Source organism: Panthera pardus, unplaced genomic scaffold (assembly GCF_024362965.1).
Source record: "Panthera pardus isolate Hobbes unplaced genomic scaffold, ASM2436296v1 HiC_scaffold_13, whole genome shotgun sequence".
In the NCBI taxonomy this organism is placed as follows: Eukaryota; Metazoa; Chordata; class Mammalia; order Carnivora; family Felidae; genus Panthera; species Panthera pardus.
The window spans coordinates 31934407-32078585 of NW_026526688.1; the positions used below are offsets into that span (position 1 = coordinate 31934407).

Below are 144179 nucleotides of genomic sequence, written 5' to 3' on the forward strand. Positions count from 1 at the left end.
ATTTCTTCTTGAGTGAGTTTTGGCAATTTGTGTCTTTCTGGGAATGTGTCCATTTTCATGTAGGTCTTATAATCTGTTGGCATATAATTGTTCTTAGTATTCTTTTACTATTATTTTTATTTCTGTAAAGCCAGTAGTAATATCCCTACTTTTATTTCTGATTTTAGTTATTTGCTTTTTTCCCCTTAGTTTAACTAAAGGTTTCTCAATTCTGTTGATCTTTTCAAAGAACCAACTTTTGGTTTCATTCATTCTCTCTGTGATTTTACTAGTTGTCTATCACAGTTCTCTCTAATCATTATTATTTTTCTCTTCTGCTAGCTTTTGGTTTAGTTTGGTCTTCTTTTTCCAATTCCTTAAGTCATAAAGTTAAGCTATGGGCTTGCAGTCTTTCTTCTTAAAAAAATTTTTTTAATGTTTATTTATTTTTGAGACAGAGAGTGAGCAGGGGAGGGGCAGAGAGAGAGGGAGACACAGAATCTGAAGCAGGCTTCAGGCTCTTAGCTGTCAGCACAGAGCCCTACACAGGGCTTGAACTCCTAGACTGTGAGATCATGACCTGACCCAAAGTCAGACGTCTAACCAACTGAGCCACCCAGGGGACCCTTTCTTCTTTTTTAATGTAGAGATTTACAGTAGTAAATTTTCCCCTGAGCACTGCTTTTGCTGCATCCCATAAAAATGTTATCCTACTGTCCTCTTGTCTCCATGGTTTTTGATCAGAAATCAACTTTTGTCTAGATTTATATTCTCTTTGTGTTTGGCTTTTGACAATTTGAATATAAGGTGTTGCAACGTGGATTTCTTTGGCTTTATCCTTTTGGAGTTCATTGACTTCTTTGGCAGGTACATTTGTTCCTTTTATCAAATTTGGAAAGTTTTTGGCCATTATTTCTTCAAATATTCTCTAGGACTCCCATTATGCACAAGATGGTATTTTACGCCCTGTTCATTTTTCTTATTCTTTTTTTAATAGACTTTATACCAGATTTGGGTTCACAGCAATATCTAGCAGGGACAGAGATTTTCCATGTAACCCTGTGCTCACAGATGCATAGTCTTGCCCATTATCAGCATTCCCCACTGGAGTGGTACCTTTGCTACAATTGAGGAACCTATACTGACACATCATTAGCACCAAAGCCCATAGCTTACATTAGGAATGAGTCTTTGTGTACATTCTATGGGTTTTGGCAAAAGTAAAATGACATGTATCCATCATTATGTTATCATATGGAGTATTTTTACTGTCCTAAAAATCCTCTGCGTTCTTCTTATTCAGCCTGCTCACCCCTAACCCCTGACATCACCACTGATTTTTTTTTCTGTTTCTATAGTTTTGCCTTTCCTGAAATGTCATATAATTGGAATCAAACAGTATGTAGCCCTTCAGATTGTTTTTTTTTTTCATTTAGTAATATGGACTTAGTAATATGGAGGGTTCCTCCACGTCATTTCATGGCTTCAAAACTCTTTTTTTTTTAAATCACTGAATAATATTTCATTGTGTGGATGCACTACAGTTTATTTATCAGTTCACCTACCAAAGGACCTCTTAGTTGCTTCCAAGTTTTGGCAGTTATGAATAAAGCTGCTATAAACATCTGTGTGGATTTTGTGTGGGCATAAGTTTTCAACTCCTTTGATTAAACGCCAAGAAGTGCAATTGCTAGATCATATGCCAAAAGTATTTAGTTTTCTGAGAAACTGCCAAACTTCCTGTGCAAAGGGGCTGTACCATTTGCATGGACATTTCCTGTTGATGAGTTCCACATCATTGCTACCATTTGTCAGCGTTTGAGATTTTGGCCATTCTAATACGTATGTGGTGGTATCTCATTGTTGTTTTAATTTGCATTTCCCTGATGACATGTGATATGGCACATCTTTTCCTATGCTTCTTTGCCATCTGTGTATCTTTTTTGGTGAGGTATCTGTTAAGGTCGTTAGCTAATTTTTAAAAAATCAGATTGCAAGGTTAAAAAAAATTTTTTTTTAATTAAAAAAAACAAGAAAGGGGTGCCTGGGTGGCTCAGTCGATTGAACGTCCGACTTTGGCTCGGGTCATGATCTCACGGTCTGTGAGTTCGAGCCCCACGTCGGGCTCTGTGCTGAGAGCTCAGAGCCTGGAGCCTATTTCAGATTCTGTGTCTCCCTTTCTCTGACCCTCCCCGTTCATGCTCTGTCTTTCTCTGTCTCAAAAAAATAAAGGTTAAAAAAAGATTTTTTTTTTAAATCAAATTGCTTATTTTCTTACTTGAGTTTTAAAAAGTTCTTTTTTATATTTGGCCAAACTGCCCTTTATTAGATATGCCTTTTGAAATATCTTTTCCCCAGTCTGTGGATTGTCTTTTCATTTCCTTGACAATGTACTTCGAAGAACAGGATTTTTTTTTTTTTTTTAATGAAGTCCAGCTTAGCAGTTAATTCTTTCATGGGTTGAGCCTTTGGTGTTGTAGCTAAAAAGTCATTGCCAAATCCAAGGCATTTATATTTTTTCCTATGTCATTTTCTAGTTTTACAATGTTGTGTTTTAGATTTAGGTCCGTGATCCATTTTGAGTTAACTCTTGTGGAGGATATAAAGTCTGTGTCTAGAATCAGTTTTTTCTACGTGGACATCCAGTTGTTCTGGAACCATTTGTTGGAAGGACTATCTTTTCTCCATTGGATTGCCTTTGTTCCTTGTCAAAGGTTAGTTAACCATATTTATATGTGTCTATTTCTAGGCTTACTGTTCTGTTCCATTGATCTATCTATTCTCTCACCAATTCCACATTGGTCTTGATTATTTTTGATTTTCAGTAATCTTGAAGTTGGCCGGTGACAGTCTTCCAGTTTTGGTCTCATCTCAATGTTGTGTTGGCTATTCTGGGGTTTTTATGGCTCCATATAAATATTAAAATGAGTTTGTCGATATTCACAAGATAACTTGCTGGGATTTTGATTAGGATTATATTTATTCTACATATTGAATGTATAGATCAAGTTGGGAAGCACTGTATTCTTGACCATACTGCCTTCCCATCCGTCAACATCGAATATCTCTTCATTTAATTTGTTCTTGTTTAGTTTCTTTCATCAGAGTTTTGCAGTTTTCTTCATATAGATCTCGCACATATTTTGCTAGATTGATACCTAAATGTTTCATTATTTTGAGGTGCTAAGAAAGGGTGTTGTGGTTTTAAATTTCAAATTCTTCTTGCTCACTGCTGGTATATAGAAAGTGATGGCCTTTTGTATATTAACCTTGTATCTCACAACCTTGCTATAACTGCTTCTTAGTTCCAGGAATTTTTTGTGTGGTTATTTTGGATTATCTGCATAGATGGTTATACCATCTATGAACAAAGACAATTTTATTTTTTCCTTCCCAGTTTATATACCTCTTATTTCCTTTTCTTGCCTGATGTCATTAGCTAGAACTTTCAGTACAATATTGCCTTATACTTGATCTCAGAAGAAAAGCTGCAAGTTTCTCACCATTAAGTATGATATTAGTTGTAGGGTTTGTGCAGATATTCTTTATGGAGCTGAGGATGTTTCCCTCTTTTCTTAGTTTACTGAGTTTTTAATCACGCGTCGGTGTTAGATTTGGTCAAATGCTTTTCCTACATTTATTGATATGAGCATGTTATTTTTCTTCTTTAGCTTGTTGATCTTATGGATTACATTAATTGATTTTCTAATGTGAACAGCCTTGCATTCCTGGGATAAATCCCACTGGTTTATGGTATATAACCCTTTTTATACGTTGTTGGCTTTGCTTTGCTAATTTTTTTTTTAAGACTCTTGTGTCTATGTTCATAAGAATTATTGGTTTGCAATTTTTTCTAATGTTTTTGTCCAGTTTTGGTATTTGGTGTTTGGTTTTAAGTCATGCTGGCTCATAGAATGAGTTAGGAAGAATTCTCTCTGCTTTTATGTTCTTATAGAGATTCTAGAGAATTGATATGTTTTAAATGCTTCATATAGTTTACAAGTGAACCCGTCTCGGCCTGGACTTTCTCCTTTGGAAGGCTTAATTTAGTTTAATTTAATTTTGTTTTGTTTTGTTTTATTTTTTATTTACAGTTTATTTATTTACTTATTTTTTTTTCGGGAGTAGAATTTAGTGATTCATCACTTACCTATAACAGCCAGTGCTCAACACCTCCCTTCCTCCATCAACCCTCAGGTTGTTCTGTATAATAAAGAGTCTCATATGGTTTGTTTCCCTCTCTCTCTCTTTTTCCCTTTACCATATGTCCATCTATTTTGTTTCTTAAATTCCACAAATGAGTGAAATCATACGGTTTTTGTCTTTCTCTGACTGACTTATTTCGCTTAGCATAATCCACACTAGCTCCATCAACATTGTTGCAAATGGCAAGATTTCATTCCTTTTGATGGATGAGTAGTATTCCATCGCGCGCGTGTGTACGCGCACACGCGCGCGCGCACACACACACACACACACACACATACACACCACCTCTTATTTATCCATTCATCAGTTGATGGACATTTGGGCTCTTCCATTACTTGGCTACTGTTGATAATGCTGCTATATACATCGGGTACATGTACACCTTCAAATCTGTATTTTTGTATCCTGTGAGCAAATACCTAGTAGTGCCATTGCTGGATCATAGGGTAGTTCTACTTTTAACTTTTTGAGGAACCTCCATACTGTTTTCCAAAATGGTGCACCAGTTTGCCTTCCCATCAGCAGTGCAAGAGTGTTCTGCTTTCTCTGCATCCTTGCTAACACTTCTTGTTTCTTGTGTTGTTAATTTCAGCCATTCTGACAGGTATGAGGTGGTATCTCATCATGATTTCGATTTGTGTTTCCCTGGTGATGAGTGATGTTAGACATCTTTTCATGTGTCTTGTAGCCATCTGGATGTCTTCTTTGGAAAAATGTCTATTCACGTCTTTTGCCTATTTCTTAACTGGGTTATTTGTTTTTGGGGTGTTGAGTTTGAGAAGTTCTTTATAGATTTTGGATACTAACCTTTTATCAGGTATGTAATTTGCAAATATTGTCTCCCATTTTGTAGGCTGCCTTTTAGTTTTGTTGTTTCCTTTGCTGTGCAGAAGCTTTTTATCTTGATGAAGTCCCAATAGTTCATTTTTGCTTTTGTTTCCCTTGCCTCCACTTACATATCTAGTAAGAAGTTGCTGCAGCTGAGGTCAAAGAGGTAGCTGCCTGCGTTCTCTAGGAGTTTGGTGGTTTCCTGCCTCACATTTAGGTCTTTCATCCATTTTGAATTTATTTTTGTATATGGTGTAATAAAGTGGTCCAGGTTCATTCTTCTGTATTTTGCTGTCCAGTTTTCCCAACACCATTTGTTGAAGGGAAGGCTATTAATTTTAGATTCAATTTCTTTAATAGACATAGGCCTATTCAGATGCTTTATCTTTTCTTGTGTGAGTTTTGGCAGATTGCATCATTCAAGAAATTCATCCATTTCATCTAGATTCTCAAATGTGGGCAGAGAATTGTTCATATTGTCCATTTGATGTCCATGGGCCCTGTGTTAATGTACTCTCTTTCATTTTTGATATTAGTAATTTGTGTCCTCTCTTTTTTTCCTTAATTATCTGGCTAGAGGCTTATTGATTTTATTTATTTTTTTCAAAGAACCAGCTCTTTGTTTCATTGATTTTCTCTTAATTTCCTGTTTTCAATTTCATTGATTTCTAATTTTTATTATTATTCTTTTCGTATAATTTGGGTTTAATTTGTGCTTCTTTTTCTAGTTTCCAAGGGTAGAAACTTAGATTATCTTTAATCTTTCTTCTTTTCTAATATGTGCACTCAATACTATAAATTTCCCTCCAAGCTCTGCTTTCACCATATACCACAGATTTTGAGAACTTGTATTTTCATTTGCATTTAGGTCAAATATTTTTAAGTTTCTCTCGAGATTTCCTCTTTGACCCATGAGTCATTTAGAAGTGTGTTGTTTAACCTTCAAGTGTTTTAGGATATTTCAGCTATCTTTGTTATTAAATTCTAGTTTAATTCCACTATGGTCCAAGAGCAGTCATTATATGATTTCTATTCTTTGAAATTTGTTAAAGTATGTTTTATGGCCTAGAATGTGGCCTATCTTGGTGAATGTTCCATAGGAATTTGAGAATAATGTGTATTCTATTGTTGGATGAAGTAATCTATAGATGTCCATTATAGCCAGTTGATCAATGGTGTTGTTGATTTCTACTATGTATTCAATGGTTTTCTCCCACCTGGATCTGTCCATTTCTGACACAGGTCTGTTGAAGTCTTCAACTATAATAATGGATACATCTGTTTCTCCCTGAAGCTCTGTTTTTGTCTGATGTTGTTTGGTGCATATATGTTAAAGATTGTTATGTCTTCTTAGAGAATCAATTCCTTTAATACTTACTGTGTAATGTCCCTCTTTATCTCTTAAAACCTCCCTTTTTATGAAGTCTTCTCTGTCCGAAATTAATGTGGCTATTCCCACTTTCTTTGATTTAGAGTTAGCATGGTATATTTTTCTCCATCCCTTTATTTCTAATCTATCTTTGTTTTTATATTTAAAATAAGGTTTTAAAAATCCTTTTTAAAAAAAGTTTATTTATTTATTTTGAGAGAGAGAGAGAGCACAAGCAGGTGAGGGGCAGAGAGAAGGAGAGACAGAATCCCAAGCAGGCTCTGCGCCATCAGTGCAGAGTCCGATGTGCGATTCAAACTCACAAACTGTGAGATCATGACCTGACTGAGATCAAGAGTCAGTCTCTTAACTGACTGAGCCACCTACATCCTCCTAAAATAAGGTTTTTATTTTTTTAGACAACATATAGTTGGGTCTTGTTTTTTAATCCACTCTGACAGTTGGCACATTTAGACCATTTATATTCAAAGTGATTATTGAGGGGTGCCTGGGTGGCTCAGTTGGTTAAATTTCTGACTTCAACTCAGGTCATGATCTTGTGGTTCGTGAGTTCAAGCCCCGCATTGGGCTCTGTGCTGACAGCTCAGAGCCCAGAGCCTGCTTCAGGTTCTGTGTCTCCCCCACTCGCATTCTGTCTCTCTCTCTCAAAAATAAATACACATCAAAGTGCTTATTAATATAGTTGGATAAATATTTACCATATCTGTTCCCTTTTTCTATTTGTTGTCTTTGTTCTTATTTTTTCTTCCAATCTTTTTCTGCCTTATGTCGTTAACATTTTTTTGTTTATTTATTTATTTTGAGAGAGAGAGAGAGAGAGAGCAGGAGAGAGGCAGAAGGAGATGGAGAGAGAGAATCTCAAGCAGGCTCTGCACTGTCAGCACAGAGCCTGACACGCGGCTTGAACTCATGAACTGTGAGACCACGACCTGAGCCGAAATCAAGAGTCAGACACTTAACTGACTGAGCCACCTAGGCTCCCCTCTGCTTTATGTCATTTTAATTATGCATTTAATGTCATTCCATTTTCTCTCCTTTTTTTAGCATATCACTTATACTTTTCTCCCCTTTATTCAGTGATTGCCCTAGAGTTTGCAATGTACACATACAACTAACTTGAGCCTACTTTCAGGTAACACTATGCTATTTCCCAGGTAGTGTAAGCACCTTACAATACCAAAATAAGGCTAATTCCTTCATCTCTTCCCTAATATCATTGTTATAATTCATTTTCTTTATATAGAAGCATATATATATGCATCGTTGCTTTTATTATTATTTCGAACAAACTCTTATCTGTTAGATCAATTAAACGTAAAAACAGTAACTTTTTATTTTACCTTCAATTATTCCTTTTCCAATGCTCTTTTTGTCTTTTAGTAGATCTGAATTTTTGACTCACATCATCTTCCTTTTCTCTCAAGAGACATATTTCTTGCAAGGCAGGTCTACCGGGAACAAATTCCCTCAATTTTTGCTTGAGAAAGTTTTTATTTCCTTTTCACTTTTTTTTTTAACGTTTATTTATTTTTGAGACAGAGAGAGACAGAGCATGAACAGGGGAGGGGCAGAGAGAGAGGGAGACACAGAATCTGAAACGGGCTCCAGGCTCTGAGCTGTCAGCACAGAGCCTGACGTGGGGCTCGAACTCACGGACCATGAGATCATGACCTGAGCTGAAGTCGGACGCTTAACCGACTGAGCCACCCAGGCGCCCCTCCTTTTCACTTTTGAAGGATAGTTTCACAGGATACAGAATTCTAGGTTGCTGGGGTTTTTCTCTGAATCTTTGAAATATTTCACATCACTCTCATGCTTGCATGGTTTCTGAGGAGAAGTTTTGTGTTTAGATGTATCTTTGTTCCTCTATATGTAAGGTCCCCCCCTCCTCCAGCTTTCTTCAGGATTTTCTTTTATTTACTGTTTTTTGAAAATGATGTACCCAGGTACAGTTTTTTAAAAATTATTTTTTTATTATTTGAGAGAGAGAGAGAGAGAGAGAGAGAGAGAGAGAGAGAGAGAGAGAGAGGAGCACGAGTGGGGGAGGGGCAGAGAGCGAGGGAGACACAGAATCCAAAGTGGGCTCTGGGCTCCGGGCTGTCAAGCACAGAGCCGGTCTCGGGGCTTGAACTCATAAACCGTGAAATCACGACCTGAGCTGAAGTCCAATGCTTAACTGACTGAGCCACACAGGCTCCCCATACTCAGGTATAGTTCTTTGGTATTTATCATACTTGGTGTTCTCTGAACTTCTTGTATCAGTGGTTTGGTGTTTAGCATTAATTTGGAGAAACTCTCAGTCATTATTGTTTCAAATATTTCTTTTATTCCTTTTTCTCTTCCTTCTTATTCTGTTATAATCTTGTTATAAGCTGTATGTTTTACACTTTTTATAGTTGTCCCCACAGTTCTTGGATATTGTGTTCTGCTTTTTTCAGTCTTTTGTCTGTTGGCTTTGCAGTTTTGGTGGTTTCTATTAAGATCTTCTCAAGCTCAGAGGTTTTTTCCCTCAGCTACATCCAGTCTATTAATAAAGCCATTGAAGGCATTCTCCATTCCTGTTACAGTGTTTTTGGTCTCAAGCATTTCTTTTTGGTTCTTTATGAGCATTTCCATCTCTCTGCTTATATTGCTTGCGTGCTGTCTACTTTATCTATTAGAGCCTTTAGCATATTCATCATAATTGTTTTAAATTCCCAGCCTGAAATTTCCAATATCCCTGCCATATCTGAGATTGGTTCTGATGTTTGCATTAGTCTTCAAACCATGTTTTTTGCCTTTTAGTATGTCTTGTAATTTTTCTTTTTTTAACTGAGCATGATGCACTCAGCAAAAGGATTTGCTGTAAATAAGCCTTTAGTAATGTGCTGGTAAAGTGTAGGCAAGGGGAAATATTCTATAGTCCTATGATTAGGTCTCAGTCTCAGTGAGGCTGTGCTTCTAGACTGTAAGCTTCACACGTGATTTTCAATCCCCACTCCCCGTAGGTGAGAGAGGATAGCTAGAGTGGGCTGAAATTGGGTATTTTCCTTCTCCCATGTGTAAGTCCAGAAGGGGCTTGAGTGGTTCCCATCCCCCCGTCCCTTCCCTCTAGCCTCCATGTAGAAGACTAGAGTCATCCAGGATTGGGTAATTTCCTTCCCTGAGGTCAATTAGGCTCTGATTAAAAAAAAAAAAAAAAAGATATATGTTTGGTTAAATAGTTTCTCCAGAAGGCAGACCTTGTTAAGAACAGAATGGTCAGGCATATTCTAAAATGGTTCCTCCTGCCCCAACCCCCTTGCTAGGTAAGCACAAGTGGATTTTTCTCCCATATTCATTGTGAGAACACGGTAGAAATCCAGGCGGTAAAACTCACATGTGTGAGGACCTCCTAGTGATTGGTTTCCCTGGGGTTCAAACTCTCAGACTGGTCCACACTGAGCCTTCAGCATTTCATCAATTATGGTCAGGTTTTCCTACCCCCAGCATTGGTTCCTGGGAAAGTTTTAGCTCATCAGTTTCTACTCCAGAAGACTATTATTCTCTGTATTTGCCTGCCAGTCTCTCCAATTTGGGGGGCAGCGGTTTGCTCAGTGTCGTCACTTCTCTTGTGGATATAAGAATTGTTGATTTTTCAATTTGTTCAGCTTTGGCTTTATGATACGTATGGAGTGATAGCTTCCAAGTTTCTTATGTACTGACCACAAACCATAAGCTGTGGGTTTTTTTAAATTGTTTTTTCTTTCTGTTCCTCAGGTTGGATTTCAGTTGACCTATTTTCAAGTGTGCTGATTATTTCTTCCACCTGCTCAAATCTGATGATTCTTTCATTTCACGTATTGTACTCTCTAGTTCCAGGACTTTTGTTTTGTTCCTTTTTATAATTTGTGCCTCTTTATGATTATTATTATTTTAATGTCTATCAATTTCTGAGAGAGGGAGAGCGTGTGTAAATTGTAGAGGCGCAGAGAAAGAGGGAGGCAGAGGATCCCAAGCAGGCTTTGCCCTGACAGCAGATAGCCTGACAAGGGGCTCGAACTCAAGAACTGCGAGATCTTGACCTGAGCCGAAGTCGGATACTGAGCCACCCAGGGGGTCCTAATTTGTGTCTTTATTGATATTCGCTATTCGTTGAGATATTCCCCTTGTTCCCTTTAGCTCTTCATCTATGGTTTTCTTTAGCTCTCTGAGCATATGTAAAACAGTTTATTTAAAATCTTCATCTAATAAATTCGATGTCTGTGCTTCCTCAGTTTTTGTTAATTTCTTCTGTGAATGGGCCATACATTTTCATTTCTTTATATGCTTCCTAACTTTTGTTGAAAACTGAACATTTTGAATATAATATGGAAACTCTGGAAGTCAGATTTCCCTCCCATTTTAGGGTTTGTTTTGTTGTTAGTTGTGGACTATAGCTGTTTAGTTTTTTAATGGCCTTTAAAAACTATTTCTGTCAAGTCCATATTCTCTGTCATGTGAAATTTCTGAAGCCTCTGTTCCTTTAGCTTGAGATCAGTTGGTGTTTTGACAGCGATTTCTTTGAATGTCTAGAACCAACGAAAAAGAAAAAAAGAAAAAGAAGAAATGGGAAGAACATTCTCAGTATGTGTTGGGGCACTCCTTCAGTGCTTTGACAGCCCATTTACAACTCTGAGCCCCTACTTCTTGCTTCTGCTGGGCCTAGAGATTAGCCAGGGGTGACAGTGTAGTGTCTTTCTAAGTCTTTTCTAAAAGTGGAGAGTCATTCTCATTCTTTTATTTAAAAAAATTTCTTTAAATGTTTATTTCTGAGATAGAGACAGAGTGCGAGTGGGGAGAGTTAGGGAGAGGGAGACACAGAATCCGAAGCAGGCTCCAGGCTCTGAGCTGGCAGCACAGAGCCCAACGTGGGGCTGGAACTCACGAGCTGTGAGATCATGACCTGAGCCGAAGTCGGACGCCCAACCAACTGAGCCACCCAGGCACCCCTTCATGTCTTTTCTAGGCACACATCCTGCCTTGGGCATATGCATGACTTTTTTAGTTCCTCAGTATATGTAGTCACTTTTGAATGCCCCAATTAAAAAAAAAAAAAAAAGCCCTCTTCCCACTTTTGGCACATCTGTTGCTTGCTGCAGCTGTAATCTTTTGTCCAGGCAGCAGCAGTTCATTTGCCTTGCAACGATTATAAGTTAATTCCCTCTATATAGCCATCTTTCTGCCCTGAATGATTTCCAAGTCAGGGGAAACAAAGGCACTTTCAGGTAACCCCCACACAGGTTAAAACAGACAAACATACTTCTTCGAAAATACTGTGTGCTTCTCTCTCTCTGAAACCAAGGACCAGGCTCTCACAGTGGGAATGCAGGCTCTGCCATCAACAAGATCACTTCCGTGCCAGGGATGCATGGGGCCAGGGTGAGTAGAAATGCCACAAAGCTTTACTGCCATGTTTTGGTTGCCTTTTTCTAATTTGGTATTCCTTTGAATGCTGAATATTTATTATTATCCAGAGTCCTGAAAATTTTGATTCTGACAGTTTTTAGTTGGTTTTCCATTGTTTCTGAAAGCTATTTTTGCTGGGTATAGAATTCAAGGTTTACAAGTTTTTTTCCCCCCTTTCGTTTCAGTATTTTTAAAATGTTGCTCTGGTGTCTTCTTGTTTGCATTATTTCCAATCAGAAATCTGATATCATCCTTTCCTTTGTTTCTCTGTATAATGTTGTCTTTTTTTTTTCACTGCCTTTAATATTTTCTCTTTATTACTGATTTTCAGCCATTTGATTACGAGGCACTTTGATTTAGCTTCCTTTATATTTCATATGTGTGGGGCTTATTAAACATTTTGGAACTCTGTATTTATAATTTTCATCAAATTTGGAAAAATTCAGCCATGATTTCCTTAAAAAATCTTTTTTTGGTCTCCTGCTCTCTCTCCTTTCCTTGTGGATGCTATTTTTTTTTTCAATATATGAAATTTATTGTCAAATTGGTTTCCATACAACACCCAGTGCTCATCCCAAAAGGTGCCCTCCTCAATACCCATCACCCATCCTCCCCTCCCTCCCACCCCCCATCAACCCTCAGTTTGTTCTCAGTTTTTAAGAGTCTCTTATGCTTTGGCTCTCTCCCACTCTAACCTCTTTTTTTTTTTCCTTCCCCTCCCCCATGGGTTTCTGTTAAGTTTCTCAGGATCCCCTTGTGGATGCTATTTATCTATATATTAGGTTGTCCATATATATCCAATATCCATATATTAATGTTGTCTTATAGCTCACGGGTGTCTTTTCATTATTTTTTTATCTTTCCTTTAGAATAATTTCTATTGGTATCATTTCAAGTTCACTAAACTTTTCTTTTGCAATATTTAATCTACCATTAATCTCATCTGGTGTATTTTCATTTCAGACCTTGTAGTTTCTAATCCCTAGAAATATGATTTGAATCTGTGTTATATCTTCCCTTAATTAAAAAAAATTGTTTTTAATGTTTATTTTTGAGAGAGAGAGTCACAGCATAAGCAGGGGAGGGGCAGAGAGAGAGGGAGACACAGAATCAGAAGCAGGCTCCAGGCTCTGAGCTGTCAGCACAGAGCCCGATGTGGGGCTCGAACCCACAAAGATCATGACCTGAGCCAAAGTTGGACACTTAACCAGCTGAGCCACCCAGGTGCCCCTCTTTTTAACATATAAAATACAGATTCACGGGTGCCTGGCTGGTTCAGTGAAAAGAACGTGTGACTCTTGATCTCGGCATCATGAGTTTGAGCTCCACATTGGGTATAAAAATTACCTAAAAAATGAATAAAATACAGGTTTAAAAATTATTTTAATGCACTTTTATCTCCTGTGACTGTTCTTTGTTGACATTGGTTGGTTTTTCTCCTCATTATGGATTGTGTTTTTTCAACTTTGCATTCCTGGTCTTCTTTGACTGGATTTCAGACACTGATTTTTGCCATAGTTAGTGCTAGATATTTTTGCATTCCTATACATCTTCATGATCTTTCTCTGTGATGCCTGTCTTTAATATCTATCCTTTTCTGATCATTTTGCTCTTTTTCTTTCTAAACATTATACTTCTTTTCCTCTGAATATTTTATATTACAGGCAGAACCCTCCCCCCGCCCCAAAGATGTCCAGGTCCTAATCGCTCGAACCTGTGCCTGTGTTATATTACATGGCAAAAGGGACTTTGTGAATGTAATTAAGTCTCTAGATGCACAAACAGGGATATTATCCTGGATGAGCTGAGCTGGGTGGGCTCAATCTGATCACATGAGCACTCAAGAGTAGAGAATTATGTCTCTAAAAAGGGATGAATCAAAAAAGTAAGTTAGAGAGATTCCAAACATTTCAGGATTCAACTTGCTATTTTTGGTGCTAAGATCTAGGCATCCATATGGGGAGAGTCCTCGAGGAGCTTAGGAAGGCCTAAGTTGCACAAGCAAACAAGGACCTGGATTCTCCCAGTAATCTCAGTGTATTTCAGAGATTCTTCCGAGAACCTCCTGAGAAGACCCCAGGCAGCCAACACTATGATTTCATCCTTGTGAGATTTGGAGCAGAGAAATTAGCCAACGCCATGTGGATTTCTGACCTGCACCACTGTGAGATGATAAGTTTGTGTTGTTTTAACCCCCTAAGATTGTGGTGATGTGCTTGGAAGCAATAGAAAAAGAATTTATTCTACATCATGCCTTAATACGATTTATTTAAAAATGAAGAGATCAAAACTGATACATTAAAATAAGAAATGAATGAATTTGAAACTTTTGAACTAATCCCTCTTACTATATATCTTTTCCTTTATATGCTAGTGGTAACATATTACAAATTTTATTGTTATTCAGAATTTCCACTAAAATATGTGGTCATCCCCTTGATTTTCTTTATGAATAAGACTTTGTATTTAAGTATCTAAATATAAAAGAATTATACAGCAAAAGTTGTGTAACTATGAAAGACGCAAGTAGAAACTGCATCACTGACTGAAGGGGTGTATAAAAAACTTCTAGACAAAGTAAGAACATGGGTAGAACTATTTGAGAATAAGTTGCCAAAATTACACAACTGTATAATTTCATCATTCTGTGCAACAGTGGCAGACACACAAATTCATTTGGCTTATTCAATTAATTAAATCTGTTATATTTTGGAGTAGTCACTAGGACAGGATATAAAATTTTAAAAAATTTTATGAATCAAGGACTTCCCCTCCCAGCTATCACAGAGTAGCAGGGACTAGACCTATCTTCTGACAATACACAACTAATAAACTGGATCAAATATACAGAACAATAATTTTCAGACATTGCTTAAAGTCCTATTGCACAATTGTGTAGGACTTTGAAACACGAGAGACAGGAAACAAGTAAGTCCTGTTATTACCTTGGCTTCCCACTTGAAGGGAGAACTACAACAGGAAAGAGAATCGAAAGCAGAGCAAAGAAGACTTGATGAGGTGATGGTGATATTAACAGAGAGAGCTGAGTCCGGGGAGGTAAAATAACTGGCAGAGTTGGGCAGAGTTCTGAGAGAGAAAGGACCAACGCATGAAAAAGAAATCTGTGCATGGATCCCTTTTATTCTTTGCCTAATACTAAGCCATGGAAGCATAGAGTGATACTCTATAAGCTAAGAATGTATGGGAAACTGTAAGCTGAACAATTTCCAGGAATGTAAATTACTCAGGAATAGGATGTATTTAGGTTCTGATAAGACAGACTGAAGAGTTCTCATGGAACACTCAGTAAAGACCCTAGAAGGGTCATGCCTTAGAGTAGATCTAAATTACCTCTAGAGTAAAAATATTCCAGGCCAGCAATTACAGTTGCTATTGGCTATATGTGGCTGTTGAGTACTTGCAATGTGTCTCGTGGGGCTAGGGAACTGAATTTGTAGTTTTACTTAATTTTAATTCATTTAAATAATTTACATTGAAACTTAAATAGTCACATGTGCCTAGGGACTATCATATTGGACAGTGAAGTTCCATGGCCAACCTCATGAACCTTCATAAAGATAAGTCTTGAGGAGACGAAATTGAACTGCAAATAACTCCTTGCCAGAATAAATCCCAACACTCTTTAAGAGAAGAAAACAAAATGTGAATGTCCAACAAGTATTCAAAACGTCCAAAAACTGATGAAAACAATTAGTAGCTATGCCAAGAAGTAGAAAAAATGTGAGCCATAACTAGGAGGAAAATCAATCAATAGAAACAGATCCACAAGGGACAAAGATGATGGGATGAGTAGACACAGATGTCAAAATAATTGCTATAAATATATCCAGAGATTTTAAGGAAAACCATTAACATACTGAGGAGGAACATGAAAAACCAATAGGACCCTTAGGGATGAAAAAATAAAATTATCTTAAATAACAAATTCATTGGATAGGTATTAAGGCCAATCATATATTGCAGAAGAAATGACATAAACTTGAAGAAAGCAATAGAACCTTCTTTTTTTTAATCCAGAGAATAAGGATGGGGAAAGGAAATGAACAGTGACCTAAGGGATTTTATCAGAAAGTCTGACATGTACATAATTGGAGTCCTAGAAGGAGAGCAGAGGGAAGGACAGAGAAAACCATTAAAGAAGTTATTTCTTTGAAGAAAAATTTCCCAAAGTGACACAAACTATGGTCTCATGCTTACAAAATCCTCAACAACCCCCAGCAGGTAAAACATGAAGAAAGTCCTACCAAAGCACATCACAATCCCATGGCAAACAAAACAAAAAATACAACAACAACAACAACAACAACAACAAAACACTGACAAAGAGAAAATCTTAAAAGGAGCAGGAAAAAAAAAAAGACACCTAACTTACAGGGAGACAAAGAGGAGGATATAACAGACTTCTCACTGGAAACTATGGAACACAGAAAACACTGGAATCTCTTCAAAGTGCTGAGAGTGTATAAAAGTCAACCTAGAAGCTATATCCGGTGAAAATTTCCCTCGATAAATATGTTACCAAACACCACTTAATCACTGGAAATGCCAACATCATAATAGCTACTGTTTAGTGCCATGGCCTATGCTGGCTACTTTACGTATATTTACCTCAACTGATCCTCATTATTAGCATCACTTAACCAGTGAGGAATCTAAAACTCACATCCGCGGGGTAGCTTGGGCAAGGTTATAGAGGACAAATAAAAAGGCGACGATGTATTCACTCAGCCATTCAATAAATACTCTTTGAGTGTTTGTTAACTACCAGGCATTTGAGGTCCAGGTTACTACAGTTAAGAAGTCAGACAAGGCCTCTGTTTTGTAGCTGCCTGTCTCGCCAGCGAGACAGAGAAAGATCATGGGAATGGCAATTTCAGAGAGTAACCAGTGCTATGGAGAAAAGCGGAGGCCTGGGGATTGGTGACCAAGGCTCACCGAGGGGGAACCAACTAGGGGTTAGTCTGGAGAAAGCTCGAGAAGCAGACACTGAACTAAGACATGCAGGAAGCATGTCCTTGTGTAACGCCTTTTATTCTTGTGGCAAGAGAACCTTGGCAGGCCCACGGACAGGGACAGAGGGCCCAAGGGAAGAGTTGAGAAGGATGAAAAAGGAGCAGGAGACAATGACCTCCCATTTAGGGGTCTGTAAACAACAGCAGGCTTTCCTTGGTGGAGAGAAGCAGATTTCAGTGAAGGCCAACTGAATTACCGGGCAAAGCCTGGCTTTCTCCGAACAGACTTGGTAAATGTCCCTTTCCCAGGTTTATCCTTTTTTTTTTTTTAAATGTTTATTTATTTTTTAGAGAGAGAGAGAGAGAGAGAGGCAGAGCTCGAGAGGGAAGGGCCAGAGAGAGAGGGAGACACAGAATCCGAATCAGGCTCCAGGCTCCGAGCTGTCAGCACAGAGACCGATGCGGGGCTCGAACTCACGAACTACGAGATCATGACCCGAGCCGAAGTTGGACGCTTAACTGACTGAGCCACCCAGGCGCCCCTCCCAGGTTTATACTAATGACATAAGCCACATGCAGGTGAGATCCTAGTGAAGGGCAAAACACGTGGTCTGGCTGGCCCCACTTTGGAGGAAGGCCTGAGCCGGAGTCTGTAAAGTATGTTCTCCTGAGGGGAAATTTGCGATTTACGTATTGAGTTAAACTGGGTGTGGATGTTAGAGAGTTTGTACGTACTACATTACATGTTATTTCCCCCAGTGCCTTTATTCAAAACGAATGAGATAATAAATCAGGTAGAAGAGGGGGGGTCAGACATTTATAATAGCGGCTGATGTCCCTGTGCCCTTAATATACGCCAGACTTTGTAAGTACTTCGTACAGTTGATGTTCTATGTAATTATCTCATGAGTTAGGTGTCTCTATTATTTTATAGGGAAGAAAACTGATACACGTGCAGAGTACGCACACAAGATGGCAGTGACAGATATGGACGTGAATCCAGACCACTTGACTGCAACGCACAGACCCACAGCTCCTGGGCTCCCCTTGCATTTTAACACAAACGTGGATAAATGACTCGTGCGTTCGACTCCTAGTCTAGTTTCTCTGCTTCCAAGGCACTGTCTAGAAAAATGGCTCTGATTGGGCCACACTCTTCTTTACCCAGATTCACAGAGATCCCACCTGGACCCAAGTTGAGTTCTCCTATACCATTTGTGCCGCCATGTTCACTTCCTTCAGAATCTCTCATTATCAGACTTACCACTTTATTTTGGGGCTTATGCCAAGTGCAATCTATGAGGTTCAATTATTTAACGTTTCTCTTGTAGGAAAAAAGGTTTCCTTTCAAGTGCTCAAAAAAAAAAAAAAAAAAAGTGCTGGCTGTTTGTGTGGTCATCCAAGGAATGCTCTCTCAAATTTCTCCTGTCAAAAGAAAGATAAGAGCCACAATTATATCACTCAGAAAACATTTTACCTTGATCTCTGAAATTTCATCCAGTTCTAGAACCTTGTACTTTTACTGCCCACGGAAAAAATAAGGGCCAAACTTAATATAAATTGGAAAGGAAATGGACATTTTGATCCAAAATTTTGGGAACTGCTTTGGCACCTGAACACTGATATCTAAATTAGGACCTTAAGCTTGTTTACTTTCTTTTTTTTTTTTTTTAAATTTTTTTTTTTTAATGTTTATTTATTTTTGAGACAGAGAGACACAGCATGAGCAGGGAAGGGGCAGAGAGAGAGGGAGACACAGAACGTGAAGCAGGCTCCAAGCTCTGAGCTGTCAGCACAGAGCCCGACGCGGGGCTCGAACCCACGAACTGTGAGATCATGACCTGAGCCGAAGTCGGACGCTTAACCAACTGAGCCACCCAGGCGCCCCAAGCTTGTTTACTTTTTGACAAAGATTTGTCTACAACTTTTCTGGCAGTTTAAAGTAGTGGCCCCAGTTTAATTGTGTGGCCCCAGGCAAGTTACTTTACGAAAATTGGATGAGTTAATTTATGTAACATCTTTAGCACGGGGCGCCTGGGTGGCTCAGTCGGTTAAGCATCTGACTTCAGCTCAGGTCATGATCTCATGGCTCATGAATTCAAGCCCTGCATTGGGTGAGCTCAAGCCCCGCTTCAGGCTCTGTGGGGACAGTGTGGAGCCTATCAAAGAGGCAGTGTGTATATTACACAAACAAAACAAAACAAAACAAAACAAAACAAAAAACACAGGGGACCGGGAGTAAGAAAAACTGGGTCTGAGCCCAAGCTGACCAGTGGTGAGATTTTGTGCAAGTCACATCCTCTGAGCCTGATTTCAAGGGCCAAATGGGGAGAGTAATACTCTTTCGCCATTTCAGAAACGTAGTTGGGATCAAGTGAGAATTTTTAAGAGGACTAAAGAAGCCACGATATACCCTGCAAAGTATTTTATTATTATATTGAGTGTTGACTTAGTATCACACGCAATTACAAGTAATTTTGCCCTAATTCTAACGCAGGTGAGGTGCAAACTCAAAGAATTACAGAAGGAAGGGAAGTAACTAGACGTTAGTGGAATGAATGAAAGAGTGCGTGTTGGATGCCATTCTCGTCTGATGACCACATAAACTTATCCGCAAGACAGGTCAGCACTTGGCCACCAGTTGAGGGAGTGAAGAAAGGGTAAGAGGAGGAAAACACTTTATAAGAATATTTTTGTAGTCTGGCAGGGTCCCTAGTGTGGCATCCCATCACGTCCTAACTACCTGTTCTTTGCTGCTTACGATCACAATTCTATAATCTCATCAGTAGATCTTTTCAGGCATTACTAAGTGAATTGCTGGGCAAAGAGTTTGATCTAGATTAGGGCCAAGAAGCAAAACGTCACCAGCCAAAGTTCAAATTACGGTGCTCCATTCTGCCGACTGCTGGGCGATTCAGAGAACAAAGTAGGAATACATTTCAACTCCCCCACAAGGGACATATATTACAGTTGTATTTGTAGAGTGACTCACAGCCGTGTGACTCTTGACAGAACAACTTTATATCTGGCCATTTTTCAAATGAGGAGGTTGGCTTAATGAGGTCTGAGGTCCCTTTAAGCAATAAAGTACTTCTTAATTGATGTGTAAATCAAGATTACGCTCATAGGGCATATTATTTGGTAATTTGGAGCCAATTCTTTACCTATAATAATTTTAACTACTATAACCTCGATGGAGTTCAGAATTAAGATAAGAAGGACCTTTTGGAGGAGTGACCACCATAGAAATATCACCTTACCTCTTGCCGCCCCACCCCCACTCCACTGGAATTAGCAACAGTACTCTTGAGTAAAAGAAGCAAAACCAAGGTAAAACACAGAGAGATGAGACCATCTCGTTTAATTTTACGAAGCTGGCCCAGTCCTGACAAAATCAGCCACACGCAAGAACAAAAGATCCATGTCCTCTGGTATACAGAAGTGAAATTCCAAAAATACTATTCATCGCTTTAGTAGGGTCAAAGGGAATAAAAATAAACTCAATAGACAGCCACAGTATTTGATATTATTACATTAAAAAAAAAAAAAAAAACTTAGTAAAAATAGGACCAGGGAGATTTTCTTAGCATGGTAAAGAGTATCTCTGTCAACAGCCCACATTATACTTAATAACAAACACCAAAGGTATCGCCATGCAGTCCCGAAGCAAACAAACAACTTCGTATCTTTTATTTACCATTATTTTGGAAGTTTCCACAATTAAAGCAGAAGAGAAAGAGATTTGAAAATAAAAGGTGTCGATATTGGAAAACAAGTGAAATTATATGGAGACAATAGAATTACACAAAACACCAGAGTCAAGTGACATACAAAGTAGAATTACTTAATGCTCTAGTTAATGGCTACATGTAAAATATAGTGAAATCAGTAGCTCTCATATGTCATCATTAGTAGAAATGAAAATGCAATGAAGAAGTAAAATGATTCATAATAAAAAGCATTTTTAAGTGTAAAAGTGAACATAAAAGAACTTTTTTTCATTTTCTAACCCTAAATGAAGGGAAGGACTTTCTAACCATAAATGAAATAAACTCTTTGGTTTGACGACCAAAAAAGGGAGGAGGAGGAGAAGAGGAGGGGAAAGGGAGGGTGGGAGAAGGGAGGACAGGGACGGGGGAAGGAGGAATAAAAGAAAAAATAAGAAAAACCACAGTGCGTGGTATTTTGTTATAGCAGCCTGAGCAGAAATAAGATAAACAGAATGTTATGAAAAACTATGCTCATAAATCCGGTAACTTAGATGAAATGGACAATCTCCTTGAAAGCCAAAATGCTAAAACTGAAGAAATAATCTGTATAATTCTATTTAAAAACTTGAATTCAGATAAAAATCTTCCAATAAGAGGCCCAAATGGCATCAGCGGTGAATACTACCCAACACTTAGGGAAGAAACTATATATGAATTCTACCCACATTCTTCCATAATATGGGGGAGGAGGGAAACTTATTTTATGAGAGCAACATTACACTGACCAAAATGACATTAAAAGGTAAGCAAACTACAGATCAATATCCCTTATGAACACTGAGGCAAAAATAACAAAATACTAGCAAAAGAATCTAACAATATTCTGGAAATGCAAGGCCGGTCCTTCAACAAAAGACATCATTTCAGTAGATGCAAAAAAATATCTGACAAAATCCAAAATCCATTCATGATTAACAGGTCTCAGAAAACCAGGAATAACACGGAATTTCCTCAGCCTGAAAAAGGCCATTTGCAAAACCCCTACAACTAACCTACTTAATGGTAAATAACACACTTAATGGTAATGGTAAATGAATGCTTGCCCCCTAACATTGGTGACAAGGCAAGGATGTGTCTGAACTGACCTCACCACTCCTTTGACCATCAACTGGAAGGTCTAACCAGGGCAGCAGGACAAGGAAGAGAAAGAAAAGGCATCTGAAAGGAAATTAGAAAGACTGTGGAGAAAGAAAACATTTGTTATAAATAATCTGCAGACAACATGGCTCAATAGAAAACTTCTAAAAATCTCCGTAAGTGAATTTGGTAAGATGTCGGGATACAGGGTCTATATATAAAAATCCATTCTATTTCTAGAGGTGAACAATGAACAATTAGAAATTGAAAATTTTATAAGTACCAATTTCCCAGCATACATACAAAAAAACCCATGAACTGGTAACAATACTATTGTGCAACATCTGTACGCTAAAAACTAAAAACAGCGATAAAAGAACTCTGCAACCTACAGAAAATGGGACAATATGCTGTGTTCACTCAGATTGGAGGACAAATCCTAAAACGTCCACTCTCCCTGAACTGGTCTGTGCGTGCAGTGCCGTTATCATCCAAATCCGAGAGGGTGTTTTTGTTCGCAACAGGCTGGCTCTAAAACGTGTAACGGAAAGGCAAAGGAATTCAAATTGCAACACGTTTTTGAAACAGAACAAAGTTGATTTTCTGACTTACGGAAAGCGACACGAATCAAGGCAAGGCAGTGTGGATGAAAGCAGATACACTAATGGAACAGTTTAGAAACAGGCTAACACTGTGGCTGATTGTCAGCAAAAGTGTAAAGAAAACACTTGATCTATCTGTGGTGTATAGGTTTTATACGTACCATATGTAAAAAGTAACTCAAAGGCATCGCAGACCTAAATGTAAAAACTTAAAGCCATTAGAGTTCTAAAGAAAAAAAAAAATCTTTATCACCTTAAGTTGGGCGGGTTTCTTGGATGACACCACAAGCATAATCCATTAAAGTTGCTAAAGTGGACTTTGTGAAAATTAAGAACTGCTGATGTTCAAAAAGCTCTGTTAAGAGAATGAAGAAAAGACTGGCTCAGAGTGGGAGAAAATATTTACAGAGTACATACGTGTCTTGTGTTATAGAAATGAGTTACCTGGCTAGAAATAGGGAAACACAAATTGGTGTACCATTTCTGACTTTTTCAAATTAATAAAACTGAAACATGAGATTTTGTAAGTGTGAAGATATGGGTAATCCCACATACTAGTGATGGAACTTCCATTTTTGGAAGGTAAATCTGACAACATGTATCGTATCTTAAACATATCCATAGCCTTTAACACAGTAACTGTGTTTCTAGGAACGTATCCTAAAAATCGTACCCATCAATACTTCTATTTGCAAAAATAAAAACAAAATTCAGTCCTCACAACAGGGACCAGTGAAATAAATAGTGGATGATCCACAAGCGTGAGGTTTGCAGACAGGGAAATCTCGTATCTGATCTGGGACACTGCTCGGCACAATGTTGAGTAGAGAAATAGGACATTAAACTGTACACAGGATTCCATTCTCCATGGAAAGAAAAAAAAAAAGGCAACTATGTTTTCCCTGCATGGTAAGATTACTGGTGGGGTATTTTTTCCTTGTGTACTTTCTGAAAAACATGCATTCAGGGTCTAGAAGGTTTTTGTTTGTTTTTTTAAAGAAATGGTGGCCCAGAGTTAAATCAACATAAAATTCCTGGTCTCCTTGTAAATAAGAAAGCGAACATGGCACTTAAGGATCTGATTTTGCAAAGGGGTAGCCAGACTGTGTAGGCTAGGATTGAAACAAAGGAGCGCTCGACTCTTGGGTAATTTCACTTTTGCTGCTTCCTCAGTAAGAAAGGATCACAAAAGACCTCATAAGTGACATGTGGGATCCATCCTCTATCATTGGGCCTGTTAATAAGTACTACTAGGTCATGTTGAATACTGGTTTTATTTGGACATAAGTATACCTTGGGCTTCCCCTTTATTTGGTTCCCAATTTAGTGTTTGATAATTAAGCTCTTACAGTATAGGAATAGAATTCTCCTGTTAATGCATTCTTAAAAATACCTGGTAAACGCTGTTCAGGACTTAACCATTGCCCCCTAGTGGGAAAGCCCTCAAATAACTTGTTGCTATTCACATACCACTGAGCAGAAGCATAGAACTTTAAAAGAAACAAGTTTAGTTCTTTGCTAAATTTCTCCTTTTGGAGGCATCTTTGTAGTGCCTTCAGTTTGACAGTTACTGTGCCAAAGAGGAAGTTTTGGTGGGCGTGTCTTAATTCTTACATAGAGATAGATTAAAAAGTCTGCTACCACTATGCAATAAAATGGCGAGGCGACAAAACTAAAGTTATCACCCGCTTAAAAAATTACCTTCGGCATTTGAGAACACCCCCAAGGCTTTGTAAGCTCACCAAGCATTTGATAATACTAAACAGTGAGTGAGGATGTTTTGACCTCATATGCAGTTCTACAAAATGAAGCAGGGTCAGGTTCTAAGGTTTGGGGAAAAGGTGTGTGAAAAACTTTTAGTCACGGACACACACACACACACACACACCACACCTTATCAACCAACTGAATAAATAAGACCCAAAAATAGTAATGTTCTCAAATGCTAAAGTAAGTTGACTTGATTCTTGATTACCTAGCATTCACCTTTTCTCTTTTCTAGGCTTGGTTTTGTTCTTCCAGAAGTGTAGATTATCGCCACTTGAATTTAAGTGTGATTAAAAAAAAAAAAATGCTGAAGCAGTGTTCTCCAAGAAGGTAATGATTTGTATTTCACTAAAAACACTGATCAGTAGTGTTTAGGTTTCACATATAAATTTTCCAAGACCAAAAAGATATTACTTGAAATAATTACACACTGCAAGAACCTGTTCTCATACTTCTCATTTTCTTTAGGAATATCTGTAGCCAGAATCCTCACATTTAAGGTTTATAAAGATCCTCACTAAAAAAAAAAAAACAACCCCCCCCCCCAAAAAAAAACAAAAAGAAAAAAAAACCCGAACAAACAAAAAAACAAAACTTCAATTTGAAATGAGAAAAAAGTGCATGGATGTCTTTTTGGTTTTTTAAATAGGCTCCATGCCCCGCGTGGAACCCAACGCGGGGCTTGAACGCACCCCGCTGAGATCAAGACTTGAGCCGAGATCAAGAGTTGAATGCTTCATCGACTGAGCCACCCAGGTGCCCGGCGTGGAGTCATTTATTCCAAAGGACTAAGGGCTTCACAGAAGACAGTTTAATGTCCAGTAGTTAGTTGTTACATGAACAGCTGTTCACCTAAATACAGAGATTTATAAGATGACTACTGCCCAGCCACTAAAGAGATCAAAGGAGATTAACAGAATGCAAGTTCCTTTTCCTACTGTAATTTTAAAAACAGGTTAAGACAGATGGGATAGAATATGAATGTTTGTAGGTGTCAATAGAATACAAGCAACTTGACAAGACTAAGTTTATTCTAAGCAAAATTTTTATTAATAAAAAGATTAACCATGACCATATGAGATGAGTGGCTGGGCTTCTAATTTGCTACATCAAATAAGTAGAAATGGATACTTGAGAATATCATTACAATTTGTAAGAGCATTCCTTTATGGAGGCATTTTAACTGTAGTCATGTTTCTCTTAAACATAAAAAACTAACCCTTAGTGTCATGAGTGAGAATCATTATAGCTATTGCTGAATCCAAAGAGAATTTCCAAGAGCTGTTTGGTGGTATTAATCTCAAGATCTACACCCAAACTTTAGGGAAACGATCTTCCACGTAGATCTGGAAAGCTGCCTGATCAGAGACGAGCATCAGTGTTTGATACTGTGGCAGGAGAACATCCCACTCCGAGTCAAGTGTGAAGAATAAATAACAAATTAGGAATGCACCCAAGATCCCCAAATAAGTTAGTAAAAGTGCCATTACTTGAAGAATTTCCAGACATAGAACGTGTTTAAATACAAATTCCAATTTGTTAAGTCCAAAAGATACAGTAATTTTATTACATAAAATTTCTCCTGTGTGCTAAAAATGTTGACTTACAAGACATAATATTCATATAAGTATAGAGGGAATTACGGTCGAATTGCTTCATCATCTTTCATTGATGAGAATAGAACCATAGGTAGTGGACATATATATATATATATATATGAAGCACTCAGAGTCCTCTAAAATTCTAGGTTGTCTATTACTGCTCATCCAAAACATCCTAACCATTCTCTAATAATATACATGCCTACTCAATTTATAGTTTTAAAAATAAAGTCCATTTTCTTCTCCATTAAAGCTTCTGCAAGACTGACAAAGGTACATTCTACCCATTAAAAAATAGGAGTACTCTTCATCTTTGGAAAAGGTATCACCACTTAAGGAAAATGTAATCATTTACAGATTACTAAATTTTTATTTGAGGCAGCTGTTGGGAGTCCATCAAGCACTTTCTGAACACTGAACCTTTAAAGTTTGTCTTTAATATTAATACTTTGGAAAACCAAAAATAGAGGAAAACATATCTATGGCAAAGTACATTTCATTCAGATCTGATAGCAGTAAAATACAAAAAAAATATTTAGTGCAGTGTCAATTTTATCTATGTAAATCACTGGAGGATAGTTTTATGTCATGTCTTATGAGTGAATGACAAAAAAAGTTTTAACCTGTTAAGAAAGTTTTTTAAACCTTTAACTTTAGTAAGGCAAAAATGAAATTAAGCACTGTAAAAAGTCTTTAAAAATGAAGTTCTACAAATTTGGTTCCCATTTACAACAATTTCATTAACAGATGAGTTAAGTGTAGATACAATGTATCCAATACTTATAACCACAGTAAAAAAAAAATCTCTAATAGCAATTTATAGATTGTGAAATCCTTAGTAATACCAATATATATTCAAAACATGTTCATACAGAACCAAGACCCCTTCTTCTCCATGTAAAAGAACACTTGTTAAAAATAGTTAACAAAAATACCGATTAAACAATGGAAACTCATTTCATTTCACTGCGCCCAAAAGTATGACACAAAATATTGGCTTAGAGAGGTAGATTAAAAAAGAAAAAGAAAACCAGATTCTCCATTCTTTGTCACTTTTATTCAGTAGTAGTATTTTTTTTTTCCTTATTTTCGGTGCCAGACACGGCAAGGAGTGATTACAGCCAACTGTTATTTAAAACATTTGTTCGCAACATATACCCCCTTTACCACTGACCCCAAACTGACTCATTTTGTGTGCTTTCGTTCTTTCTTTTTTTAATATACCACCACCAAGACTGGGTGGAGGGGCAGGGGTGAGAGAGACGGAGGGGAAGAGTCCAGGAGGCCAGAAGAGGAGGAATGCTACAAGCCACAGTAAGAATGAGCTGTGTTTAATTTAAAAAAGGGGGAGGGGTGTACCCCACAAATGATACAGTAATGAGGATACACAATTAAATCCCATAAGCATGACTGAAGGCTTTCACTGTGTTTGACGTCATCACAATGGAAGGCATAAAAAGTGGAGGAAATCAATGTTGACACAGTCCAATCTAGTCCATTAGGCAAGATGGTGCAAGAAGTCATTTAAATTAAAAGTGCCCTACCCTTACCTACATGGCTAGCAGACATGGAGAACACCGCGGTGAGAATCCACAGAGATTTCTCCATGTAGCTATAAAAGATGTGTTGTCGAATGGCACACTGTCAAACACTGGAAAGGGGCGCCACAATGGACCTCTCTCGTTTTTAGGTACGAATGCTAGATTCAACTATCTCAACTAAGCAGGAAGTGGGCTCTTCGGCTGGGAATGCCAACCCTAATTCACTTTGTCTTGAAATATATACAGATTGTTTGTAGTAGCTACAGCAATGATATTTTCCTTGGGGTGCCAGGCCGTATGAAGTATTTTCTTGTTGAAGTCTAGGCTGTCAACGCTTATCTCGTCTTTCTTTCGCTTGCCACTTGCACAGACTTTGCGTGGCTTCAGAACCGTGCGAGGTTTATTGTTTTCCCGCGACGCTTCTAGGGTTATGTCTCGCTTCGTGTTCCTGTCAAACATTCTGAAGAAGTTATTGTAAGATCCGGTCATGACAACACTGCAAAAGCAAACAAGTGTGCAGTCAAATAAGTGAAAAGAGTTCATTTTCAGTACAACGGTTCAGGGATGAAACCCAGTCCAGTGTGCTCCACAGGAAATAGCGACTTCGAGCACATTTGGATTTAGGAAGAGGGCTGCTGACACCAGCCCCGAGACCATCCAAACAAACTGGTCCTAGTCTGGGGCTAGGGCTAGGGAGCTTGGTTTTCTGTCAACGACTCCTTTTCATGACTACCCAAACCATCACCAACGCGGGAAGCATTCTCAAGGGCAGCTTCTGATTACTAGTAGTGACGTCACCTTTGTCGAACATTTTTGTCACTACAGGCTGTTACGTGACTGACCAAACCTGTAGCTTTCTGAAGTACCAACCGTGGGACCACAGGTTCTGAAACCCCCAAATTGCACGGTATAAAACTGCTCATAAGAAACCAACGCTTTGCTTTGTTTTGTGATTTAAATGATAAACTAGAGAACTTGTTCCCAGGATGCTGTCTGGCTGGGATCATCCTAGCTTATGAATGGTTTAAGAAATCCGCTTCTGAGAATACTGAGTAGCATATGAAGTTTTTACGAACAGAAAGTCGTTTTACCTATAACATTAAATACATCTGAAGCACTTTTTTTGACAAATATTTTTAATAGTAACCGTTTAAAGGACTGCCAAATTTTAATCCTACCCAGGGTAGCTCTTTGTCAGTTTCACCTTCCATCCATCACCGCTCAACACTTACTAAGTTTTAAGTATCCCGGTAAGCAAAAAAACCTAAGTTTGAAACCGTTCATTTGGAAAGGGTCTGGTGCTATTATTACTTCCCCCATTCTTCCCACATGGTTTAAATTATTATTGTAAATAAGATCACAGGTTATCAAGGAACTGTTCACCACTTGAAAACAACTCTGAGTATTTGCACATATCGTACGTTACACAGTACTGTCAATTCCCCCAAAGGACACTTGACAACATTTTAATCAAACTTAAATAGGTGCATATACCTGAAGGTACTAAAACTGTATTTCTTTTAAAAGGATTTATGTAATTTAGACCGGCATCCTTGTATTATTTGAATCTGTGAGGTTTGAATGGATTAGGACACGTAGGTCTATTTAAAAGGTTTCGTTAGGCCAGCATTTCTGTGGTATACCTGCCAAAAATGTGTCACCTGAATCAAGTCCCGAGGAAACATTAGACAACACTCCAACTGAGAAACATCCTATAAAATCACTGGCCTGTTTTTCAAAAATGCCACAGTTGCAGAAGACAAGGAAAACACGAAGAACTACTGCTCCAAATTAAAGAAGACTAAGGAGATAGGACAACTAAATGTTACATATACCTTTGGATTGGCTATTTGATCAGATTTTTTTCCCTCTGCTAGGAAGGACGTGACTGAGGAAGGCTGGGGGAGGGGGGGGGGATTTTTTTTTTTTTTTTAAATTTTTTTGAAGTTTATTTTTGAGAGAGAGAGTGCAAGAGCGAGCAGGGGAGGGGCAGAGAGAGAGGGAGCCACAAAACTCAAAGCAGGCTCCAGGCTCTAAGCTGTCAGCACAGAGCCCGACGCAGGGCTCGAACCCAAAAACTGTGAGATCATGAGCTGCAGTCAGAGGCTCAGCTGACTGAGCCACCCAGGCGCCCCGAGGCTGGGGAAATTTTAATGGGCTCTGTGGATCAGACAGGAGGACTGCACCAACGCGAGTTTCTCTGCTTTAGAGGACTGCCTTGCCATCATATGGGAGAAACTATTATGTTTTAGGAAATACTTATTAAATTTAAATACTCATTAAATTAAATTTAAGGGCAATGGGGCATGTTTGGAATTTACTCTCAATTGGTTCACAAATAAAGTATGTGCGTCTGTTTAAATGTCTTTTTTTTTTTTTTTTTTTTTTTAGTTTATGTTTATTTATTTCTTTTGAGAGAGAGAGAGATCCCAAGCAGGCTCCGCACTGTCGGCACAGAGCCCGACGCGGCACTCGAACTCACAAACCGGGGGATTGTGAACGGAGCCGAAATTCAGCGTCAGACGCTCAACCAACTGAGCAACCCAGGAGCCCCTACCTGCACGTCTTTATAGAGAGAGAGAAAAAGACCCAGCAAAAGAGAATGACCCAGCAAACAGTACCAGGAGAACCTGAGTAAGGGCTAAATAAGACGTGTCACCCTTACAAGTTTTCCGTGAGTTTGAAATCATTTCCAAAAAATTATTTTAAGGTTAAGGGAAATCAACAGTTTCAACCGTGTGAGGAAGAACTAACTAGTTGCAGCAGTGTGCCGTATTCTATTCTATCAGTGTCTTCTTTCTCTTCCTACTTGCTAATTTCTCCTTTCCTCTTTTCTTTTTTCAAAACTTCTCGATGCCTCGGGGTTAGTGCATTCAAAGGCAAAGCTTGCTTGTTCCTAGTCTAGGTGCACTCTGCTCAGCCTATTACTGGGTGTCATGTTAGAATCAGATAAAAGTACTTTTAAAAGTCATGCCAAAGATAAATGATCTAAGTTCTATCATCCTCTTTAACACATAATACCACGAGACTCATCACCGATTAAACTAAAAGTACCTCTAATTACCTTGAAGGCAAGTTTAGGTAATCCCCAAATTATGTTTTGTTGTACCATGTTCTGTTCTACTGAAACTAAAACCTGAAAGATTAAGACTTATTTATCCTTGGAAATAATGGTACACATGTTCATGACATGGTAAAAATGAAGCATACCATGGCAAAGTTGTGGATTATAAAAATCCTAATTACTCATGGTAATATGGTTAAAATTACAGATGATAATTACCACTTCCATGAGATATTAATGTAGTGTCTGGAAAAACTGGTGTGTAGCATTCCAAACGAAATATTCACTGACTAAATATTTCTAAAAACAGTTTCATAATTGATGAACAAACAAACTGAAATTTCACCATTTTAACTACTGGCATGTCAAAAATGTCATTGATCTGGTTCACAAAGGGAAATATTTAAAGACATTTAAGTCATAATTTAAGATCCTGAGACTTCTTTGTGCATTTTCATATTTATTAGTGAAACAGGTTTAATTTTTTTCTGCTGTTACTGCTATAAGGTTACTGAATTTATTTCAAGGAAACTGAAAGAAAATGAAGTCAGGATTTATAATTTGTGTCAATCTAAAAGAAGTTGTATTTTTAGTGAACGTGGCAACCATAGAAGCGAAATAGCAAATTTCTTTCCTCTAATGAAATGCACAATTGAATGAGAAGTTCAAATTAAAATAAATTACCTGTCAGATCCGTTCCAACAACATTCAAATTTGTCAAATATGCAGTCATTTTCATACAGTGAACAAAGTTTACTTCTGAGGTATTCATGAACCTGAGTTTTAAGTACAAATGCATTATTACAGATATATTTATTTACATCTTAATATCTGCTGATTGATATTAGGAAAACAATTTAACTAAATCCTTACTTGTTTTTTTAAAAAAGAAATATACAGAGATACACACACACTTTATTTAATCTTATTAAAATTCAATTCTCTTGGTAACAATAAAGGCAATAATTTTATTCTTTTACAAACAAATGAGCCCCTTTCCAAGAACACACATTTTCCCATTGTAGGACAGAGAAAAATACCCTTTGGGGCATGGCAAATGAACACTTTATAGGCCTGACTAATTATTCAGGCTAGAGAACATTTGAAAATGGTACAGATAAGAGAATGATAATTAAAGACTATTATTATTATATCTGTAGTTGAATATGTTAACACTTGGTTTTCAATCCATAAATTACATAATTATTATGTTTTACTTCCTTTTTAAATAACTACTTCCTGGGCATAAATAACTGAAGCCCTATATTATCATTACATACCCATACTATGCGCAGCATGACCATGCGCCCCTGGTTTGGTGATAAATTACAACTGACCCTTGAACACCATGAGGATTAGGGGTGCTAAACCCACTGCAGTCAAAATCCATATAGAACTTTTGACTCCCCCAAATTTAACTACTAATAGCCTACTCTTGGCTGGGGAAGCCTTACTGATAATGTAAAGTTAACATGTATTTTTTTTAATGTTATATGTAATATGTATTATACAGTGTATTCTTATAATAAAGTAGGCTAGAGAAAAGAAAATGTTATTAAGAAAATCATAAGGAAGAGAAAATACATTTATGGCACTATACTGTTTTTATAGAAAAACAGTCCACGTGTAAGCGGACCCACGGAGTTCAAACCATGTTGTTCGAGGATCAACTTCATATAGTTACTCGAGGTATGCATCACTAAAAAAATTGGTTATTACTTGATATTCCTTATTGAGTATCAAAAACTAATGAAGAGGTACTGGTTTTCTGAAGTATAATTCTGTATTTTACTCACTAGTATCTCACAAGGGGATAAGCCAGAAAAATCATTAAATCTGGTATTTAAAAAGTATTCTGAGAAATGATGCATTTTTCTCAATATCAACACTGTTAAATTACAAAGGACATTCCAAAGCTTTTGTTGTGACCAGAGGGAGGGAAAAAGGGGTCTCTATCTTCCTGACTACTTAGAGAGCCTTATAAAATAAATAATGACGGAAAAGAGCAGGTACCTTCTAAATGCTCAGAATTCTCTATTCTTTACGAAACAACCTGAAGTCATTTTAAGTGTCCATTTCAATTAAGTATAGTGGAATGATTCAGCCATGTCTATGTGACATTAAGCACAAATTTGTTAACACAGAAGAACTGTAACTCATGTAGAGTTAGAAGGCAAAAAATGAATCAGCTCAAAATACCCTTTAGTCACACAGCTCAGAAAGAGGATTACATAAATTCAGTTAAGAGTTGAATCTGCATACGTTACATTTGAGTATAATGTGACTCTACTCTGAATCACTAATTCAGCATAAGCAGAAAACCTGCAAATCTGGTCAAAGGAGGTAAATCCTAACAATCCAACAAAGTTGTAGAATGCACATATAAGGGTTTCTCACCAAACAATTTTAAGTGTATGAGGTTAAGGTTCAAATCAATTACTCTCAATGGCAATGGGGTGGTGGTGGCGAGGAAGCCCAGGAAACAGATTACAATCTTGCAGGTCACACAAATGTAACGTGAAAACAAAGCAGTATATACTTGCTTTTGTTTCAACACAGCATTTATTTTAAAATTTCAAATACCATTAAGAAGAGTCTTAAGTAGTTTACGTTGTCAAAGAGGATTAAAAAGTTAGAGAAACGTTGTTCTAATCTTATGGAAGACATATAACATAAAGAAGGTACCGTTTATAAGTTCTCTACTCATACGACAGCGTTAAGTGTTTTCTACACTGTAGCCTAGGGCTTCACCCCAGGTTTCTGCTTGCCCTCCACCCTGTTCCCAGCTGTGCACACCTTCATTCTCTTCTCTAGAAGAGATAGGGGATCAATGGTAGTGGCTGGCTGACGAGAAGAGAATCCAGACCTAACATCCTACAACAGATAGGCAACACCTAGAGCCGTCTGCTGGGCTTTCAAGCCCTTCTCCTTTAGCTTAAGACAACAGTTATCAGCCAAAAGGCAGAGCGCCGGTCCACCTGACTGGGCACGCCCGAGTTCAGCTTCAGTTTTAAACTACTACTGTGCACACTCCAACCAGGACATCTCCAGTAGGACTGGCCATTCTCCCCAATCCTCTTCCCCACCTAGACATTAATAGAGAGCTTGCTCTCCCCTCCTCACTGTAAATGTAGACAGGGGTGGGGAAGAAGAGTTGTTACTACTGAACCAAACTGGTAGCAAAATCACACTTTAACTGAATAGACAACACAACCTACAAAAGTATACATAAAATTAACATTAGGCGAAGCAACATACTCAATGGATGTCTGAAGGAAAAAGCCTATGGGCTGACCATGCGGTACTGGGATTAACATGTAGTACAAAATCCACTATAAAGACTTAGAAGTAAACAAGGTATATGCTCATTGAAAGAAAAAACTGCAAATACCTGGTATGTTTCCACAGGCCTGTTTTCCATATTTAAGTCCCAAATTTTGACTGACAAATAGTCTCTAGTCATCATATATCGACCACTATGGCTGAATTTTACATCAGAAATAGAGGAGATGATTTCAGAAAAAAAAGACCTGTTACTGGGATCTTCAGGTTCTTCAAACACTAAAAACAAGCAAAAAAGGGCAAATTGTATAATATTCTGGCTCGGACAAAGCACTTGCTGAGACAACCATTCACAAACTTCCTACAAGTGAGTCAGAGATGACAGGCTAGTATATAGAACTGAAAAACCTCTCTGGCTACACGAACATAACCTCCCTGGAGGTTTCTTAGGAGTGATTTAGTGCCGACGTCGAAGACGCCCAAGTACATAGCGCACACCCAGAGCCCTACGGCTGGTTTAAGGGAGCTAAGCTCCCCCCAGGGCTTCGGGCTTCAGAGTGCACCAGGTCTGCGGGTTCCGCATCCTCCACGACTGCCTGTACTGCCACCGCAAGGAAACACACCGTCCAAATTCATTCCAGAGTCTACTGTTTTAGTGGCCAGGTGAAACCGTTTTGATAACAGGCACGTACCAAATGAATTTCACGTCTACAGTAACATGAAGACAATAATAATGTAAACCCTTAATTTTTTGACCTGGCGCTTTTTCATTTTTTTTGAAACCAAGGAAAGCTCTTCTCAGAAAGGTCTTCCGAGAAAACTCAAAATAGAAAGTGACAAAGGGAGGGCAGGGGGAAAAGAGAGAAGGGAGGGGGGGAAGGGAAGGAGGAAAAAAAACCCGATTACACTTGAATACAGAGTTGGAGAGCCTAACCCCAGGTTCCCAAAAAATCATATTCCATTTAAAAATATATCCACTGGGACATCGACAGACATGCTCCCAGGAGGGCCTTCATGTTGTTCCAGTGGAGTAAGCTCCAGAGCCTCGTGTAGAGTCAGGCAGCTTGGCAAAGGGCACGGGAGACCCTGGGCACACAGATTCCCAGACTTATAAACCTACGTAAATGCAGTCACCACATCTGACACTAGTTTCAAAAAACCAGAAAATGTTATCATTTGAAAAAAAGACACAGTAAACTTACGTTTAGAATGCCTATCACAGAGGGCAGAGGCCCTCATGTCACATAACCGAATAGTTCCTTTACTGCTGCTGTATACAAACGTGTTGCAGCTGTTTGGATGGAATTCTGCTGCTGTGATCACCTCTGTTAGCTCTTCCATATTGGCAGGCTTGATATCCACAATATCTGAATAGCATTTTATTAAGGAATTTCCACTTAGAAAAAAAGAGCAAATATAATCTTGCAGTTCTCAAATCTAAAATTCATTCATAAACTTAATTAAGCACAAGTATTAATCCTGAATTGCATTCTACTCCTTAAAGGAGTATAAATCCCAGAGGGATTCTAACGCTTGGGGAAAAATCTTCGAAGAAACCATGGGTGAATTCTATATCCTGTTAGAATGTAGCAGGGCCTTTTTTTCCTGAGTGTGACACAAACCCCAGAAGCCACAAGGAACCGATTGATAAGTTATCTTCCTAAATATTGACAGGAGTTAGTGTACATTCCAAACAAAAGTAAAAAACTTCAAGGGGAACCTACTGCACCACAAAAATGGAGCTGATGTACCTAACGTAAAAACTAGAAAAGAACAAAAAGAAACATAAATGGTTGATAAACAGGACTTTTCACTAACGAGACTGTTAAAGGGACCAGACTGGAGGAAAAAGGCTCTTTTATACAATATGGGTAGAGTATAAATTCCAATAAGGTGTTAATTTTTCAAATGAGGTCTATTTAAAAATACATACAATGACACTCGCGGTAATAACTGCTAACATTTACAAAACCTTAAAAAATAAAAGGAAGACAAACTTAAATATATTTATATACAACCCTAGATTTGTATGCACATAGTATGTGGTGTATGCCAGGTATGTATAGTATCATACACTTGTACAGAAAAATCTCAGAAGGATAATATGAACAATGAGAATGGCGTTGGGAAAGGTATTTCTATTGACTTTATACCACTATTGCATCATGACTTGTATGAATTTTTTTCCAACTCTAGTGAGCATATTTTTATAATTACATTTTTAAAGAATATTACTCCACAAATTTGTTTTTTACAAAAAACTCAACTATTAAAAACATTAATTTTCACAGGGACTGCAGCAGTATTTAATATACACAGTATTATATAGCAAAGCACTTAGCACTAATTACTGAACTTACTATACGTAATAGTACTTAAAATTCTAAGAGTCCTATTTAAAATTTTTTTAATATTTATTTTTGAGAGAAAGAGAGAGACAGAGTGTGAGTGGGGGAGGGGCAGAGAGAGAGGGAGACACAGAATCCGAAGCAGGCTCCAGGCTCTGAGCTGTCAGCACAGAGTCCGACGCGGGGCTTGAACTCTCGAACTGCGAGATCATGACCGGAGCTGTTAACTGACTGAGCCACCCAGGCGCCCCCAACAATGCTATTTTTATATCAATACATTATGCCCTTTATCAAAGAACTTCCCCCAGTGTTTAATCACTTAAGCACAAAGAAGAAATGCTATAGGGACGCCTGGGTGGCTCAGTTGGTTGAGTGACCAACTCTTGACTTCGGCTCAGGTCATGATTTCACAGTTCATGAGTTTAAGCCCCATGTCAGGCTCTGTGCTGACAGTGCGGAGCCTGCTTAGGATTCTCTCCTCCTGTATCTCTCTCAAAATAACTAAATAAACTTAAAAAAAAAAAAAAAGTGGTATAGTAAGAAGCTCCTATAAGCAGAAAAAATAAAAATACATAGAGGAGAGATGAATAAATAACTAGTGGGCACAACATGCCTTCTTTACCGAACACCAAAAAAAGAAACCAAATGGATACTAAAACTCCTGTCTGTAATCTCCAGATGCCAAAGATTAATCCGTAAATCATCTGCAGATAAATAGGTTTCATAATCACTATTAATAGAAATTGAGTTGATGTGATATGTATGAGCATTGGCAAATATTCTTCGTGGGCTGGCCTCAACCATTAGATCCATGGGCCTAAAGACTGGCACCTGTCAATACATGAAAAACAGTCATTACAAAATGCTCATTTATTTACAATGGCACTTAAGGTTCAGTTCTTTACTCCAGTTTTTGAGGGAACACTACAAATAGCACACAGATTTAGTTTTATACAGCAACTGATATTGATCCTTAAAGTGTTGAAATGAGAAGAAAAATAATTTGGTCAATTTATCTTCTTTTACACTATTAGAATTTGATGTGCGTTCTAGTTCCAATCTTTTGCTTGAGATTTACAAAGCTAAACATTTTCCCAGTTTGAAATGGCTAAAAAGGAAATTGGCCCAGAGCACCTAATTCTTGGTATTTTTCAGCAGAAACCAGAATATCTGGTCCATTTCTGCTTTTTTGACCTCCAAAGAAAATTAATCTTGAAACTTAAGGTTGTGTTAGCTAACAGAGACTATAAAACAGTCTTGCGTTAGGTCTTGGGTCAGCCCCTGACACAGAGAGACCTCTATGTGGGACATGGTTGTTCAAAATGGGAGTTTTTAATGTCCTACCTGGTTACAGAATTATTGGGAGGGGGCAGATTACAGTTAATCCTATTCAAGTTCTGCTCAGGATCTAGCATATATAATATGAATACAGAACACTATTTGTCATACCATCATTTTTTCGTAAGTAGTACTTACTCGTAGTGTAGTGACTGTAGTAGGATCTCTATACCTTCCATCCTCCTCTTTCAAGTTATACCCTTCTGGTCTTTTGTCCCTTTCACTGATTTTCCATAATTTTATTGTTTTATCTGGAGAGAAAAATGAAAAAGTCCTCAAAAAAAGAGTAATACTAATGGAAGAAATATATATAGGTACATTAAAACATGCTATTTCGGGGCACCTGAGTGGCTCAGGTGGTTGAGTGTCTGAATCTTGGTTTCGGCTCAGGTCGGGCTCTGCACTGACAGCGTGGAGCCTGCGTGGGATTCTCTATTCCTCTTTCTCTGCCCCTCCGCCCACTCAGGCCCTTTCTCTCTCTCTCTCAAAATAAATAAATAAACATTAAAAACAAATTTCCTATTACCTGATGAATAAAAACACATATTCATAGAAATACAATACAGAAATCACAAATTTATGTTAATGGTACTCATAAAGTACCATTTGATATTAAAATCAAGTCACAGCCAGGTCCTTTATCTTTTAAAAATTATTAAAGCTATGGGGCGCCCGGGTGGCTCAGTCAGTTAAGCACCCAACTTCAGCTCAGGTCATGATCTCACAGTTCATGGGTTCAAGCCCGGCATCGGGCTCTGTGCTCACAGCTCAGAGCCTGGAGCCTGCTTTGGATTCTGTGTCTCCCTTTCTCTGCCCCTCCCCTATCCACACACACACACTCTCTCTCTCTCTCAAAATAAATAAACATTAAAAAAATACTTAAAAAAGTAATTAAAGCTAGAGGGGAAAAATTATACATATATGTATCTGTGCATGTAAACACATATATGTCTGTACATATATATACAAACACATACATATATATTTACTTAATATTTAATTTTTAATAGAGAACAGAGTTAAGAAAGATTATTTAGAATAAAAATGATAAAGGAATATCTATCTTCCTTTGTCCCATACTTCCTAGCAGATCTATCAAAGACTTCCCATGGGTGCCAGGGTGGCTCAGCCAGTTAAGCCCCTGACTCTTGATTTCCGCTCAGGAGCCTGCTTAGGATTCTCTCTCTCCCTGTGCCTCTCTCCTGTTCACGTGTGTGTGCGTGCACTCTCTCTCTCTCAAAAAAAAAAAAAAAAAAAGAGAGAGAGAAAAAGACTCCACAAATTCCTTCACAGACTGGATGCCTTTGTTTATTTATTTTTTTTAACGTTTACTTATTTTTGAGACAGAGAGACAGAGCATGAATGGGGGAGGGTCAGAGAGAGAGGGAGACACAGAATCTGAAACAGGCTCCAGGTTCTGAGCATTCAGCACAGAGCCCGACGCGGGGCTCGAACTCACAGACCGCGAGATCATGACCTGAGCCGAAGTCGGATGCTTAACTGACTGAGCCACCCAGGCGCCCCGGATGCCTTTGTTTAAATCTATCTTCTCCCTGCTGTACTAGGGATTTAAGTCAAGTTGTTAACAGGACTGGAAAAAAAAAAAAACAAAACACGACCAATTAAAACTATGTCCCCAAGTTCTTCAAGACAAAATTCCTAGATTATCAAGAATATAGGAAATAGTATTTTTTAAATAAATGCTTATTTTAAGTTCAGAGTTACAGTAAAGTTGCAAAGGTAGCACAGAGTGTTTCCATTATACCCTTCACCCAGTTTCTTCTAATGTCAACAACTTATGCAACCATGGTATTTATGCAACATCCTATTTAACCATTTGTTACAATTAAGAAATTAACATTGTACATTACTATTAGCTTAAACTCCAGACTTTACTCAGATTTCACCAGGTTTTCTACTAACAGCCCTTTCTACTCCAGGATCCAAACAACACTGTATTTAGTTGTCAACTTTCCTTGGTCTCTCTGACTTTAACAGTTTCTCAGACTTTCCTGATTTTTCATCTTCCCGACCATTCTGAGAAGTAGTAGTGAGGTACTGTAGAATGTCCCTCAGCTGGGTACGTCTGTTTTCTTTTCTCATCAGACTGGGATCACTGGTTTTTAGGCAGGTACCAGAGGTGAAGTAAGATACACATGTATACATATCAACATGACTTTTCCACTGGTGATGTTAGCTTCACTCACTTGGCTAAGGCAGGATCTGCCAGGTTTCTCCACTGCAGTTACTCTTTGCCCCCTTGTCATACTCTATTCTTTGGCAATGAGTCTCTAAGTCTGGTCCACACTTAGAGAATCAAGTTACAGTTCCTGTAGGGAGGAGCATCCATCCATATATTTGAAATTCTCCTGTAAGAAGTATCCCCTCTCCCTGCTTATTTATTTGACCAATCATTTATTTAAATCATTATGGACTCAAGCAGGTTTATTTAATACTTCATGTTATAATCCTAAAACTGCATTCATATAAATGTGTCACATTCTTAATGGTCCTTTCATAAACAAATGGGTAAAACAACTTAAAAAAAATAGTGTATGGGGCACTTTATAAAATTCTGTCACATACAGGCATAGCAGGGACTCTTCTAGCCTTACCACCTCTCTCTGCCTGGTAGGGAAGAGTGTGTCAGTTACCCCTGTGGATGCCCTTTGCGAAGATGAAGTGTAAACAGAAAAAAATTGCTAATTTTGCTAACTTGTAATCTAATATTTCATCTAAACCCTAGTAATGTTTAGAGTTATCTTGCAGTTAAAAGTTCTCTATGTGCTATGTGTAAAATATATATATACTGTATATAACATGTAATATATACTGTATATAAATCTTATGTAAAGATGTATATATTTTAGGATATTTTACTTGTCCCCAAATGCATGATATAAATAAGTCAAGCCTAAACTCTTCATTTTTTTAAATTTTATTTATTTATTTTTTTACGTTTATTTATTTTTGAGACAGAGAGAGACAGAGCATGAACGAGGAAGGGTCAGACAGAGAGGGAGACACAGAATCTGAAACAGGCTCCAGGCTCTGAGCTGCCAGCACGGAGCCCGATGCGGGGCTCGAACTCACGGACTGTGAGATCATGACCTGAGCTGAAGTCGGACGCCCAACCGACTGAGCCACCCAGGCGCCCCTAAACTCTTCATTTTATAAGAATGAAAAGCTTCCCCTCACCAATTCATAACTATCGTACGGCCTGTTCAAATTCACCATCCTTACTAAAGATATAAAGAAATCACAATATATGTATCAAATTTTTCAAATAAAATGTAATTAGTCTGTGGTTCCTAGTAGTGTTTTAGGAAGAAAATTATATTTTAAAAAATCATGAAAAACTGGGTAAACAGATTTTTAAAACATATTAAATTTCAACATTTTTTAAGTGATATAAATTTGTCACTTAAGAGGTTAAAAAAGTTTTTAATTAATTTAGAATAAAAATGATAAAGGACTATCTCCCTTCCTCCCATACTTCCCAGGAGATTTATCAAAGACTCCACATGGGTACCAGGGTGGCTCGGCCAGTTAAGCAACTCTCGATTTCCGCTCAGGAGCCTGCTTAAGGTTCTTTCTCTCCCTGTACAATTTGAGTGCAGTTCATGGGAACAAGGCAGGTCAGAAATAAAGTATTTTAGGAGCACCTGGGTGGCTCAGTTGGTTGAAATGTCCAACTCTTGATTTTGGTTCAGGTCATGATCTCGTGGGTCATGAGTTTAAGCCCTGCACTGGACTCTGTGTTAACAACGGGGAGCCTGCTTGGGATTCTCTCTTTCCCACTCTCTGCCCCTCTGCTGCTCACTCTCTCTTTCTCAAAATATAAACCTTTTTTAAAAAAGAAAAATAAATACTAAAAACATTTTTTTAAATGTTTTTATTTATTTTTGAAGGAGAGAGACAGAGCATGAGTGGGGGAGGAACAGAGAGAGAGGGAGACACAGAATTCGAAGCAGGCTCCAGGCTCTAAGCTGTCAGCACAGAGCCCAATGCAGGGCTCGAACTCACGAACTGTGAGATCATGACCTGAGCCAAAGTTGGACGTTTAACCGACTGAGCCACCCAGGCGCCCCAAGAAATAAATATTTTAAATATTTTTAAAAGCTTGTTCATTTTTGAGAGAGAAAGTATACACGCACCTGAGCAGAAATCACGAGTCATACGCTTAACTGACTAAACCACCCAGAAGCCCCAAGAAATGAAATACTTTAATAAGTGTAACAATTAAAAAAAAAAAACAAAAACGAAATTCCTAAGCTCTACAGTAGTGACTTTTTTAGCTGCAGTTTTTGGCCTACTGGAGGTATGAAACAATAATCAAACTCCATAGAGCTGCATGCAAAATTATTCCTCAAAGAAATCTGTCTTTTCTAAAAGGTTAAGAACCACTGCTCTTTGGTGGTTCCCTACATTGTCAATACTAATTAGTAAAGGGTGTTCCAGAAATCCCCAAGTCCCAGTGCCCCTCTCACCATAAAAAGAGGGTTGGGAGAGGGAAGACCATGCTACCAAGTTTCCTTTGTGGGAATGCAGCTTTATTATTCAAAAGCTTCTTATTAACAAGCTGTTAAAACACTGTTATTTACTAGTGAACTCTGTACTACTCATATACTCAAGACTCATGACCAACAGGTTAGAGATGGACATTTCTGCAACATGGAAGAATCGAGGAGCATTCAGAGAAAGCGAAAGGAGATGAAAGAGAAAAAGAATAAAGTCACTTAAAGAAACATTAAAATGAACTCAAGTTATAAGGAGGGCATTACGAAGTGACTTAAGAAAGAACAATCTGGGGAACACTGGACAGTGTATGATGGGACCATGGCAAAGCAATGCAAAGATGAAAGTAAGATTACTTTGGGTCAATCAAAGCTGCGATATTTAGTTCTATTCCCTACCATTCTCCCACAGTAGTTTCTCATCTTTTAGGAGAGTAAAGGCCCATTACAAGTGGAGGAGGAGGAGGTATCATTATGCTTAATCTCACACAGACAACAATACCAAATTATATAAAGTTATTACTCAGAGTTGAGATGTTGATGTTCTCCCATGAGTACTTTCTTTTAAAAAGAATAAAGCTTTTCAGATATAGTTTAAATTCTGCTCCTTCCATCCTTATCCCATCCCACCACACCCAGACAGAGCAGTGCGTAAAATTCCCATACCTGTTTTATCCTTCCACAGTGAGCTCTACTTTTTAGTACAAAAAAATAATGCATCCCCAAATAACTATTAGTACTCTTTAATAATAACGACAAAAGATACCTACAATGCACTGTGCAGTGCCCTTGAAAATAATGACTTTAAAATTTATGCAGTAAACCTATTTGGGAGACACTTGATTCTACAGAAAAATACTACACAGAGTCATATACCTAAGACCCAAACACTGGAATCCCCAGTGGTCTCCCCCTCCACTGAGCCTCTGTGAAGTTTTCTGTCTAGGAAGGCTCATCTGATTATACACTGCTTTGCTTATTTCAAATCACAGAGAGCGCATGGAAGACACATGTGGATATCAAGTGAGAACTGAAAGATATTTGAGATTTATTCCATAAATGAACTGAAATGGGATTTGCTTCTGAACAATACTGAGGAGGAGGAGAAGCAGAAGCACCTGAAAAAACAACTGGCTATGAACTGAGAACTGCTGAAGCTGGGTGATGGGTATGCAGGCTCCATTATTCTATTTCAACTTTTACTTTAAAAATCTCCCTTTATAAAAGAATAGTAATTTATCCCGCAAGAAGTGAACTGCCAAAATTATTAAGAACAAATATCCCAATATATGAGGTATGTATGCCCCAGCACACTTACTTGGGGCATTTACTTCCAAAAGTAGAAACCATATAAATGATATGATCAAGTATTATTTTGATGTGAAACAGCAGTATCTGAAGTGTTGTTGAAATAACTTAGTTTACATCTAAATTTAAAGTGAACCAAGATTAGAAGCCAACATACAACATGAATAAACACATTTCCTTCATCTATAGTGCCCTAAGTTATAAGCTTTAAATCATTTTTATTTCTATTTATTTTTCCTTTAATAAGGAGAAGAGAGGCAAATGCAGTTTATGTGAGAAGAGATGGGGTAGAGGGTTTCAACGTGCTGGTTGGGGAGAGCTTTGATGATCCGAAAAGTGGTCACCTAAGAAGCAGCAATGGTGTCAGCTAATGGCATCATTTTATGGAATGTATTTCTAAGAACTTGATACAGTGGGTGATAAAGCCTAAATTGGATGAAAGGGTCACTCAGTAATCTCCACCATGTCACCCCAGAAGTCTCTTGACTTTATCATCTGCAAATGGGAAAGGACAGTAAGGTCTAGGTACTAAAATCTAATTTCATTAATAGTGCCTTATACAGCCTCAAGAAAGTTTTAATTTAAATTTTTACAGACAATGGCTAACTAGAACCTGGATGTACCCCCCTCAATCACTCTTAACGATTCTCTTCAGACCCAAACCCCCATGGATAAACCAAGTCACAACAACTTACATAAAAAAAATTTAGAAGAACAAAAAGAGATATTCTTAAATTCTGGTAGTCATTACATGATTCTAATTCTTAGTTAATAACTTTTCTCGAGCAAACAAAATGGTGTAAGAAGAATCTTCTTCCATCCATGAGGCTTGCTGGGAAGAAGGCAGTATGTCGATTCCAGTTTGTGTCCTTAAAGAACAAGTATCAAGTAGAAAGAGTGCTCTCCCAAAAAGTATCCTGGAATGGAGACCATCCTTTGACAGATAGTGTGTATTTACACTGAAATACTCTTTGGAGAGCTTAGGCACACTTTAACGAGCACTCACTATGCACACTAAGAGTTATCACATTTACTACTCATAATGATACTGTAACATAGATACTCCTATCTCCAGTTTGGCCATGAGGAAAATCTGACTCAACTATTATGATCTGCTCAAGGCTACTAAGCCAAGAAGTGGCACAAACGGTACCTGCTCTAAATCTAATAGTAAAGTCTTTTTTTTTCTTCCCTACAGACTGTGTGGGTACTAAAAGAAAACTGACACCTAAAGGATCTCTTTCACGGAATTTAGAGAAACTAAAAGAGAATACAAAAGGGAAGACAAAAAAGAATTTACACATTCCATGTGGGAAAGACATATTTCCAAGTGTCTATTTGCAGAAATCTCTGAATTATTCTACTTTGTAAAGGTCAAAGTAGCCTACAGAATAGGTGTACACAGTGGGCATATAAAAGGAGAAAATTTTAACACTTACCATTGGTAGACAATAAAAACTGAGCAGCATTTTTCTGGGGTAACCACCTAATTTTGTTGATCTTTTCTTCTATTTCTAAACTTTTCAAGTAGTCAAACTCTGGTTCATGGCTCTGAAAGGTGCTGTAAACATTATATTCTCCTCTGCTATGAGACTGGATTTTGTTCTAAAATGGAAACAAAAATATTTGGACGATTGTTGAGAAATATTTCAAAAAATAATCAAACATGTAATCAATTCCAACAGACCTTGCAAAATTCTGGTTAATTATCTGCATCTTAAATACAATTGCTTTTTATGTTTAAGGTCTTCAAGGAATAAATAAAACAGATTCACCAAAAAGGAAAAGCTAAAGACTAATAATTAAGCCCAATATAATTGGAAAAGGGTACGGATCAATCTGATTACTAATTTACCGTTATTTAGTAAATAATAAAGGACTACTGGTTAAAAAAAAAAAAAAGAAAAAAAAATCTAAGTATCCTTAATGAGGGAGCTCATCCAAAATGGGAAAAGTAAGTAAAAGCTTATCAGAATCAGCTGGCTGAGGCACACTTTCTTTCACTGCCCACTTTAGGGTCAATCCTCAGTTATTTAATATGATGCATTATTTTCCTCCTCCTCTTCCTTTCTCATGCCTGCCTTTAGGTCATTTCACCACTAAAAAACTCATTAAGAGCTCTCATCAATGTCATGGCCACCACAACACCCACCCCAAGACCACTGTCACATAGCTCTGTTACTCACTAAGTCCGCATTCAGCATTAACCAGCAAACCACTCCCCACAAACCCATCAACAATTGTTTACGCTCCTTAAATTAGCCTTCTTATATTATAAGCCTAGCACACACCGATGATTTATTTCATTTAGTATCAGTGAGTGAATATGGTTTAAGCTACTGGATAAAGAGACTGCTGGTGAACTTCTTTAGTTAACACTAACACCTTAGAAAAAGTAAGAGTTATAACCATGTTCAGAATTTTATCTTTTAACCTATTATCACATGATTAAAAATCTTTCCATCAAAAACACTGAAAGTTTAGTTCAAAGAAGAACCTATAGGAAAATAGTTTACAGGAACGATATTACTGATAGTCAACTATTTTAAGGTAAAACTGAATTATCAAGTGAAATGTTTAAGATTATCTAAGAATGGCTCATTGGTTATTATTCTCCATACAGAAAGAAAACCTTATTGAATCTTTTTTTTAAAATTAGGACATAGGTCTTCTTTAAAAAAAAAATTTTTTTAATGTTTATTTTTGAGAGAGAGAGGGAAAGAGAGAGAGAGAGAGAGAGAGAGAGAGAGAGGCAGAGAGAGAGGCAGAGAGAGAGGGAGACACAGAACCTTAAGCAGCCTCCAGGCTCTGAGCTGTCAGCACAGCAACGCAGGGCTCAAACTCACAAACCACAAGGATCATGACCTGAGCTGAAGTCGGAGGTTTAAGTGACTGAGCCACCCAGGCACCCCTTGAATCAACATCTTAAAAGCCTGTTTTGGGTTGTTTTTTTCTGGTAGCTTGATCACCTGGATCGATCATTCATGGTTACAGTTGTCTTTGTGCCCTCCAGTAGCAGTATTAATTATTACTGAGTTTGCCAATATTAAGAATGCAGGGCATATGACAAAATATAATCCACATGGGGATTAGAACCTTGATCTCATTACCATAACCTTACACCAAATCAGATAACCCAATCCATTAAATAAATATATGCTAATATCACTTCAGAAAAAAACATCTTCTATCTAAAATTACTGTTTCAAAAGGTTTGTCACGTTACTCTCCAAAAAAATTATCTTAGCAATTCAATTTTTTTTTAAATGTTTTATTTTTATTTTGAGACAGAGAGAGAGAGAGAGAGAGAGAGAGAGACAAGAGAGACAGAGCGTGTGAGCAGAGGAGGGGCAGAGAGAGGGAGATGCAGAAACTGAAGCAGGCTCCAGGCTCTGAGCTGTCAGCACAGAGCCTGATATGGGGCTCAAACTCACGGACCAGGAGATCATGACCTGAGCTGAAGTCAGATGCTTAACTGACCGAGCCACCCAGGCGCCCCATAGCAATTCAATTTTTAATATGAATGTGTTTTGAACTTGAGCAAGTGAAGTGCACATGTTTCCTACTACCTACAATAGAGAGATTTAATAACACAGATTCTCTACCTTCAAGTAACTTGTGTATGTGAAACTTTAGTCAAAAATAGAAATTAGGGCACCTGGGTCAATCAGTCATGTCCGACTTCGGCACAGGTCATGATCTCGCGGTTCTTGAGCCTGAGCCCCAATCAAAGCAGGAATCTGCTTTGGATTCTGTCTCCCCCTCTCTCTGCCCCTCCCCAACTTGTGTGTGTGTGTGCGTGCTCGTTCTCTCTCTCTCAAAAATAAACATTAAAAAGAGTTATAAAAAAAATAATTTTTTTAAAAAGCAGAAATAAGGTCCATTTAATTCAGGTAAGCAATATAGAGAACCAAGGGCAAACACATACACTTCTATATGCAAAAACTGGGTCTCTATGGGTCACAATATATAAAATGATAAGAAAAGCACAAACATAAACATATCTTCTAAAACAGGAAAAAAAAACCCCCATCATCCTAAAGACTCAGTAATTATTACATGGATCTAAACATGATTACATGATACAAAAACAAAATCATGGAGATGACTGGCAGTCTTAATGGATTTCAAGAAGCATTTTTTCTTTACAACAGGCAAATAAAAACTACATCACACAAGAAGAAAGTTATGTCTACAAAGTTAAACATGGCAGGCTGGGCTCACGTATTAACAACCATATTCCTGAAACTCCACTAAAATTACAGTAAAATAATTTTTTTAATTATTTATTTTGTGTGTGTGTGTGTGTGAGAGAGAGAGAGAGAGAGAGAGAAAGAGAAAGAGAAAGAGAAAGAGAAAGAGAAAGAAAGAGGGAGCGAAAGACTATGTGGGCATGCACACGCAAGCAGTGGAGGGGCAGAAAGAGAGGGAGACAGGACTTGAACTCACGAACCGCCAAGATCATGACCTGAGCTGAAACTGAATGTCTGATGCTTAACGTACTGAGCCACCCAGGTCCCTACACAAAAGAATTTTTAAAGACAAATCAACAAGAACAAAGAATAACAGCAGAGATGACAGCAGCAGTGACAAACAGAAGAGGCCATAAAACAGATGCATGCACAGAAACTGACTTAGTGGATTCCAGAGAGCTGAATCTTTAGTGAGCAGTGAGATTTCCCCTAAAACTTGGGGAGGGATGTTTACATTATTATAATGATCACGACTGTGAGCAAGTACGAACTAAGTACTTTGAGCAAATATAAAGAAAAGGAAACATAATCCCCCTGTCCTCAACACTGTGACACTTGAACAAGAATGCATCAAAGAATGTCGTTTTAAAAATTAAAGAATTTTAAATTTAAAAATTTAAAGAGTAAAGGGGACTCTTGATTTCGGCTCCTACCCAAGTAGCAAACATGCACTTCACAAAGATAATATCCAAATGACCAATAAACGCATTAAAAGATGGTCAATCAGTGTTAAAAAAAAGAAAGTATAATATGACATACACAAAATCTCCAAAATATTTGAAAATTAAAAAAAAAGACCGATAATAAAGTATTGGCAAAGACGTGAACAACCAAAATTTTCATATACTGTTCAGGAGAATAAAATCGGCAAACCACTTTTTATTGTGCTGTCCACCTCATGACATAGTAATTTCATGCATGACTATGTGGACCAAAAAACATGATCAAGAATGTTCAGCAAAACTAAAAGGCGATAGAATGGGAGAAGATATTTGCAAACATCAGATAAAGGCTTAGTATCCAAAATCTATAAAGAACTCATCAAACTCAACACCCAAAAAACCACAAATAATCCAGTGAAGAAATGGGCAAAAGACGTCATGAACAGACACTTCTCCAAAGAAGACATCCAGATGGTCAACCGACACATGAAAAAATGCTCAACGTTACTCATCATCAGGGAAATACAAATCAAAACCACAATGAGGTACCACCTCACACCAGTCAGAATGGCTAACATTAACAACTCAGGCAACAACAGATGTTGGCAAGGATGTGGAGAAAGAGAAACCCTTTTGCACTATTGGTGGGAATGCAAACTGACAGAGCCACTCTGGAAAACAGTATGGAAGTTCCTCAAAAAATTAAAAATAGAACTACCCTACAACCCAGCAATTGCACTACGAGGTATTTATCCAAGGGATACAGGTGTGCTGTTTCAAAGGGGCACATGCACCCCCATGTTTATAGCAGCACTATCAACAACAGCCAAAGTATGGAAAGAGCCCAAATGTCCACTGATGGATGAATGGATAAAGATGTGGTGTGTGTCACACACACACACACACACACACACACACACACACACACACACACACACACGGAGTATTACTCGGCAATCAAAAAGAATGAAATCTTGCCATTTGCAACTACATGGTTGGAACTGGAGGGTATTATTATGCTAAGCGAAATTAGAGAAGACAAATATAAGACTTCACTCATATGAGGACTTTTAAGATACAAAACAGATGGATATAAGGGACAGGAAGCAAACATAACATAAAAACAGGGAGGGGGACAAAACATAAGACACTCTTAAATACGGAGAACAAAGAGGGTTACAGGAGAGGTTGTAGGAGGGTGGAAGGGCTAAATGAGTAAGGGGCATTAAGGAATCACTCCTGAAACCACTGTTGCACTATATGCTAACTAACTTGGATGTAAATTAAAAAAAATAAATTAAATGAAAATACCAAAAAATAAAAATAGTGCTTGTCAAAATAGTAAAAATCCATCCAAATTAATATTTTTAAAAAATTTTAGATACCAACATAAGTGAATATAACTTATTTATCATATAAAAGCTCATTTGTTATCATTAGTCACATTGTATAGTATGGAGAACAGAAGAGAAAGTCGCAAATTAGTATGAGGAATATGGTCTTTCCTATTCCGGGAATCAATCAAAATTATAAAGGAAATCCTGGTCAATGTGGGAGGTTGTAGTCAATAGTTGGATAGAGACAATTTATCCAACTGGTAAAATAGCACTGCTTTAAAAAAAAAGAAAGAAATCTTCTACCAACCAAGCTGTTTGTGAAAAACAAGCCTTCTCTTTGTACTGCTTATAATTCTAAATACTACATCAATTAAGGACAGCAAAATTTAAATTCCTTTCTCTTGATTACTGAAGTGAAAATCAATCTCCAGTAGTGATGAAATTGTTCTGCCCACCTAACTATTCAACAGCTTTCACTCTCAAAATAAAAATAAAAATGGCCTTAAATTATACTTTAAAATGTTAATTGGGTGAGTTTTAGGCATCCACCGTGCACATTTTCATATTTTTAGTAACACACTGCTTTTAAAAACTTGTATTTCTAGTAACGTTTTAGTTTCTAATGTATCCCTGAGTTGAGTTATTATGTAACTACTAATCACTCTGCTTAACTAACTTATTCAAGTCCACCTTTTCCTTCCCACCCCTTCCTTATATCACCAACGTCTTAAAACAATTATCTTTTGGAGCATTTTTATTAGTGTCTAATTCCCTCGTAATTTTCAATGTGATCTTTGCTATATTTCCAATGTCATTCCTGTGATTGAATAAAATAGCCAGTTTTATTGAAATGTCTATTTTCAGACTCTCTGAGTTGTAAACATCTTCTACATTATTTTCTATAGAACAAATTTGTTCTTTATATAAAGGTGTCTCCAAAAATTTTTTAACAAATTCTGCCTTGATTGCATATAATTATGAAGAAAAAATATCAGACTGATAAGTTCAAATATATATATATGGATTTGAGGTTCTTTTTAGTGTGTTTATGTATTTTCAATAAAGAAAATATGAAAAACAAAAAACAAAAAAACCAAACAACAAAAAATAACGCTCATAGATGCATTATTCTTAATAGTCACAAACTGAAACAACCAAAATGTTTGCACCTACAACATAACAGATAAATTGTAGTAAAGCAACACAAAAGAACATTCATTACATAGCAATGAACATGAGCAAATTATATACACACAAACGTAGTATTGAGCAAAAAGGCCAGATACACCCTTATTATGATTCCATTTATGGAAGGTTCTAAAAGTACAGATCAAACTCAGTGTTAGAAATCAGGCTTATAAATAGACTTTTCTTTAAGGGGAGAAAGGAGAAATTAATGACTTGGAAGGGGAATGAGAAGGGTTATGTGGAAGGGTGGAAAGTTCTATTTCTTGACCTAGATGTCTGCTATGTGATAATGTACTAATGCTTTGTATGCTTTTGTGTATTATTTCAATACAGTGTAAAAAAATGTGGCACACAAAAGGTGCAGCCACTTTGAAAACAGTATGTGGGTTCCTCAAAATAGAACTACCCTGTGATTCAGCAATTGCACTTTTCAGGATATATTCGAAAGAATTAAAACAGGATCTCAAAGAGATTATTCACAATAGCTATGTGAATAGCAAACTAATAGTAGAAGCAAACTAAATGTCCAGTGACGGATACATGAATAAAGACAAATGTGACATACAAACACACACGAATATTAGTCTTAAAAAAAGCCTATCTTATGCCACTATATGGATGAACCATGAAGAGATTAAGCTAAGTCAAACAAGCCAGTCAGAAAATGAGAAATACTCCATGATTCCACTTACATGAGGTATCTAAAGTAGCCAACTTCATAGAAACAGCAAGTTAGAATGGTGGTTGCCAGGGGCTAGGAGGAGGAAGAGGGTAGGAAGTTGTTGTTCAGTGGGTATACTGTTTCAGTTATGCAGGACTGGTGGGGGGAGGGGCTGTATGGGGGGGTTGTCTAGCAATCTGTTATACAACATTGTATATATGGTTGGTAATGCTGTATTGCAGACTTGGAAAACGGTTGAGAAGTTCCACCTTATATGATATTTTACCACAGTTAATTAATAATACAGCACACAAAAACAAAATATATAAGAACACATTTAAATCGTTACCTATAGGGACGGATGAATCTACCTCTATTGTTACCTACAGGGAAAGGTACATGAAAGCGTGTGAGAAGCAGTGTATGTGCACCTGCATGCCTATGTGCACAGGTTTGGAGCTCATGAACTCAAGTATGACCCTGAGGTTTAAACAAACCAAAACAAAATATAAAACCGTAATATTCAATGGTGTTAGAACCAACCAACCATTTGGAAAGAAGACTGGAACTTTGTTTCTTATACACAAGTAAACTCCAGACGGAGCAATTAAATGCTCAAAAATAAACAAAAGCAACAAAAGTTAAGTACAATGGTGAATTTCTATATATTTTAAAGTGAAAAAGAACTTTTTACTATAAAGACAAAAGTAAATAGCAGAGAAAGACTGACAGCTAACAAGATGGCTAGTATAGGCCAGAAAATTATGTATTATATAAGATGTATTATAAAAGGTCCTTAAAAATCACTACGAAAGGGGAGCCTGGGTGGCTCTGTTGGTTGAGCATCCGATTTCTGCTCAGGTCACGATCTCGTGGTTTGTGGGTTCAAGCTCCGCATCGGGCTCTGTGCTGACCACTTGCTCAGAGACTGGAGCCTGTTTGGGATTCTGTGTCTCCTTCTCTCTCTGCCCCTCCCCCACTTGTGCTCTGTCTCTAAATGTAAAAAACAAAAAAAAATTTTAAATAAAAAAAAATCACTAGAAAAGAATATCAATACCTTTCCTTGAAAGATGACAAAGGTCAAAAGTTGGCAATTTATATAACACATGGTCAGTAAATATATGTAGAACTGCTCATTATTGTTAGTAATCAAAATTGAAGAATAATGTTTGGTCCTTAGACGAATAAAAAATGTGATAATGACCATCGTTTTAATGATGAGAATATGGTTCAAGTCATATACTACCAGAAGAAGTATAAATATTTACACAGCTTCTCTGGAGGATAATTTGTCAATACTTATTGAAAGCCTTAAAAAATGTAGATATTCAACAATTCCACTTCAAAAGTATAATCTCATGGAAAACCATGCCTGCAAAGATGTATGAACAACTTAATGCATAAACAACCTCAATATCCATCAAATCAAGTAAATTATGAAATACTATAGAGCCAATTACATTCAACAGCAGATCAGTGTGTCTCAACCATATTAACTTAATCAAGCACAATGCTTCCTGCTACTCGTCTTCTATAGCTCCCACAAGCTCCATGTTCATTTAACTTTTGTCACTTAAGTTATAAAAGCAGACTGGACATGTTCTTCCACACTACACATGCACTCCTTTCCACTCAATTATTGCCCAGTTTCTTCACCTCCTTGACTGAAATTAACCTGATCAACATCAACAGATACAAAAACTTATGGAGTCGCATGTGCAACATGATTCTAATTCTGCAAAACAAAAATACCCAGAATGCACACAGACACAGATTGGTCTTTATTCATGAGATGAGATGAGATGATTCTGAATGTTTGGGGGGGGGGGGGGGGGGCGCGGGGCGGCTCCCAAGTAGTCTTTGTGTTGACAAGGGGCTCAGTTCCATCTCACAAACCATGAGATCATGACCTGAGCTGAAATCAAGAGTCGGATGCTTATCAGACTGAGCCACCCAGGTGCCCCTGAGATGGGATGATTTTGGATTTTTATCTTTTTCTTTGTGAAAATGATAGTTTTCATACTTTTCATGATAAACCTATTAAGAATAATCAAGAATTAAAAACAATCTCTGAAAGAACATCATTTGACATTCTGTAACAGCTAATTCTAAATATAAATAACTGCACTGTGCTTTTACTAATAACTTCCTTCTTTTAAAAGAAACTTTATGAAAAGGTAGGACTTACTTTGTTCCTTGAACAAAACATAACACACTTTAGAAAAAATTAAAAATGTATTTTACTGTAACTCATATAAGTGACAATGGATATTTTTTAAGCTGCTAAATAGAACACTAATAAAATTTAGTGTTTATTAATGATTCTTTAATCTTGTAATATATTTGTAACAAGCAAACATTTGCTTTTTATTTCAAAGTGGTTTAAAAGAGTTTGACTCTTGTAGGGTGGCTAGGTGACTCGTCGGTTAAGAGTCCGACTTCGGTTCAGGTCATGATCTCACCGTTTGCAGGTTTAAGCCCTACGTGGGGCTCTGTGTGGACAGCTCAGAACCTGGAGCCTGTTTCTGATTCTGTCTCTTCCTCTCTCTCTCTCTGCCCCTCCCCTGTTCATGCTGACTCTTGTGTTCTCCCTCTCTCTTAAAAAAGTAAACATTAAAAAAACTAAAAGAAAAAAAAAGTTTGAGTCTTGTGAAATGACAGAAATGGTAGAAAACAAAATCAATTCATATCTGATTAACAAACCACTATCAATGCAAATATATGGAACTTTCTAGAATAAAGCAAGATAAAACACAATCGATGTAAACAGAAAACAACAACAAAAAAAGAAATTTCTATCATTTTCTGATCACAATGATGGTGGTGGAATATTTCAAGATTTTTCAGCTCTTATTAAATAGTTGTGCCCCTTCGCTGAATGCCTATTATATACTATACTAAGCAACACACACTTTAGACAACTTAGACTCTTATGGAGTTGGTTTCCTCTCTAAACAAGATTAACACACAGATTGGTCTTTATTCATGAGATGAAATGATTCTGAATGTTTGTTTATTTTGAGAGAGAGAGAGAGAGAGAAAATGAATCCCAAGTAGGCTCTGTGATGACACGAGGCTCAGCTCAATCTCACAAACCGTGAGATCATGACCTCAGCCGAAATCAAGAGTTGGACTGCTTAACCAACAGCAGATGGACCCCACATCTTTAATGTCCAATCGATCCACATTATTTAGACACAACATGATATGGCTAAACATACAATGGCCTGCAATCCAAAAAGCCGAACGTTAGTTTCTCAAATTAGGAAACCTGCAACACCCTGTATTCTGACCAAGTTATTTATTTTGAAAAGAGCAAAAGGAGTTATTTGAGAAAGAAACCAACTTCAATAAATTCTGAAACCTGTATATACAGCTCAATTACAATATGGAAAAAATAAAAAAGATTAGTTCAACACACTTAAGGTACCGAAAAAGTAAAATACAGTAAAGACTAGATATAACTCTATAAAATAATGTTCTGTCTGATACAGATGCATTTAAAATAGTCATTGTAAAAAGATTATCAGTATGTATGTTGGAATAACCTGCCTGTCAGTTTGGGGGTGGGTAGGGAAGGTAGAGGAGGGGAAGATCTCTAAATTACATAAAGCAGAGTAATAAATTTCAATCAGATATTGAATTGAAATGGGAAAATATGAAATATGGGTAAATGTCTAAATAATTTAGAGGCAGGAAACCAGCAAACACAAACAGAAAAAGTAAATGAAACTTAAAGGCAGCCAATCTACAAAACTGAGAAACACAGCCTCCTGAAAGAACTTACTCTCCTCGCAATACATGGCCTATAACAAATCAATTTATTAAATACACCATCAGAAAAACAGGACATATTTTTATGTACCTGGAAACAATTTTAATTACTGGAAGTATCAAAAGTTTAGGTAAAACTAAAATCCAGTAAAAATACCTTTTTTAATCACCAATTTGTCGATTTTATTTCTTCTCTGTATTTAGAAATTTTTGGTTCAAGTATAAATTCGTAAAGTTTACTGGAAGAGAATTGGCCAATATAACTTAAAAATGCTCACAACCTTAGATCCAGCTACTTAACTTCTAGAAGGTTCTAAAGAAGTAATAGGTGCTTCAAAGTTTCAACTACAAGAATGTTTTTATAGTGTTATTCATAACAGAAAAAGAAAAAAAAAGATCAGAAAGCAAGAAATAAACAATCTAGGTAATATCTAACAATAGAGATTACATTAAATAAACTTCAGTACATGTCTGTAATGGAGTATCATGTAATCATTAAAGATGAGGATTTAGAATCTTTAACAACATGAAAGGTCTTTACATACAGTATGTGAGGAAAAATAACATACCACCCTAAATATAATCTCATTTTAGAAAGACAAATCTTTAATACACACCAAAAGTGTTGGGTTTTGTTTGGTGGAGTTATAGGTACTTTCTTGCCCCCTGTCCATGTCTCCTAAATTATCTACAGTGAATATGATGTTTTTAATTAAGAGGGAGAAATTACTTGTGAGAAAAATACAATTAAGAAGTGTTGTATGTGTGAGGTTGAGAAGATGGCAGAGAGAAGAAAAAGTAAATTCTAAAATTACTGGGTATTATTAGTTTCACAGATTTGGATCTGTTTTTTGTTGTTTGGATTCTGGGGGGACAATATAAGAAATATGGACAATTCAAATTTCTGGGCAACAGGTAAAGTGAAAAAATTACTTTAATATGTCAAAAACATCCTTTCAAGATCTCATCCAGTGTTATGAAAAATAACATTCAGAAGAATCCTACTTTGTCTAACAGTTGTTTAGTGACATTCATACTGATAACGCTTAGCAATCAGAAATGGTACTTTAAACTGATACTTCACTTCTGGAAAATATAATTCTTTTGAATTTTGAATTCTTTGAGCTGGAACCTCAAAAGATTAGTAGGTAGGTGACATGTGTTTGACAGCTGGTTGGATAGAAATGTGGACAATAGACGGCTGAACAAGAGAGGTGGCTGGATGAATTCATGAACAAATAGAAATGAGGTATTTAAACTCTCAATCCAAACTCTAACTTTTCCCTCCTTAAGCCTACCACAGAGAAGACATCATTCATTAATGGCTACTATTAAAAAGTCAAGATCAAGTTATTTTCCCCATTACGATAAAGTAATGAAACTGATTTTCCTGTGTGACTTGTATCACTTAGGCTCATTACTTAGAGAAGTCAGATTTTTTTTCATATGTTAAACAATATGCAGCGTTGTGGATATTCATTCCAATTTATGCAGAAATTAACTATTACCGACTTCACTAGCTATGTGATCTTAGAAAAGTTATCTTCTCTAATCTCAACTCATCCATAAATTGGTAATAAATTGAAACACAGGAGGTGTGCACACATCTTCATTATTTTGCTGTGAAGATTAAATAAGATTTTGCGACTGTGGCAGAGAAACAAGACATGTGGATTCTAGAATTAAGGGTTCATCTCTTTATTAAAGTGTATGACTTTGGATGATTAAACCTACTGTCTGGGACCCCAGTCTTTTTATTGGTAAAAAGAGACTGCTTTACCAGGGGCTGTAAATTTGGGGCCCATATACTACCTATCCATGGATGAAACCCAGGGATTTTGTGAACCTGGATGTGGTGGAAATTTAAATATTTTTTCCTACTAATGTCTAGCTGAAATTCAGCATTTCTTTCATTTATGGATATAGGTGATAAAACACCATATTAGCAGCCTCCATCACTTTGTCACTATAGACATGACATGTTTTTAAATCACACCCCAGTTGTTATCCACAAAAACTTTTGTTTTTAATTTTACTTTTTCAATTTTTAAAATATTTTTATGTTTGTTTATTTTTGAGAGACAGAGCGTGAGTGGGGGAGGGGCAGAGAGAGAGGGAGACACAGAATCCGAAGCAGACTCCAGGCTCTGAGCTATCAGCACAGAGCCCAACGCGGGGCTCGAACTCACAAACCGTGAGATCATGACTTGAGCCGAAGTCAGACAATTGATTGAGCCACCCAGGCACCCCACAAAAAACACTTTGAAACGTATTTTTCAATATAGTTTCCTTCCTAATCCTATGTTATTATATACAATTAAAACATTCTGAGAAGTCCACAGAACTGACCAGGCTACTGACGAAATCCATGACACCAAAGGTTGAGAACCCCTGCAAAAGCTTATAAATTTTAGCACTTAATTTCTGTGAATGCACCATATACAAATAAAGCTCAATATGGGCAAAACAAATTTCACAGTTATCTCTGGTAGAGGAGGGTAGTGGTAACAGGAAGGACAAAGAAGGCCTCTAAAGTGCCAGTAATATCCCATTTCTTGATCCAGGGAAGAATTACACAAGTGTGTTTGTTTTGTGAAAATTTATAGAACTGTACACTTGTGATTCTGTGCATTTTTCTGTATGTATCATGTGATCTATCTTAAAGGTATTTACATTTAATGTATCTTAAATACATTTAAGATCTATCTGTTTAAATGTATTTTTAGATATAAACTTGAAGCTGTATTATGGAGCTTTTATCCTTATCCTGGTACTGGAATGCAGAGAATTTCAATTCGACATTTTCTATCAAATGAGGTCCCCAAAGGACTTTTAAAAAAAGTAAAAGTGGGATCTCGGGCCTCCAGACATTCTGATTTAGTGGGTATGAGACACAGTCCAGTAATCTGCATTTGAAATGCATGTTCCCAGGCGATTCTAACATTTTATTCTTTGAAAAACACAAAACTTAGATCAAAGAGTGAATGAAAAATGAAGACAGTTAAGCCCAGTAGCTAAGAGAAGAAACCTTATTTTATAGATACTTTGATTTAGAATAAACCACACTGGATTTTCTTGAACTTCTCATGTATTCTTTCTATAATATTCCTGACAGATGGGCATCCAGATCTTGTGTATTTATTTCCATATACAAAAGAAACTAATCAATTCTTCCCACATAAATCCCTAAATATCAAGACTCTACACAGTCTCTTCTCCTGGCTATACAGACTTGGTTCCTTCGACCATTTCTCACCAACACTGCTAAATTTGCTGTTCTGATTGCTGCTCAGTAAATACTATGTAAAGCGAATGCTGCCACATCACCCTAGAAAAGTGGGTTCTCTCTTCACTTAAACGTCAAAGTAAATCAACAACCCCTTTGTATGGATGATACTGAATCTGTTAAAAACAAATCTTGTTTTTTTTTAAGTTTATTTATTTTGAGAGAGAGAAAGAGCAAGTGGGGGAGGGGCAGAGAGAGAGAGACAATCCCAAGCAGGTTCTATACTGTCAGCACAGAGCCCCATGTGGGGCTCAAACTGATGAACCTCATGACCTGGCCGAATTCAGGAGTTGGACGCTCCAATGACTGAGCCACTTGGGCGCCCTTAACAACATCTTGGTGATTTTGAGCTCCATTCTAGTCTTTCCAAATAATTTACAAAGAAAATACATATTAAACCCCTACCCATTTTTTTTTTTTTTATTGGAGAGGGAGAGAGAGGGAGAGTGAGAGTGCACTCACACAAAAAGGGGACGGGGAGAGGGAGAGAATTTAAAGCGCAGGCTCCATGCTTGGCATGGAGCCTGACACAGGGGGCTTGATCTCACAACTGTGAGATCATGTCCTTGAGCCGACATCAAGCTTAACAACTGAATCACCCAGACTTAACAACTGAATCACCCAGATGCCCTAACCCCCTACACATCTTTTGTGATAAACATGATTTCTAAGATTTCTTCTATATCTTGTTAAGGAGTTTTGGGAATGTCACATTAAGAACAACCAAAAAATGAGAAAAAGCCTAGAAAGTTACTAGCACTCCTAGAACACAGAAAACAAAGGCTCTATATAATAATCTAGGAAGAAATGTAAAAAAGGAACATCTCCCTTCTCACCTTTCTCCTTAATTGTCCCTTAAAAAAAAAATCTCCCCCCTACACACACTTTAACCTATATCAATCAGAAAGCCTCAGAGAAAAGTGAAGGTCTGAGCAATCCAAAGTCAAAAGAAAAATCAGCAATTTCAACAACTGCCGCCCACCTAATTTGAATACCCATAAAACGAAAGATCCTCTACAAAATACAGAACACCAACACCACCTAGTCTAACAGTTACTTGGAATCTCCCAAGAAAAACTATTAATATTTTCATTATCAACAAGAATATATCCTGCCATCTACTTGGTTGTCAAAAGCTATTACATAAAAGTTATGAAAACAGTAAGAGTGTTCACCTATTTTAGGACATGCTATAAACACCGGACTGGGTATCAACACTTACTGACCACAGGACAAGTGGAATGCCTCATGCAAATCACCTTACTCTTGGGCCTTAATTTCCCTACCCGACCTGCTTCTATCACAGAGATTCTGTCAAACAGAAAACTATAGGAACGTATTAGTTATAAAAATAGTATTAAATGACAGCAAAACATGTTTTAGCATCACCAGGGTGAAATATACTCGAACTGAATCACAGCCCTCTAAATGACTACCCAGTTTCTTTGACTGTGGAACAGATGGACAGGCAGCAAGAGGTAACCGACAGGATGACAGGAAGGGGATCAGCCACACTTGAAGGGTAAAAGAAGTGAGACAGAACGGTGAGTTAAAGGTGTCAGTCTGCCGTGCCAGTCAAGTGAAGTTTAGAAAGGAACCCTGCCAGCCACCCAGTGAGAAGATAAAGCCACGAGAATGCAAATGCCACTGTTTTGTACACGGAGCTAGCATCATTATCAGACACTAAGAAAGGCTCACTGGACAGGCACCAGTGCTCCCTGGAATGTATGTTTAATAGCTGTAACTGTTAGAAGAAGCTGGACTGAGATTCGGAGCTCTAAGTTCTAATTCTAGAGCTCTGCTATTAAACTAAGCAATACAACCTTTTGATAGAAACCTTTTCTGGGATTATCTAAAAACTAGAAAAAGATCATCTTTAAGTTCTCTCCCACTTTCCAAACTAGAACACTATTTTACAGATGTAACAGATGTGGATTCATAAAAATCTAATCTAAATATATTAGGTACTGATACAAAGGTGCCTCTAGACGTAAGGCACAGACATTATCAGTGACGTAGGCAGTGAGTGTCCTGAAGACAGCCCTATACTACACGCTCCATATAAGACAGGGCTTAAAAATGTGGAAAATAAATTAGATAACAGGCACCAAATTAAGATTAACAAGATAAAGTTTTGAAGGAAGAAGTAAATTATTACCTCATCATTATTTAATCCATCGCTTAAAACATACTGATACTTGTACTAAGTAATTCTCAAGATACACTACTAACCTGAGGTTCTAGATAATGCATCTATCTGAATTCTTAAATGCAGTTAAGAAGGTCAGATACATGAAAAAGGAAGTCCTTTTTTGGTACCAATGATCCTTCTCAAAAAGTCATTTTGCTCATTCCTTGTTATAAGGGTATGTATCTTAAATTTTAGCACTTTAGAATCTTCAATGGAATTTCAGAAAAGAATCAAAGGAAACCTATCCTTCAAATCTGGGGCCTTGTTTGCCAATACAAGTAAAACGTTCGAGCAGCTGCAGTAACTCTGTGTTAGATCTTTTATTCCAATTTATCGTATTACTGACGGCCTTCAACTATTACTTTGAGGACACTTATCAAACCCCTACTAGATTTATCGAAAGCTCCAAACACCTTTCTTTAAAACAAAAGCTAAGTTGTAGACAGTCATTAACATCCAGTAAAAAACCAAAACCAAACAAACAAAAAAACCACTCAAGGGCAGAGAATGCCAGCTCTAACTTCTGAATAACAAAATTACCATTCATATTTTGGTTATCTAAGGTGAAAGGCACCGAAGAATATTAAAAGATGGTGCGTCAGAAGTTTTGAGTCCTAGCTGTTAGTTCTGCCACACTAATCAAGTGGTCTGTTAATATCCTAACTTTCTCATTTGTAAATAGAAAGGGAAACTGTAATGATCTAAGGTTCCATTTCAACTCCAAGTAGTTCAAGATTCCTATGGTCAAGATTTTAGTTGCTTGAAAATAGGAACAGAAAACTGATTTTGCTTCCCCCCTTCCCATAAGAACAGTCTTTGTCAAGAAAAGCTGGAGTCTTTTCATATTGTCTTCCAACCAAAAATAAATAAATAAATAAAAGGAGACATATTTAGTGTTTGTGCATCTTCTAATCAGACACTATTAATCATTTCTTTTAAAATTAAATTACCTACCTCACTGGGGTGTTGTGAGGATTAATTCATTAGTGTTTGTAAAGCACTTTGAGATCCTCAGGTCAAAGGCGCTATAGAAGTGCAAAGTAGTAGTATTATTACTAGATTCTTTGCTTATTTAAGGAACTTCACAATCCTTTAAAACCTAACTCTCTGTTATGATTGAGACATCTATTTGTAAAACCCTGCCATTTATGCACATTACTTTTAACTCTTTTTGGATATATAAACAGGGATAGGATGTTTCAAAACAGACGATTTTAAATAATGTCTAACTTTGATCTACGAATGGACAGAGAGAGTAAAGGAAAATCTAGTGTGACAAATTTTAACATAAAATTTTAGTGAGAAATCTTGTCAATCGGATTTAGAAGTGTGCCTAAGCTGTACCCAAAACAAAACAAAACCCACTTTAATCTCAAGAGTCTGCAATGAGAAATTCCTTTCTTCAAAGAGAAAAGGAAAACAATTTTCAAATCAACTAAGCTTGAAAAGGGGTACTGAGCTTATAAATTACATTACATGGGTATACATGCAATTGTCATTTAAAACAGTTTTATTTAAACCACAGTAACAGTATTAGTATGAACTGATGTCAAAATAACTCAACAGCTTTTTCTTTAAACTAGCCTCCCACCCCCAATTACGCAAAGCAAACTAAGCATTGAGAAGAGATCAAAGCAATTTTGCTTTACGGAGTTTTAAGAGAAAAAAAATGAGGGCCAAGGCTTCAAAACCAGTTAAAATCTTGAATTAACACCACTTCCCACTCCTTTCTCTAACCAAATCTAACAAAGCGCTGTGTTTTTATAGTCAAAACAACACACACACACACACACACACACACACACACACACACACACACACACACACAAAGCTAAGAGAAGCAGAGCCATCTATCCATTGGGATATTCTGCTTGATAAACATTAAGGAAAAAAAAAAAAAAGTCAAAATCCTCTGATGAAATACTCGAGTGCAATACAAGTTCTAGCCCCAAAAGCAAACTGAAATTTAGATATATTAAACTTTCAACACTTACCTCCTGCTCCTGCTGAAAGATGACGACTCTACCACCTTTATCTCCTGTTGCTAGTAATTCTCCAGAATGATTAAATTCTACTGTAGAAATTATATCTGCTGTATAATTGAAACAAAAACAAAGAAGAAATGATTTTAGTTTTTCTTTCCCAACTTACACAGAACTTAGCATGTTTTCCCTAACACATTCCAGGCCTACAGATGAACCTACCATCAGAAATAAGTAAATCTAAGGTTCTTTCATGAATATTTTAGTTCTCCAAAAACACATTCTCTCCAGAATAAATCAGTATGAATCTATTGTAACAGGAATACAAATTATACTTAAATACTAGTGGTTTACTGGTATTTCACTAAAATCATGAGTGTAATCAACAATTTGTGAAACATTTTATAATAGGACCATTAACCATTATAATAATTATCTTGATAATTTTCCTTCTTATATACTTTTGATAAGCTTCTTTATGCGAACCCAAAGGTGGCCTCTGGAACTAAGGCAGATATAACTAAAATGGGGGAAATTTTTAAATGTAAAAGTAACTTTAGATGAAATTTTAACAGTCATAAATCAATATTCAAATTATGGCCTCTCAAACAAAAGTCTGCAAACAGAACCCACACACATCAGGAACACTTTGTGCTATGCGCCGTCAATATGCACAGCTCTTCTTGTGGCTCCCAAACACCACACAGGCTACTAGAAGCAGTCCTTTTACACCCAAAGTCAGTGCTAATTTCACAGTAAATTCAAATAAAATTATAGGGTATTTCACTTGCTTACTGACACCAGAGTCATTTTTCTAAGGGAAAAAATCTAAGTTACAGAATTAGGTATTAAGATAAAGCAACTACACTGGAAAAATTCACCACTGTTACTAACAAGTTCTTCACTATAAGGCATTATGCCAAATTAGGAAAGATTTCATCATGTGCAATTTAAATAAACTTTTTTTTTTTACAAGAGAAAGGCCATTTTCTGACCTATATTAGCTCACTATCACAATTTAAGAATGTTGATTTGCTATAATAAAGAACACTATACATCTTCAATTTTAAAAATTACTGATCAACGTTATCTTTACTAATAACCTGTCCAACACTCCATTTTATAGTTTTCTTTTTAGTGATTTTTCCAAGAACAGCTTGATTTTGGAAAGCTTTCTTTGCTTCCTTCATTGTCTAGGTCCAAGGCACTTTACCTTTTTGGAATACTCTGAGAGCCTACTGAAAGTTACACGTGTCGTGCCAAAAAACTGCATGCTTAAGTGTACACAAAAATGTGCATGTAATTTCAGAAGGTGTGGACAGCACCCCACTTCCAGATTAAAAACCTTATCCCAGGGGTGCCTGGGTGGCTCAGTTGGTTGGGCGACCGACTTCGGCTCAGGTCATGATCTCACAGTTTGTGAGTTCGAGCCCCACGTCGGGGTCTGTGCTGACGGCTCAGAGCCTGGAGCCTACTTCAGATTCTGTTTCTCCCTCTCCCTACCCCTCCCATGCTCACGCTCTGTGTCTCTCTTGTCTCTCAATAATAAATCAATGTTAAAAAAAATAAAAACAAAAAACAAAAAAAACCACCTCATCTCAGAAGCCCACCGTGGTCAGCGGTATCAGGAGGAAAAAATAAATTTAGTGTTCGTATATGTAACATAAAAGTGTGAAACTGAATATATCAGACTAATCTGTAAAGACAAACATAATTATTTAAAAAGCCATTCTATTTTGCTCATCAAGATTAAGTGTACTCTTAATCCCCTTCACCTATTTCATACATTCCCCCACCCACCTCCCCTCTGACATGCTTTAAGTGAGTATCCTCAGTTATTTTTTTTCTTTTTCAACAACATTTTTTACTTGAAGCATACTTAAGAATACAGGGTTCTAAAATATATAAATATATACTTTAAAATATATGTATATATTTTTCTAATACATATATTCATATATAAATATGTACATATATATAAATATATACACATATATACATATATACGTGTGTGTATATATATAAAACATTCCATCCAAGAAAAACAGAATACACATTTTCTTCAAGTACACACAGGGGAATCCCCCAGTTAAATCACATAAAAAAGAGACCTAACGAATATGACAAATTTAAGAACCCTTGAATGATACCAAGTACATTTCCCAATCACAACGGCACAAAACTAAATATCAGCAATAAAACAAAGCTGGAAAAGCTACAATGTAATTATTAAATATTTAATATGTAAATATTAAACAACATACTGTCGCACAAGCAAGGAGCCAAATAAGAAATCACACATAAAAGCCATTCATTGGGTGCTCTGTATTCTGTAGTGAAGGTTTAAAACCATACAAGAGCCCTGCACTTAAAGTACATTAGGGTACACTTTGAGAGAGAAAATAAATAGAAGCTAACAATAGCAGACACAATATATGGAGTCACTTCTTACCTGAAGGTCAGGTTCTTTTTAAAATCAGGGAATAAGGTTAAAAACCATACATCATAAAAATTACCTTTAAATTCAAACCACTCAGACAAGCATCACTTTGGAGACGCAAATTCTTTCTCTTGTCAGTCCAGCTCAGCCAACTTCCCCCAGTGCATTGCTAGCTTATGGTTTCTTTAGCTAATGCACCAGATGAACTAGTTAATTTGCATACAAAGTCATGCTGCACCAAAAATACTTCTCTTTGACTCTCAACTTGGTGAAATGCTCACACCTAACACCAACACCAGATTCACTTTCCTGTTCACACAATGGAATAACAGGCAGAGTTGGCTCAGTATTTAAATTACTTCATCTTTTTCCCAAATTGTTGCGTTCACCTAAATTAAAGAAATTACAACTCTTGTTAGTTAGATGAGCTGTTATGGCTGTAACTTAATAAAGGATAAGTCAATGATCAGTATAATTAGCCTGACTAGCCTTCCTGCTGAGCACTGGAAAGCAAGAGGGACTTGCTGAAAGATGTGCTTAATTTCCAATGGGGGAGAAATCTTATCCTTCTAAAGTGACCTGGACAGGAGAAAAATCTAGAGATGATTAAGTCAACAGGGAGGTCATTATAATAGTACTGAAGAGATGTGGGATAGGAATGGTGGTGATAGGATTCTGTATCTATGTTATCCTCAGAAGACAGAACAAGAATCAAGTAATAAAACAGTAGGCTTTATTATAATACCCCAAGGTGCTAAAGATAGTACTGGTTATAGCTGGTTATAATGCAGTCACTGAATCTGTGACAGGGTGGGGAAGAAAAGAGAAGTGTGTCTGTGTGCATGTAAGAGAGAGAAGGGAGGAGGAAAAGAGAAGGGGAGGGAAGAAGAGAAACAGACTAGTGTTTTAGCGCCAACTGTAACAGGAATAAGGCGACATCTGTTCTTACAATGGTCACTTATCCCAGGAATGGCTATTTTACAACTAGAACTCCAAAGAAAGTGATGTCATAAATGCTTAATACTGAAGCAGCTTCACAGCAAGGGTACAAAATTTTAACAGGCACACTTGAGACAGGCCGAGGAATCCTAGAAACAAAACTAACCACCAGCCTATCAAAAAAAAAAGGGGCCAAGAACCAAAGATACTATATACCACAGAAGTCAACCCACTCTAAATCACTGAGGTAAATCACTGAGGAAGGAAAATATTGGGTGAAAGGCATACAACTTTCTCTATTTATACACACTTTATTATTATTATTTTTTAGCGTTTATTTTTGAGAGAGACAGAGTACAAGTGAGGGAGGGGCCAAGGAAGGGGGAGACACAGAATCTGAAGCAGGCTCCAGGCTCTGAACTGTGAGCACAGAGCCCAATGCGGGGCTCGAACTCATGAACTGTGAGATCGTGACCTGAGCCGAGGTCAGACGCTGTATCGACTGAGGCACCCAAGCACCCCTCAATTTATAGATATTCTTTAAAAAAAATTTTTTTTAATGTTTATTTATTTCTAAGACAGAGACAGAGCATGAGTGGGGGAGGGGCAGAGAGAGAGGGAGCCACAGAATCCAAAGCAGGCTCCAGGCTCCGAGCTGTCAGCACAGAGCCCAAAGCGGGGCTCGAACTCACAAACCGTGAGATCATGACCTGAGCCGAAGTCGGTCACTTAACAGAGTGAGCCACCCAGGTGCCCCCATTTATAGATATTCTTAATACATTGGTATCTGTTATTTTTCATCTTGCTAAAAGCCAATGAATTAAGAGAAAATCTGAGAAACAGCCAACCAAGCCACTGCTTAGCTGAACAGTGTAAAGCAACAAACAACAAAAATCAAAGAACAAAAACTTCCTCTTTTAAGGGAAAAAAAAAAGATTATTTCCTATGGCCAATAAAATGTTACTTCACAATGAAAAAACTGTCCATGTTAATCTTTTTATAAGAACATCAGTCAGTTTGCCCTACTATGCCCGAAGTCAACACAGAGCAATTTTAGGCATAGATCGAATTCCAGGCAACAGCACTTAAAAGGCACAAATTTTTAGTAAGAAAACTTAATATACACAATGTTTTTGACTCATTAAATCTTATAAAATCAAGGATTAAAATGTATTCTATAAAATGGAATTCTCATTTCTTCCAACCCTTTCCTTTCTTTGTAAACCACTGGCAGCCAGGTTTCATTCTCGGAAGCTAAAATCACTGCTTTCTTCTGGGGGCAGAGTGGTGGTTGGTGGCAGTACGAGTGACAACAGTAGTATTACTGGTCTGTTTTTATTTCACCAGGCACAACATTTCTTGTTACCTGTCTTCCCTATTTCCTAAGTGGTATAATAAACAGAACAGGGTACAGCCAGAAAACTAGCAGATGGTATATATCAATAGTAGTAATTAACAAAAATTACTATGTATTAGGTGAGCAAATAATTATTAGCTCTGACATGTGGGTGAGGGTGAGAATGAGGGTTAGGGGTTAGTTTCTGCTTCTGGCCATGAGGGAGAGACTAAGACAATCTGGATGCATCCTCTTGCTGGGAAGGACTAGAAAACGGAACAAAAATGTTGTCGGACTGTGAACCCTTAGACAAGAGAAAGAAGTGAGTCATATTTAACGCCCTTTACTTTCTGGACAGGGCAGTCAGACAGACAGAGCAGCAATCTCACTTAGTTGTGGAGACAGAAACTGGGGGTTATGGAAAACAGAAATCAGGGGGAATTTGAAGCAGAGCACAGAAAGAGAGAGGACACTTGGGTTCTTTAATTGAATCTGAGCATTTGTGGTGACACTGCACAAGGTCTAGAAAAGAACCACTAGAAAGCTTTTGAGGGCTCAGAACTATTAGGGGATCCCTACCAGCTGGAGTAGAGAAACCTCATAATTAATGAAGCACCAAGTAAAGTCTTCAGAAGAGCATCACCTTAGTAAGTGGAACTACATCAACACAAAAGACTGAATTTGTCCTAACAAAGCTAAAAACAGACTTTGAAAGAATCAAATGTATCTCAAACAACTTAACTATGTGCTAGAACAAAACCCAATACTCAACAATGTAAATTCACAACGTTTGGCATCTAATCCAAAATCACCAGTTATGTAAAGCAGCAGCAATACGTGACCCATAACCAGAAGGACCCGAAATGACAAAAATGATGGAATTAAGGTCCTATCAGACAAGAACCTTAAAACAACTATTGTAAATATGCTCCAGAACACAGAATGAAGTATAAACATGTTGAGAAATGTAAGAGAAAAGACAAGGAACATCTAGAAATGAAAAATACACTACCTGAAATGAAGATACACTGGGTGGCATTAACCAACTAGATACTGCAGTAGGAAAGATCAAGAACTCAAAGGGCTATTATAGGGGGGAGGAAAAAAAAAAAAAGCAAGAGCAAAGCAGGAAAAAAGAACAAAGACCTGACTTGTAAGATAATATCAAGTGTTCTACCATGTGGATCACTGCAGTCCCAGAAAAAAAAAGGTGGAAAATACTGAAAAACAAAATAAAAAAGCCCTCCACCAATATGTAAATGTGAGCATGACGACACTCTATGTAGAATAATCACAATAGATCAGTTATAAATGCAGACTTATACAGGTATACAATAGTGGTAACTCAAAAAACATCAACAGCCTTGCACTGGTGATGTGACTGGAAAATCATGAAGAATTCTTTGTAAAATTCTAGTATTTCAAAGTACAATGTTCCCTTGATTTACATAGCACACATCAGTATATATATTAAACCCATGCAAAATACTATGTGATAAATAAAACAGATTTTAGGCTTAGAAAATATTAGTAAGTTTTTTCCAGCACCAAAAGCATTTGGCAGAATATTCTAAGTCATGCAGACCATGGGACGATTTTTTTTTGTTCAAGATTGTCCCGCAAACTGCCAAAGAGCTAGCACACTTGGCCCATGCCTAGTAAATGCCACTAATGCTTCCAACCACTGGTTAAATTAAGTAAAAAGAAATTCAGTATGACAGAGTTTATAATATGTATATAATGATAAAAAGTAAGCTAAAGACGTTAACAGCCATGAATCTTTCCACATATTTTTACTATATATATTTTAGGGTTTTAGAAATAAAGGAATTGACAAAAATTGTAACTACAGCAGAAGACTGACATCCCTTTCCATGCCTGACAGATCAAAAAAGGGAGAAGGGAAGAAGGGGGAGGGGAGGAGAAAGTATACACACTTGAAAGATCAAACTGATACACACATACAGAGAACTTTATACCAATACAGAAGAACATGTATCTTCCAAAGAGCTATGCAATTAAAAAACTCATACACTGAGCCACAGACAGTCCCTTAAAGAATTCTAATTTCAAATTTAAAGACCACATTCTCTAACCACAATAAAATTAGCTCAAGATTAAGAACCACTGATTCTAACTAACCACTTGATAATCTTACAACTCTAAGGCAAAAGATAAAAACCAGTATTGCAATAAAAATACTTAAAAAGATTTACAGGAACCTAAGTATGAAAATATTTGTTTTTTGTTTTTGTTAAAAAAATAATATAGTGATCATTTTAACCAACTTAAAGAATAAAAAACCTGAAATCCCATCACTAAGAGATAACCGTAGATAATAACTAAACAGTCTTTCAACAAACATGTGCAAACTGTAAAACAGGTAGAGATGTATTTATGTATACTATGATTTGTGTAAGATCTGCAATGGGATTTAACTCTTTTAATCACACAAACTGCTCTGTAAAAAAAAAGACAATCATCACTCTTAACCCCATTACTGACAGACTATGATTTTAGTATACATCCTTCCAAAGTTTGTCTATGTGTACCTTACATTCTCAGCACAAAAAAATAAAATCTATTTGTACTGAGAAAGAATGCTGCTTACATTATATCATGGAGATAAAAAAAAAAAAAAAAGATATAAAGCATGTTTGATCTGATTTGTACACAACATAAATGAAAACAATCAGAGCATTATGGAATTTGTTTCCAAAGCTCAAGACAGGGAGGGAGACCAGGTTAACATGCCTATAACCATTACCGTAAGAGTAACATGAAAACCCTGACAACAGATGAATCTCTAAGTCATGAGTTATCACTACACACTATTTGAATGACTAAAATTAGGGGCGCCTGGGTGGCTCAGTCGGTTGGGCATCCGACTTCAGCTCAGGTCACGATCTCGCGGTCCCTGAGTTCGAGCCCCGCGTCGGGCTCTGGGCTGATGGCTCGGAGCTTGGAGCCTGCTTCTGATTCTGTGTCTCCCTCTCTCTCTGCCCCTCCCCCGTTCATGCTCTGTCTCTCTCTGTCTCAAAAATAAATAAACGTTGAATGACTAAAATTAAAAAAAAAAAAAAGATGACAATGCCTGATAAATAAATATCACCTTTCCTCTCCCCAATCCTTTACCCCTTCTGTATGTAGTCCATCGGGGGGAAAAATGTATATTAGATCTCTAGAGGGGTATAAATACATCAGAAGAAGCATATATATATAGATAATGAAAGAAAAATGTGACTTTTACACAATAACTAAAGACAAGTGGCTAAGAAAAATACCTGTATTTCCAAAAACAGCTCATACAACATGGGGAAGACCATTCACAGAAGAGCAATACTCGTAAAATATAATAAAATATCCACTCAAATTAATTTTTTTATTTATTTTTGAGAGAGAGGGAGAGAAAATATGAATATGAATGAATATGAGCAGGGGAGGGGCAGAGAGAGATGGGGAGACAGAATCTGAAGCAGGCTCCAGGCTCTGAGCTGTCAGCACAGAGCCGAATGTGGGGCTTGAACCCACAAACCACTAGATCATGACTTGAGCCAAAGTCTGATGCTTAACCAACTGAGACACCCAGGTGCCCCTCAAATTAATTTTTAAATAACACACCATTTTCTATCTCTTAATCTAGAGGAAAAATATAAATTGCTCTACCTGCACTGTAGAGAAGTATATCTTGTTATTTTGGAAAACTATTTCATAATTTATACCAACAGCCACAAAGCATTCATTCTCTTGGAACTTCATGTCAGTTCCAGAAATCATCCTACTGTAATAATCCAAAAATTTTATTTTACTTTAAATATTTTAAATGTCTGTTTACTTCTGAGAGAGAGAGAGGAAGAGAGAGCGAGCTGGGGAGGGGCAGAGAAAGAGGGAGACACAGAATCCAAAGCAAGTTCCAGGCTCTGAGCTGTCAGCACAGAGCCCGACACAGGGCTCAAACTCATGGACTGTGATGTGAGATCATGACCTGAGCTGAAGTCAGACACTGAACCGACTTGAGCCACCCAGGCGCCCCAATAATCCAAACATTAAAAAAAAAAAAAAAAAAAAAAAAAAAGTATAAAGATGCTCACTGATGTCTAGACCATTAAAGAATAGAAGAATAAGAATACAAGGGAAACATCAGATGTTCTTATTTTGCCAATATCTTTTCACATTTTGCTCTAATTTTTCTTTAAATCCTCCTCCCTTTTCACACTTTCCCTTGGCCCTTCATTAACTACTAGGTAAAAACAGTAAGACACCTGGAGATGTAGTCTCAGCTCTGCTATTAATAATTCGACCTCGAGTGGGGCACCCGAGTGGCTCAGTCAGTTAAGTGTCCAACTCTTGATTTTTGGCTCAGGTTATGATCTCAAGGTTTGTGAGAGCGAGCCCCACATCAGGTTCTGCACTGACAGCCCGGAGCCTGCTTGGGGTTGTCTCTCTCTGCTCCTCCCCTGCACCTCCTCTCACTCACTCATTCACTCAAAATAAATAAATAAACTTAAAAAAAATAATTCGACCATAAGTTAACTGTGAACTTCAAAACTGGCAATGAAATTTCATTTGCCAAGAAACACTGAAAGATGATTTCTCTCTTCAGAGAATTTATCTTTCACAGAGCATATAACACGTATTCAGACACTTCATACATTTAGGGGAGGAAGAAAACAGAATGATGGCTGGAGAAAAATAACGTGCTTTTATCAGGAAACTTCAAATATGGAAAATTAAAGACCTGTAAGACAACACGTCTGCAAAAACTGCGTTAACTCCACCCATGACCATGGATCTCTGTCAGGGACCTCACTCTGACAAAAATTGATCTCAGATTTATTTCTTTGTAACCTGGAATTCACAACAATAGTGACTTAATGAAAGTTACTTTCTGTAAGTTATAAGCCAATCAATGTGAAAACAGAATGGGACTGAAGCAATGAAGCATGATTCTGCTCTGCTCAACTCCCGCCGCTGCTACAGCAGGAAACTATGGTGCTGGATATGCTCGTATCGTTGGAAACTACTCACTACACTTCTATGAGATAGGGTCTTTCTCACTTTTATACATAAAAGTCACAAACTACTTAACTGCAAGTGATGATACATATACACATAGCAGAGAAGTTCTCCATTTTTCAAAACACCTGGGGAGTTTTCAAACATCACTGAACAAAAGCTACACAGCATAAGAATTAACTGAGCTGGATCTTTATTTTCCACAAATTAATTTTAGCCTAATTTTAGATTTACATTAAGAGTTGCAAAGACGGTATGGAGAGTTCCCATACACCTTCACCTTACATTGCTATGGTTTACCTGTCACAAATGAAGAACCAACACTGGAATATTAACTGAACTCCACACTTTATTCAGATTTCAGTCATCTTTCCCTAGTACCTTTTTTTCAGTTCCAGGATCCCATGTAGGATTCCATATTGTATTTAGTCATCTTGTCTCTAGCTTCCTCCGGTCTGTGACACTTTCTCTTCGGTGGTGACCTTGACAGTTTTGAAGAGTAATGGCCAGGTGCTTTACAGCATGTCCCTAAATTTGATATTGTTTTTCTCCTGGCCACACTGCCATTATGGCTTATTGGCAGGAAGATCACAGAGACGAAATGTCATTCTCACTACATCATGCGAAGTTACATCTTATCAATATGGACTTATTGATGATAACCTAGATTATCTGGCCATGATGCTGTCTGCCAGGTTTCTCCACTATAAAGTACCCGTCCCCCAGTAAGGTACTCTGGTAGGAAGTTATTAAGCGCAGCCTACATTTAAGGGATGGAGATATTAAGCACTACTGCCTTGAGGAGGAATATCTACATATTCAGAATTCTTCTCTAGGGGAAATTTGTCTTTTCTCTCCCACTTCTTTATTTAGTTATCAGTATGAACTCATATTTATTTATTTCATATTTTGGGTTATAATCATACTATGAAGTTTACTGTATTGTTCAAATTATTCCAGATTTGGCCATTGAGAGCATTCAGGTTGGCTCCTGGGTCCCTTTGTGGGATGTTCCCATCCTTCTGGGTTTTTTTTTTAAGCACTTCAGGAACTTTAAAAAAATGTAACTTTCATATATTCTGAATATTACCACAAATTAAACATGACTTCTAACTTCTTCATTCTATAGTTACACACTAAAGTTTAAGAACTGAACTTTCTCGGTGAGTTCTGAAGAGAAGAATAAACAATACTGGGAACAAAAGGAGTAAACACAGTAAAGGTCAGCACCATAACTAATTCTTATCCATGAAGTATCTGATCCAGAGGAAGATATCTGTGCTGAAACAGATTTCTCATTTGATCAACTGAGGTTCTAAAACTTAAATTGTATGTTAGCTTTCTTAGAAGTTTTAACATATGCCTGGCAACTTGAACCTCAGAATATTAATCTCCTGGTATTCACTGTTCTTTTCTTTTCAGATGTTGGAGAGGTAGGGATGAGAACACAGTGGGTATACTCATCACCTTTATCTCTGCTAAAGTCAAAATGTTCTGGCACACAATAGCACAGAAATTAATTCTCATTTTGATCTGATCTGCTTCAACACTCAGAGCTCCAAGCATGCTAATTTGAGGGTACCTGCGTGGCTCCGTTGGTTAAGCATCCAACTCTTGATTTTGGCTCAGGTCATGATCTCACAGTTGTGAGATCCAGCCGTGCACTGGGCTCTGCCCTGGATATAGAGCCTGCTTAAGATTCTCTCTCTCCCTCTGTCTCTGCGCCTACCCCCATCCCTGCACACGTACCCTCTCTCAAAAAAAAAAAAAAAAAAAAGTAAATTAAAAGCATGCTATTATGTCTGGACACAATCTATTATCATGATCTTTTCTCCTTTATTAGTTCAATATACCATAACACAGCAAACACTGAATTTTAGGAATGACACCACATAGCTATTAAAATATGATTAACCCAAATTTCTTCTCAAAGGCAACTAACTACTCCCCAATGTAAGAAAGTATTTTCCTGGATAATACATCTATAAAATGCTAGTTTCTTGCTGAAGGGGTAGACTAGCTTTAGGTTACTTCCCATTATGATGCTCCTTTATCACTGTTGACCTCTAGAGGGAGCTCAAAGTTTTTGTTACCTTTTCTGAAAGGTCAGGTCCACCCCTTCCACTAAAGTGCTCTGTTCAAGATTTAAGAACATTTTATTTCGGCCTAAAAAGCAAGTGAAGTATGTGCCATCCTTTTAGGAATCTCTTGCTCCTATGAAGTAAGTAAGGCTTGACCTACTCACCTGCTCTTGGGGAAGTGGGCCCCAACCATTTCTTCCTCTCTCCCTTCCAGACCATCCTGAAGTTTTCTTGCCTACTTGGCACTGACTGCGGGTTATTACCGTAACCTGAGAGGCTGAAAGGAGGATGGCTATAAGAACTGGCGCCTAATGTTCCCCCTTGCTGACTTGTTACTTTCAGTGGAGCAGGCCAGTGTGTCGATCTTTCTCATGTCAGGGCACACACAGAATACACTGTTTGTAAGGCACGCTAGTGTAAAGATAAGATTAGGCTGTTCATGTCTGCTCAGGAACTCTAGTCAGCGAAGCACCCCCCATCCAGCTCAGCATGCACCCCACAGGAACTGAGGGATCACTGTCTTAGCATACCTGTAATACATTCTTGGGGCCGTATCTATAAGAAACCTGTGCAGGAAATGATGAGAAGTCAGACTGGACATTTCTTCACTTCACCTGCCTGTTAAGACCCTGAGGAAGTAACTAAGGCTCTTAAAGATTCAGTTTCCTCATCTTTAAATACCTATCTCACAGAGTAGCTTTGAGGGCTAAACAAGCAATACATGTAAAGAAATGAACCTTGAATCAGGCACGTGATAGGCAGGAGATGTTGGCTGGGCTTTGGGCTTTGCTGCACAAAGCAGAAGCAAGCATTGTAACCTTACCTGTTTCTAGGCTATTGAGGCCAATCTAGCTTAGGTAAAGTTCTCCAAATGGTCCAGCAAAGCTCCCTGGAGACTGAGGCTGAAGCCCAAAGTAGTAAAGTGTCATAACTGCCCTGCTTTGCTGCTTCTTTGCATATACAGATACTCTCGACCTAAGACGGGGTTACAGCCCAATAAACCCATCATAAGCTGAAGTGCACGTAAATGCACCTAACTTACCAAACATCGTAGCTCAGCCTAGCTTACCTTAAATGTGCTCAGACCATTTACATTAGCCTATAATTGGGAAAATTATCTAATTCAAAGTCTGTTTTGATAATGTGTTAAATAGCTCATTAAGTTATTGAATAACTATACTGAAAGTGAAAAACAAAATGATTATATGATAGATACGGAATCACTGTTAAGCATATTCGCTGTTTACCCTTGTGATCACATGGCCAACTGGGAGCAAATACCCTACCATCTATTGCTAGCCCAGGAAAAGATCAAAATTCAACGTTCAGTTTCTAGGAATGCATATTGCCTTCGTACCATCATAAAGCTGAAAAATCGTAGGTCAAACCATCATTAAGTCAGCGACCGTCTGTACACTCAAGTAGCCTCAGGCTGCAGGTTAAGATTCTGTACTCCTAGGTCTCTGGACTAAAATATCACTTTGATTACATTATGATTTTCAACAATAAAGTAAGTGCTAACAGCCTTTTTAAACACCCTTTTTCAACCTCTGACTCCGTGAACAGGAACATGTTATGTGATAGGCTCAAAAAAGACCCCTGGCTATTGATGCTCATACAGAACCTACATTGTAATGTTGCCATGAGAGTCAGGGTCCATAGGGTAATTTCCAGAGATGTGTTCTGGAACCAGTCTCCCTTCTTTTTAACTTGTTCCTGGATAATCTGATATCATGTTTGGATAAAATGGAATGGAACCATACCCTCCTGCAACAAAGAACAGAAAGATAAACAGTTGCTAATACATTTACTCTACAGGTGTGATCGTAACAAACAAGCCTTGGTGTATTTATGTTATATATAATGTTAGAATGAAGAACTTGAAACTGACCATTCTAAACCTAAAGTGACCATCTTTATTAGATGTTCACTAACTTTTAAGTGGCTCATAATTCAAACCACAAAGCAAATCACCTCATTAAAGTTGCCTTATCAAAATATAATCCAAATAGTTTCCATGGAGATTATACAGAGCAGTACTGCACAAAGCTTGTGCATCTATGTATGCATGCCTTAAGATATTTTTTAACTAGAATGGGCACCTGGTTATTAGTATCTGCCTAAAATATTTACAAACTAGGATTATTATGGCCATGCTAGAAGAACCAGAAAGCCCTTCACTGTCCATCTGTCTTGGCAGAGTCACACCCAACTCCACTTTGTTTTGACAGGATTCCTCCTGCTCACCTACAAACCCGGTACAAAGGGGAAGCCTATTTACAGAAAGAAGTTAGAGATCATTAAGGTATGTTACAGAAAATTTTACAGACTTTATTTACCCCAACGATTAAAGGGAGCTCACTGTGCCGTTTTAAATACGAGTAATCCAATTAGACGTGCCTTTAGATTACTCGGACTGAAGTGAAGAGAAGTGGGAACTGGGAGAAGGGTAAGCAGAGGGAAGTCTGGAGACCAATCTGGAGTCACTCCAGAAATCGGGGTAAGCAATGACAGTGATCTGAGCCAGGACAGTGCAGTAACAGTATTATCATAAGTAGCAAACATCTAAAACGCACTTATTGTATGTTAGGTATTTAACCCTCACAACAAACCTATAAAGTTGGTTTTATTAATATCACCTGTTCCATTAACTAAACCATGGAGACACAAAGAGGGGACAGAAGTGTACAGATTTTAAAATACATTGATGAAGTATACGATGCAAGGCTTCTCAAGGCTTGATCACTGATAAGGTGTGGAGAGCTAAAGATGAAAGCAAGAAGAATAATGTCCAGGTTCTCATGGTGGTTGAATGTACTTAGGAACATTAATAGACTGATGTTTGCCTTATATCAAGTATTCTTTAATAGCGTGTAAATGGCAGGTTTAAAGAAAGAAGTTAACTTCCATTGGTCATGAATGATTTCACCAAAATTCTCAACCAAAAGGAATACATCACATACTACTACAAAAAAAAAAGACATTTAGTCCAGAAAATTCTTTTTCCCCATCTTTTCCCTTTTTCATCCTTTTTCTCTCAGCTGAGGCAGGTTAGTTTGTTCAAAGTGATACTCCTGACCAGTGCAAATTATATTTGCACTGCAATTCATGGTCTCTACTAAACTTTTTAAAATAATTGTAATCATGCTTTTCCAATGATTTGAGATTTTCACATGATTCCATTCTCAAAGATGCAATTTCTTTCATGAATCTCATTGAAAAATAAAGTTCTACATTAAAGGTTTTTCTCCATTTACTTGAACTAAAGATTTATTCCTCTAATTCTGGAAACTGGTGTTTTTTATAAATCTTGTGCACTTGTTGTTTTGCTCATTTTTAGGACGGTCATTCCTTCCACAATATTTGAGTGAGCACCTACCACATGCTAGGGACTCTAGGTCAAGCTAGCATTTCTAGCTGCTGGGGGTACAAGAGTAAATAAATATCCCTGCCTTCATGGAACATACATGCTAGCGATGGAGACATAAACAAATAAATATAAAATGTATCAGGGCAGTATAAATAGAACAGAAATAAAAATAGAAAAATACAAAGACCAACAAGAGAATAAAAGTAATGAGGGTGGGGCATTATTTCAGGTAGAGTGGTCAGAGAAAGCCTCTCTGAGGAGGTAACTTAGGCAGAGACCAAACAGGGAATTAGTCATCCAAACCTGTAAAGGAAAGTATTTCAAGCAGGCAGCCTAAGTAGAAATGTTGCTATATTTGACAAGACTAATTACATAATAAGGTGGTAGAGGAGACGGAGCATTTGGCCGAGGCCAGATATACATACAGCCTCGTAGGCCATGGTAGAAGGACTGTGGCTTTGTTTTAAGAATGAGAAGAAGTCCTTGCAGAATTTCTATCTTGTTTTAAAGGGATTATCTGTTGTGCGACTGCAGCACAAAATGGGGGGTGGGGGTGGGGAAGGAGAATGGTTCCTAAATTACTGCAGTAGCATAAGCAAAGATGATGATGGTCTGAGCTAAGGTGGTGGCCACAAAGATGGACAGATTCAGAACACATTCTGAAGAGAGCACTGCCAGAATTAACGGATGGATGGAGGTTATCAAAGGATGATTCCAAGGTCTAGGAACCCAGCCCAATGGAGGAAAAGCAGTGTCATTTACTGGCAAGAGACACACCAGCAAATAGCAGGTTCTGGTTAAGAAAGGAGCCAAGAATTTCATTTTTATAACTTTAGTATGGATTTCAACCACACATGCAGTAGAAATGTCACACGGGCAGCTAGATAGATTTGAGAGCAGTTTAGGGAAGGAAGGAGAGACATAAATTAAGGCATCATCGGCTAACAGAAGGCATTTAAAGACTAGATATGATTTCCTGGTGAATGATTACAGAAAACAAGAGGTTTGGCCTGAGGACTGGGCCTTGAGCTCTCCCGCACCTAGCACTAAGCTAGCTAGTAAAGGACACTGCACAGGTAACTACCAGTAAGGTAGGAAGAGCTTTTGCGGAAGCCAGGCAAAGTGTTTCTAAAAGGAGGCAGGATGAACTGTGTCCAAAAAGTGTCCAGATCAAGTAAAGTGAGGGCTGAGAAGTAAGCTTGGATTTGGTGGCATGAAGATTCTCTGTGCGATTTCAACAAAAGCGGTTTCAGTGGATTAATTGTCCTTAAAATAAAAGCTGTTTTCTGTGGCTAGCTCTGGAGTTGAGCTGTAGGAGGCTGTAATCATTGCTCTGACACTCTGAAATTTAGCTTATGAAGGACATTCTCTTCAGATCTGCCATGAACGGAGATTTTCCCTTTTGTGTATCTTGGGTTATTCTGAGAAACAGAGGGTTAAACAAACAGGACTCTGAAGCTGATTCATCATGCTTCTGAGTTGCTGACTTCCCAGCTGCCCGGATATACTAAGAGTAGAATTTTTTCAAGAAAAGTACTCGAGTGACACACTTTCAATCATTACAAGCCTGAAAATTGCCATTCTGTTATCCTGCCTATGTGAAGTTTTAGCAATTTAAGATTCTTAGGTTGTAACAGCTTTCTCCTCAGGGTTTTCTAAATGCCACTCCACTATCTTTTAGCACCGTGCTGTCCAACAAAACTTTCTACTGTAACAGAAATGTTCTATTTTGCACTGTCCAACATGGTAGCCACTAGCCACGCATAGCTATTGAGCACTTAAACTGAGGAAATGAATTTATTGTATTTTACCTAACGGATTTAACAGCCACACGTAGTGCTAGCATACAGAAGACAAATGAAATGCTCATCTGATACACCTTCCTTTGCAGGTAACTTGCTTCTTGTCAGGATACTTGTACTATTTATTTCTATACCTTAAAGTTTTGAAATCTTTGAAATCCATTAGGCTATTCCTAGGTATGGATCTCATTTATTTTGCTTGGTATGCACTTTAATTATTTGTAGAAGAATATTAAAAGACCCTATCTCATGGGGGTTGTAGAGAATTTCAAATGAGTTTCAATGTGAAAAATACTTGGTACATAATAAGTGTTCAATAAATGTTAGCTATATATTCCCTGAGCCCTTTTGACCTGTTCTCTCTAGGAAAATTTTTACTGTTTCTCTGACTTTATCTTTTATATGTTTGCTCTGATCTCTCACTCTGAACCTTTATTATACATTGGATCTACTCTTTGTGTTTCTTATACTTATGCCTATATAATTTTCATCTCATTTTCTCCTCTGAACTGTGGGACTATTTCTAAAACCCTCTGCTACCACTCCAAAAAGTTAACAGTTAAGAAGCACAAATTTCACTTAAGAACTCTTTCCTGCTCTCTGATTTTTTTTGTTGTTGCTGTTGTTCAAGTGTTCAGGAGTCTCCTTGAGAACAGTAATTAGTTGTTTTTTAAATTGCAACATTTTCTCGTTTTTTGAAATAAGTCCCTATCACAGGAAATCACCTGCTCACACTGGTCACCTTCTTTTAGACTGAGCCTGTATGTGTCCACCTTTTCATATGTTCATCTTTATAGAGAAAGGTGTATGTTTATGTAACATTTGGGCATTGTCTTAGGTTAATCAGAAAACATTTAGAACCAAGTTCAATCCTCTAGGGTGGGGGTGTGTGTGTTCACATGGTTACTTCCTGTATTAGTTTCTCAACTGCTGCCTAACAAATTACCCCAAATTTAGCAGCTTAAAACAACAAACATGTACTCTACTCCCTCTGTTTCTGTGGATCAGGAATCTGAGTGTGGCTTAGCTGGGGGCATCCAGCTCAGGATCTTTCACAAGTCTGCAGTCAATGTGTCAGCCAGGGCCTCTATCATCTTCAAACTTGATGGTGGAAGGATCTGCTTGCAGTTCAAGTTCAAACACGTGACTGCTGGCAGTCATCAGGTCTTCACTGACTGTTGGCCAGAAACACCAGCTCCTTGCCTCATAAGCTCCACAGAGAAGCTTACAAAATGGTAGATTATTTCCCTCAGAGCAAATGAAAGAGGACAGCCCCACATGAAAGCCAAAGCCTTTTTGTAACCTAACCTCAAAAGTTTTGCCATCAAGTTAATCCATTCACTTTTGTCATACTTGGAGAAACCACCAGGTCCAGCCACACTCAAGGTCAGGGGATTAGATAAAAGACATGAATACCAGGAGGCAAGGATCATTGGGGGCAATCTTAGAGGCCGCCCGCCACACTTCCTTGGTCACCATATAGATTCAGCAGTAAGTGGTCAAGTCACAGCCCTGCAGGCCAAATAAGGTAGCTTCAGAGCAGGAAGTTTTCAACTCTATGCTTCACGGCTAGTCTCTCTCCTACAACCATGTGGAGCTAGCCCCTCTTTACAGATATTCTCCTTGGTGAGAAGCATTGAGTCACTTAGTTTTCAATCCTTGCTTCAAAGTACAAAATCTCATACCAATCAACTACCCTATGGACCACCCTTAAATTCTAGCTCAAAATAGGTCTTTCCTCGTACCCCAGGATGGCTTCTCAACCACATAAATGAACACCAAGCTAACCAGAAAGAACTTCCCTCACTATATTTCTTTCTCATTTGTACCTTTTCCTGCCAAAATTCTTTTTAGTTTAGTTATGGCATGCTTCCAGGGTTTCCAAGGAGACTGAACTCTCCCATTATCTTGTTGGTCATTTCGGTGTGTGTTTGTCTGTTTTAACACATGGACTTAGATCATCATCTTCCACCGGAAGTCAACACAGCGGATTTGTTTAAGTAAAGCACTTTACACATTCTTTAAAAGACTCTGTTTTGATAAACAGGACAGGAAATGCCTGTTGGTTTTCCTACCCATGTAATTCAGTTCTATTGTTGGATAAAACAAAGATGTTTTAATCTACATCATCAATCCCCAGGAAACATCCTACTATGGTAATTTAACTAAATTTTGATGATTTCCAAAAAATGCAATGTCACCAAGCCTAGCACAGAAACACTTTAACAATATACCCATATAATCTTAAAAGGAATCAGACACACAGCTGCTCAGCAGCACAAACCACCACATCACACATGGTTGTAAAGAAGCCCCTACAACTACATGCCAGCAGTAGATACCTTGCACTGCGAAAAGAACCTAACATTAATCAAACACAAACCTTAAGTCAGAACACCAACAGCATTCTAACTCACAAACCAAAATATCCATTTTTTATTTAACAATGTAAAAAGTTTCCCTACCACGTTACTCCTTTACCCCATCCACATTCCCCTGGAAATAATTTATTTGCCCTATTTTCTTAGAATCCTAATAAACAGGTTAGGAGAACCAACAAAAACTAAATCAGATGGCAACAAATTTTCTCATCCGATGACACACTGGTATAGGGTGTACACTCTCCAGGATAATCAGACTTCAGGTTTCTTGTCCTGTGCTGATGAATATGCAAGAAACAGAATTAAGAAGGGACTTAACACAATGACATTAAGCACAAATAACATACTACTGCACGAGACCTAACCTACACAAGCAGCCAACCTGTACAGACAGGTAGGGCAGAGTGTCTGAGGGGTAAACCCTGTATCTGAGCTCTCATCAGATTTCTAGGTGATACGTTCTTAGTCAAAGAAAAGGGATTTTCAAACATCTTAGCACTCTACTTAAGGAATACAATTCCTTATAATCTCAGCAAAGTTGCAGAACACAAAATCAACACACACAACTCAACTGTGCTTCTAAACACTAACAATGAACAACCCCAAAAGGAAATCATGTAAACAAATCACTTTATGATAGCATCAAAAAGAATAAAACATTTATGAATAAATTTACTCAATAAGGTGAAAGACATATACTGAAAATTATAAAACATTGCTAAAAGAAAATTTTAAAAAAAATGGAAAGACATCCCTTGTTCACGAACTAGAAGATTTACTACTGTCAAGATATCAATACTACCCAAAGTGATCCACAGATTTAATGCAATCCCTATCAATGTCTAGGTCCATTTATTGCAGAAATAGGAAAATCAATCCTAACATTGGAATCTGAAGGGACCTGAATAGCCAAAACAATCTTGGGCAGGGGGAGGGGGGAGTTGGAGGTTTCACTCTTCCTTATTTCAAAAAACACTACAAAGCTACCATAATCAAAACAGTGTGATGCTGACATAAACGCAGACACACAGACCAATGAAACAGCATCCAGAGAGAATCACTATTCTATTCTGCCTATGGTCACATGGGCCCCCACATAAGGTCAAATGCTTATTGACAACGTCTTTTCGACACCTGGTGCTAGGAAAACTAGATATCCATGTGCAAAAGAATGAAGGTTGACCTCTTATCTTACACCATTTACAAAAATTAACTTAAAATGGATCAAAGACCTAAACATTAGACATAAAATTTTAAGAAAACAGGGAAAAAGGCCTCAGGACATTGGATTTGGCAATGATTTCTTGACTATGATGCTGAAAAAAGGATAAATTGAACATCGTCAAAATAAAAACTTTTCGTGCATCAAAGGACACAAAAGTGAAAAGGCAACCCATGGAATGAGAGAAAATATGTGCAAATCATATACCTGACAAGGAATTATATCCAGAATATACACAGAACTCCTGAAACTCATCAATTAAAAAAAAAAATTAAAAATAGGCAAGGGAATTGGAAAAACATTTCTCTTAAAGGAGATATACAAACAGACAAAAACACATAAAAAGATGTGCAACATAGCCAGTCATCAGGAAAATATAAATCAAAACCACATCGAGACACCACTTCATATCCGTTAGAATGGCTATTATCAAAACCAAAAACCAAAAACCAAAAATAGTGTTGGGGAGAATGTGGAGAAATTAAAACCCATGTACACTGCTGGTGAAAATGTAAAACAGAACAGCCACTGTGGAACAGTATGGTGCTTCTCAAAAAGTTAAACACAGAATTAGCTTATGATTCAGCAATTGCACTTCTGGCTACAGACCCAAATACTCTAAGGGACTTGAATAGATATTGGAACACCAATGTTGAATAGCAGCATTATTCATGATAGCCAAAAAGTGGGAACAATCCAAATATGTATCAACAGATGATTGGATAAACAAAGTGGTATTAAATACAATGGAGGAAGGAAACTGACACAGTCTCTAACATGGATAAGCTCTGAGCGCTGTTATGGACTGAATGCTGAGTTTTTTTACCTCCTCCATTCTATATTTGTATCTTTTTTCTCCTGCAGTGAGAACCCTAGTTCCCTAATCTGTAGCTATCTTTTATCAGAATATGAAGGTGAAAACAATCTGGATCTTTGATGAAATAAGCCCAAAATTCATGTTGAAATCCTAATCCTCAGTGATATGAGGATGTGGGGCCTTTGGGAGGTGATTAGGTCATAAGGGTAGAGCCCTCATGAATGGGATTAGTGTCATTACATAAGACATCCCAAAAAGCTCTCTCACCCCTTCTGCCATATGAGGACACAGTGAGAGGACAGCCATCTGTGAACCAAGAAAGCCAGCCCTGATCAGATACAGAATCAGCTGGCACCCTGATTTTGGACTTTCCACAACTGTGAGAAATAAATTGTTTAAGCGACCCAGTCTATGGTAGTTTGTTATGGCAGACGGAACAGATTAAGGCAAGGACATTATGCTATATGAAATAAACCAGTCAAACACTGGTATATTGAAGACAAACACTGTATAATTGCACTTTTATGAGGTACCTAGAGCAATCAAATTCACAGAGACCGAAGTAGAATGGGAGTTGCCAGGAATTGGGAAACGGGAGAATGGAAGTTACTGTTTAATGGGAATGACGTTTCAGTTTGGTAAGATAAAAAAAATTCTCAGGCACCTGGCTGGCTCAGTTGGAGAAGCATGCAACTCTTGATCTCGCAGTTCTAAATTCGAGCCCCATGTTGGGTGTAGGGATTACTTGACAATAGAATCTTAAAAAAAGTTCTGGAGATGGACGAAGGTGATGGTTGCACAATGTGCACATACTTAATGCCAATACACTGTACACTGAAAATGATTAAAAAACAGTAAGTCTAATGTATATTTTATCACAATAAAAAAATTATTTGTTATCCCTCACAAGAAATCCCAGTATAGAGCAATTAAATGCAGGGTTAATCCACTGGTTTATCTCATCAAAGATCCAAATTCTTATCATCTTCATATTCTGACAAAAGATAGCTACAGATTTGGGAAGTGAGGTTCTCACTGTAAGAGGAAAAAGATACAAATATAGGCTGGGGGAGGTAAAAAAGAACTCTCCGGTATTCAATCTAAATTGGCAGATCTGTAGAAATTAATATTTTCCTAATTCCATCACAAACTATTTTAGTCATCTGCAACAGTAGGTAGAAAACTCAGGGTCACTCTTGTTTTATCCATAAAGCCATCCCGTATTATTTTGTGCATATTCCAGATACCTAATTATTTCATCCATATTTCAAAGGTATCTCTAAAAGATAAAGGCACCATTTTTAATATAACCAAACACGATCATACCTGGGGGAAAAAAGGCAAACAGTACTTCCTTAATATCAAATATCCACGATACTGTATATGTTCAAATTTCTAATTCGTATGGAAGATAATTTTTTAAAACTTTTTTAGCTGTCTGAATTACAACACAGTAAGTTTTACAAACTACAATTGACTGATATATTTTGTAAGTCCCTTTTGAAAAAACAAGGTATTATAGTTCATCCTGTACAAACTCAAAAATTAGAAACTGCAAAATCCTTTTAATTTCCTAGCTGTCTAGAAAAAAATGACATTCCAGTAATAAAGAAAACACTTAGCACTTAAAATGGCTTCTAAATACCATTCCCTATTAAAAGAACCCAAAACTTCTTGGAAAAATATTGATTCTAAGTCTGAGGCAGAAAAGTTACACTCTTGAAACATCTTGTGTCAGAAAAATAGGGAGTGATCAAAGACTAACTTGGGCATGCAATGGGGGACACAGGAGGGACTTAATAGGTCTCTCTTACAGACCAAATTTAGGACCATTTAAGCATCAAAAGGAACAGTGGCACTAACAGATTAGGGGACATTAACAGATTAATACGCAGAATAACAAAAGAACCTGTAAGTCCACAATGGTACTAAAAAAGGGAGAGAGATGGGTATTAGGAAATTCTGAGGCACCAATGTAAATACTACCTACCTCAGGCAAGGACCATCAATGAATACTTAATTAATTACAAAAAAAAAAAAGTTTTTGCTTTGTTTTTTTGAGAGATATGGCAACCACTACATGATCAAGTGATCAAATTAACAATAGTCAATAATGGGACAAATTTACATGATTTGATGTTCTGCCAAGAATGTTTAACCTGGATTTTATACGAGGAAACAGCAAAATCCAGAAAGTATGGTATGTTAGAAAACAAGCTTTGACTCTTCAAAATTAACAGGATGCTTTGACTGGATCCTGGACTTAAAAAAAAAAAAAAAAAATTTAAGGACAGTTTTTGAGCCACTTGCGGAGGTTTAAATATGGACTATATAACAGAGAGCATTTATGTTAAATTTCTTGGGTATGATAATGTTATTAAGAGAAAGTCTTCTTAAGAGATTAATGCTAAGTTATTTAAGGGTAAAGCATATGCTGCTTCCAACATGTTTTCAAAAGATTTGGGGACAAGAATGCAGGTGTAAGTATGAGAGAAGAGATAAAGCAAACGTGCCAACATGCTTGTAATTGGTGAATATGATTAAATAATAGTTATAGTAGTATTTTTCAACTTCTTTGCGGGCTTAAAAATTTTCAGAATAGAGGTGGCCTAGGTGGCTCAGTCGATCAAGCGTCTGACTTCGGCTCAGGTCATGATCTCATGGTTTGTGAGTTTGAGCCCTGTGTCAGGCTCTGTGCTGACAGCTCAGAGCCTGGAATCTGCTTCAGATTCTGTGTCTCCTTCACTCTCTGCCCCTCCCCTGCTTGTGCTCTATCTCTCTCTGTCTCTCAAAAATAAACAAATGTTAAAAAATATTATAAAATTTTTTTTTTTCAAAATAAAAAGTTGGGACAAGGGAGAGACAGACTATAGCAGCTCCAGATATATTCTCATACATTACAGCAAAAAAAGAAAGAAAGAGAGAGAGAGAGAGAGAGAGAGAGAGAGAGAGAAAGAAAGAAAGAAAGAAAGAAAGAAAGAAAGAAAGAAAGAAAAAAGCACCAGCTCTCTCTTCCTTGGGTTTCTTTTTAAAGGGCTGCGAAGTCTTTCAAAGAACCCTACCACCCCTCCACACACACACCCCCCCCCCCCGCTCCTACCCCCAGCAAAGAGCTCTTCCTATATCATTGTATAGATCTAATATTATCTGTCTGACCTCATTTCATATTTAGCTTAGCTATAAAACCATGAATCCACCTACAATGACAAAAAATGTCAGACTGGACTTCTCCCACCTAGGCAGCATGAAAACCAAGATCTAAGCTGGCAAGTTCCTGCCAAACCATCACTGAGACAAATCATCTTCCCTATTGTTCTCCCATTTTGTTCTCTACAGTTATGAGTTTCTTGCTTTCTCTTTCCCTCTGTTTTGATGTGCTCATTTGTTTTGTTTCCTAAATCCCACATATGAGTGAAATCATAATGTATTTGTCTTTCTCAAACTGACTTATTTCACTTAGCATTATACTTCCCAGCTCTACCCATGTTGTTGCAAATGGCAACATATATAACAGGCTATATAATGGCACACAAAATGGGGGAGGAGGATTCTTGCCTCCTAAAAAGGAGATGTAGGCCTATCCGGTCCCACATCAAACAAGACACAAGCAAACTAAATTTGAAGACATTAGTTGTTATCATTCTGTTACTACTCTAGAACCTATGTCATTATGGATTAACCAACATTTTATCTGACAATGAAAGGTGCAGTAACATTTTTATTCTTGAACTTCCTGAAGAAAATGTCTATTATTATGTACAGATGAAGTAGGAAGGAAAGAGCAATGCACTAAGGAGTAAACAGGCCTGAGTAAAAGTTCTAACAATTACTAGCTATAACAGAGACTATCCCTGCAACTGGCCATGCCCCCTTTTCTCCTTTTAGTAAAAAAAAGAAAGGGTCTCCAGGTACCCCTGTCCCTCAGCAAAACCACATAGTGTTTTAAAGAAAATGAGAGGTTAAAGAAAATTAGAAAATTCCTTATTTTAAAAAATTAGAAAATTTCCTAATTCTGACCATGCAGACAAGAGCATACTACAACACCAAGACAGAAGAAACCTGGGATCCTGGAAAATCACTGGCAAAGGCAGCTTATCCACTCTGGACTACTCTCTACCACTGTAGGATTACAGGAGAGAGAAATTAGCTAATTTGGGGAACCACTGTATGGGTCTTTTATAGCAGCTTGGCCTATAATAAATAATAGCTTGTAGGACTCTGGGTACTTCTCTGGGCCTCATTTTACTGGTTTACAAAACTGGAGAGAATGATTATGAGCGCTATAAATTCTTTAGCATACAGTATTTTCTATTTTAAATAAAAGTATGTACATTTAGTAAAATTAAAGTCTCAAATATTTAAAAATGGAATGACATGTGAAAACACCTTGTTCAATTTACCTGCCCATTCAAAATATAATTACAAAATTCCCACTAAGTGCCAAATACTGTTATGTGCCTGCAACTATTCAAAATGCTAAGAATAAAGTGATAAAACAAAAGTTTATTCCCTTGTGCATGAAACTGAAAATATGAGAGGAAGCCTACAATATGCAAGTCAACAATAAACAAACAAGATTATTCCAAATAATGGCAAGAGTATTTGAAAAAGAAAAAAAAAGCAGAGAACACAGAGTTATCTAGGGTTAGGAGGGGAATCAGTTAATTTACACAGGGCCACACAAAAGTCTAGGTAAAGTTTATTCCAGATTTAAAAGGGCAAGTCTGAAGCCCTCAGCAAGAACAAGACGGTGTTTGTTCATGGACCACCAAGAAAGCCCAGGTGACTGGAGCTACTAGTGAGCAAGGAAAGAAAGAAAACATCTAAGGCAGGCAGAGGCAGCATGGTACTGGGCCAGCATTTGACTAGATCTAGCCCAGTGGGGCTGGGCCAGCGTTCTACTAGATCTCAGGGTCGTTAAGTTGAAACCACAATGGGTGTAGCGATCACTTAAAAATAAAATCTATAAAACAGAAAAAGTATAAAACTGTTTTATTACTAATATCAGGGGATGAGAGCTCCCCTGAAAAACAGAGAAAAATTATTACTCCCTCTATGTCATGGCTTCAGGAACAATGATAATTCCCAACAGAAAATTATGATCTTAGCTGCCCTGCAATCAGTAAGTGACTATAATCTTACATTCTACTTATAAATGTCTTTACTCATAAACATTTTAATTAATTAAAACCAATTTTAGGAGTAGAAATAAAACTTAAACTCATTTGCATCTAATAAAGCTAACACCTCTGATATTTTAAATACATGACTAAATTTCACATATGCACTCACTCAACAAATATTTCATGAGCACCTACTATGTATGCCACACGTGGTGGCAAGTGCTTTATTAACAGTAAATAAAGATCCACCCTTTACAGAGCTTAACAGAATATATGTCAAAGTTTAAAAATGATAGTAATAAATTTTTAAAAATCTCACTGCTTTTGGCTGATTCCTTAATGCCTAAAACTTAGGTTTGAAAGTGCAAGTTAGTGTCTTTTAACTTGTCATCCTTTGCTGTACTTGAGGGAAAGAATTACACAGTATTTTAAAGTTTATTATATTAAAAACAAATAGTACACAACCTTAGAATTTAGATCTAAGAAAAAATCGTCTACTTTTATATAGAAAAAAAACAAATACAAATTCTGTGAATTCTACTGTTTCATGGTAGACGAAGTGATTACCAAGTGTTCTGGGACATGAAGGAAAATCGTACTATAAACATTTTATTGATACACTTGTTAAACACAGAAATTCAAAACTCATTTCTCTCTCCCCTCTAGATCCCACTAAAATGACAATAAATGAATAAAAACAGTTTAAGACAGTAAGAACAAAGGAACATTCAGGGAAACAGCCAAAGGAAGACAACAACAAATGTGATGGGAAATGGAAAGCAGGTAACTCACAGAATAAAATAAACTGAAACCTAAGAACGTATGGAAGGAGTTGCCAAGAGAGGCAAGCAGATTCACCCTGCAGACCCTGCAAAGGGTCAAGAAAGGACGACAGTGAGGAATAAGGCTCCAAACAGGACTACCAGTTAAAACATCTGTTTAAGATGCGAGAAGCCCCATTCTCAAAGAACCACTTTAGCTTTCTGAACTGGCTGGATCAGAGAAGACAGTAGTTGGGAGCTAAGGCTGATGGTGAAGTACCACACTGAAAACAAGATTAAGTTAGAGGGCACGTACTAAAACAACGAGCTGCTCAGTCGTGTTCTTGGCTCCCAAAATATCCGCAGCCAGGCTTGAATATAAGTACCCCCCCACACACACACACACCCAACCCCATACAAGCTTCCTTCTGAGACAGGACACTGGAAGTTCCCTCTCACTGAAACAGTGAGAGTCCCAGGTTTAACACCTTACTGTGAAGCTCAAGGCTGACTAGATCTGTCAGTGCTCACAGCATTTCCAATCTATTTCTCAGCTCCTCATTCTTAAATGCTATGGACAACCAAGGATTACCAGATAGTGCAGTCTGCTGACATAAATAAGAAAAAAGGAACGTGAAAGAAATGGAATGCCAAGATTAGAAAAAATTTAAAACATTAGTCTTCTCAGAGCGCCTCAGTGGCTCAGTCAGTTGGGCCTCTGACTTCGGCTCAGGTCCCAATCTCATGTTTTGTGAGTTCGAGCCCCACATCGGGCTCTGTGCTGACATCTCGAAGCCTGTAGTCAGTTTCGGATTGTGACTCCCTCTCTCTCGGTCCCTCCCCTGCTCGTGTGCTCACTCTCCCTCTCTTAAAAATAAACGACCACTAAAAAAAATCAATCTTCTCAAAAAGAAAGGTTGCTGAAAAAGGAACAAAGGAGCTCTTAAAACATAACTGGAAATGTAAAACATCTGTGAAAGAGTTGAAAGCAAAACTGAGAATTTCTGGAACACAGAACAAAACATAAAGAGAAGAAAAAAGTTGGAGGATCGGTGTAAAAAGCCCAAGATCCATATAATAGGAGTTACAGAAAGAACAAATAAAATAGAGAAGGAAAAACCTAAAGGAAAAGAATCCACAAGGTGAAACGGCCCAAGGACGACTAGCCCAGTATCAAGGCACATCATCCAAACAGGAAAAAAGAAGAGTAAACAGCATGGCATCGGGCTTCTCAAATGCAGTGACAGACACTAGCAGACAAAAGAAATGCCTTTCAGGGTGTCTGGGTGGCTCAGTCGGTTAAGCATCTGACTCTTGATTTCAGTTCAGGTCATGAGTTCAAGCTCCACATTAGGCTCCGTGCTATAAGCTTGGGATTCTCTCTCCCTCTCTTCCGCTCGTGCGCACAACACACTCTCAAGATACGTTAAAAAAAAAGAAGAAAAAACTCCTTCCAAATTCTGAGGAAAAATTATTTCCAATAACCAGCCCAACTTTGAAGTGGGAAAGTAATGTAAAGACAACTTCTCCAGGCAAGCAAAATCTCAAAGCCTGTACCACCCATGAAATCTTTCTTGTGAAATACTGGATGGTACACACCACTAAAATGAGGGAGCAAACCAAAAAAGGAAGTTATGGAATCCAGGAAAATAAGGAGATCCAACACAGAAGAAGCAAAAGGAATTCCCATGATGGTGAAGTAAATATAAGAACGAAGGAAAGGACAAGGACAACAGCTATGCAATAAACTTAGAAAAAAGCCAGGCCATATCGAAGGATAGAGCTCAAGGCAAAAGTAAAACTGATAGAACATCTGATGTACTTCAATATACTGACAGGAGATTTAGTCATCTGTCAGAAAAGCTAAGGTGGTTTAGTGATAGATTCACAGAAAACAAAGCAAATCACTCTAGACTGAAACAACAAAATGGAGAAAACACCAGAAGGTGGGGTGTGTACGTACGTTATCTGATTCTTTTGACAATGAAGAAAATCATATTGAAAGGTGCAGAAAGAAAATAGCAGCGACAGACTAAAAACAACAACAAGCTAAAATCAAGGTAATTATTAACTCTGGAGAAAACAGCATAGCAGTACAGGGTATATGGACACAAGTATGTCCACTCTTATATGAGGTTCCTATGGCTACTGTAACAAATTACCACAAATTTGGTGGCTTAACAGCACACTGAAGTTCTGGAAGCCAGAAGCCCAAAACTCAGTTGCATTGGATTCAAGGTACGAGCCTGGCTAGGCTTCTTTCTAGAGACTCAAGGAAGAATTTGGTTTCTCTGCTTTTCAAACTCTGGAGACCACCTGCATTCCTCGGCTTAAGACCCTTCCCCTGTATCTCCAACCTCTTGCTTCTGGTATCACATCTACTACTTCCTCCTTAGATCTTATCTCCCTCTTGTCCTTGCAAGGGTCCTTGTGATTACATTTAGGGCCAGGATAATCTCAAATAACCTCCTTAGATCAAAATCATTAATTTAATCCCATCTCTGCTCCCTCTCCGGTGAAGTAAATTCACTTGTTCTGGGGATTAGGATGTGGCTTTCTTTGAGGGGCAGGGGAGAGCATTACTCAGCCTACCACAACACTGAACACTGGTTTAAACAACAATAATAATGGTATAGCAATACTGAGAAAACAGGAGCAGTAAGAGAGGCAGAACAGAACGAAACTCTTAACTACCATTTACTTCTGAGGACATCTAAAATGGATAAACAGCTGCTATGTACTTAGAAATAGGAAAATAAACCAGTTGAAAAGTGTGGGGAAGGGGACTCAAGGTGATTACAGGTTAAAGGGGCAGGAAACTGGTTACTTTTCCTCATAAGCATTTTGAATTTACCAGCTTGTTCAACTATGTACCTGAGCTACACAGATAAAATAAAAATCAACTTAAAATAAAACTAAGATTGGGTGGTTAGGAAGAGAGAAATCCTGATAGGAGACTGAAAAGGTACCTCCAGTGTTAACAAAGCAAACAGAAAATCATAAAGAATTCAAAACTTAATCATTTATACTTACCAGAATTTATACTTATTAGAAATCTGTTAGCAGTTATAAAATAACCAATTAAGGCGTTAAAATTTTATTTCCTAAATTCATCTTTTTCACAGCACTAGGGGGCCAATCTATTTAAAAAAGCAAATTACTAGCAAAAGCAAACCTTTATGTATGCTAAGATACTGGCCTGAGCTAAACTTGAAATACAAACACAAATTCAATCTGACAATTAGGGATGGCTAACGTGCAGTACACTGTGCTGCAAGCTGCTCTTTTAACAGCTAGTACAAAGCTCCCCAGGAGGTGTTTATTCATTTATCGAGCAAATGTTAAATGATGTGAGAACAGCACAATGAATCTATTCAGTCTGTCAGAAATGCTGAGTAAAATAATTAAGATACTACCGTACCTGTTCTCCCTTCCCCTACAAAAGCTATAAACCAGCTGCCTTTCCCCTGGAAGTGTAGATAGTACACCAACACACCAGCAACAGCAGCAACACGGCCCTCACTGGAGTGGGTGAGAGATGAAAAATCACAGGCTCCACCCCAGATGTACACGCAGAATCATAATCTGCATAATCTCCATAAGCACAGAAAGCTTGAGAAGTACTAGTATCCGCTAATAGAATTCTTTTGACAAAATAAAACACAGCACAACTTCTGAATAAGGAATCAAAGAGAGAAATAAGGGTGTTCACCAGTACAATAAAATGTGCTTTCTCTCCAGACTCCTGTAAAATTTTTAATGGGCTCTACACCTACTCATCAGTCTGCTCAAGGTCTGGTAAAGGATTCAGATCATCATATAACGCGATAGAAATAGAGAACATCGCCAAAGAGAGGCGGAAGAAAGGGCTTTTTTTTAAGAGCCTCAGCAGTTAAGGGTCAACACTTTTAATGGGATTTTCCTGAGATCACACTTTCAGATGCTCCCAAACTCCCATTTCTTACCTGCTAGAGGAAAATGAAACCAGCAGCGAAGGCTGCTTTGGCTCTAGTGCGTTCAAAGCCCCACCCCTCAAGTAGAGTATCCAATCACAGGAAAGAAAGAAAAAAAAAAAAAACAAAAACAATGGAGAGACTTGAGAACAACAGGAAAATGGAACAAAAAAAAAACCCCTAAAGAATGAGCTTGAACTTCTATTTTAAATTTCTCAAAGTGCCAGACCCCTGCCTAACCCAAATTCCGATAAAACTAATCTTCCTACTTCTGTCTTTGGATTCCCCAAACTCCTAACTCAACCAAGCTAAAGCTGTATTCATTAATGCAACATATACTTACTGCAAGTGCCTGTATAACCTGCCCCAAATCTCAAAAACAACTAGTTTATCTTGATTTGTGGGCTTGAATAGGCATTTACTCCATTAATTTTTAATGTGTTATTTCTGTTAATCATGCAATAAATAACTGCATCAACTAAATTTTCCAAGCAGTAAGGATATGCCAAAACTAAGCACTCCTATACGTTTAATCCTCTGAATAACAAAGCCAGTACTACTAATCAGCCCCATTTGCAGATAAGAAAACTAACAAGTAATAGTTCTCAAATGTTTTTTTCTTACCCTCTGCCTTCCATTGCCTGGCAAGAACAAACAAAAAACCACTTCATTTAGAAAAGACTTTCCCATCTACTCTAGACCCAAATGACTTCTTTGAGCTTCCATACAACTTTCACTAGCTATGATGATGGAAGGTGGGGGCGGGGTGGGGGGAAAGTTACCTTTTACAAATGAATACGAAAAGTACCCCCAAAGAACAATAAAGGACATGAACAGAACCTACATAGTTAAACATGCTCAAACAAATAAGCGGAAAAGATTTTATTGAATGGTATTATTGTGCTAGACGTTGTCAACAGGTTAGGAAATGGGTACTCCTATTCACTGCTGGAGGAAGAGAAAACCAACACCAACTTTCTAAGGCAATTTGGTAATACATTACATAAGCCATCAAAAGATCGTATCTTTTGACCGGCAGCTCCATTTCTAGAAACATACCCTAAAGTATTAAGATTCTCACAAAGATGTTCATCATAAATTTACAACAGCAAAAACTGTAGAAAACTAAAATGCCCAAATTAAGTACAAGAGCCATTTATCTTTCTAGATGTTAAATAGAAAAAAAGCATTATACAAAACTACACATGTAAAACAAGTTTTTAATTTTTTTTTTTTAATGTTTATTTATTTTTGAGACAGGGAGACAGAGCATGAACGGGGGAGGGGCAGAGAGAGAGGGAGACACAGAATCGGAAACAGGCTCCAGGCTCCGAGCCATCAGCCCAGAGCCTGACGCGGGGCTCGAACTCACGGACCGCGAGATCGTGACCTGGCTGAAGTCGGACGCTTAACCGACTGCGCCACCCAGGCGCCCCACTTTATGGTAGTTCTAAAGTGAGAAGAACCAAGGCTCAACCACTGGCTTCCCCACTTACCACTGTGGCCTTGATCAAGTTACTTTGTCTAATCCTTGATTTCCTCATCTATAAAATAAAAATACCTATCCTCAGAGGCTGGCTGAGAAGATTAAATGATAATGCATGCAAAACAATAGTGATAGGTAGTTAGCTAAGTTTCTCGAGCGCTTATGTAAAATACATCAGACAGTTTATGTTCGCATTCAGAGAATTCTTTTTCCTTAAATAAAAATGCTTATTAATGTTAATAAATTACCACATAACAAGAATTTAATGAAACTGTATTCTCACCAAACTGAGCAGTGTAAAAACCGTCACATTTTGGCATTTGTACAATGTTAACAAAATTTCCAAGAAATTTGGTTGAGAATTAGAGATGGCAGACATAACAAGGAGCTATGTATTTACCAAATAGTCAAAAAGACACATAAGGAGGGGGGAAAAAAGACACATTTGGTCTTTAGGATCTAGCCTACTAGTGTCCAGTTTAGTCCTAATTAAATAATCACCAAAAAAGGACCTAGTCACTACAGACATCATTAGGAACGGTAAGATCTAGATGGAAAAATACTCAAGGTCTAATTTAATGAGGGATAAGACACAGACTTCAGGTATCAATGAACCCAAATTGTTATTTAAAAAAAATTTTTTTTAGTGTTTATCTTATTTTTGAGAGAGAGAGAGAGAGACACAGTATGAGAAGCAGAGGGGCAGAGACAGAGAGGGAGACAGAATCTGAGGCAGGCTCCAGGCTCTGAGCTGTCAGCACAGAGCCCGACGCGGGCCTCGAACTCACGGACCGCGAGATCATGACCTGAGCCGAAGTCGGCCGCTCAACCGACTAAGCCACCCAGGTGCCCCCCCTCACTGTTATTTTTAAAGATCTGGATATGTGAGACATTAGTACTTTGGTATTAGACATTGTTATTTCACAAATTTTACTCAGCTTTAGAATCTACTAATTGCACATCTAGATGCACATCCCAAATATGTACAATCTTCTCAGCAACTCTTCAGTCCGAAGCTACAGAAACCTCATAGGACAGTTAAAAGAAAATGGTAGCTACCTGGCAATTTTTTTGATCCTATGGCAATTTTTTTGATCCTAAGACAGGGCCTATAAACCTTGCATATCATGGATTTCTGGAACGTATTTTCCCACTTTCAAATCTAAAATGATGAACATGCTCTGTTAAAGGTAACAATTTGCAACTGCGAAACACTTCTGAAACACATAAAAAATTGTGACAGTATCTCTAGGGACACAGAACCTGGGAGAAGGGGGTTAAGAGGGAGACATACTTTCACTCTGTATCTCTTGCACTGTTTGGATTTACCATTTGTATGTGTAAACTAATAAGTTTATTTACTATTATTCATTTGTCAGATTCAGTGCACAATTCAGCTTTTTTACTCTATTTACAAAACTGTGCAACCGTCGTCACTATCTAATTTCAGAACATTTTCATTACCCCCTTAGAGAAATGCTGTACCCACTGGCAGTCACATCATCCACCAGCCCTACCAACCACTCATCTACTTTCTGTCTCTACAGATTTGCCTCTTCTGGATATTTCATACAAATAGAATCATATAATATGTAGTCTTTTGTGACCACCTTCTTCATCTTAGCATAATGTTTTCAAAGTTCATCCAAGCTGCAGCACCTAACAGCATTTTGTTCCTTTCTATGGCTGCATAATACTCCATTGTATAGATACACCACCTTTTCTTTATGCATAGTCAGTAGTAGATAGACATTTGGTTTGTTTCCACTCTTCTGCTATTATGACTAACGTTGCTATAAACATTGATGTAAAAGTTTTTGTGCACACATGTTTTCAATTCTCTTAAGTATATACCTAGGAACAGAATTACTGGGTTCTATGGTTAAATCTATGTTTAACTTTTTAAGGAATGGCCAAACTGTTAAAATGAAGGTCTTGAAACACACAGGAAAGACGGAAGAAAGAAAAGGCTTATACACTACCATGGGCATTTAACTTGGGAGAGATCTTCAAAGATACTCATGAGTAAATTCGATTCACAGCTATTTGAAATCACTGAAAGACATATTTATGTCTTAGACTTGAGATAAAGATGATTCTTTCATTTAATTCCAAGAACAACTAAGTATTTGTACTACATCACCATCTCAACATCAAAAAGCACGTCAACTGACGGGTGCCTGGGTGGCTCAGTGTCCGACTCAACTCAGGTCATGATCTCACGGTTTTTGAGTCCAAGCCCTGCGTTGGCCTCTGTGCTAACAAGGTTGGAGCCTGAAGCCTGCTTCAGATTTCTGCTTCTCCCGCCCTCCCCCTGCCCCTCCCCTGCTGGCCTGCATGTGCGCTCACGTGCTGTCTCTCTCTCAAAAATAAACTTTAAAAACAATGCCAACTTAGAAAAGGGAAAATAATTTCTTACATCCCAACATTACCTGTAAATTTTTTACATAGGATTTGCAAAGATCTCCCAGTAATGTCAACAGGTTAATACCAAAAGCCACAAAGTTATGGAAAAGGCTTATTTTAATAATTTTGACCCTCCTAATACATCTGAAGTGAAGGATCTGTTCTATTTCCTACACATTCTCTACAGCACTGGGCACTCAATATTACATATTCTTGTTCACTTGTGGATACTAACTAAGGTCTCACCTTAGCTCTCTACCCTTTCCCTATGAGAACAAAAGATTTAAATTTGTAATCAAATAGTTATTTTTAAAAACTGAACCACACAAAAGAAACATGGAAGCCTAAAAAGCAGAACAGTTTTACTGACTCAATCTTAGATTAACGACGCTCAACTCTGAGCTTCAGTGTCCTTGTGTACAAAATGGCAGTGTCTACCTCAAAGGTTGTTGTAAAAAATACAATCTTGATCATTCCTTGTCTACAACCCCAACCTCCAATCATTTAAAGAAAGTATTTCTGGAGCGTCTGGGTGGCTCGGTCAGTTGAGCGACCGACTTCGGCTCAGGCCATGATCTCAAGGTTTGTGAGTCCGAGCCCTGCCTAGGGCTCTGTACTGACAGCTCAGAGCCTGGAGTCTGTTTCGGATTCTCTGTCTCCCTCTCTTCTCTACCCCTCCCCCACTCATGCTCTGTCTCAGAAACAAACATAAAGAACAATTTTAAAGAAAGTATTTCTGTTGTTCCTTCCCATAGAACCCGAGCCATGTATAAAAAGACATATATTAAAAAAGCACACACTAGCTAAGAGGTGGAAGCAACCTAAATGTCCATCAAGGTATGAATGGATAAACAAAGTGTGGTATTTACATACAATGGAGTATTATTAAACCTTAGAAAGGAAGGAAATCTTGTCACGTGCTACAACATGGATGAACTCTGAGGACATGAAGTTAAGCCAGTGACAAAAAGACAAATACTTTTTTGTCTTAGGATTCATTTGTAGGTTATCTAAGGTGGTCAAATTCATAGAAACAGAAAGTAAGATGGTGGATACCAGGGGCAGACAGGAGAATAGGGAAGTGTTCACAGGTCCAGTTTCAGTTTTGCAAGATGAAAAAGATCTAGAGAGAGTTTCACAATGATGTGAATAGTTAACACTACTCAAGTGTATGTTTAAAAATCGTTAGTAAGGTAAGCTTTGTTATGTGGTTTTTGTTATGTATTTTTAACAATAAAAATGCATTAAAATTAAAAGTAGCTTTTTATTTTATAGGCTAAAACATATTCCGTTTGAAGAATTGGTTCTGCTGCTAGAAAAAAATTAATTCTCCTTTTACGTTAAGGGGGAAAAGCCTACCAGTTCCTATAATAACCATTTTTGCATGTTGCATCCCTAGATGAGGAATTATTTATTGCCTACAATAGCCTTTCTCTCTTGAAATAGAGCCTTCCCAATCAATGAGTCAATAAAAATGTACTAACTATTCCCCTTATGTTATCTTAGAAACACATCTATTCCAGACCCACAGAACTCTTACTTTGTGGTAAGCTGGAAAAAAGGAGACAAAAAGGTTCCACTTTCACACAAAGGAGACCTAAAGCTCTACAATGTCAGGTTCTATAAGTTAAAATTTTTCCATATCTTTAGAAAATTTAAAAATTATTTCTTACCAATCCCTGTTATCTACTTTGGTATCTCTCTTAATACAGGCTAATGAAGAATTTAGATTCCTTCTGAATGAAGTATAGAACAAGCAGCTGGTTCAAAACTCAATATAGTCCTCTAACAGTTTTACCCATGGTTATAGAGACAAGTTTTTGATTAAAAAAAAAAAAAAAATTAAGATGGAAACACACTAAAGTTGTCAAGTCCAGTACCTTAGAGAAGATTCATCCCTCTAATATCATAGAAGAAACAGTAAGCACTGAAAGGATTCCTAAGAAAGAATACCCTCTTAACAGTCTAAAAGTTATCATTTCCATATAAAATATCCTCAACTCCTCCCAATTTCAGTAGGCATATAACCATAGGCAAAACTTGAATTAAAGCAAAGGTTCTTAAACACAGTCATTGGTCCATGAACCCCCACCCCCGAACTGTATAAAAGATATTATTCAAAGATTTCAGAAGAGAAAATCCCAGTTTTCTCAGAGGAAGTCAACCAAGAGAAACTAAAATTCCAAAACTACAACTCCTGGTATAGTGGCTTATAGAAAACCATTCAATCATGATTTGCCAAGGATTCTACATAGGACATTGGCAAAGACCTAGATGACATTTCCATCAACTACTGCTAATATTAACTAAAAAATATATTATAAAAAATTAGTTTTCCTTTTTAATAAACCCAGCATTTGAACATGGAAGAGAAACTGGTATAGCTAGTTTTAAAAGTCCTAAAGTTCTTTGACAAATGTTCTTTAAAGGGTAGAAAAAGAACTACAAAAGTACTGAAAATACTAAGCAATCAAGAGTTGATACTGAATTCTTAGAATGGCAAATTCAGCATCTATTTTAAAATAGACTTATGTTGTGCTTTCAAGTAAAATTTAAAGAAAACACCATGCCCTCTCTTTAGTAATAGAGTTGGTAAGTAGAAAGTTAACAAGGCAATTTTATGCCTTTCTTCCAAGAAAAAACAATACATCAAACTCCTACATGTTGGGCTCAGAATAAAACACAATGCCAAGGGCACCAACTCATTTCTAATAACCAGGCAGCAACCCAGAAATGGCACCATGCCAGGTTCTGAGGAACTCAGTAATCCTTCATTAAGTATTAATGTTAACAGGACCTGAACAGATAGTGGGAAAAGACCTCAAAAACTTTTAAAGCTGAAGTATTTTGGCAAATATGCACTAGTATGTAATCTTTGTAAGGGAGGTTAAGTTTAAAAATAGATAATTTTAAAGTCCTAAAGGTATCCTTCCTTCACCAACATCACCAGATTGAAAGAGCTTAAGCAGATCTAATTTGGTATCTAAAGAACAGCAAGGGAGTAGGCTGAAACAATATCAAGTCACAGGAAAGCTTTTATGGGAAAGCTTTGGACATTCATGCACAAAAGCAGCATATTACTCTGATTACTTACCCAGTGGTCTGTGAGACTCTCTTAAAGCATCAATACAGTGAAATCTACTCACAGACTAAACCAACAACTGTCAGGTATTTCTGGGTGGCAGGATTTCCTTACAATTAAAATCTGAGGGTCCCCAAAGGCCTTTCAAATTTTAAAATATTTATCAATTTAAAAATATTAATGATAAGCCCTGCACGTTAACAAAAAAAAAAAAAAAAAAAAAAAGAAAGAGATTTTACTTCCCCTGCTCCCCAAAAAATTAGTGAGAAGAATGCCACTGTTTTTACACTGCTGCAAATCTGGCTTAACAGAAGATGCCTGTTGTCTCTTGATTGTTTCTGCATTCAACACACCACAGTGTGTTGTGTTAGATGTATGAAGTAAATCCACGTTCATTCAAGTACGTAGTTGAAAAAGGAGTATTTTAATAGGCTTTTCAGGTAATTATGGTTATCCCTTTGATACTACACCAAAACTGGACAAGCAGTAGTTTCTTAAAGGTTTGTGGAATCTGAAACCATATCAGCTGTCTGTTCCATTAAAATCCAATGCTGTGTCTTGCATTTTTACTCATGCATCATTTTTTAACCTCACAAGCATTGGATATTTGCAAAACACTGATTCAGAGTTATACAGAGCTTCCAAATGTTGACACCTTTCATTACATAACATCAAAAAACTGCAGTCACTAATATTACTACTGATCTTATCTGAAAATTCTTTGAGTATTGGGAAGTTATCCAACTCAGGATGGCAGATACATGTTTTCCAATATTCTCATTTGTGCTTGAAAGCTCAAATTTTACCATGGGCAACAGATACTGTCCACTGAGGCAACAAATTCACTGTCCATTTGAGAAAATTTCTGCCAAATATCCAAGTCTTAATAATCATCACTTATTTGTCCATAGTTATTTCTAACAAAAATAATGGTCCATGAAAGCAGCAGCTAGTTCACCTTAAAACCCAAGTGACTGCACCAATGCTTTTCCTCCAGACAACCGCTGTGCTCTGGTCTGTAGTAGAAGTGCTTTGGTGTACCTTTCACTTTGTCACAAAGAATGTTTAACAGACATGTACTCAAGAGTCAGATTTAATAAAATTAGTTTTTACTGCATCATCAAAGACATTCATATGTAAAATTGGCATTTTTAAACTACTGGTATATGGTGAAGATCACCATGACTACTGGTACCATTTGGTGTCACGGCCTTGATTACGCCAAGGCACCGGCATATTTACCCACATTGCTTTTGTACCACTGCTGCAAATGTCAACACAGTCAAAAAGGCAAGCATCATATTATTATGAAAATAGTTTCCACTTCATAGACCTTCTGAAAGAGTTGAGAAGTCATCAGACCACACTCTAAAATAGCTGCTTTGACAATGGTGTGGACCTCTCTGATCAGAAAAATGCACATATGTACAAGTATACACAATATGTGACATACGACCTCAGAAGATTTAAAAAACCCTTATAGCCCACTTATAGAACATCCTAGCTTAAAAATTCCATTAGAAAATCCAGAAAATCTCCAAATTGGATTTAATTACTTCAAAACAACGTCTACTGGACATTTCAAACAACTCTGTTAAACAAGTCACATTCCAACAACCTCAAAACACCCTCATTTAAACTAAGAAGAGAAATAGCAAGCTTTTAAATTAAAAAATTACATTATGGACATTAGAAGGGAAATTAAATTTGAAATTAAGAATCCCAGTTCCATCACCTGCTCAAGGATACACAATTAATCTTCCTAGCCTAGTTTCCTCATCTATAATATGGAAAAACAACATCTACTTATTTCAGTTTTGGTGAAGATTAATGAAATATATAAAGCAGCTAACATAGTACTTGGCACATAGTTAAGCACCCAATAAATGCTGACCGCTGTGATTAAGATGACCAGGCCATCTCTTCCTCATGCTGATTATGTAGTGATAATAATCAAATTCAATTATTTATAAGAAATGTAATTTAAGTATCACCAAGACTTTCTCTCTACTACTACTAAAAAGCCACTTGTGGACCCCTGGTTACTAAATTGTATTTTCCATTATCACCTAAGGTAAAGAGACTACAGTTGAGGAGATTAGCTAAAACATCTATGTCCAGGGCACTCACTTCCAAATGTCCCCTCTCTGTAAAGAGAGCTTTCCTACTATTCTTCCTTTCTAATCTTACATTCTAATAAACTTTTGCAAAAAAATAACAAAATAAAAAATAAATAAAACATCTATGTCCAACCATTCAATTTTCCTATTAACGACAAAAGAAACTTAAAATATAGCTTATCTTTCCTCTTGCAACTCAACTAAGAAAATACGGATGTGCAAATACATAATATATGGGAATCTTTTTACTGACTTAATAACAAATTCTTTGCTTCAAACAACCTCTCATCATGCTGCTTATTCCACGATTTTCTAGAATTTTAAAATTTAGTTCACTAAGAGTATCAGAACATACCTAAAGTTCAGCTCAGGTCATGATCTCACAGTTTACAAGTGCCAGCCCCACACTGGGCTCTCTGCTGTCAGCTCAGAGCCTGCTTCAGATCCTCTGTCTACCTCTTTCTCTGCCCGCCACCACCCCACCCCCCAAAAATTAAAAACAAAACAAAACAAAAAACAAGGATACTGCCTAATGCTAGATAAACACAATCATTCGCATTATTTAATGGGCATATTTACACTAAGTGATTTACTGCATGAGCACAAGACTTCTATCAGTAGTAATGTGTGTTAAGGGCAAGGAGGAGTGTCACATGTGATACAAGAATGTTAAATAAGGCCTTTCCTATGGGTCATTAGGTTTTGGAATATAGCTAATGTGCCACTATTTTGAAATCCACACATATCAGGGTTCTACTATTTTTTCCTACTAATGGCCTTAGTGCCTAAATCTAACATGCATACTACTCTAAGAAACACAGAACACAAATGATCTTAAATTGTTTACACTGTATGTAGCATTAGATATATGGAATGGATTTAAAAACATTAAATTTCATGTGGTATCTCAAAAATTGTTTTTCACAATTTTAGTTATATCTTTATTTGGGGAATATTTAGGCTCTACTATTGAATTTTTTCCCCCAAGAACCAGTCTGTAAGTCTAAGTCCTACCAAAAGTAAACAGGAAGCCAAGCGTTGAAAAGATGTTATGCCTGTGGATCCAAGTTTCATAAAAACAGGCATCGTGTAATAAACTCATATCCTAAAACAATTTCCTATAAAAAATTAAGAATGTCAAATACGGAAATGAGGAAAATTATACTCGCATTAAAATGATGTATATTTAAAATTACTATTTAATAGTTAACAATATTAACTATTAAATAATGAAAATTTACATTAAATTAAAATAACCATCTTGAATGGTTAACAATAGTTCCATATTTTTAACCAAAAATTACAGACTTCAGATTATCCACATGTATTTGAATGTTTAATATTTCCACAAGTAAAATTTAAGCAAATAACAGATTACCAGGTATTGCTACTGCAAAAAAAAATTAGGAAAAATTCCTTACTGTTTCACTTTAAATGATGATCTTGGTTTTTCTAATTTTTTTAACCAGATTTTAAAAATACAATCAGTGTTTCTATTACTAAATACAGAGGACTAGGAATGGATCAAGTGATGTATACATAGGACAGCACGAGCCATGGGTTGATGATGCCAGGTGATGGGGGTTCAATACATATCTGAATGGTCATAACAATGTGAGCACTGACTTCTTTTTTTTTTAAAATGTTTACTTTTGAGAGTGAGACAGGCAGAGCATGAGCAGAAGAGGGGCAGAGAGAGGCAGGCAGGCACAGAATCCCAAGCAGGCTCCAGGTTCCAAGCTGTCAGCACAGAGCCAGACGTGGGGCTGGAACCCAGGAGCCGCAAAATCATGACCTGGGCTGAAGTTGGACTCTCAACCGACTGAGCCACCCAGGTGCCCCTGGGGGCACTGACTTCTTAACCCATAATATGTGCTATAACGTTGGGGTATGGGGGTGATAATGACAACAGCTTAATCTTCATCTACTAGAAAGTCAACTGGAAATGTCTAAAACTGATGAGAAATAGAAATATCATTTTATTCACAAAAATTAGGCACTAAGGAATACAACTAGAGGAGTTCAATTTAATCGCCTTCAGAAGGACGAGGGAGGATTAAAGAGTGGGTGAAGGTGGGGATGGCCAGTGTTCACTCTAAACCCTTTTTAGAGTACAGTATTGATTTAAACACACACACACACACACAAACATACACCTTTTTGGGTGAAATCTAACAAACACACACAAATCACAAATCAACAGAAAAATGACCAGGATAATCAGTCAGTACAATCACCACCCAGGTCAAGACACTGTCTCCATGAGGTCCCCCCAGACCCTTTCAAGAACGACTCCCTTCCATCACTTAAAGGTAACCACCACATACTGGCTTTTACAGCAATTATTTTGTAGCTATTCTTCAAAGTTTTACCAGTTTAATATGTGTCTCTAAGGCTATGGTTTAGTGCTGAATGTTTTTTGAGCTTTATATTAGTGGAACCAAAGAATATGTATAAATCTCTTCACTTTGGCTGAGGAGAAATTCTTAGTAACCTTTAAAGACAATTCCCCAGTTTTCACATTCTCCCAACTCTTCCTTACTTACTGTAAGTGTTCAAATAATAACAGCTAAATCCTTTATAACACGCTTACTGTGGGCCAGGTTTCTGTTTTTTGGATATTAACTCATTTAATCAACAAAACAACAGCCTCAGATAGATTTTACTGTTATCTTCATTTTAGAGAGAGGAAAACAGGCACAAAGAAGTGAGTTACCTTGCCCAAGATTACACAGCTAGTAAAGGACTGAGCAGGATTCGAACTATGTAGCCTAGAACTGGTGTCTATGTTACCTATAGTCTCATGAGAGAAAGTTGTCAGTGAAGGAAAATTTTCAAGTACAGATGATAAAATGTTACTACTACTACCACAAAGATTAAAATGAAAACTGCAGGACAGGAGACCATCTGAATGATAGAGATTTTAGTACCTCACCCTTCTCTCTGACAAGAAGCTACACCAAAGGTAAACCACTTAAAGTGCCCAAAAAGACCTATGCACAGAAGAAGTATCCCAAAAAGTGTCTACGTGAGCCAAAGGTCTATAAGAGTATCTGGTCAAACATTAAAATTCTTAGTTCTGCAATGTACATAATGAAAAATTCTAAGCCTTGATTAAGTAGAGACTTCTTTCTAAATTAAGGCCCCCAAAGAGCCCAACATCTCACACAATTTAACTTCGCAGTAATAATGTTGAGCTGCTTCTTTTCTAAAACATCTTTCAGAATTAACTAGACTACAGTATAAAGAACAACAGAAATCATCTAATCCAGTCCTGTCACCTTAAGGCTAAGCTTACTGGAACCCAGAGAAGCACTTATCCCAAGTGACATACACTAGTTTGTCACCAGGATAAAAGCCCAAGGTCTCCTGACTTCTTTCCATTACACAGCTGTAGAACATCAATCCAGTTACAAAGCCTGCTGAGTAAATACCTCTACGATTTCCAGAAGTATGTCTCAATCATCTTTTCACCCCATCTCTTTCCCCTTCAAAGCCTCCTAACACTCACATTCCCTCATTCAACAAATACTCAACACCTACCGTGTGCCAGGCATCGTTCTAAGCACAGAAGTTTGTATAGGACGTTCTGGACAGAGCACAAAGATGCATTAGTCCTGCGCTAAGCTTACAGTATAACCGCAGAGGTTTAGGGTAAATTATAAATACAAAGTGCTCTGAAGAAAGACTGTAAAAAATATTTCCAAAAAAGGAAGAGAAGTAAAAGAGTTACAAATGTGACTTGAAGGATTCTGATAAGCGATGAAGTATGGGAGGAGTGTCAGGCATTCCAAGGTGGGAAGAGCAAAAACAAAGACCCTCGAGTAAGAGCGCACAAAATTTTTTTGAAGAACAGCATCCACTGAGCTGGATCATGAACCGTATCAGCAATGAACTGAGAGAAACAGGGGTCATACTGGTGACAGGTCTGGTACTCTAGGCTGAAATATTTGAATGTAACCCTGCAGATGCAGTGACCACTGAAGATTTCTGAGGAACATAAAACTGGGTTAGCATTTAAGATCAACTGAGAAGCAAAATAAAGGACGAGAAGCAGGAAATTTTAGGAAGTTTAGGAAATTTAGGAAGTTACTGCAACCTGAAAAGAAAGATACTGAGAACCTGAACTAAGCTGAAAGTGGGTACGGAAAGAAGATTAAAGCATTACAGAAGTAAAAATGGTATGCCATGACAGCTAACTGCATGTAGGAGGAAAGACAATTTGGAGCTTTTGATGGTGAAGAACTTCCAATGCATCATTAACAGAAAACAGGCAAGCTGAACTAAAGATTGAGCTAGATGTAACCTGTTTACAGATTACAGTCTAAACCAAAGGAGAAAACATATTAATCTTATTTTGGAAAAGCAAACCTTCCCTTAGTAACATAAACATAATACACTATGACAAGTAAGCTGCCATATGCAAAAATCCCCAAATTGACAGAGTATCATTTGAAAACTGGGTGCTTGTTATGCTTAATACACTAGCATACACATACGTGCTAGAGTTAAGTCGTTAAAATGTACATACTAAGCCTCAACATGGTAAGATGATGGGGTTGTATGTTAAAGTATTATTTAACAACCTCAAAAGAAAATTATTTGATGAATCAATAGCAAAATACAGCTCCTAAGCATTAGAAGAAGAGAATTACAACTGATCCCATGATACATACCACAAACTATCATTTGATTCAGTTAGGTTAAGTTTGGAACCATCAATTTCTTCTAATTAAATAAAACTCACGTGGTCTTTCTGCCTACCATTTAACAAGTAAACTGCAAGCTCCTTCAGGGCAGGGTTTATGTTCAGACACCTCGCAGCCCCAGTGCTCAACATTTAGGAAGCCCCCCAACAGATCTTTCATACAAAAATCAATGGCAATCAACAAAAGAAGTTTTCTAGTATACACCACTCTCATAACTTGGTGCATACTACACAACAGCACAGAATGCATGGTCCAATATCCGAGTGCCTACTATTCAACAGGTAATGGAATCACAAAATGAGTCACATATGGCTCCTCCCTTGAACTTAGGATCTCTCAAGTCAAACACCATAGGCTTCACCAGAAAACCTTGATTTGTACCATTTGTGTGACCATCAGTAACTCTCTTAACTAAAGCGTCTAATTTCTCATCTGAAAAACAGATGAGGACTCATCAGAAATGTGACAGGGCTCTGTAAAGTATCACAAATATAATGGATACCAGTTGGCTCCCCAAAGGACCCGCCAAACTGATCAGACACTTCTTTGAGAAAGACACGGGCACAAGCAAATCCAAACCCTTCACTGGCTCAATACAAAGTCATCAACCTATCATCAAAGAAATCCTGAAAACAAACTGCACTGTAGGCAGTAGGTGAGAAACAGAATCTTAACAGGACAATACTGTTTAGAGAAAGATGATTTATAAACTTTCACTAGACAAATTTTTTTAAGTTTACTTTGAGAGTGAGAGTGTGAGCATGAAAGGGGCCGGGGTGGGGGGGGGTGGGGGTGGGGATCCCAAGCAGGCTCCATGCTCTCAGCGCAGAGCCCCAACACAGGGCTCCATCGCACAAACTGTGAGATCACAACCTGAGCCAAAACCAAGAGTCGGACGCTTAAATGAGCCACCCAGGTGCCCCTAGACATTTTTTTTTTTTAATTAAAAGTACATTTTAATTCGTTTGAATTTTGTTCAAAAATTCCTACTGTAATTCAAGACAGGATACCATTAAAATTCAAACTTTAAATAATATTTCTGAACAATGAAATAATACAAATACTTTATGGGAAATAATGCCTCCAGCACCTAAGACCACCTCAAATGAGTACAAAACCCTAACGTTTCAAAATGTTAAGCTTTTGAAATACACTAAGAAATTTGGGAGAAGACTTAAATACTTCAACCGATCAAACCCAGCTTCTAACTGCACCAGAATAAGCTCCCAGGAAGCCATGCTATATATCCACAACACTGTTGTTTTCTTATCCACCTAAATTAATCCTTACAAGACAATAAAATGTATCATTTGAGTCAGCATTTCTTCACAGAATGTCAACCAACATCACCCTCTCAAAGTACACACACACACAAAAAAACAAAACTAAAAATCTTCCTTCAAAAAAGATACTCATTTTTGAAAAATGTTTCCGAGCTAAATGCTGATATGTATTTCAACACAATTATCTAAAAATGATTTACAAACATGAAAATGCATCACCGTTTATTTGTACGAGAAATTTATACAGCCAGGAAACCCTTATGATACAAGCCTTAGATTTTTCTTGTGACGGTTTTAAATACATCATCATCCAGTGCTCCTTTCATTTAATCGAAATAAAAAATAATGATACAAGGTATTAATAAAAAAAAAAAACCTGAAGACTATTTTCCAGAAAGATGACTTTAAAACTGTTCCTCCATTGCTTATGCAATAAACACAGTATGTTCTTAACCTGGAACAGACTCAGCTGCAAAGAAATCCTTCAGTATCAAGATTTTGAAGATTCCATATTCAAACTTTGCATTATTAAATGCTTTCTTACCTTCTGCTACGTCATCATCTACTGCTCCTTTCACCTGAGAAAAACACCACTGAATATCATTCCCTCCTCCAGCTCCTGGAAAAAGAAAACATACCAATTAAAACCCAGTTCTGTTCATGTTTACTCTCGTAAACACAGAGATGGTATCCAGGGTTGGCATGATACTAATAGCCTAGTACTGCCCACACATACAACCACCAGCCCAGAGCATTAATTCGGAAGGTTAGTCTCCAACAGTTGGCACTGGATTCAAGGAGAGAGAGAGATCCCAGGTATGAGATAATCTAAAGGCCATGTACTACCATTAACATGGCACATGTGTTCAGAACTTCAATTTTCCCTTCCCCTCAAAGACAGTAAAAGCCTTACGGTCACGCAAGACCTACCAGAGAAAAGTAAATACCACCAATTAGACAGTTTTCCTTTAAGCCTACAGAAGGGTTAATAAGGTTAAGCTACCATAAAACACGGAACGGAGAGAAAACTTCAGAAACATTACTGCCCGGGTGAGGAGTAATGATTCGTGTGAACCCAATCACCAGAGCACACACACAGCAAACACAACACTCACCACCCATTTCTTTGCATTTCATTACCAGCACATCACGGCCTCCAGACAGGAAAAGAAACCGAAATAAAAGCTCAAGAGCCTGTCAGAGGAAGCTTGTTTTGCCTCCCTCCACCTTATCCCTCAGAGTCCAAAGGACCTTGCAAACAATTTTGCTCATTTGTCATCATCTTGTGCAAAACAATTTTAATTTCGCTTACTCGACAAGGCCAAAGGAGCAACTTGTTTACAGCAAACCCTAAGTCAATCCAACATGTTAACTTTTTTAAAGGTTTGATTATTTAAAGATTATCTAAATACTAGAAAACGCATGGAGAATTGGTTTAGTTCCTCAATGTTTCTATTTCACTTCCAAGCACTAAGAAGGAAATGCCCTGGCGCTATAAAGGAAGAAATTGAATCAAGAACTAGAATTGGTTCTACTAGAAGCAGGAAGATACTCAGCAACATCAAAATGTATAAAGATAATCCTCAAAGCAATCACCTTTTCCTTCCTTCACCATCATTCCTTGCTAAATATTCCAAGCCGGTTTTCTCCATGCATCCTTCCCGCCCCCCCTCCCAAGCTTTTACCTAAATCAATCCCCTTGGCTATTTATATCGCTGAACTCCACAACTATTTTAACTAACTCCATGAAACCCTTTTGGGAAAAGGACATCTGCACAAAAACTAACATACAAAACGGAAAGTTTAAATCACATTTTTCATGCAACTTGGTGGATTGACAAGGCCTTGCACTCTTTGGACACGAAGGGTAAGAAACGAAAGGGAGCTGGTTCAAGACAAAAAATAAAGGTTCATGGTCTCAAAAATACATGTATCCACAGTGGGGAAAAAATACACATAGGTCCCCATTGTATTTTAACTTGTAAGGCACTCTTCCCTCTCAGTACAAAATACGGTTAGTATAAACACCCAAGAAGGCTTGCAGCAGGAAAAAAAAAATTGGAATTATATGGAGAAAGATCCATATAAAAAGCTCGGGGCGGGGGGGGGGGGGGGAAAGGACGGGGAGGAGACGGTGGGGGGAGCAGAGGTTACACCGGGTCCAAAGGAGTAGGAACAAATCTGCACTCGCCCCCACCCCGCCCCACCCACGCCTTACCCCTCGGCTCGCCAGCACACACCCCACCCCCACCCATGCCAAGGTTCCAGCCCTCATTTAAAAAGCCATTTAGGTATCACTGCCGCCCCTCGCCTCAACAAACCCTCCCCACCCCCACCCCCCCCCCCACTTGACCAATTCCCTGAAATCCAAGGGGCGCCCCGTGGCTCTACGCGACGCACAGACGGTCGCTAGGGGGTGATGGAGGGAGGAGGAAGGAAGCGGTGCCTTGTCAGTGGACGAGGGTGATTTCTCCTTTACCTGCCATGTTGCGCTGCAAATGGTGACCCTGCTGGGTTCCTCGGGGTCGCCGCTTCCTGAACTCACCCCCCTCACCTGGGGATGGGGGGGTAGGGAGGGCGGATGGCGGCGGATGGCACCTGTGGGGGGAGAGGGCGGGGGTCGGGGAAGAAGGAAGGAGGGGCGGGCAGACCAGTCAGGAGGATGGTGGATTTCACTCTGGGGCTTCCCCGCTCTCTCTCCTTCTCCGGCAGTGGCGGCGGCAGCTACGACAGGGACGGCGGCGGCGGCGGCAGGGGCAGGCGACTCTACTTTCAAAATGGCGCCGGCTGGCCTGGCCAGTGACGTCACCCAGGGGCGGAGCGGCCGGGCCGGGCCCGAGGGGCGGGGCGGAGACCAGAGGGGGCGGGGCGGGGAGCGGCCGGCCCGGCTCCTGGCTCCCGCCCCTTCCTTCTCCGCCCCGCGCTGCGCCGGGGCGGCCTGGCCTTCGCCGCGCCCTGGTGCGCGAGCTGCTGGTCTGGTGTCTTGCCGCGCTCGTCCTGCCCTCTGTCCCTGGCCCAGTCCGCGGTCCCGCGCACATCAGTGTCCCAAACCTTCGCGTCATGTGCATGGATTCCCGGGCGGGCTCAGCCGTGCGGTTACCGTGCTCGCTCGCGGTGGATTCGCGGGATCCTGTGTCTTTGAGCATACTGTGTTTCTACTCAAAATAGTGACACTATGGCCGATGAAATAAAAGACCGGGGGGGGGGGGGGGGGGGGGGTGCAGACTTGCGGCTCGGCCAGGGGAACAGTTCCTGGGTCTGAGAAAGACGCAGCTGGGCTGGTTCCATCTGGGTGAAATAAATTACCTTCTGATGGGTCCCGGCAACTGAGGCAAGAGCCCTTGGCGACTGAAAGCGGTTCAGTGTTTTCTGAACAGAAAACTGAGTTTGCTAGTAGCAGAACATGGCCGAAAAAGCGGCCCAGGTCTGTCCTGCTGAAAAAGTGGAAGCGGTGGTTGAGGAAAGAACTGGGCCCCGAAGCCAGGCTGCCAAATGGTGAGGCCGTGATGAGATGCGGGTAACAATCCTACCTCATAGGATTGTTTCTAAGATTAAATGATTTAGAATAGGAGATAAATGTTTGCTGCTGTTATTATTAGATTTGTATTGAAAGCATCTTCAATAGTTAAGAGGTATAAGGAAAACAACCAGGAAACACTTGTCATCAGCCAAAAGATGTATATGTACGTCATTGAAAGATGCATTAATGATGCACTCACTATAAACTGGACACTTTGCAGATCTCCCTTAATCCCCACGATGCTCCTAGGAGACAGATTTCTACTTTGCACGTGAAAAATATCTGTAAAAATATCCAGAATTTGACCTTAAGGCTGAAAGGACTGGTCAGGCATTGAGAGACCAAGGGGAAGTTTATAATTATTTACACCTTCTCTCCATTATCTCCACTTTCTACCTTGTTCTTGATTTCCAGAACAGTTCAGTTGTAAAATAAGTCTCAAAATGTCTCCACTCAAAAAAGCTGTACCATTGTATTATTATTCCTCCATTGCTATGTTAGTATTTCTCACTTAACCAAAGAACAAACCCAAACTAAAAATCCACCCTGTATTTTCATCTTTCAGCTACCTGTACAAACAGGTACAAAACTTTAATGCACTGTGCTGTATGTACTTCTATTTTGGCTGATTTTGTAAATGCATTTCTCTGCATCTGCCTTTTATTACTTGTTTTCCTTTTTACGTTCTCTGCCCTTGTTTAATAATTCAATCCTAGGCTCTCCAGTGAGCCTCAATCAGAACTAAGAGGGAGAGACAAAGAGAGAAGGAGGGACTAGACCAATAAACCAGAGGATTGGAACCCCTATACATAAGCCATTTTCTTCAGTTTTTGTCACGTGTAAGATTGGTATATTCACACTTCCTGAAAAATGATTTGGTCTACATAAATGATCTGTTCTTCTGGGAAGCCAGTAAGGCTTGCCTAGAAACGGAGATAATTACAACAAGTTCATATAGCACTATGTGCTGGGTACTGTTCTAAGAACATTGTATGGAATCTTGGGACAAGCTGAGATGGGTCCAGTAATCAAGGATCAGTGACCCTAAGCAGTAATTTCAGCCACAAGCTGCCTCCCTTTCTTCTGAATGGCTCTTGGGAAGAGAGGCCCAAATACCTATTAGCCCAAAGACAAGGGTTGCTGCTGTACTAGGGCTCTGTCCCTACCATTTCATGAAAAGGCACCAAGGTCACTAATGATCTTCCAATGGTTCACTTTGGTTTTCTCTTTCTCTGCTTCCCAGCAGCATTTGAAACCACTAACCATCCCATGCTTTTTTGAGACCCTTTTTTGCGTGTTACAGGATTGGTTTACCTCCAGTCTCTCTATACACCCCTTTCAGGGTGCTAGCTCCTTCTCCCAGACCACCCTCTAAATGTTAGGACAATATGTCTTCCTGGTCTCTGCCCTGCATATGCTTCTCTGTCCCAGGCAACTTCATCGAGTATTTATAGGTGTAAATACCACGTATATACCAGTCCCTGCCAAATCTAGATCTCCAGCGCTGTCCTCACCCTGAAACTGCAGACACACACTTCTACCTGCCTGCTTGACATTTCTACAGATGTCTAATAAGCACTTCAAATAAGCACTGGCAGAACATAAGTCTTGATTCCGTGTCTTCTTCATATCTAGGATGATGCTAGTTTTCCCCTGGAATGTCACCATCTACTCACCACACCCCTGCCTCAACAGTCCCACTTACCCATCTCTCTTTCCTTCCTCAGCCAGCAAAACTCTTTCTGATTCTTTAAAAACCAATTCAGATGTAACTGCCTTCAGAAAGCTTTCTCTGATATGTTCCCTCATTCCCTACCTTCTGAAATAGTTTCATAAAATCGAATGTACTTCTCTCTTACTAGATCATGTTAAAATTATCTAAATATGTGTCTGTTACTAGACTGAGTTCTTTGAGGTAGGAAATATGTCTTATTCATCTCCATATCACCAACCACCTAATTTATTGGATTGACCAATGAATGAATAAATCTCCCTGGCTTGGGAAGGAAACCACTGAAGTGTCACCTCCTTAAAGCTTACTATGTCGTGAATGTTTTCACTCACCCTTCCTGACCCAGGAAAAAAAGGCATTTTACACATTATCTTGGTCATTCGGATCTATATCTGTTAAGCATGGTTGGTTAAATATGTAAGTTGTTTATAGGTAGATTCATCCCAACTACTTCGAACTGGTCCTTTGTCCCTGAATACATATCATCCAAGAGAATCCCATAGGACATCATTCCCTCATCCACACGATCCACACACATTCACGTAAACATTTTTCCATGTAAGCCCCTCGCCAGAACTTCAACACCTAGCCGTGTGTAAGATGCACAAAATAATAGTTCCCTGCAAAACTGAGTTCAGCCTGGGAACACCCAGAGGAAAACTCTTCCTGGTAAGGTCCCGGAGAATCTATGAGTCTCGGAGGTGTTTTGTTTCAAATCTAAGCTGAGAGGTACTAAGGACACCCACAATCTCAACAAAGAATGGAGCTAATGGGATCTTGCAAGCTAGCTTTTTAAAGAATTTTATAGAATGAGGGGAGAATCACTTGAAAGTTGTGTGTTTCCTTGGAGTTAAGATGAATACAAACTCTCCTCCACACTAAATGAGAAGTTCAGATGCTTCTCTCCTCTAGGCAGTTAGAATTAGGGGTGTCTAGGGACACCTGGGTGGCTCAGTTGGTTAAGCATCCGGCTCTCGATTTCGAGTCAGGTCACGGTCTCACAGTTTGTGGGTTTGAGCCCCACACTGGGCTCCACGCTAACGGTGTGCAGAGCCTGCTTGGGATTCTCTTTCTCCCTCTGTCTCTGCCCCTCCCCTGCTGGCATGCCCTCGAATGCTCTCTCACTCTAAAAGTAAATAACTTAAAAAAAATTAAAAAAAGAAGATTATCTCTCTGCCCCTCCCCTTTTCTCTCTTTCTCTCAAAAAAAAAAAAAAAAAAAAATTAGAGGTATCTAGGAAGGACCATGAACTCAAGGGTAAAAGGAGAGTGATACAATTTAAAATTTTGACAAACTACTTACAGCCATGCTTTCTAACATGGAATATGCTCAAAGGCTTTATAGGGAAAATTATAAGCAGATGTCAGCTTTTTACATACTTCCTTAATATCTACAAATTTGGCCTACAAGGCAGTTTTCCAAAACCCTGCATAGTCTAGACTGTATTGACAATTCACGCCACAATGTTCAAGGTATAGTATGCACTATCAAATCATGAAAATATCCTACACTAGCAGGTGTTCAAAAATAACAATAGTGAAGCCACCAGGAGGATTATTATGTAGCCAAATGTTTGGAAAACCAGAGGAAGTTGCTTATGCTTTAGGAACAGGATACAAAATCCAGATACAATATGATCACATTTGTACAACAAACATACACAAAATACATAGAGCTGAAAAAGACAGGAAGGAAATGTACTAAGGTGTTCACCAGAAATGTCTCGAGGCAGCGGCAAACTGGCAATTTTTTTTTTCTTCTTCGACATTCGTGTTTCTCCAAATTGTCTATAATCAGTATATATTAAGGGAAAGAATAAACTCAATTTAAAAAGTCCTTTAAAAGTCCACTCTACTGCTGGTATAAGAGCCTGATGATAAAATCTATGTTATAGGTTTTCCACATTAAAGTAAAAGTTGTAGTCCATTATAGCTGTGTTCACAGATATGATTTAATTCATGGTTCAACCATAAAACAGAAATAGTTTCTTTTCGTCTCTTAATAGTGTGAATATTTAAAGATGAAAAAAAGATCTTCATGAGTAAACTCATGTCACTAACCTTGAGTTTGTAAATTGCAACCGAAAATGTTGTTTTATGCTTTTGTTGGAGATACAGTCTATAGATATATAGCTGAATATCTCTTCGATATGAGATGCAAACTCTGTGAAATTAAACATTATCTCTGAAATCTATTTTCAGTATCGCTTATTAGATGATCATAAATGCTCTGCAATGTTGACAAACTATTATCCAAATGACCTATTTGTTTGAAGTATAAGTCTACTTCTGTGCTGCCAACTTTTTAGGCGGCATTTGAGTTTAGCTATGACACTAGTATGTGTTTTATGCCCAAATAACAGAAACATATGGACCCAACACGGGAAGGAACTTTAGGGATTAACTAGTTCAATCCTCACAATGGATGAACTCCCTATTCAACAGGCCCTCCAGTGTTCGTTCAGCCTTTGCTTAAAAATGTCCAATTAATCAAGAATTAAGATCTATTCTGATTTTAGACAGCTATGCCCACTAAGTAATTCACCCCTATATTGTATAGAAGTGCACTTCATGGCAACTTTGTTCTATAGACCCAGGTTCTCCCATCTGGGACATCTTTAACATGAATATGAAGGTCATCTGGATATTGGAAGATAACTATGTCTCCCAAATGTTCTCTTCTCTACAATAATCACCCTAGCTTCCTTAAAGCTTCCTTCCTTGACCCAGCTTTGATCTATGTATCAATACATTATCTCATTCAATATCCTATTCAATATCCTAGACTATTCATACAGTCATGTTTTCCATTTTTTTCCCAAAGGGGGTCATATTTTAAATTTTAAATAAAATAGGCAAACAAGCTTCCAGGTGAATCTGATAGGTAGTCAAATTTGAGAATCACTGATTTAGTATATCCACAGATTGGACTGACATGCCATAAATTGTCCGATTGAAGTCATCAATGACACATGTTGAGAGACGGGATACTTAAGCATACCCACAAGGCAGTGTTTTTCAATCTATTTTCCATGAAATATTAAGTACTCTGTGGGGAAAAAATGATTCTACCAGTCAAAAAAGTTGGGGAACACTAGGTATAAAAGGGTTCTTTACTATGTAATGTTTAAATGTACATTGTGAATACGCAGCAAATGAGATCTAACATGAAACATTCCCCAAGCTTATGGGACAAAAATCATTGATCCACAAACCAGCATTATCATTCTACAGTTAAGTATTCACTTGAATGGAGAAGGACCTAAACCCACATCTCTCCATATTTTTTTTCATAAATAAAAAAAAAATTTCACTGCTCTTCCTTTCTCTTTTTATCTTTCCCTAAAGATGCTCTGATGTTCTTTCACTCATTGGCAGTGGTGTGTTGGAGCCTCTCATACTGTCTCTCAAGAGCTAGTTGTTAAATTTTTAGGAATTTTGTGAGCCGGTTGTTAAAAACCAGACATTATTAAGAAGGAAAAATTGTACACTGACAATCAAATTATTCATATTATAAACAAAGATAATAGAACACTCATCACTTCCTAATCATCTTGTCATTTTACTATTTTCTATGCTTTGGAGGTTATTTACATCTATTGTACCTGTGGGATAGAAATTGGTCATGATGAAACTATTTATACCTCAGAAAGCAGCAAATGCTAGAAAGTAGCTCACCTCCCCATACTCCTTAAACCCCTTCCCCCCCGCCAGAAGGCCGGTGATGAGATGTTTATTAGCACATCACCACTCATAGATTCAGTGACTTCCACATAAGTAAATGTCTTTTTCTGTTGTTGAGATGGCAAAACAATGATGTTAGGGTAAGTGTAGTCATGACTGATGGCCAACCAGCAGCAAAAGAAATCTATGCTCACACATAAAGGCTGTTTTTGAGTTGCGATAAAGATCAATCTGGATATGCTAGAAGCTGTTCCATATTCATTTCTCACCACACTGTCAGTTAGGGATCGCTCCTGTATTTCTTTCCAGAAGTCAGCGCGCAACTCTGCCCCGATGTTTGGTAATACACTTTCGGGCTTAAGCCGTTGTTTCTGTGCTTTAACCTCATACGTCCAGTATATGAGGTGTATTGTATCTTGCCATCACCCACTGCCTGCTCATTTCTAGCTCAAGGCATTCTGCACCAAGTCATGAGAACCCCTTCGGTGCGAATACTTCTTCCAGGCCTCCTGGCTGGACATCCTGCACTGTCCTTCATTATTCCCCTGGACTCATCGACAACAGTGATGAAACAGTACTCCATGAGTCCTTATCACACACCTTTCCTCCTTCACATACATTCTTAGCCTGGAACATTCGACCTGAAATATCAAATCCTTTGATGTGCCTCCACCAGACCTTCTATTCATCAGTTTTGCGTTAGCTATTCAGATAAACTATTGGGTCTGAGTATATTCAAGAACCTAGGATTCCTCTCATATTGATGACTGGACCCTGCTCTGCTGTATCCAAGTCTGGTCCATGTTGTTTCCAGGCCCCTCCGAACAGGAAAGAGTTTGTCACTCAGCCATTCAGAAAATAGCCTTCGATATTGACACACACCTCGCAATGTCTTACCTTAACGCACTTCTGAATTCGAAGCCTGGTCCAACATTGAGTCTGCCTGGGAACCCTGGAAGTCCCTGAAGAGTATGGGGGAAAGTGTATGCGGGTCTTCCTGTGTTCACCTCCCAAATTTTTGAGTGAGCCAAAGGTCTGCTCGTTTCAGTTTTTACCATCATTCAGGCTTCATACCTCATGTTATTATTCATGACAATGAGATCAACAATAGATTTCTGCATTTGGATAGTACGTTAGCTTTATTTATAACATCATGTACGTTATCTCAAAGACCTTTACGACATAAATGAGGACACTGGGCTTCCAAGAGGTTAAGGTGTTCGTTATTAAATGCCGGTAGCTTCCTTGAGGTCACCCGGGCTAGTTAGTGGAGAGTCTGGGAGCTAGAAACTAGTTTCTGGCTCTCAATCCACTCAGTATAGTACTCCTTCCATTTTCCCAGGAAACTACTGTTTATCTTGGTCACGTACCTTGACCCAGAGCACTTAGAGGAGATAAGTCTTCAAACACACACATTTAAAAAAAATTTTTTTTTAAGTTTATTTCTTTTTAACAGGGACAGAGAGCGAGCATGAGCTGGGGAGGGGCAGAGAGAGAGAGGGAGACACAGACTCCGAAGCAGGCTCCAGGCTCCAAGCTATCAGCACAGAGCCTGATGCGGGGCTCGAACTCACAAACCGTGAGATCATGACCCGGGCTGAAGTAAGATGCTTAACCGACTGAGCCACCCAGGCGCCCCCTCAAACACACACATTTTAAAAACAATCAAACTACAGCTGGCTGGGTAAAAATTCCTTGGGGGTGAAACATAGAAACCCATCTATGAAACCCCCTAAATGTGGCCCGGTATGACCGTATCGCTCCTCCTTAGACAGACTCCTACCCCCGAAAAAGGTTACGTATGCTTCTGCAAACACTTGAAGACGGCTTTGGAGAAAATTGAAAGCTTAATGAATCAAATCCAGCTCATACTTAATAGACCTGCAAAAACCTCTCTGACATGGTATGTTGGTAGCTTTGCAATAAAAATTTAAATTTAATAACTTCTTAATTTGGAAGGCAATAAAGCTACAACAGAAGTTAAACTTCAAAATTGCTTTCAGCGAGGGAAACGAGATAAGACACCACTCGGCAAATGCTATTTGAGGCACCCACCTCCATGATTTTTAAAAATTTTTTTTTTAACGTTTATTTATTTTTGAGACAGAGAGAGACAGAGCATGAATGGGGGAGGGTCAGAGAGAGAGAGGGAGACACAGAATCTGAAACAGGCTCCAGGCTCTGAGCTGTCAGCACAGAGCCCATCGTGGGGCTCAAGCTCACAGACCGCAAGATCACGGCCTGAGCGAAGTCGGACGCTCAACCGACTGAGCCACCCAGGAGCCCCTCCGTGATTTAACCTCCTCCACCTCAGCCGTCCCCATCAAGGTGCAGAAGGAAAAATGTGTGATTCTTTTGAAGGTGATGTGAGAACGCTATTCAGTGTCCCGCCTATGTTCCCTGCCAGAGTCCTTTCCAACCTAAGAAGACTTCTCTCCAACACAGGTATCTACCTCTACAAATAAGCCTGTCTAATCACTGGAGGCTTCATGGTCCCAAGCAAATCATCCGAGGGAAAATACAGCTTGTGTTTGAAGAAGGAGGCTCCTAAAAATCAAGACAACATGAGCAGGTAGTGACAGTGCCATCAAAGTTGGAAGACAGGTCCTCAGCTAAAATCCTGTTATATCCAGGAATAAATGGGCTTAAGCTGCATCCACATAGCAAAAGTCTACAGTAACAGCAAACTGAGGGGTACCAGTGGTTGGCAAGCCACTAAGAATTAAGATCATTGTGGGCACCTTGGTGACTCAGCTGAGCGTCTGACTCTTGATTTCAGCTCAGATCATGATCCCAGGGTGGCAGGATCGAGCCCAGATCCAGCCCAGGTCCACGCTGAGCGTGGAGCCTGCTTGAGATTCTCTTTCCCTCTCTCTCTCTGCTCCTTTCTCCTGCTTGTGCTATATCCCTCTCTCAAATTAAAATAATGATAATAATTAAGATAATTGAATTAATCAGCTGCTATGTTAAGAAATCGGAAAATGAGGCTACCTCAGCTGAGTGGACATTGGAGTATTGATCACTGAAATCTATGTATTTTACAGGGATTGTATTAACTTGACTGAGTCCTGCTCCTTATTGGTCCCAATGTTGATTAGAAATGGAGTCCTAAAATTTAGCCAATGTCGTTTTATAACAGGAATTCACTCTATATCAGTCCAGAGCGATTACAAAGGAGTTTACCAAGTATCTCAGAGTCTGGTAACTACCTTGGACACTTTTAGAAAAAAATAAAAAGTGGAAGGTACAGAAGACATTCGTAGTTAGCCATTTGGAAACCGCATTACTGTCACATAAGGAAATGTACTCTGTTCTTGGAAGGTCCCAACAGTAAATTTTTAACAGGCTAATAGAAAAGCAGCACTTACAGAAAACTCACTAGAAATGCCGTTGTCATCACTGACCAATTTGTGGCAGATATTTAAACCCAGCCCTAAGTAAACAAGGCCTAATCGGGAAAGAGGGCCGGCCTGTCTTTCAACAAGCAAAAAGTCACAGAAATCAGAGCATTGCTTTCTCAAAAAGGAAAACCACTGGCGGAAGGAGAAATAGCGCTCACCTGAGGGACAACACTATATCTCTAGGGGAGAAGTCAACTCAGAGGCTCCCCTACAAAGGCCAGTTTTCATACAAAGAAACTCTATAAGGAAAGAGGTGGAGAGTGAGGCATAGGACACACATCTGGGGCCTTATTACCTTTGTAGGAGTGTTCTCTCAAGCGTCCATGTGTTACCCTCCAGGGATGCTAAAATCCAGATGAAAGGATGGAAAGATATAAGGAACAGGATTCAGAACCAGCAAACTTTTCTCTTTTTGAAATGTTTATTTATTTTTGAGAGAGAGAGAGAGAATGAGCGTGAATGGGGGTAGGGGGTCGGAATGGGAGGGGCAGAGAGCGAGGGAGAGAGAGAACCCCAAGCGGTCAGGCTCCATGCTGTCAACACAGAGCCCGATGCGGGGCTCAAACCCACAAACCATGAGATCATGACCTGAGCCAAAATCAAGAGTCAGACGCTTAACCGACTGGGCCACCCGGGAGCCCCAACAAATGAGTTTTAGAGAGGAAAAAAAAAAATTTAGGTTTGCCTGTTGTCCTCTTTTACTCTCAAAAGTGTCTAGGTTTAGATGACAAAGTGGGCGGTCACCGTATTAATGAGCTCTAGCCATTGAAGATGAGAGAGGCCTGGGCATTCAGGAGGCCTGGGCCCATGCGTACCCCACCACGACCAGCTGAGAGACTTCAGGCAGAGACATCACCAACCTGGGTTGCTTTCTTACCTATAAAATGAAAGAAATAATTCTGAGTATCTCAGTGATCTCTTCTAGCTCTAAAATCATGACTTTGTAGGAACTTTTTTTTTGGCCTACTCAATCCCACCTCCTTATTCACCTTATTCCTCACCTCTGCCGATGAAAGGAGCATCACTTTTGAGATGTTTCTGCCTTTTCTCTGGACCTCTTCACTCTTGCAGATTTAACTGAGTCATCTACCTCTTCAAAATCAGCTTGAGGAATTTTTTTGGGCCACCACCTCCTCTCTGTCTTCTGTTCTTTCAGTAAAGCATACCCATGAGGTTGGATGGAGTTTAACAATTCAGGGTAGCTTTTGTTTTCTTCTGCTTCTTGTTCTCCCCCATCGTAACCTCTGAGTCAAACGAAATCTTTCTTAAGTGGTAGCTGAACAATACATTTCTTAGTGACATTCTAGATAACGAGGTGAAAGGCAATTATTAGCTTAAAGAGGAAATTGTTATACCCCACACAGAAAAGACACGGGAAGTGTCACAGAAAGACACAGAAGATATAGGGGGTTGCAAGCGGCTGGAATACCCAGATTGACAGAATTATTCTCTCAAGTACGGAGGGGCAGAAAAGCAGGATTTCTCAACTTCGGTTTAGCATCCAAATTATCTGGGAGCTTTAAATAGTGTTGATGCCTTGCTCCTAACCTCCAGAAATTCTGATTTGATTGATCTGGGGTATGGCTTTGGGCACACACTGCGATTCTTAAAAATTCTACATGATTCCAACATATGGCCAAGGCAGAGAACCGTTGCAAGAAGAGAAGTTAAAAATAATGGCAAAAATAGCTGGATCTCAAGTTTCACCTTATAAAGGTGTGGCCCTAGAACTTGGACTCTAAAACGGTCACCATGGAGATGGGCCCCAAAGAATTGTGGAAAGAGGATCCATTCCAGATCTTTCTTTTTCTATCTATCCTATGTCTATAGCAGGGGAATTCTAACTTGGGGTGAATGAGCCCCGTGATACAGCCTGAAAAATATTCTATGCATATGTGAATGTGCACTCTTCCAAGTGGAGGGCCCACAGTTTTCCTCAGGTTTTTAAAGGGGTCTGTGGCCTAAAATATTAAGAACCACTGCTTTATTGATGGGGGGAGGTCATACGAGATGCTTCAAAGCAAATAGTAAATATCCTTATATTAGTAGAATCTAGGCCCTTTAAGATTATTTCCCATGAATCAGCGCTCCTGGTTAAAAAAGGTATCACTCCCAATCAAGTGTTGTATTTTTATTAGACCCGACACCCTGATGAAATGGGGTGAATACCACCTGTTCCGTCCCACAACTAGCAACACATGTTTTGAAAAGATATCACTGCTGCAAAGCAAGTGCTGCTTGTCACCCTCATTCTCATGATTACAGCCCTACGGATGCAAGGGCACAATAATACAATCGGATACATTAGGATGACCGTACTATAGTTGAGGGAACTGGAGTATGATGCCAGAGAATGTGATCTATTTCCATTTATTTACAGAGAGTTTCCAGTCACTTAAAAGCTGCTGCTGAGAACACGACTGCTTCTCCCAACTGCTCACAGGAGACATATTTTTGAAGAAAGGGCGATGGTTACTCCAGACCTTGCAAATGACACGCAGGCTACTTTTGTTTCGCGTGCAAGAGTCACCCCCGGTTTTCTTCATCCCTCTGCAGAAAGTCTGAGAGTACAGTCATGAAGCACATGCCATTTTATGCCACCCCCATCAGCTGGCACTTCTTGAATGATTGCGTGCTCAATATGCACGCAATTGAGCTCAATACGCTCAATAACCTGCCGGTTACCAAAGGAGCCACATCTCCCAGGTCGTGCTTGGAGGTGTGCTTCGCAGCCTTGGATCTCAAAGAAGGAAGGGCTTGGATGTCCTGCAGCGTGAGCTTCTGGTCCTTCCAGAGAAATCAGCTCTGTGGCCAAATCCAAAATGCCTATGACTTCCGTTTTGTCACTCCAGCTCCTAAAAATTCCTGAAAAGTGCTATGGGATTTGTGCACGGTCTCTTTCAATTTTTTTCGTCAGCCAGAACCTTGCAGTTTGGCATTTCCCTGTTAAATCCTGAGCTTTCTCGTGCAGCTCAATGGCAAGCACTCGTTTTGCCAGTGACTCATTAGAAGCCCTCTCCCTAGCACCCCTGTGGGCAGTGGTGTTGAGGGATATCCCTTCCTCTGTCACCACACAGAACGTCCTGGGGGACTGTGCAACCAGGTCACTGATCTTGTCTGGCTGTGTTAGTACCAGAAGTCACATAGTGATATAAACAAAGCACAGGGGAACAGAAAGGCAGACAGGTGACACCCTTACCATCCCGGAGGGGTTGAACATGTTTCTGTGTCAGAAAAGTTGACTGAATGGCCTAAATGTTGTGAAATGTCACAGGTGGTTTTTTTTTTTTCAGGGAGAGTGTCAAAGCCACAAAATTTTTCATCAACATAGGAAAGAAAAACAATGAATAACTGGTGTAGTTCAACAGATGACTGCCGTGCCTTCATGGACCCATCCTTATTTGGCTGCTAAGAGATGCTAATCTCTGCAGGTCTCCCTTGGACTCTTCCCTCCAGTACGTGGCTTCTTCGCGGATGCCCTGACTACTGAGTGGGAGGGAACTTGATCCAGTTAAAATAGACCTACTTCCCTCCTTCGCCCCAGCCTCCTCATCCCCAATTTGTACCGTTATATAACAGATGAGGACACTCTTTGACTTGGGAGAGAGAGAAAAAATATTTGTGGGGGTATAGAAGTGACCTTTGTCATTTGATTAGCATGTCCCAAATGTTAAGAGGACTATTGGGCCAGCCGGTCAGCATCAGTCTAAAAGGTGCCGTCAACCATCGCCGGAGTATAGTACAGTACTAGAGTTGAACGACCCCAGCCAGGTGACAATGCCAACTCGGTGAAATATTAAATGGGTTCTGCCACCACCAAAGTAGAGTGTGTCCTTGAAGAAACGCAAAACCCTTCCTGGTTTCTGTACCCCTGGTAACTTGAGGATTTTGTGGCACATGCAAAGGTCCAGGGGCAACTTGACTCAAGTCCTGTCTGAACCCCGAAAGCAGCCAGCTGATGGTGGTCTGAATAATGGACGTTTACCTGAAACAACTTACCTGAAGTTTGAAACTATGCTCTCTGCCTCCGAAGAAGTTGTCTGGTTCAGAAAATCAGAAAAAAAAAAAAAATACATGTCATAAATTGCTTATTTTAAACAGAAAGATGTATGCAATATGTATTTATTTCTTTAAAAAAAAAATGTGTCTCAGGGCACCTGGGTGGCTCAGTGGGTTAAGCGTCCAACTCCGGCTCAGGTCATGATCTCACAGTCCGTGAGTTCGAGCCCCGCGTCGGGCTCTGGGCCGATGGCTCAGAGCCTGGAGCCTGCTTCGGATTCTGTGTCTCCCTCACTCTCTACCCCTCCCCCACTTGCTTGCGTGTGCGCGCTCTCTCTCTCTCTTTGTCAAAAATAAACATCAAGGGGCGCCTGGGTGGCGCAGTCGGTTAAGCGTCCGACTTCAGCCAGGTCACGATCTCGCGGTCCGTGAGTTCAAGCCCCGCGTCAGGCTCTGGGCTGATGGCTCGGAGCCTGGAGCCTGTTTCCGATTCTGTGTCTCCCTCTCTCTCTGCCCCTCCCCTGTTCATGCTCTGTCTCTCTCTGTCCCAAAAAATAAATAAAAAAAAACGTTGAAAAAATAAACATCAAAAAAAAACCCCAAAAGCGTTCCTCTCTAACTCCTCTGAACACATGATTTAAAAAAAAGTACATTGGCTTAAAGAGTGCATGATTACCAGTTTGCCTGAGGCACCTTTTGTTTAAATCAAGCTCTATATATTCTCCTTATATCAGCCCAGCAAACTCCTCTGATGATCTGCATGCAGTCTTTTGAAACAGTCAAAATGATGTACCAAATCATACTACATGAGAACTGTTAGAAATATTTAACATAGTGAGGCCTGGGTTTTGTCCAGAATCATCTGGAAAGATTTCTTCTTCCTTTTTTTTTAAAGCTACAAATGTATAGATCCTATCTCAGACCTACTGAATCGTTCAGCAGGGGAGTCCAGGCATCTATATCTTTTAAAATCCCAGTGCAATTCTGCTGTGGCCCATTGGAGAACCAGGATTTGAGAACTGCTAATTTAGTCCACTGACACCCCCCCCCCCCCCTCCTTGAACCAGCCTCATACAGATGAAGAAAGTGCAACCCAGGAAGGTCCCAGGGCAATCACTCAACACACGTTTAGGAGAGCCTGCTATGTGCCAGGCACGATTCCACATGCAGAGGCTACATCAGTGAACAGAACAGGAAAAAAAATCTACTAGTTTAATGGCTTATTCAAAGTAATTGATTAAAGTTATTATGCACCCACAACGTAGTTTGTTAAGCTATGTTCTGGAAATACAAAGATAAAAGAACATTGTCCCTGCCTTCAAGGAGCTTATAGACTCTTGAGAGACAAGTATGGAGCCAGGTGATTATAACATAATAAGAACAAACCTAGGGGCGCCTGGGTGGCTCAGTCGGTTAGGCGTCCCACTTCGGCTCAGGTCATGATCTCACAGTTTGTGAGTTCAAGCCCTGCATCGGGCTCTGTGCTGACAGCTCAGAGCCTGGAGCCTGCTTCGGATTCTGTGTCTCCCTCTCTCTCTCTGCCCCTCCCCTGCTTGTGCTCTCTCTCTCTCTCTCTCTCAAAAATAAAATAAAATAAAATAAAATAAACATTAAAAAAATTTAAAAAAGGAAAATCCTACAAAGTGGAGATACATACCAGGCAGGACAAAACAGTATGGGAACAGGGAGGTCTAGAGGTTATTTTTGCCCGTGATGCACTCTCTATTCTTATGTAGTTTTATTGTTTAGTTAGTACAGCATTTAGTTAGTCATTTGGGAGCTGCTAATAAGATGTTCGCCTGGAATGCTGATTTATGTTTTCGGTGTGACTGACAAAATGAGGCCTACATGATTAAACTACACTATAACTGCATAAAATTAAGTGCTATGCTGGTAAGGTACTGATAAAAAGTGCTATTAAAGGGTAAGCAAATAGTACTGTGGGTTGGGCCGGTGAGGGGGGGTGTCTAAGATGGGCGGGGTAGGGAAATGAACTTTACATATTTACAACACTCCAAGCCCTTCACACCTGCTACCTTATTAAATCCTCACAAGAACCTTCAAGGCAGTTATTATTACCAGCCCCTCCTCCTTTTATAGAGGAAGATACAGAGGTTCAGAGAGGCCGCATAACTTGCCCAAGGTCACACAGCTGGCACTCAAATTCAGTCCTCAATACCAACCTTAGGATTCTCCCACTTCACCGCCCAAGGGCCCTGCACTTCGCCCGGTGCAGGGTCCAGACTCAGACCCGTTTTTGGAAACGCTAAGTGCTACCCTCTGCACTTGATTATTCGTGGGGTGGTGCCCTGGAAAGGAACACGAACCATGCACGGTTGTCCCGAACCTCTCAGCACGGAGCTCGCCTGGGTGTTCTGGTCATCACCCAGGGTTCATTCAGCCAGAGGAAAGCATTGTTTGAGGAACCAGGCGCCCACGATGGATGGATGGCCGGGGGGAGATAAGATTGCTGACGATGGCTGTGAGGCTGCAGCAGGGGCCTGCTCCATTCAAGCAGGAAAATGTGTCACTTCCTCCTGGCTCCTATATCATTTCTCTGCGGGGGAGGAGGGGGGGAGGGACCCGCGCCTTGAAAGAATTTAGAATGGGTCCGGGCGGGGTGAGGGGAAGGCCAGTCGGAGTGGAAGGGTAGGATTTAACCGGCTCTGGCTACACCCTATTTAAAAGCCCCAGCATATTTTTACTTCTTGGCTCATTTTCAGCCTACCCTTCTGTGTCCTCATTCTTTTTTTAATTCAGTGCTGGAATCTCAGCGCATTTGCTCCTCCCCCACCTCCTCATATGCAAAATCTCACTCCTCAATCTTTGCTGCATCTATTTTCCTGCAAAGCTGAAACATTTAGAGCAGGCTGAATGCTCTTCCCCTCTACAGAGCCCCACCCAATAGAAATGTACACACACAATAGAAATGTACACACACACACACACACACACACACACACCGCACCTAGCGCCTGATTCCCACAGGCGACTTATTTTATTTTATTATTATTTTTTTTCAGGCGACTTATTTTAAAGAGTCCTGGCTTCGCTCACGGCCGCACTCAGCCACTTCTCTCTCCCTGTCCCATTGGAAAAGTCATGAAAGGAAGGAGAGTGTGGGGTTAATGCTACACCAGTCTGAGTTGGTGAGGGAGCAGCAGTACAGCCCGTCCCCGACTTGCCATGGTTCGACTTCACATCTTCCCACTGTACGTATTCCACACGTAGAAACCATACTTCGAATTTTGAATTTGGATCTTTTCCCGGGCTAGCAACGTGCCACACGATCGTGTCTCGTGATGCGGCGCCGTGGCAGCGAGCCCCAGCTCGCAGTCAGCCTCGCCATCGCGAGGGCCAACAACCCGGGTACTCGGGACCCTTCTGCACCCATAGAGCCGTTCTGTTGTTCACTTCCGGTACGGTATTCAATCCATCCCACGAGCTGATCAACAGCGTGTTACCAAACGGGCTTGGCGTGAGCCGCTTTTGCCCGGCTGTAGGCTCGTGTCCGTGTTCTGAGCACGTGTCAGGTCAGCTCGGCTGGGCGGTGCCGGTCGGTAGGTTGGGAGCGTTAAATGCATTTCGACCTCGCGATGTTTTCAACTTACGATGGGGTTTCCCCGGGACGTAACTGCATCCCAGGTCGAGAAAGATTTGCGATTTAGAAATGGAAGAGCTTATTGTGCTCTGAAGCACTTCCTTTCTGCAGCTGAGAAAACTGGGCCCCTACACAGTTGGAAGACTTACTCCAAGTGCCCCACAGCTGGTTAGGCGCAGAACCCAGGCTGTGACCTGAGCGCCCTCGGTGGACAGGGCAGTGTCATGCAGATGGGGCCAGAGGTGGCTCCGGTGCCCGCAGCTCTTCGCTGCTGTTTTGTAATCCACCACGTGTGCATAATTTCACCACTAGGGCTTCCGTGGCATTTAAGGACCTTCTCGGGGACCCCCTCCCCTTAACTCACTTCTTTCCTCAAACATCCCAGAAAGCTGGCCTTGCCGCTCAGATGCACGGCGAGTGTCACGGGCAGCAACTCCACTCACCTCTCCGGCTCTAAAGCCACCTAGACTTTCGCAACCACCGGCTTCCCTATTTGCCTTGTTCCTTATTTGGAAACAGCTGAGCTTTCCCCAAAACATGTCGGGACAGTCCTAATTGGCAAGGTGTGTGTCAACACTTCTAAACTCACCGGCCAACTTAACACTGTTCGCCTTTCAAAGTGGTTCCAGGGGAGAAGCCGGTTCCCTTCCCAGCCCTCGCTCTCGATGCCACACACGCCCAACCCACGGGATCAGAAGGGCTTGTGCGGGGAGAATTTCCTGTTCTGCTGACTCATCTCCTGCAATGAGATGGAAGGCAAGCTTAGAGTTTCTTTTCCAGCTTTTAAAGGGAAATGGGAGTCTTGCAAGGTCAGGTCTCTTGGAGATGAGATGATGCGCCAGCAATGCCTGGCACATAAGACTACATGAGCGGCGAGTGTATTTCTGATGGCCCGAGAGCCCACGCAGAGCGGTGCGGATGGGGTGCACGGCTGGGTGGGGGTGCAGCACAGCCAAGGGGCTCTGAGCTTCGGTCTTGGAGGGAGGCTATTGGCCAGGAGGCCAGTTTGAAGGGGGCAGGCCCCGATTTCACTTGCGGAGTGGGTAACAATGCAGCAGTCAGACTTAGAATCCCATATGCTTTCTGACTGAGAACAAAGGCATTCCGTTTCTGGCCAAACCTAAATCGAGGGAAGGATGATTCAACTCAGTGTAGGAAACAGCCGGAAATCCGTCAATAGCATTTACATTTGGGAGGTGATAGAGCCAGATTTCTGCCACACAAGATTGGAATTAAGGGAAAAAAGGGACTTGGGTAAGATTTGTGCATTTCAATGTATGTACATTTTACTTAAAAAAGTATACATATAAATAATGGAATAGGGGGTGGGAATGATAGAACATGGGAGTCCATTATGATATTCTATTTACTTTATAAATGTCTGAATTTTTTAAAATAAAAACATTTTAAACACTTGGATCCCATGTTTGGCTCTAATTTTCAATGTTTCCTTATGCTCTTTATTTCTGTACTTCAGAATCTTCCTTTGTAGTCTAGGGATACCCGAATGTGTCACTTCTTGGTTCATGGGTGTTTGGAGTATTTGTGCAATCACGAAAGTCCTTTGTAAATTATAATGTCCTACTGAAATGTGGTGGTTAGAGACAACTCATGATTACTTAATCATAATAAAGAAAATATAGACACCTAAGGGGCACCTGGGCGGCTCAGTCGGTTGATTTCGGCTCAGGTCACGATCCCACAGTTCGTGGGTTCAAGCCATGGAGACTGCTTAGGATTCTCTCTCCCTCTCTTCCCCTCCTCCACTCATGCTCGCACTCTCTCTCTTAAATAAATAAACGTAAAAAAGAGAATATAGACACATAAAAAAAAAATTCAAGCCATACAAAGGGCATGACATTGAAAGGGTCCCTCTCCCAGTACTCTCCTCCACAAGCAATTCACTGTTGTCACAGGAATTCTATGGATATGAAATTTCACGGTAAGTAACTTGAAACTCCTAGGCCAAGGAGTCTCAGACTTTAGAAAAGATTCACTGAGGTGGAACGCAGAACTCCAGGTTTCTCTTTTCCTTTTAAAATTTTATTTCGAAAAAGAGAGAGCATGCGCCACCAGGGGAGGAGCAGAGGCGGGGGGGGGGGGGGGGGGGGGGAACAAAGGACCCGAGCAGGCTCCCTTCCTGTACAACCTGGTACAGGGCTCGAACTCCACAAACCACGAGATCATGACGTGAGCCTACGTCAGAGGCTTAACCAACTGAGCCACCCAAGCCTACCTGGAACTCCATGTTTCTAACCAGCCTTTTAAGGGCACAAGAATCCCCTAAAGAGATTCTTTAGAGATGCAGATTCTAGTCAGTACATCTGGGGTGGGACCCAAGATTCTGCATTCTAACTGGCTCCCACATGCTGCTGTTCCAGGATCATACTCTGTAGGTTTCTACTCTGCCTAGAAAACTCCTTAGGTTTATTTCCAGCACTTGCTGCAAAGCAGTAAAGCATATAGAATTTTAAGAATGAAAGCAATATTGAAAAATACCCATACATAGACAGACAAACATGCCTTCCAAAAAAAAGCAACTCAGACCTGTATCTCTTTGGTCCCGAGCACCAATGAGCATCCCCCTCAAAGAGGGCATGTTATGATTTCATTTCTTCTGGGCTCTAGAATCTGGAGCAAAATTAAAATCCTCTGTGCCACCCAGCGGGTGCCTCCCAGGGGTAAAATCATGGTTTTGTACTGAATGACAGCCCCCCATTTTATCATTTCGCTGCCCTTTGCTGATGACGATTGATCTCAGAAGATCTTTTGAGCTTTTACTCTCAGCTTTTTGTGGACTGAAACTGAACTACAACGTGAGGTTTATAATTTTGGGCCCCTTGCAAGGAGAGAAGAGGTTCGTTTGGCAGACATGGTAACTAACGTTTTGGGAAATATTACGAACTGCTCCTTTTTTAATATTTGGAATAACGCTTAGGAAGTAGTCTAAATCGGACGGCAGTGGCATAAAAATTACTTTGAGCTGAAGACATCTGACAATCAACAGATCCAGAAAGAAGCTTTGTCTGACTGCCCGCCCTCCCACCTTCACACATGTATCTGACTAAAAGCAGAAACTCCTGGGAATGAGATTGTCATAATTCCCCTCTTCTGGGCAGTTTGACTCCCAGGAAGGATATCTAGAATGAAATGATCATAAATCCCCTCTCCAGGGAAGATTCAGGCCCCAAAGAAGATAAAGAAGACCGCTCGCACTTGCATAAATAAACATTATCTCAGACTATCTTATCTCCCTTTTTTTTTCTACTAAGAGCCCATTTGTTTTTCCTAAAGAAACCATTCGTTGTTCCCCTAGGAGCTTTCTTCGACCCATTCCTTTCCCCGTGTTAAGTCAGGTACAGAAACCCTTAGTTTAGTTTGGTTTCTTTGTGAGCTCTCAAATACCTATGTAAAGAAACATCATCTTTTCTCCTGCCAATCTGGCTTTTGGCAATTTAATTCACAGGCCCCTCGCAACACCCCTAAGAGGGTAGAGGAAAAGTTTTTCCTCTGTGACACCTATATCACTGATACAAGATAGAAAATTCTTGATGGAGAACATGTATTACTTCATTTCTATTTCAAAATTTTCTTAAATTAAGGTAAAATGCATATAACGTAAAAGTTACCGTCGCAATCAATTTTAAGAGTGTAACGCAGTATTATTAAGTATATTCACATTGTTGTGCAACCAATCTCCAGAGCATTTTCATCTTGCAAAACTGAAACTCTGTATCCATTAAACAACAACCTCCCATCCTCCCCTCCCCCCCAGCCTCTGGGATCTCCCGTTCCGCTTTCTGTGTCCATGAATTTGACTACTCTGGATACCTCACATAAGTGGAATCCTATAGATTTTGCCTTTTTTTTTGGTGAGTGGTTTCTTTCACTTTGCGTAATGTTCTCAAGGTTCATCCATCTATTTGAATGTTTTAAACAAAACGGATATCCATTCACAGAGATATACCAGGGTGACACTTCCAAGAAGTTTCCCATTGTCAGATTTTATTTTCGTAGGGATAAGTCTTAACTTCTGTGTGTGTGTGTGTGTGTGTGTGTGTGTGTGCGTGCCTTGTGCCTGTATGGCTTGTTTTATATTTCCAGCCAAGACTGGTACTTCACCATCTGAAAGGCTTTAAGTGATTCATGTCATTTTACCTCACACTATTTCTGTTAAGTCATGAAGCCAAAATAAATAGACATTTCAGGAACAGTAAGTCGTTGGTTGAAAGTCAGACTCGAGGGCTGTTCTGTTTATGGCCCAATTGGCTGTGGTACCGTTCTAGGGAGATAAGTCTTGGTTATAATCTCCGAGTGGGTCAGCTTTCTGGTGGCGTGTGTGTTCTAGGGTGACAGCACCCATCTAGCCCCCACGACCCTCCTGATTCACAAGGGGACGCATAACCATAGGAGGGCTACCTATAAAATTAGTCAAGGCCATGTGGGCTTTGGGACAGTGGCATCATCTCCACAAATAAGGACACATTAGTGTCCCTGGCTTTCTCCCAAATATCCTTCAATTTCTGCCAGAAGGGACTGAGAGAAATGAGGCTCCATCTTCCTGGAAATTGTTTTATTTTTATCATTCTGAATGCTGATCCTCTGAGGAGGCAAGGCCAGCGGTCCCCCAGAGGGGACTGTAATGGAGAATGGTGGGAGAGGACAGAACTAAATCCTGGCCCTGGGGCTGCCGCTTGTGCCCCTGATGGAAACCCACTGGGGGCTGTACCCCCGTGCCTGGGACATGCTGGGCACACAGTAGACCCCCAACAACTACATAGTAAGAGTGAATTTTCCCACGTGACCTTGGACAAATCAGATAGCCTCCCTCGTCTTCAGTTTTCTTTCTGTCAAATGAAATAACGGGGTGGAATGCGTTCTGTTTTTCCTCTCAGCGTGAGTATTCTCTTATTTGAGGAAGAACTTTCCAAATTTCACTGTTATCACTTCTATGTCAGCATGTTCAGGGTAGGGATCAATTCCAAGAGAATGGTTTTAAAAATTTCTCTTCCCAGGGAAATAACATTGTTTTTCTCCTTAGGGTAGCACTTCAGAGTTGAGACTTGGGTGGGGAAGAGGAGCAGAAGTTTGGACACTAGTTATCAACCTAGCCTGAGTCTCTAGATGATTGCTTGTCACTGCCAGAGGTCATCTTTTGGGACATCGAGAATATTGTGTTAAGAAAGACACTTAGGAGGCCCTGTGTGGCTCAGCTGGGTGAGCCTCTGACTCTTGATTTTGGCTCAAGTCATGATCCCAGGGTCATGGGCTCAAGCCTGGCACCGGGCTCTGCAACGAGCATGGAGCCTGCTTAAGATGATCTCTCCCTCTCCCTCTGCCCCTCTCCTGCACACGCTCTCTCTTGCTCTCTCTCTCTCTCTAAAAAAAAAAAAAAAAAAAAAGATGGATGTTTTCTTTTTCCTTTGAAAGATTCTAATTTAAAACTCTCATCATGAATGAGAGGAATCAATAATCCAACTATCCAAGTAATCCAGATTATCCAACAAGCATGACATATGATTATATGCATTTGAAAAAACACCATGACTTTTTACAGTTTATTAAATATATCAGTTATTCAGGACTTTGATGTGTGCTTAAAGCAATTTGCTTTCAAAGGAAGAAAAAAAAGAGGAAGTCTGTGATAGGCAAAGTTTTCTAGATTGTTCTGTGAAATGCTGGGTAACTTACCATCCGGCTGCCATCTAATGGGACAATGAGACAGCCTGTTGTGGTCGTAGTTTACAGGGATATTTTCAGTACGGGCAGGTTCGGTATAAAATTAAAGTGTAAGAGTGGCGTTGCTCAAAGTGATGCTATTTTCACTCCTGGTGAAGAGTGTGTACTTCTTACCAGACCCCGAGGAAGATATAATGAAGCCGGGAGTAAAGCCACTTGGGAGCCCTGATTTGAACACTATCGTTTTCTGTTTAATTATCAAGCGATTTCATTATTTAAGAGCCACCGAAGGAGGCACACAATTTTGTCGGAAAGATAGTCAAGACGCTTGGCACAGAGCCCACGCCTGGGGGAGGAAGTCAGTGACTGGGATACTGGAGTCGGGGTTGAGAAATAGAAACTTCGGTTTTATAATAGACGTTTTATATTTGAAAAATTTAAAAGCCATGTGCAGATAGCACATTTTCCACTTTCACAAAGGGCGGTACCTCATTACTCAAGCTGTCAGGATAAAGTGTGGTATAAACACATGGGCCAAATTGTCCACAGGCTAACATGTTATAAAAGCATAACAAAATGGTACAGAAAAAAGTTGAAAAAAACATCATGGCACGGTGAAAAAAAAGGTTCAAATAGCCGTCAAGAGGGAGGGACTCTACTCCTGTCTAGTTTGCTCATCACAACAGGTTATTTCTCTTTCTCGGTCCCCAAATGCCCCATGGGATAAGAGGAGGGTTCATCTAGGTCACTGGTGCTCAATCTCAGCTGTATAGTCAAAAACTAGTTTTGAAAAATTGTGCTCTTTTGGGGCACTTGGGTGGCTTAGTCGGTTGAGCGTCCGTCTTAGGCTGGCTCAGGTCACGATCTCACGGTTTGCGAGTTCGAGCCCCATATCCGGCTTGCTGCTGTCAGTGCACAGCCCACTTCGAATCCTCTGCCCCCCTCTCTCTCTGCCCCTCCCCAGCTCATGCTCTCTCTCTCAAAAAATAAATAAAAAACATTAAAAAAAAAAGTGCTGTTTGGATCCCACTCCTGATGGATTCTGAGTTAATTGGCCTCAAGACACTGGCCCATCAGTGTTTCTCAACTTTGTGTTTTCGTTATTTCTCCCCTAAGATCCTTTGTAAAGATGGATTTTCCTCGTTACCCTCTGCCATAAAAATGTACCACCACCTGATATGTGATATGCCGTGTGTATGTTTACGTGCTGTATGCGCATCTGCACTCTGTGCATAAAAGAGTCAGGTGGGGTTTTTTTGCTCATGTTGGGAATTTACGTCCTAGATGAACTTTGAGGCCCCTTATAAATCTGAGAATTATATAACTCTCTAAACTGAACTTATCTGAAGTAACAGAAGGAAGAAACGAGAAAGGGGCTACGCACTCCATGCATATTCCGACACCGTCTCTGATATTCACCCACATGGGTGTCCGTGCCCTGGTGGGTGGGACAAGACTTACTAGGTCAAGACGTTCCATTCAGTGAAGGGAGCAGACGGGGGGCAAGTGCAGACAAATATCAAGAAGATTCCCACCCTCCCCCCCGTGGGAAATTTCTTGAGCGCCATAGCTAGGCATGGGGGGTGGGACTGCCTCACACAGGGGTGATCTGCCAACGCTCGGAGTGGTCGAATATGAGTGGTCAGATATGAAAGATATCGGAGTGGTCAGATATGAAAGGAAATCCCAGACTTTGCTGGGAGTTTGAGCCAAATAACCTTGAAGGGCCCCTTTAAACACGACTCGATGGCCAAAACAAGAGTAACTGGAATAAATGGTAAAGCAGTCTCCCCTCCCAGGACTTCCCCAGTAGATGGATGTGTGTTAGGTCGTACTAACCACCTGCATTGGCACTGGCGTTATTTGTAAACTCTCTGGGGTCCTCCCACTCGTAAAAGGGGTTTAAAAGACAAATAAAAGCGATAGTACTTAATGAATGTGGAATGACTTGCAGAAAAATGTTTTACATTAAGCCCTTTCATTCTGAGGGAATCATTTACATGCAGGCTGGACCCCCCCGCAACAGCATTTGTTTCCTTTAACCACAACAACCAAAGGCTCAGACGAGCCTAAAACTTCCGACTTGGATGTGTAGATATAGAGTCCTTATTTTATTTTATTTTATTTTATTTTATTTTATTTTATTTTATTTTATTTTATTATTTTTTAATGTTTTTATTTATTTTTGAGAGAGACAGAGACAGAATGCAAGTGGGTTAGGGGCAGAGAGAGGGAGACACAGAATCCGAAGCAGGCTCCAGGCTCCGAGCCCGATGTGGGGCTCGAACCCACAGAGCTGTGAGATCATGACCTGAGCCAAAGTCAGGCGCTCAACCGACTGAGCCACCCAGGCGCCCCGAGAGTCCTAATTTTAAATATCAGCCTTGGGGCCCCTGGTGGCTCAGTTGGTTGGGTGTCTGACTCTTGATTTCGGCTCAGGTCATGATCCCAGGGTCGTGGGATCGAGCCCAGTGTTGGGCTCCATGTTGAGCATGGAGCCTGCTTAGGATTCTCTCTCTCTCTCTCTCTCTCTCTCTCTCTCTCTCTCTCTCTGTGTCCCTCCCCCTCTTTCTCTTTCTTTCTTTCTTTCTTTCTTTCTTTCTTTCTTTCTTGAGAGTTCAAGCAGGGGAGGGAGGGAGAGAGAATCTAAAGCAGGCTCCATGCCATCAGCACAGAGCCTGATGCGGGGCTTGAACCCATGAACCGCGAGATCATGACTCAGCCACCAGGTGCCCCCCTCCTCTCAAAAAAAAAAAAAAAAAATCGGGCTTGATCTGAGATGCTTATGATGCCATCATTTGAGGACATTGATCCTGAATGCTGGGGCTTCCTTTCCCTCTGGCCAGAGGGCAGTTCCAAATTCCTCACCTCACTTTCATTTGAATGCACCTGCGAAAACTCTTGGTCTAAATTTGAAGATTCAGGGTCAAAGGAGAGAGTGGGAAGTAGAGGGAGATGTCAACCTCAAAAATAAAAAAATAACAAATAAACAAAAAAAGTAATAAGAAAACTGGAAACTCAGGTTGGCCTGTGTGCCATCGAGGGTCTTACAACACAGTTGGTAAATCCGATCATTTTGAGGAAAAGCTAAGTGATAATACAAGGTGTTATCAAAGAGGAAGTACAGATAATAAGGAATTTAGAGGTGGGAGTACTCCCTGAGATCTGGTGTCAGAGACATGGAGGGATGTTGGGGGTGGAAATATCTGCATCTATAAAAGGCAGGAATAAAAGCCAGCCGGAGATTGAAAAGGAACAAAGTAAGTTGGGTTAAACTATTCAAGTTCTCTTGATACTTTATTTTCTCTTGATACTTCTAATAAAGTTAGAAGTTTCTACTCTTAAGTCTGGTTCTTCAAGCTCCTGCCCCTGGAGCTGTTCCTCTGCCTGGTGGTACAAGTCCAGAAGAAGATGATGTGGTATAAAGGCACCTGGGCACCTTTTATGGCCTCCAGATGGAGATGGAAAGAACTCCCGTGCTCAAAATGAGTCATTAGCGACTTGCTGGTGGACATAACCCAGGACACGCAGCAGTTCTTGGGGCTTAATGTGACGGGGCAACCGGGTGCATCTCTTCTGGCAATGATGTAAACACCTCACTGCAGAGGACCCCATGTTCACTGGTCCGGCACAATGATGGGGAAGCCTGTCTGGGCAGAACATACGTAACCTACGGAATCAAGAATTACATTCCTGACGTGGTGTGGAAAGATATGGACTATGCCATCCAGGAGGCTTTTCAAGTATGGAGTGACGTGACCCCCTGCAATTCAGACAGATTAGCCCCCGTGAGGCCGACGTTAGGATACATTTCACGCAAGGAGCTCACACAAGGGGCTCCAATCCTTTGATGGCCGAGGTGGACCCATCAAGCTTATGGAGCCCGAGCTGGCATTCGAGAAGCCTTGAGTTTCGGTGAGGCTGAAATCTAGGTTAAACACACCAAAGGCATAAACTTGTTTACTGCTGTTGTTCATGAGCTTGGCCATTCCAAAGATCCAAAGGCTATCATGTTCTCCCTCTACAGTTATGTTGACTTTAACAGATTTTCTCCTCTCTACGGATGACATCTGTGACGTCCAGTCTTTGTAAGGAGACTCAGAAAAGCACCAAGCTATGTCGCATCCTTACACTAGGGGACCAACCACCTGTGGCCCCCATTTCAATGTTGATCCTATCACTGCAGTTGGAGGAAAAATTTTTTTCTTTAAGGATGGGCCCTTTGGTGGAAGTTTCCTGAGCTATAAAGCCACTTATGAAATTGGAACCAGGAGTCAAGTTTTTCTTTTTAAAGATGACAAGTACTGGTTAATCAGTGGTTTAGAACCACAGCCAAACAATGCCAAGAGCACATCCACTTCCTTCCTTCCACTCCAGCCCTTCCTCCTTGTGCAGAAACAACACGGGAGGTGAGACGAGAGGAGACAACTTGGGGACCTTGGTTACTCCATCTTGATTCCTGAGGCATTTCCGGGAATTGGACCTATTCCAAAGGATACAACTGTTTCTTCCTAGGATATAATCACCTTGAATATGACAGGCTGTCCAAGCATGTCACCCAAAGGCTGGGACGTGATTGTGGGTTTGGTTGTTGGGAATGGTGTAACTAATAGTGTGTCAACTGACTTCAGCTTATGACATATTTACTGCACGTAAGAGCTTTGTGCCTAACATGCCTTTATATTGTGGTATCTTCAAATAATAAGGTAATATTTATAGAGAGATCACCGATTACTGGTTATGAAAATATAAACTGAAATGTCTATAACATTTTTCAATTTTGGACACCCCCCCCTTAGGATATAGTCTCTTCATTTTCAATTTTTCCCGTTCAGTTTGAAAATAGAGACCATCAAAGGCCAAGCGGATACCTTTTGGAGAATAGTTAGTAAGCTGATTTTTAAAAACCTTTGGACAGAGAAATTACAACTATTCCTCTCTTGCTTGCCAAAAATTAAGAAATGGCATTTCAATGACCATTACATTTTCAGCAGGGACATCATTTTATTTATTTGTTTGTTTATTTATTTTGGAACTTTTAAAAAAAGTGTTTTATTTATTTATTTTCAGAGAGAGACAGAGCATGAATGGAGGAGGGACAGAGAGAGACACACACAGAATCTGAGGCAGGCTCCAGGCTCTGAGCCATCAGCACAGAGTCTGACGTGGGGCTCGATCCCACAGACCGCGAGATCATGACCTGAGCCGAAACCAAGAGTCTGATGCTTAACCGACTAAGCCACCCAGGCATTCCATTCTGGATTTTCTGAATATTACATATACAGTATACATAAATTAAAACTTTGAGAGAAAACAAAAACCCCACTGGCTCAGTGTTCTGTTTGGATCCCCTAATCCTGTCAGCATCCCCTTGACTTTGGCCCATTTGGATTCCCAGTTCATCCCTGGGCCTATTGTAGTCTCAGCCCCCCAATGATCAGCTTTGACCTTTGCCGGCAGACGGCTCCCGGTGAGGTACTCCCAGGATACACTTCCACAACTATGTCACGGGTGAGGCAGTGGCAGGATGCGACTGGATTTTGGCCTTGTGGGTAGGTTAAGGCTTAGGCAAGGGTGATGATCAGAGTAGGGCATTTCATGCAGGGGTAGTGATCTGAAGAACGATGCAGAATGGAAAATGTGAAAGGCATGGGGGGGGAGGGGCTGTGTGTTGGTCAGCTCCCCTGGAACAGATGGTTTGCAGCAGGGAACATGGAAGAAAGGCTGCGAAGGGAGCTCAGAGTTCTACAGATGGAAGCTTCTAGATGCCAAGCCAAGGATTGAACTCAAAGACCTTAAGGCCCCAAAGTTCAACAGAATTGACTCTCAAGCTCTGGCTACTGTAAAGAAAGTTCCTTGTCTTGGTTGTGGGATCTTTTTGCCCAATTTTGTAGTCGGACGCTTTGGGAAGGAAAGGAACACAAATCTGGTCTGCTTTCTCCCTTCTCTCCTAATGTGTGAGGCAAGGCCACATTTCACCAAGTTTAGAGAATCATAGACTCTTAGGGAGAGAAAGGGCCTTCAAGTCTTTATACACCACACCCTCATCCAATGTTTAAAGACCTACAACATCAACAGCAGGGCATCGGGCCCACGCCCAGTGCTGGGTGGCTCCCGACTTCTCAGAGCAAAGTAGACATTCATCCATCTCAGTGAGTTCAACCTCCCCTGGGTTACACAGATCATCTCGCATCCCTTTCCCCCACGGAGTACCCCCAGGGTTCCTCTCTTCCCTTCCCCTCACCTTTCTAGCTTGACCATCCCCAAGTCTTTACGTTTCTGATGTGACATGACTTTGGGTGTCCTCTCATTCTCGTCTCTGTCCTTGCCATTTCTTTCTGGGTAAGGAATAATGTTTTGGGGTGCCTGGGTGACTGTCGGTTAAGCTGGCTCTTGATTTCAGCTCAGGTCACGATCTCTTGGCTTCGTGAGTTCGAGCCCTGAATTGGGCTCCTTGCACTGACAGCGCGTAGTCTGCTTGGGATTCTCTCTCTTTCTCTCTCTTTCTGCCCATCCTTGTTCGTGCTCTATCTCTGTCTCTCTCTTTCAAAATAAATAAACTTCTAAAAAAACTTAAAAAAAGAATAATGTTTTATGGTTAAGGACTGAAGGAAGCATTTATATGGTTCTTTTATTTTAAATCTTGTGAGTTGTAATATACACAACATAAAATCCACCCATTGTAATTTCCAACCCTTCCATCCTCCAAAGGTTCCCTTGTGCTAATGTGATCAATTTGCACAATCAATCCAATCCCCATTCCCAGCCCCAGCCCTAGGCAACTGATCTGCTGTTCATTCTCTACAGTTTGGGTTTTTTTTTTTTTTAAGGGTTGCTTTTTATATAAAAATTTTTTTTTCTATCAGCCATCCAAGAGCCTATGAAACAGCTTTGTATCATAGAACATTCCTTGAAGATAGTCTTTTGTGTGTCTGTGAGTTTTTGCCTAGAGATGAAGACAGGGTTAATAAAAAGTCATGAATGATTGTTCCAGAGTAGGTTATTATACAATTTATCTTCCCAATCACTAAAGACTCATCCAAAGAGTATCACCAGAAGCTCTCCCAAAATATCCCCTGGAGTTACGGTCCAAATATAGAGTACTGAATGGACTATGGATCCACCCCGGGTGGCCCTTCATACGGTTTTGATGCTTCGCCTGGGGTCATGGGATGAGGCCTGAATAGAGCACCACGAGCCCTGGCTCTGCTCTCCTCGATCCTTAGTCTCCCAGACTCTCTAAGCTCCAGCCTGCCATTATTTGTATCCTCTGTCCAGCAAGGACAACCTGAATCCAACCTGTCCCCGAACCTGAATCCAACCCATTCTTTGAGATCCAGCCCAGGTCTCTGTGGCCTTCACTGACCACACCCTGGAAGATCCTGCTGTGTTCAAATACCACACAGTTCAGTTGCTTATGACACTGTCCATGACCATAAATGGCTTCGGAGTGTGACCTTGCCGTTCAACCTCCCTCACAGTTCCCACAGCCTTAGACAATGGGCTTTCCTGACCCCTGACTCCTGATTTCTCCCTCCTGCGAGCCCCTCTAGGTCGTTGAACTTCTGCCTTATTTCATAGGCCTTTGAGTGCTTCATTTTGTGGCCAGTGTCCTGTGGGCAGTAGTTTACTCATCTTCAAGTCCCCCTTCGGGGCCTGACAGAGTGCCTTGTGTGTAGCAATAACAGTAAAATAATCACCACCGACATGTGCATATCACCTTGCAATTTCAGAAGAGCTTTTGTATCTATTCTGCGACCTGACCCCATGGCAATCCTGTGATAAAGGTATGATTATCACACTCCTCTTACAGACCAGACATCTGTGCCCAGGGTCCTCGGTTCTGAGATACTCTGAAGCAAAGTGCCAGCACTCTGCGACACCTCCCTACGGCGCAATAAATCTTTGTTGAATTGATTTAGTGCTACTTGGTTGCCGCGTCGATAAAAATGAGGGTACAAGAAGTAAGGAGCAGGGTTGGGCTGTTCTCTGTTGTAGCCTTTGTTGCTGTTCGCGTATTCATTATATATTAATCCATTTACTCATTCAACGGACAAGTACAGAGGGCCAATTTCGGGCCGGTGCCAGGCAGTGGCTAAGCGTTGGGAATGCACAAAAAAATTGCCCTCAGGTTGCTCGCTGTGAGAGCACACACAGGTAACCCAAAAATCGAAACATGAAAATTCATAGTGTTAGGACCGTGGGAGCCTGGGGTGGGGGATGGGGGGGGGGGCTTGAGGTCAAGTTGAGGATGTCAGCCAAGGCATCTCCGGAACTGAGTCTTAAAAGGCAGGCAGGAGTTAGCCAGGGTTTTCAAGAGAGGGCAGAGGATGTCCCAGCTGGATGAACAACAACCCCGCACCTGTGGGAAGGTGGGGTGGCTGGTGGGGGTCGGATTTGCTCCAGGTCAAACGCAAGTTAGTAGAACAGGAGCCAGTGGAGGCCAGGGGCTAAAAGCTTCGATGTCAGATGCACCTCGATTTTAAGCCCACCTCTGTCATCGATTAGCTGTGTGACTGCGAACAAGCCACTTAAGTTCTTCCTTTCCTTAACCGCGACGTAGATAAAAGTCCTCGCCCATAGACTGTTGTGCGGACCGTAAGCGCGGCGCCTGGCACAGGGGGAGGGCCCAATAAATGAGAGAAGACAAGCTTTCTCAGAAGATTGGTTTTGCCCTTTTGTGGCGTCATTAAGAGATGGAATTAGCAAGAGACGCCACGACCTGCCCCTATGCTCCCTCTGAGAACTACTGCTCCCCTACCTCTGCCTGGAAGAGCCCACAATAGCAAAGAGAAGGGGAAGGGAGATGGCAGAGAGAATCAAGGCTCAGACACACAGGACACTGAACCAAGATCCAAAGTATTACACTGAGAGCAAGAACACACGAAGCAGGAGATTTTAGGGGAAAAAAAAGAATAGATCAAATTCAACAGCAAAATGTTCCTTTTCCACTGAGTTTCAGGAACATTTCCATTAAGTCTCTCCACGGACAAGAAAACTGAGGCCGGGGTTCTAGGATTTGGGACCTCAGCTCCCCTTGTGGGTTTTCTCCTGGATGGTTTATTATTCCCAGTTTGCACAACACTGTGCAAACATACAGTGTCTCATCTAAATCTCACAAGCCATGATGTCAAGCTGTCACGACAACAGGCCAGCTTCATTTCATAGGTGAAGAAACCAGAAAGCCAACTGCTCTGAGTTGAAAGGGACAAAGATCATCCCTGATTTACAGCTTCCTATAAAAATATCCCAGGGTGCCTGGGTGGCTCAGTTGGTGAAGCAACTCACTCTTGGTTTCAGCTCAGGCCATGATCTCACAGTTCGTAGGTTTGAGCCCTCGCCTCTGGCTCTGAGCTGACAGCGTGGAGCCTGCTTGGGATTCTCTCTCTCCTTCTGTCTCTCTTTCTCTGCCCCTCCCCTGCTCGTGCTCTCTCTGTCTCTCTCTCAAAATAAATAAATAAACTTTAAAAAAATGAAAATAAAAGTATACCTCAGCTAGGTACACCCAACAGAGTACATGGGCCAAATTCCTACCCAGGGAAAATTCTTTGACTCAGAACAAGGAGGTCCAGAAGAAATCAAGCATGTCCCTACCTATCATTCATTGCTGAGTTTATGGCTCTTTTTTTTTTTTTTTTAACTCTCTTGAGTTTATTGCTCTTTAAACACATCTGCTATGGAAGGCTGCAGGAGAGTAAACATACCATGTCCCGGAAGTACCCGGAGATCACCGAGGTCAACGCTTGACCACAAGTATGTGAGCTTGAAAAGCCTGTCTTGATCAGAAAGATCGAAAGTTAGGTCCACTCCGGCGGGTCTTTGGTGTGCTTTTTTGGGCTTCAATTTGTATCTGTGGAAACGGTTTTTTCCTCGATTTATTGAGAGGCAAGTGACACGTGACGT

At 39.3% G+C, this 144179-nt stretch overlaps 1 protein-coding gene and 1 long non-coding RNA gene across 5 annotated transcripts; one reads left to right on the forward strand and one right to left on the reverse strand.

Moving 5' to 3' along the window:
* Positions 1-26637: 26637 nt before the first annotated feature.
* PPP2R2A (protein phosphatase 2 regulatory subunit Balpha) lies at positions 26638-111456 on the reverse strand. Of its 4 annotated transcripts, none has more exons than XM_053900947.1 (10): positions 111141-111456; positions 109206-109280; positions 62347-62441; positions 44440-44605; positions 37314-37426; positions 36491-36668; positions 34692-34856; positions 33599-33768; positions 30892-30983; positions 26638-27639 (listed from the first exon to the last, which is right to left on the reverse strand). In XM_053900947.1, exons 1-10 carry the CDS (start codon positions 111145-111147, stop codon positions 27360-27362), a joined length of 1341 nt encoding a protein of 446 aa, XP_053756922.1. In that variant the 5' UTR covers positions 111148-111456; the 3' UTR covers positions 26638-27359. The 4 variants fall into 4 exon arrangements, with proteins under 4 accessions (XP_053756922.1, XP_019322443.1, XP_053756923.1 ...); XM_019466898.2 differs by having other exon boundaries at positions 62347-62444; XM_053900948.1 differs by lacking the exon at positions 111141-111456 and adding an exon at positions 75775-75913.
* LOC109277310 (uncharacterized) lies at positions 42649-44490 on the forward strand. The gene is made up of 2 exons (XR_002085100.2): positions 42649-42860; positions 44199-44490. It is a non-coding gene; the product is annotated as an uncharacterized LOC109277310 (long non-coding RNA).
* Positions 111457-144179: the final 32723 nt, after the last annotated feature.

What these genes read in the sequence shown, in the direction of transcription:
- PPP2R2A (XM_019466898.2), bottom strand. An exon ending in GATTACAGACAGGAGTTTTA is followed by an intron (nt 34,857 to 36,490) that starts GTATCCATTTGG and finishes AATGCTATTCAG; the next exon opens with ATATTGTGGATATCAAGCCT. An exon ending in GGCCTGTGGAAACATACCAG is followed by an intron (nt 30,984 to 33,598) that starts GTATTTGCAGTT and finishes CTTAAAACTCAG; the next exon opens with GTTCATGAATACCTCAGAAG.